Consider the following 106,555-nt stretch of genomic DNA (forward strand, 5'->3'; position numbering starts at 1 on the left):
TGTTTAAGGGGATGTTTTCGTATATGGTTATAACAATTAGTCAGATGAGGCAGAAGTTGGGGTAAAAATTTCTTATAGTATAAGGAGCTCAGACCATCTAGTCCTGGTGCCTTATGTAGTTTCAGTTTTTTAATCGTTTGGACTATTTCCTCAGAGGTGAATTCCTCGTTCAGCTTTTTAATTATAGATGGTGTAAACCTTGGGAGGGGGCTGGAGTTAAGATATTCTTCTAGTGAAATTTGTGGGGATTGGGCTGGTTTAGAGTATAGTTCAGAATAGTATTTATGAAAGATGTTGTATATTTTTTCTGGATTACTCGTTATATGACCTGAGGGGTCCCTGATTTTAGGTATTACATTCATTTTCCGTTGGTTCCTTAGCTTGGCTGCCAGCCAAGCATCAGGTTTATTCATGTATCTATAATACCGGGCTTTGGTCATTCTTAGGGCCTTCTCTGTAGTACGTGCTAATAAGATATCTAGTTGTTGTTTGGCTTCTTGTATTTGCTTTAAGAGATATATGGATGGGTCATCTGCATGAAGGTTTTGTAGTCGGCAGAGCCGGTATTGCACGTTTATTAGGTCCAATTTAAATTTTTTGTTCTTTTGGGCGGCCAATTTGATCAGATGGCCTCTTATAACGGCCTTATGGGCCAGCCATAAAGTAGTTGGGGAGATCTCCTCCGACCTGTTTTCTTGGAAGTAGGTATCTAAGATCTTGGCTATATGGTTACGTGAGTCCTTATTGAGTATTAGAGATTCATTAATCCTCCACCATGGGCGAGTCATTACTTTCATCTTCATGTCAATGCAAAGCAGAAGGGTGTCATGATCCGAAATCGAATTTGGGATGTGGCGTAAATAATGCAGTTGGGGTACAACTGAAGTTGTAACTAGAAAATGATCAATTTTGGCGTAAGTGCCATGAGAGCTGGAGTAGTGAGTATAGCTTTTTTTACTACCATAAAGCTCTCTCCATACATCAATTAGAAACTTTTCTTCAAGTGAAGACATAAGTTGGTTACGTTGGTTTTTAGATAGCTTATCTCCTGATGGGTGGGACTTATCTAAGGTGTCGTTGAGTGTTAAATTAAAGTCACCGCACCAAATAAACATTGTTTCGGGTGGAACTTCCACCTTCCTCTGCATCGACATAAAGTGTTTGTACGCATGTTTCGGTGGGGCATAAGAGTTCATGATATGAACCTTCTGGTTAAATAGTGAGCCTTTTAAAATTATATAGCATCCTTCTGGATCTGAAGACACTGATTCTGTTACCCAAGGAAGGGAGTTTTTAATTAGTATAGCTACTCCTCTATGTTTTTTGATAGCATTTGCTGTAAAAATTGTTTTATAGTTTTTATGGAAGTAGTTTGGTTGGGATGTAGAGGAGAAATGTGTCTCCTGGAGACATATGACATCTGCTGAGTTTTGAGCAAGATTTAGAAACATTTCCCTTCTCTTTGAAGGGGAGTTTAGGCCCCTAGCGTTTAGAGAGATTATTTTCAGGGTGGCCATTGTAGGGTATTAGGGTATTTTCTCAGTTTTAGTGGTGCACAATTAACTTTTAGGTACCTGTTGGGGTGAAAGAGGTTAGGAAACCAAACGATAACACAAAACGCTTCATATAACAGGGTAATAGACCCTGGATAGGTCAGGAGTAGGAGGTAGAAATATAAAAATAGAGTAACACCTCCTATCATTATGCCTGACATTAAAGTGGAGCAACAATAGAGACTCAAGTGGAGCTGGGTGGGTATTATCTTAATGAGGAGAGAGATTATCTTACATAGCATTATTTTTAGCTAATTGTGTGATACCATGAATTATCCTCAGTATTTGTTTGTTGGGCAGAGAAGTCACAGAGGCTAGGTCCAGCACCCCTCTCCTCCCTCCGCCCCCCCCCCGATATCCCCCCCTCCCCGCCCTAACAGCAAGGAAGGAACATCAGGGCCGCCTCATCGTACAGGGGAGGGAAAGGGCGCAGAGGAGTCCAGCTCCCCCGTACCCCCCCCCCGCGCTTAAGTGGTACAAAGCCATATCCCCATATCTTATGTTTGCTTGTGACCCATAGCTGTTTCGGGGGTTTAGCCCAGATGCATACATTATATTACTAATAGACATTTAGAGTTTTAAACTTTCAAGCAGACATTTTTAGAGGCATATCTTTGCGTGTTAGCGAGGGGGTGTGTCCTCGCTTAAGCTTTGGCGAGAGCAACTAAATCGGGCCGACTTTGCGAGCAGATAGCATATTTATATTGGCTACTAAGTCTCATGTAGTCCTTAAGAGCAATTGTGGCTTGTAGCGAGAAATCCATGCGAGTAGCGTCATTAGCAATATCACAGGACATAAGGTGTCCATGGTTTACATCTGAGTGGATATATTGCTGATATGGCATCTGAGTCAACTTTCAGGATAAAGTTAGCAGTACTGAACCATGTTGAAATGTTAGGGTTCCGCACGATCATATACCGTTAATTAAACGTTCCATGCGGGGAAAGTTGCAGTACCAACATCAGTGCTTTGAAGCAGCTAGCAACATACGGGGCTATAGGTATCACATCTTAGGTGTTGGGTTATGAGTATTAAACATTAAGGATAGTTTAGTGGCCACAGTACTTACAGAACTTAGATGATTAGAACGATCATCTAGTGGGGGTGGACGGGCCAGATTGCGGGGTCGCCGTCCGTCTTGATACCGTACTCCACTCACGCTCTGGGCGTTGAGGCCTGGGAGATAACATCGGGACCTCTACTCTCATTCCCGCCGCTTCCAGGATTCTGCGGCCCTCTGCAAGCGTAGTGACCAGATGATCAGTACCCCGCAATGTAAAAATCAAGGAGCACGGAAAGCCCCATCTGTACCTTACTGAGGCTTGTTGCAGGCTTAGCGATATAGGCCTCAGGATTCTTCTTTTTTGGAGGGTTATTGGAGAGAGGTCCGAGTATATTTGCACGGTGGATGGGAAACCCGGGAGCGGATTCAGGTTTCTGGCCGCATTCATGATCTGTTCTTTGGTTTCGTAGTAGTGGCATTTGAGGATAACATCACGTGGTAGATTTGTATTACGAGGCTTTCCCAGGGCTCGGTGGATGCGGTCGAGCCTGAAGAGGGACTGGTCCAGCTGGGGAAGTAGTGCAGAGAAGAGGTTGAGGGCGGTGGCTCGCAGGTCAGTGATGGATTCTGGTAGGCCACGAATGCGTAGATTCGACCTGCGCGCCTCCAGTCTGGATTCCATTTGTAGGAATTTCTTATCGTGATCGTCCAGTCTCCGTTTGTCGTCCGTGAGGGCATCAGAGAAGCCATCCAATCTTACCTCGATGGCATGGGTTCTCTCACCAATATCTTGGATCTGGGCTGTGATGCTCGCCACTGCCACTCCCAGCTCTTTTACCAGGATCTTGTGTATGGTGGTCACTATGTCTGGATGTGGAGAGGCTGGCGGGCTTGGAGAGGTCTGCTGACTGGAGCGTTCTGATTGTGGGGAAAGTGAGGCACTTGGAGAGCCTTGTTGGCTATGCTGTTCCAGCGTGGCCTGAGACGTGGAGGCTCGGTCTGGCGTTGCAGCGGCCATCTTGGTTGCCTGTTCTTTCCTCTGCTGCCGCGAAAAGGCTGCTTCGATCGGCTTTTGCACTTTGTTTCTTGCTCCTCTTGTGGCTCGACTTGTCGTCCCCCATCCCTGGAGGGAGGTAATAGTGCGGGTTAGTCCGTGGATAAGTTGCTATTCCATCCGTTAGCTCCACTTAGACACGGAGCTCAGACGTGCTGCATCTGCTCACGTCGGCGCCGCGAATGCGCTCCCCAAAGGTTTTTATTGACAAACTCCAAGAGAAGTGTGACACGTTTCACGGGTAAAAATCTTTGGACTTGATTCACTAAACTGTGATAACTCAAATATCACACCTTATCAAAGATATCACACCTCATTAAAAATATCCCAACTTATCAAAGATATCACACCTTATCAAAGTTAACACGCCTTTTCAGAGTAGCATAGCGAGCGCTACGAATCCGCAGGGGCTCCAGGCAGGATGAGTGCCATTGCCAATTAACAGGCATAAGTTCGTAGCGCTCGCTATGCTACTCTGATAAGGCGTGTTAACTTTGATAAGGTGTGATATCTTTGATAAAGTGTGATATTTTTGATAAGGTGTGATATATTTTCATAAGGTGTGATATCTTTGATAAGGTGTAATATTTGAGTTATCACAGTTTAGTGAATCAAGCACTTTAATTTGACAGTATTTGTATCTGCTTCAAGGAGGTAAGTCCACCACTGCCTCCTCAGCATTTTTAGCCATTTTAGCTATTACTCTTTTGGTGCCTCTGTTTGCTTTATACAGTCCTCGAGTCCACCCTTGGTGGAGGGGTGTTACCCCCTTTTTCCTGATCTACAGAGAGCGACTTCTTAATCCTGAGTGGGGACAGGTCTAAACTCCCCACCAGCGTGTACAGTGATTGCCTATGAGGTAACCCTGGTTTGTGAGTTTTACTTTGCTTACTCTTCATTATCCACTTAAATACCAGCATCTACTACACTAAATTTGCCTCTCGGTGTCCTCTTCTTTGTATCTGCATAGTGATGGAAAAAGAGTGCAGAGAGTGCATTTACAACTTTAGAAATGTTGGGAACAGATCTATCAAAAGAGACTGACTAATTTATAGGTTTAATAAGTACACTTTACTACCCTGACCAGACGCTTTACCCAGGACAAATCTCTGATTCAGGGTCTCCTGTCCCAGGTCACATTTTGTTCCGGGTTACATCCCACTTTCTCCACCTGACGGCCTGCCTGCGGGACCCTAAGTGGCAGTGTGACCGCCTGCTGTCCACCCTCCAATCAACCTCCCAGTTGCAGTAGGAACGACCACATAAATTAGCCCTGCCCCCCCAGCGTGCTGCTAATCCATGCGCGTGACATTGCACAGCAGCAACCAGGGAGCCAACCAGACAAGATAGGAGGAGAAACCTCCGTCTGCACGCGGACAAGCTCACATCGAGGCTCAGCCCAGGCAGCAGCACACATTGAGGTATGTTTTTTGGGTTTTTTTTTTTTAGCTGAGCCTGAGGCTAGCCTCCAACCCAAATCCTCCCCCCCCCCCCCCCCCCCCCGTCATCCTGCCTCTGCTCAGCTTCCTCTCAACCCAGTGTCATCCCTGCTCCCCACCCTGTGCCCAGTATCACCCCCTTCTTCCCATACAGTGCCCAGTGTCACCCCGTGCTCCCCACCCAGTACCCAGAGTCACCCTTCTCCCCAGTCCCGACCCAGTACCCAGTGTCACCCCCTTCTTCCCACCCAGTGCCCAGTGTCATGCCCTGCTCCCCACCCAGTGCCCAGTGTCACCCCGTTCTTCCCATACAGTGCCCAGTGTTACCCCGTGCTCCCCACCCAGTCCCCAGAGTCACCCTGCTCCCCACCCAGTACCCAGTGTCACCCCTTTCTTCCCACCCAGTGCCCAGTGTCACCCCCTTCTTCCCATCCAGTGCCCAGTGTCACCCCGTGCTCCCCACCCAGAACCCAGAGTCACCCTGCTCCCCACCCAGTACCCAGGGTCACCCCCATCTTCCCATGCAGTGCCCAGTGTCACCCCCTGCTTTCCACCCAGTGCCCAGTGTCACCCCCTTTTTCCCATCCAGTGCCCAGTGTCACCCCTTGCTCCTCACACAATACCCAGAGACACCCTGCTCCCCACTCCGTACCCAGTGTCACCCCCTTATTCCCACTCAGTACCCAGTGTCAACCCCTACCGAGAGTCACCCTGCTCCCCACCCAGTGTGACCTCCTTCTTCCCACCCAGTACCCAGTGTCATCCTGCTCCCTACCCAGAAACACTGCTTTCTTAGGTGTTTGGGGAACTCTGTCTAATCACTTTTAGGTTCACTTTACATTACAGTTAGCTTCACCTACGTGATGTCAAAACCATACCCATTTTTTGCTGTGGTGCGCTATTCCCTGGCCTAATACCTCCACTCCATGTCTCCCCCCCCCCCCCCCCTTCATTCAATCTGGTCACTTCATCCATTCTGGTCAAAATCTTGTCAAATCGCAAAGCCTTCATGAAAAGCCTTCAAATCGCAAAGCCTTCAAGAAAAATCGCATCACACCAGTGTGTACAGGTCTTCATGATTTTTCAAAAGACCTTGCGATTAAAAAACGCATTCAATTTTAAAAGCGCAGCAGTGTGTCCAGACCCTTACTGTACACATTCACAGCGATTCATTAAGTTGGCAGAGAACCAGGCTCTCTTCTAATAAAACCTGGAGATATGCAAGCAAAACAGTATGCAATTGTCTTTGTGAGGGAAACCCACCCCTAGTATAAGGTTGGCAACCCTCACATTTAGCCACAAACAGAAAAAAAAATCATTATGTATGAAAAAGATGTTGTTTTATAATTCAAACCACACTGGTCCTTTCTATCCTGGTTCATTAACATTTCAAAATTAGTAATATATCAATTTAAAGAATGGGAATAAAGTTTAGAGTCAATCAAACATATTTTTTGTAGAGACATATATATATTTACATGGAAAGGGACAGATGAGGAAAAAAGAGGGACAGGGCTCCCAAAGAGCGACAGTCCCTCCAAAAGAGGGACAGTTGGGACTGGGAGCTATGGATCAATACGTGACAATATTGTATTTTTCTTATGAAATCTTTATGGTATGCGACTAGGGGTGTGGCAGGGGTGAGATCAGGGTCTGGCAGTCCCTCTTTCTCATCTCAAAAAGTTGGGAGGTATGTTGATCACATTTCATCATCAGTTATTGCAGGCCAGCTAATTGAACTTGCCTAGTCTCATTTTGTGGTACCCCGAGGCGCTGAGTCTGATCGTGCTGCTCTAGTGTTCACCCTATCGCGCATGCGCATGGGGCAGCACGATCAGACACAGCAACCACCCAGCACAGACTCAGCCTGCTAATGCAGTTCCGCCTCCCTCTGCTGATTCCTGGCAAAATCAGTTCCTAGAATTCCCTTTTATAAACGCTGATGACGTCATGACCCTGACAATAATGGCACGCCCAGCGTGACGTCACTTCCGCAGTGACCGAAGAGCCTGACCAAAACACCGGGATGGTGAATAACCGGCTGATCGAATGCGAGGGGCTGGTGGTGGAAGCGGAGATCGGGCGTCCTCGGTGAGCGGGTGTGGGTTGGGGGAGAAGCGGCAGTAGAAGGGGTGGGGTGGATCTTCACAGCTGTCATCCTGGGCGATGATGTGTCAGTGACACTCCTGCATTGTGACATATTGGCACGGCTGAAGGACAGCGAACAGCTGACAGTATATGCAAGTTGTGTTCCTCCAGAATGTCAGCAGGAGATCGTGTAGCAGTGACAGCACAGATAAGGAGGCATAGAGAGCTGCTAAGCTGGATAAGGAGGTCCCAGCAAGGGACGTGTTGGTATAAGGTCCTGAGACTTACTGTCTCTTACAAGGCCTGTATCTGAATGTATTTTGGTATATACGGATTTTTTTCTGCTTCAATAAACCTTTTTCTGTGGTATAATTATTTTGTAAGTTAAGTACTGTATATGAACAATTTCCCAAAGTTTTGACACCTCTTCTTCTTCCTTGTCTTAGAATGTTAAAAATATATAAAATATTATTCCATGTACCTTTCGTTGTGCCCTAGATCTGTTATGCTACCTCATAAGGCCCCTCTCTGAAAGGGGCCTGTCCTCTAATGTTTGAGATGACCCTGTTCATTCTTGATTGATCATTTATGCCTTTTTAATCAGGCCCTATGGCAAAATAGCCAGGCAGCTTCAAACCCATTAGTACCTGACATTTACACCAAACTCCTGTTACTTCTATGTTTTAAAACCCAACATAACTACCAAAGCAAAACCCTCCTGAGAAATACCGTACTTGAAAAATACTGAACTTAGTAAAACTGACAGTGAGCACTGCTAGTCGGAGCAGTGCTTTTCAGCGCTGCTAGATTTGGGCGCAGCCGGCGCTTCCATAGACTTCAATAGGAATCATTCCTATTGAAGCGCTCAGTGAGTAACATCGGCTCCGTCAGAAGACGGACCCGAAGTTGCTTAAAAACATAATAATTCGGCCTCCAGCAATCGCTGGAAGCCGAATTATTTCATTCCCCCACTATCCATGTCGGCCTGGAGGGGGAATAGTAATTAAATCGGCCCGGACTTGTGCAGAAGCAGGATCAGCTATATACCGCTGTATCCTGCGCCCAAGTCTACCGGCGCCGATTTCAAATGTACTCCTGCTAGTGACCAGCTGTGTATCATTCCTGAGGATTCCATAGATCACTATGGTCACGTGTTTCCACATGAGCAAGTGGCAATCTCTGCAATAAAACATACGCAAAATTAAGCAGCCAACTGTTTATGCAAAATAAGCCTTAGGGATCAGGTCTGTTTAGAAATTAAATGTGTAGCAGTACAGCTTGGCAGAGGTTTTAACTCTTCTATGCTCATATAAAACAAGTAAACTAAATGGCTAGAATTGATCTTTGTGATCCATTAAGCCCAATCTACACGATGCGATTCTTTGTACGATTTGTTTACGATTCGATTAAATCCAACATGTCCGATCGGGTTTCGATTTGCTATTGCTAAACAATGGCAAATCGAATTGAATCGAATCCCGATCGGACATGTCAGATTTAATGGAATCGTAAGTAGAATCGTAATCGAATCGTACAAAGAATCGCATTGTGTCGATTGGGCTTTAGTCTTGAAAATATGAGAATTGAAAGATAACTGATATATAAATCTTAGAAGTTTTTTTTTCCTATTGCCTACTAACTCTAAAGCAATGGTCCTCAAACTAAGGCCCATGGGCTGAATGTGGCCCCCTGAGGCTTTTTTTACTGGCCCTTTACACACACAAAATGCATTACTTATAGATGTGGCTGCAGTGCTGGCACCATGTTTCCGCATGGAAGCCAGCAAGAAGTCATTCGCTAGCCTCCAATCCAATTCCGCAATAGGTGACACTGCTGTCCAATTGTATGGCAGGTTGTCACCTGGGTATGCTTCATTGTCTGGTGCACAAAAACATTGTAGTGGGGGGGTTGGTTGGTTAGACGTAATATAAAAGCAGTGTGTGCGCGTGCGCATGTAGGGGTGGATAATTTGCAATCCTTGCAATTACTGAGGAAAGGGGGTTGTTTTGGGGGGACTTTTGAAAATATGTACTGGTATTTTGAACACTGATTTCTTTGCGTGTGGGGAATTGTTTCAGGTGCTGTTTACACTACCTAGGTTCAATGTAATGTTTTTCTACGTCATTTTATGTACACTCCATCCCCCCAGCAGTCTAAAGTATGTTGGCAAGCCATTGACTAAAAAGTTTGGGGACCCCTGCTCTGAGGAGTAAATGTAAATTGATTGTTTTAAAATGCAAATGTATTATTTGCTCACTGCCGAACATAAGCCCTAGCTGCTGACCTCAGGCATTGTTTCAGTGCTATGCTGAGTCTTAAAAATCTGTTCAAAAATGTTTTTTTCTATTTTGGAACTAACACTGAGACTGATATAAGCAAGATAGCCACTCAGGCGTTCTGGCTATTATCACTTCTATGTAGATTCTGCACTACATTATATGTTTTCATCAACCACAAATTGGAAAAGATAGCAAAATAAACTGACAGAACATTGTAAAGTTAAAGGACTACTGTAGGGGAAAAAAAGAGTTGAACTTACCCAGGGCTTCTATGGTCCCGCGCAGACATCCTGTGTCCGCGCAGCCACTCGACGATGCTCCAGTCCCTGCCTCCGGTTCACTTCCAGAATTTGCGACTTTGAAGTCAGAAAACCACTGCGCGGCCGCGTCCTTGCTCCCGCTGACGTCACCGGGAGTGTACTGCACAGGCACAGACAGTACTGGGCCTGCGCAGTACATTCCCGGTAATGTCAGCAAGAGCGAGGATGCGGCCACGCAGGTGCAGCCGTTTTCTGACTTTAAAGTCGCAAATTCCGGAAGTGAACCGAAGGCGGGGTCCGGAGCATCAGTGAATGGCTGCACGGGCACAGGACGTCTGCGGGGGACTATTGGAAGCCCCAGGCAAGTTCACAGTGTTACGCATTAACAGTTACAGTGAAGAATACTTTACATTGTCTGTATGAGACACAAATTGCGGATAACATGCATTGCAATTTTCCTGATCCATTGCGTTCCTGCTGTCATGGGGAATGCAACTCAATGCTCATTGTGAATGTAGCCAAATGCATTAAAGGGAACCTGAAGTGAGAGGTATTTGGATGCTGCCATATTTTCATTTAAACAATACCAGTTGCCTGGCAGTCCTGCTGATCTCTTTGGCTGTTGTAGTGTCTGGCTCACTCACCTGAAACAAGCATGCAGCTAATCATCAGATTTTTGTCAAACATCTGAACTGCATGCTTTTTCAGGGTCTTGGGCTAAAACTATTAGAGGCAGAGGATCAGCAAGACTACCAGGCAACTGGTATTGTTTAAAATGAAATAAATATGGAAGCTTCCATAAACCTCTCAGTTAAGGTTGAATTTACCACCGTAAAGCTTGAGATTACAGTATTGTACTGCCTCTGTGTCTGCAGATCACGTGCAACTTTGTAGATTAGCTGTTCATACAGAGGTCAATAATGAGATTGATCTGTAAAACAATAATTACTCATTGATTTATTTTAATTTGTAAAGTAGCAAAAGACTTAAAGTGATCCTTAAGTCAACTGTACAAAATGAGATTTACTCAACTGTGGCTTCCCTCAGCCCCCAGCAGCCGATCGGTGCCCTCGCAGCCCCGCTCTGACGCTCCAGGACCCGCCGGCGAACACTTCGGTTTGGCCGTCACCGGCCGACAGGCATGGGAACGCGAGTGATTCTTCGCGTTCCCAGCCTGTATATCGCCCCCTATGCTGCTATTGCGGCCTCCTGCAATAGCAGCATAGGGGGCGATATACAGGCTGGGAACGCGAAGAATCACTCGCGTTCCCATGCCTACGGCCAAACCGGAAGTGTTCACCGGCGGGTGCAGGAGCATCTGAGCGGGGCTGCGAGGGCACCGATCGGCTGCTGGGGGCTGAGGGGAGCCCCAGGTGAGTAAATCTCATTTTTTACAGTTGACTTAAGGATCACTTTAAGGTACCCATACATCTAGCGGCCAATCAACCATCCGATTCGATAATTATTATTGAATCAAATGAAAATCTGTGCAGCCAAATGCATGCCTGATCGACGATCTGACCCATTTCGGGCCGAGTATGTCGATCGGACATGTTGATAGATGACGGTCGCGTGCGTGGCAGTAATGGCGAGTGATATTGGGAGGAGCGACTAAACCTCTGAAGCTGTCCCCCCTAATTTTCAGTGTGCCCCCCCCCCCCCCGGTGTCCAGTGCCCTATACATTACCTGTCCATGTCTGCCTCTGGCTCCGCCCTCTGTCTATACACATGGTTGCTGGCGCACAAGTGGGCGCGTGTGTGACGTCACATACGCCCGCATTACTCTGGCAACCATGTGGGGCACGTGTATGGACAAAGCCCAGATGCAGCAGCGGACAGGTAATGTATAGTGCATTGGGCACTGGGAGGCACATTTAACATTGGAGGGGACAGCGTCGGCCCGGTGAGGCAGCAGATGCGGCGTCACAAGGCCGATTTTGGGAACGTTTTTCAGCATGAAATCGGCCTGAGGTGTATGGGCAGGCGACAGATCTATCTCCGATCAGATTCGAACAGAGAGATAAGTCTATTGGTCGATCTGCCCATACATCGTCTGATGCGAGGAAAGCCTCTGACACTGATGGCATGTCACCAGCATGACTGAAGTCCTGCTCACGTCAGCTGGCCCCCATCCTCACCTCCATCTTTGCTAGGTCCCTTAGTGAAGGGAAGGTCCCTACTTGCTTCAAGAAATCCACCATCATCCCTGTACCGAAAAAGCAAGGAGATTCTGACCTAAACAATATCAGGCCTGTGCAGTGTTCTCCCCAAGCCCATTTAAGTGGGCGCTCTGCCCGGCTCCGCCCTGCCTCCCGCCCGGCTGCTGCTCGCTGTCACATTCTCTTAGCCAGCATGTGCAGAGGGGGCGAGCAGAGCAGTGAATAATAATGAACAGGGGCGGGACACTCGCAGCTCTCGGTCCTGAGCCCTGTGTGCAGAGGAGGCGGGCAGAGCAGTGAATATTAATGAACAGGGGCAGGACACTCGCAGCTCTTGGTCCTGAGCCCTGTGTGCAGAGGAGGCGGGCAGAGCAGTGAATAATAATGAACAGGGGCGGGACACTCGCAGCTCTCCTCATTCAGCGAGTCAACAGCAGAGAGTGTGAGGAGAACTGAATTGAAACGTGCAGACTGCTGGGGGAGATGACCATTAGTTGCAGCCCGGCAGTACATGGTAATATACAGTATATACTTATAGTCTGTATAGTGTGCTCCCTCCTTTGCATTCCTGGGATTCTTTTATGTTTACTTTTTGTCAGTCAGGAACAACAAATTGCAGGAATGGAGTGGAAAGGGCACACTATGCTACTGCAGAGTATATATCACTGTGTGACAGCATGGCTGATTCCTTATCATCTTATGTCAGTCCTGCTGGAGAGACAGAAGGCTCTGCACATTTGTTTTAGGTGCCCATTAACAGTACAATTTTTCTTTCAGATTTGATCTTTCTACGCCATTTGAATGATCAAAACTAATCTGATGGCAGTTATCGATAGTTCCCATTAACAGATCAATTTAAGAAGGTTTTACATTACAATTCAATCATAAAATCAAACTTTTGAATCAATATTCCCCCCCCCCCCCCCCCCCCCCCTTTGCAAAATGACCAAAGAATTGTTTCACATCGATTTACGCCACATAAGGCACATTTTTCTATGGGTCTGAACATAAAAATTGTGTTGAAAGATCGAATCTGAGGGAAAAATTTTACTGTTAACCTCCCTGGCGGTTCATTTCTGTCTGGAATTAGGAGTCAAAAGCGGTACATTTTTTTTTCAAGAATTTTAGACCTCCAATTCTTAAGTCTTAACTCACCAAAATATATCAGAATAGAGGCCTGGTAGACATTCTGCATATAAATAAAAGACTGGAACACAAATTTGCTGAAATAATAAAATTTATCAATAAACTGAAAAAATAGGAAAACTGTACAAATAAGGCAGCAAGAAGATAATTATACACATTATGTACATGTATACTTAGTACACCTCCCGTGTATGATAAGTTTTAAAGCAGGGAGCAGCACAGAGTCCAACATTGCAGTCAGGGCAGTAGATGCGCGACTCCTTCCTGACTTTTTTGCCCCTCTCATCGGTCTTCAAGCAGCACACCACACATGTCCTGGTTGGTGTGTTTTTTTTGGCGGTGGGAGGTATGTGCTCCGGGAAGTGCCGGCCAGTGAGTCGCTCCGGGTTAACGACATAGGAGGCACGTCGCCCAGTTCTGGCATCTGTGGCAGTCTGGTACCGCAAACAGATACACTCGCACATCCTCCATATGTAGTCCGCGTGAGTAATTGGCCTTTCACTGCGCTGCTTGTAGAGTATATAAGAATTCCACAGAGACTGCTCCAGAAGATGTCGGAATATCTTTTTATAGTATTTCTTCTGCTGCTTGCGGACTGCGGGATAAAATGTCACTGCTTGGTCCGCTCTGTCCACTCCACCCATTGTTAGGTTGTAGTCCACCACAACCTGCGGCTTCTGTATTTCCTTTCCTGCTCTCGTTTTGGTGGGAACAGTGGAGGTGTCGTGGACTGTGGAAAGGAGACAAACGTCTTTTTTATCCCGCCAGCGGAGAGCCAGCATCTTTCCTTTCTGCCAAGCAGCTATGTCCCCTGGTTTCAATTTCTGCTTCCCAAAAGATGTAGGCATCTCCCGCCTGTTCGGCCTAACTGTGCCGTAGGCATCAGTGCGACGCTTTATGAGGATCTCAAAGAGTTCCGGGGAAGAATAAAAATTGTCCGTGGTGACACAATATCCCTTGTCCAGTAACGGCTCAGCAAGTGATAAAACGGAACTTGTCGCCACTCCGTAGTCGCTGAACCGGGGATTGAACTTTGTTCCCTTTCCGGTGTACAAAACTGTATTCCAGATGTACCCGGTTGAAGACTCACACAACATATAAGATTTGATTCCAAAGCGGGCCCGCTTAGAAGCTATAAATTGCAGCCAGCTCAGCCTCCCCTTGTAAGCCATCAGGCTCTCATCCACGGATATATCCCGCTCTGGAACATACGTGGTCCTGAAGTTCTCCACCACCATCTCGTACACTTCCCAGATTTTTTTCAGTTTGGGAGCAGGGTGAGTGGACTCCTCAAAGGTGTCGTTATTGGCGAAATGGAGAAATTTCATGATGAGCGAAAACCGGTACTCGCTCATCACCGTACCAAAGAACGGGGTCGCTATCATTTTGTTGGTGGTCCAATACCACTTCTGCAGGGGCTTCCCCACCACCCCCTGCAGAATGATAAGTCCCAAAAATAGCCAAATATCTTCTTTGGTGACCGGCTCCCAGGTCCTGCTTCTTGAGAAGGGGCGTCGTGGAGCAGCCAGTTGTTGGGTGGCATAACGATTAGTCTCCTCCACAATCTTCTCAATAACGGCCTCATCAAAGAAGAGCTGCAGGTAGGCCAGGGGGTTGTGCTCACACACTTTCTTCAGGCCAGGCTCCCCAGTAAAAGGAAAACGGGGGGGCGGTGGCGGTGCCTGAGAAAGGTCAACGGGGCACCAGACCCGGACATCGCTAACATCCGTGGTGATGGAATCACTCTCGCTGTCGCTACCTGGGTCGGATGAGAGGTCCCCAGGTGCGTCACTGTCGCTTGAGTCCGCCAGTGACTGCAAATCGCTGTCCTCCAACTCCACCAGCGATTCCGCAGCGAGCTGCCTTCTTGAAGCGGACGCCATAGCAAACTACAGGCAGAAAACGGCAGGCAGAGAGTTGTCAAAATCCAGGCAAAAATCGGTACACAGTAAATCAATCAAAGTCCAGGCAAAATAAGTGCAGGGAGAAGGCAAAGAGAATAGTCAAAAATCCAGGCAAAAATCAGTAACGGGTATCCAATAATCAGTAATCAATCAATCGGCAACTCACAGATCAAACAGCCAGCAGCCACGGTCTCCAGAGAGCAAATGGCAACATTGAATTGAATACAATCTAACTTGTATTCAATTCAATGCTACTTGTGGCCAATCAGATCACTTGTAATTTTTTTTTGTTTTCATTTCTGCCTCCCTACCCATGTGGCCAATCAGATCATTTGTGTCATTTTTATTTTTTTTCCTCTCCCTCCCCCTGTGGCCAATCACATTGTTTATTATATTTGACTGTGTTTCTTCTCCCTCCCTACCCCCTGTGTCCAATCACAGTCATTTATTGTTTTTTTTTTTTTCCCTGACTCCCTCCCTCCTTCCCCCATGATCCCACGCTGCCGCACAACGTCACGCATGTACGCAGCTCCATGCCACTGATAGGCCGCCGGGTCCCCGGAAGATCAGCCAGGTAATGGGGACTCCGGCGGCCGGGAGGGAGAAGCCTGGGTCCCGCTGTGCAGCGCGATCAGCGCGCGGGACCCAGAGAGACACTGCGCAGCATGTATTTAGCCAGCCCGACCTGTGTTCGGGCTCACCGCTTTCAGCACACAAAGCGGAGCCCGAACACAGGTCGGGCTTACCGCCAGGGGGGTTAATGAGCACCTTTAGTTACGGTGATCACAGCTGCCAGATGCTGCTGATCCCCATAAAGCTAAACTGCAACGGCTTTTGCAGGGAACAGTACAACCTAAGAGGCTATGATTTCATATGCCTCTCCATCACCATTTGGTACACCCTACAGATTAATATTATTATTATTATTATTATTATTTAGTATTTATATAGCGCCGACATGTTACGCAGCGCTGTACAGTGTATATCTATCTATCTCTCTCTTGTCACTAACTGTCCCTCAAAGGAGCTCACAATCTAATCCCTACCATTGCCATATGTCTATATTATGCAGTGTAAGTACTGTAGTCTAGGGCCAATTTTAGGGGGAGCCAATTAACTTATCCGTATGTTTTTGGAATGTGGGAGGAAACCGGAGTGCCCGGAGGAAACCCACGCAGACACGGAGAGAACATACAAACTCTGTTGCAGATAGTGCCCTGGCTGGGATTCGAACCAGGGACCCAGAGCTTACATTCCCATCTGCTTCCTGCAACGATGTCCAGGAACCACCTGAGGGGAGAGCTGCACTGCAATTGGGGGCAATGGTGCAATTTGCCCTTATGGAAGCGCTAGTCCTGAATTCCCCCTCGCACCCCACCCGGCTAATTTTTTATGCCACCGGCTGGGAAAAAATTCTGGGGAGAACACTGCTGTGGCCCTAACATCTGTGGTCATGAAGAATTTTGAAAGAGTAGTCATGTCACTCCTCAAACACACCTCACTGCAGGGGCGTTTCTAGGTTCCTGGGAGATCCGGGGCACCCCTGGGCACCAAGAGGGAATGTGTGTGTGTGTGTGTGTGCGTGCGTGCGTGCGCCGTGGCGAAAAATGGGCGTGGCCATGCTGTGTGAAGTGGGCGTGGTCATAGATGGGGCCAAATGTACTTTAACATAGCAGTGGCGTAACGTAAATATATTCAATAGGCAGTATTTCACATATATAAGCCCCTCACCTGGCTTCTGTCTTGCCTTCGGCTGGCTGGCCTGTGCGCTGTACTCAGCTGGTGGTGATGCTGTGCCGGCCTGGCTGACGGTGATGCTCTGCCGGCCTGGCTTTGCTAGGTGATGCCGTGCCGGCCTGGCTGACGGAGATGCTCTGCCGGCCTGGCTTTGCTAGGTGATTTGCTGGGGGCATTTTGGGGGGCTTTGCTGGGCTGGGGGCTTTACTAGGCTTTGCTTGGCTGTATGCTTTGCTGGGCTGTGACCAGGAGGCTTTGCTGGGCTGGGACCTGGAGGCTTTGCTAGGCTGAGGGCTCTGCTTTGCTGTGCTGGGGCTTTGCTAAGCTTTAGATAGGTAGCTTCACCCAGCATAGGTTAGATAGGTAGCTTCCCCCAGCATAGGTTAGATAGGTAGCTTCCCCCAGCATAGGTTAGATAGGTAGCTTCCCCCAGCATAGGTTAGATAGGTAGCTTCCCCCAGCATAGGTTAGATAGGTAGCTTCCCCCAGCGTAGGTTAGATAGGTAGCTTCCCCCAGCGTAGGTTAGATAGGCAGCTTCCCCCAGCGTAGGTTAGATAGGCGGCTTCCCCCAGCGTAGATTAGATGGGCGGCTTCCCCCCCAGCGTAGATTAGATGGGCGGCTTCCCCCCCAGCGTAGATTAGATGGGCGTCTTCCCCCCCAGCGTAGGTTAGATGGGCGGCTTCCCCCCTCCAGCGTAGGTTAGATGGGCGGCTTTCCCCCCCCCCAGCGTAGGTTAGATGGGCGGCTTCCCCCCCCCCCAGCGTAGGTTAGATGGGCGGCTCCCCCCCCCCCCCCCCAGCGTAGGTTAGATGGGCGGCTCCCCCCCCCCCCCCCTCCCGCGTAGGTTAGATGGGCGGCTCCCCCCCCCCCCCCCCCCGCGTAGGTTAGATGGGCGGCTTCCCCCCCCTGCGTAGATTAGATGGGCGGCTTCCCCCCCCCCCCTGCGTAGGTTAGATGGGCGGCTTCCCCCCCCCCCCCGCGTAGGTTAGATGGGCGGCTTCCCCCCCCCCCCCCCCCGCGTAGGTTAGATGGGCGGCTTCCCCCCCCCAGCGTAGGTTAGATGGGCGGCTCCCCCCCCCCCCCCCCCAGCGTAGGTTAGATGGGCGGCTTCCCCCCCAGCGTAGGTTAGATGAGCGGCTCCCCCCCCCTCCCCAGCGTAGGTTAGATGGGCGGCTCCCCCCCCCTCCCCCGCGTAGGTTAGATGGGCGGCTTCCCCCCCCCCCCGCGTAGGTTAGATGGGCGGCTTCCCCCCCCCCCCCCCCCCCGCGTAGGTTAGATGGGCGTTTCCCCCCCCCAGCGTAGGTTAGATGGGCGGCTCCCCCCCCAGCGTAGGTTAGATGGGCCGCCCCCCCCAGCGTAGGTTAGATGGGCGGCTTCCCCCCCCCCCCTCCCCAGCGTAGGTGAGATGGGCGGCTTCCCCCCCAGCGTAGGTGAGATGGGCGGCTTCCCCCCCAGCGTAGGTGAGATGGGCGGCTTCCCCCTCAGCGTAGGTGAGATGGGCGGCTTCCCCCAGCGTAGGTGAGATGGGCGGCTTCCCCCTGCGTAGGAGGGGGCACTGGGCGGGGGGGGGGGGGGGGGGCGGGCAGTTAAAAACTCACCTGTCTTCAGATCGCCACAGGTACAGCTTCCATGTGCTTCCGACTTCCTCCTTTGGCGTCCCTTGCATTGGTAACAGCGCTGTAACCAAGACGCCGGACGCCGTGGGGAAGAAGTCGGAAGCACATGGAAGCTGTGCCTGCAGCGATCTGAAGACAGGTGAGTTTTTAACTGCCCGCTCCCCCATACCCCCCCCCCCTGCCCGCTCCGCCCAGTGCCCCCTCCTGCCAGTCATTAGATCCGGGGCACCATGGCCCGGGTCAAAGGCCCTAGCGACGCCCCTGCCTCACTGGACCAACTGGATCCACTCCAGTCCGTGTACAGAGCAAATGGGTCTACCGACGACGCCATTAATGTGTCTGGAGGTTATCCCTGATCATCTGGACAGGCCGGACTTGCATGCCAGAATCCTTCTCTGGGTCTTTAGTTCGACCTTTAATACTATCTGCCCCGCATTCTGCATGACAATCTCACAGCGTTTAATATCCATACAACTCTCCGTCTTTGGATGATTGACTTTCTCTCGAACAGGTCCCAGGTTGGTAAGCTGGGTGACATCTCCTCCAGACTTAGAGTGAAAAACATTTAAGCCCCTCCGGGCTTCGTCTTGTTCCTGTTCTCTCTATACATCAATAACTGCACATCTGCAGCAAACTCTATCACAATTATCAATTTTGCAGTGGATACCACAATTGTTGGTCTTGTCAGTAAGGGCGACGAGCAGACCTACCGCCAGGAGGTGGACAGAGTCTGCAATTGGTAGAGAGATAAAAGCTTTTCTTAAACACACACCGCCAAAACCGTTGAGATGGTCATTTAATTTCAGAAAGTATGCCACTAACCCACCCCTAATCTATGTCAATGGAACTGAAGTAGTAAGGGTCTGCCTCCTAGGTACAACCATCTCAGATGACCTGACCTGGAGGACAAACACCATCTCAACTCAGAAGAACAAAGACTCTTCTTCCTTCGCCAACTAAAAGAGTTTGGTATGACCCAGGAACTTCTGAGGTACTTCTACTCCGCCACCACCAAGTCGATCCTTTGCTCATCTATTCTGGCCTGGTACGCTAACTCCTCAGCTAGCGTCAGATACAAAATTCAGAAGGTCATCAACTCAGTGGAGAGAGTTATTGGGTAACCTCTCCCCCCTTTGGACCTCATCTAAAACATTAGACTGCGCACTAGAGTAGTGGAAATTGCTAGGCTCCCACCCAGGCCACAGCATCGGGCTGGAGGTTTCGGTCCATCCCTGCCAGAACCAAAAGGTGTAGGAACACTTTTTTTTTTTTCCCCCCCCAAGGCAGTTACTTTTGAACTCTGCTCTTTTCCCAAATGCCCCCCCCCCCATCTGCTGATTTCCATATGACGATGGCTGTTGTTGCTGCTCTGTTCTTTGATAAGACAAGACAAATGACATTTATATCGCGCTTTTCTCCTGGCGGACTCAAAGCGCCAGAGCTGCAGCCACTAGGACGTGCTCTATAGGCAGTAGCAGTGTTAGGGAGACTTGCCTAAGGTCTCCTACTGAACAGGTGCTGGCTTATTGAACAGGCAGAGCCGAGATTCGAACCCTGGTCTCCTGTGTCAGAGGCAGAGCCCTTAACTTTGTGTACTGTCTTGCTATAGGTTGTACTAGTATTACTCTCTTCACTTCTGGGTACGGCCAAGTCGTGCTTGGCGAAATAAACCGATTCTAATTCTTTATCACCTTGCATAATTGGATTTTAACCAAACTGTTGTCCCAGCTCCCATTTTAACAAGTGCAGTGCAAAGCAATATGACCACTGATTTCCTTCATCTTCCCACTTGGTTTAAATTTGCAGCTGCACCTACTGTAATCACTCTTGTGAACAATTAACTGTCCTAAATCAGTATAAAAAAGTATTAATTGGTTACATTTCAATAAGAGTGACTGAATTTGCATATGGCTACCTTAATATGATACTCTGAAAATGTCTTCATGTTATACATATTCAAACTACTACATGACTGATCTTGCAGGTAATTCATAAGGAATTTAAAAATGTACATCTGCACAGGATGGAGCAAGAGGAACATGTTGAGAGCTGTTTTCATGGACAACAATGAACAAGCATATGCAGATCAGGCGTTTCTGACAATTTTCAGAACTGACAAGATGAGCTGCATGCTTGTTTCTGGTGTACTTCAGACACTACTGCAGCCAAATAGTTTAGGTACAGGCCGTGTGGAGTCCACAATTGCTACCCAGGCAGTTGGGGCTCCTCCGAGGTCAGAAGACACCGCACCGATCTGGACACCTTTGGCCTCACTGGATGCATCCATCCAGCTACTATTGCTCCACCGGTGCAGGGACACCTTTGGTTCAGACTCTCCATGATGCCAGCCGCTAATCCGGAAGAGAGGGGAGCAGCGGCTGGAAGCTTCTGTGACAGCCAGATTTTCTTGACCAGCCTGCTGAATGCAGCCCAGGAGTCGGTACCCACCGCAGAAATGAACACTACTGAAAATGAACACTACTGAAATACCCTGGCCAGCACTGGCAGATGTCAGCAATCGGGATCCTCAGCAGCATCAGCCATCATTGCCGGTTTCTTTCATGAAGTACTGGGCCATGATCGCTGAACCCTCGCCTCCCCGTCTAGCCCCCCCGTCCCCCCTCCGCCCCACCCTTTGATGTGTTATTAAGCATAATCTATGATTGCCAAGTGCAACTGGTGGCGCTGTAGTATGGGCAGCCTTGGCTTTTGGCTTTCAGACATTTTCCCCCCTTACATTCACCATCCCCACCCCTCCTTCCAGATCCTGTATGAGCCAAAACCAATTCCGGGTACAACCCTGCCCCCCGCCTTTGTACTTGGCAAAATTAATCTGATTCTGACATAGATCAGCTGGGCTGCAAGGCAACTATTGTTTTTTTTTTAAATACAACACATAAAGTGAGCATGATATGGAGGCTGCCATACTTATTTCCTTTTAAACAATTCAATTTACCTCGCTATACTGCTATCTACACCTAGCACTTTTAGCCATAAGGTGGCCACACACCATACAATTTTTTTTTTTAAATATCTGTTGAATTTAAGAATAACAATTTTTTTTCTCCCAAGCTCAGAAAACACTGATTGGAACTGTACATCAAGTAATTGGCAATCCATTACACACCGTACAATTCTTGGTAAAGTTTGTCTGAAATTTACATGTCCAATCTCCAAATATCGAAAAAAAATATGGGTAATTCGATCGGATTTATCGATCAAAACCAAAAGCTCTCGGTTTTTTTTTTTGTTTTTTTGGTACAACCTATTGAAATTATTGAATTGGTGAAACATTGGATCTTATAATTGTATGGTGTGTGTGTGGCCATCTTTAAGGTGCGTACACACATGCGACTATAGTCGTTTGTAACGATCGTTCCCCGATCTTTACCAACGACGATCGTTACAAAAAACGAACCACCGACTATTAAGGCAAACGACGAACGAGCCAAATCGCTACAAAAGAAAGTTCTGTCTCGGCGGATTTTAACCAACGACGATCGTTTGCAAAAGTAGTACATCGTTGGAAACGATCGTTCGTACTAGGCTTGACATGTGCATTTCACTATTTCTCCATGGAACTTCTCATTTTTATGCGTAGGCGCAATAGTTGCTTTCTGTGATGTAACGTTCGTTCTAACGATCAGATCGTTACACACATTTTAAAACTACCTTTACTTAGGTCGTTCTTTCATCAATTAAAAGTTCGTTCGTCGTTCTTAACGAACGATCGTTGTCGCATGTGTGTACGTAGCATAAGTCTCTGAACAAACATGCAGATCAGGTGCTCTGGTTCTAGTCTGACTAGATTTGCTACATGCTTGTTTTAAGCGTGTTATTCAGACACTACTGATGTATGAAAGATCAGCAGGTTGCCTGGCAACTGGGATTGTTTAAAAGTAAATATAGCAGCCTCCATAACACTCTTAGTAAGCTTTAGGTGTCCTTTTACAATTTATGATATTGAGTTTAAAATGAGGCTCTAATCAATAATGCATTCTAGCTTCAGCTTACTGCCCAGGAATGCCCGTACTCGAGCAGGTGTAGTACAGCTGCACGCGTACACTGCAGGTGGTGCGGTCATGAGAACATATCCCACTAGCTCTTGTCGTATATATTCAGAGGGGCCGTGATTGGCAAGGAGGAGATGGAAAGCCTCTGGACTATCCAAAGGCTTCCCCCTCTACCTAGGTAACTAACTTTAAATACATGCATAGATATGAGAAATAATTAGTAGCTTTTCTCTGTGGCTTGCATGTTTCAGGAAATTAATCTTGTGGAGTGTAAGCTGATTTGCAAATATAAATGGGACAAGAATGGCTGTTAAAGGTGCGTACACACTCACTACTATAAGGAACGACGGGTCAGTCAGACCCTCCGTTCCGCCAACAGTACTAGTATCGGCGGAACGCCCGCCCAGCGGGAGGGTCTGACTGACCCGTCTTTCCTTATAGTAGTGCGTGTGTACGCACCTTTACATGCTAGAGAGGTGAAAGGAACTGATTCTGCAACTGATGGCCTAATAGAAATCCTGGAACTACTGTAACTTCACAGCATCCACAGTTTATTTGTGATTAGTTATGGACAGCCAGATAAAGATCAGTGTTGAAGTTCACAGCATGGTATTTCATATGCAGGGAAAAAAGTGGAAGAGTTTTACAGCTGACATTTCACTTGAAAGGTGTTATCTTTGAACTTTGTATTACAGTTATGTAATGCAGCATGTTATAGAAGCATTAAAGTCCTTTAGCATACATGACAGATAAAAATGGTATGTGCGTTCAAAAGAGGTCCTGTAGTAAAAATAGCAATTTAAATTATATATATATATTTCATTTTTCTGGGATGAGCTTAAGGCCGGTATCGAAGCATCCTGGGCCTCCATAACACCTGAGCAGTGCCACAGGCTGATTGCCTCCATGCCACGCCGCATTGAAGCAGTCATTTCTGCAAAAGGATTCCCGACCAAGTATTGAGTGCATAACTGAACATAATTATTTGAAGGTTGACTTTTTTGTTTTGTTTTAACCACTTTGTCCTCCTTGACGTATAAAAACGTCAAGGAGGACAGGCGCGCTCCCGCGGCCGATCGCATGCGTGCACGCGCACTCCCGGCCGCGGAGTCGGTAGCCACGGAATCAATTTATCGGGCTATGGAGCCCGATCATTGATTCCTCTCCCCCGCTGAAAAAGCGACAGCTTCTCTCGGAAGCTTCGCTCTTTCTGAAGCTGTGTCCCTCTAAGCGTACATTGTACGCTTAGAGTGACGTCATGTAAAATAAAATCGAGATTGCCATCTTGTGGCCAAAAAGTAAAACTACAAGTAAATTCCCAAAAACATTACAATACACCAATATTTCCCCAAATAAAACACTTTTATATCCCACCCTCCCAAAAATGCCCACATAAAATGTTTAATAAAAAAAAACCAAAAAAAGCATTACTATAAAAAAAAAAAAACAAAAAAAAAAAAAACATAAATATTTATCTAAGGGTCTAAACTTTTTAAATATCTATGTAAAGATGAAATATTTCTCTCTATTTTTTTTTTTTTTATAAGCTTGTAAATAGTGATGTATGCAAAACGGAAAAAATGCTCTTTTATTTCCAAATAAAATATTGTCGCGATACATTGTGATAGGGACATAATTTAAATGGTGAAATAACCGTGACAAATGGGCAATAACAATACGTGGGTTTTAATTATGGAGGCATGTATTATTTTAAAACTATAATGGCCGAAAACTGACAAATAATGAATTTTTTCATTTTTTTTCTTATTCTTCCTGTTAAAATGCATTTACAGTAAAGTGGCTCTTGGCAAAATGTACCCCCCAAAGAAAGCCTAATTGGTGGCGGAAAAAACAAGATATAGATCAGTTCATTGTGATAAGTAGTGATAAAGTTATAGGCTAATGAATGGGAGGTGAACATTGCTCGGATGCATAAGCTGAAAACGACTGAGATGTTAAGTGGTTAAAAACACTTTTCTTTTATTGGTCGGATGAAATATGCTAATTTTTTGAGATAGGAAATCTGGGTTTTTATGAGCTGTATGCCAAAATCATCAATATTAAAACAATAAAAGGCTTGAACTACTTCAGTTGTGTGTATTTGAATCTAAAATATATGAAAGTCTAATGTTTATCAGTACATTACAGAAAATAATGAACTTTATCACAATATGCTAATTTTTTGAGAAGATCCTGTATAAGGGGAGTCTTACCCGCAAAGCTTAGTGGGTTGTGTAGAGGACTGTAGCAATGGAGGATCAGTTGCTTGTTCTTTTGTGTGTTGATGTCTTCATGAGTCGAAAGGGCCAGGCCTCGTCAGTACTGGGTGCATTCCATGAATGTCAGCAGAGATGTCATGTCTCAATGTCACTCAATTTATCTTGTTTTGTGTGTTTTTTTTTTTTTCTTTAAATTTCACTATTTTTTTTGCCCACGGATCCAGATGGCAGCCTGATGCATGCCTGATACAAACGGACCGGATCCGGATCGGAACCGTACGGTTCTGATCAGGATCAGGTCCTGATCCGATCAGGATCGGGTCCGTTTACTTGCCAAAACGCAAGTGTGAACGGGGCCTTACAAATTATGTATATTCATCTGGTTGATTATATAGTCAGCTGGTTTTTCTTTTTCTTTTTTTTTTTTTTTTTCTTTTCTTTGCATGTGTTTCTGTAGTAACGTGTAAGGTATTTAATGTCCCCTTATAGCCAATTGAAACTCATATTTTTGTTGTTTTAGTCAAATCTCACCATATTTAATACCTACTTCCTTACCAACAGCTATAGGCTAACACTTTGCGCCCACTATACCCACACTTCTAAAAATGTCAAAGGCACATTGGTCAACCTGCAATACTTTCTTATCTAAAAAATAAAGAGAGGACAAATGGTTTTGTTTTCTGTTTTTTGTTTTTTTAAGGTTGCCTTTAAAAAAAAAAAAAAAAAAAAAAAAAAACGTTAACAGCAGGAACTGTTATATTTGCAACCAACAAATGACAACACTCAGAAATCCTGACAAGTGGAAACGGGCCCATCCACTTGTATTGTCTATGCGAATCTGCATGCAGATTCGCTCTAGTGGAAACGGCCCTTACACTGACATGGTAAAAAATAAGAAATAACCATAAAATCTTCTCAACATAATGTCTACAATAACATAAAATCCAAAATACAACCTAAATGGAAGGAGGCCACATTATTTCCTAGGAGAAAACTCAGGTGAAAAAGTGAATTGCATATGGCGCCGTGTGGCTCACTGGCTGTGAACTCTTGGTGTGGCCTGTTGTAACCACTACCTTGACCACTTAGATCTGTATACACTGGTGTGTCAAGAGAGGGCTCTTGTGAGCTGGGTGTTCTTGGAGGCATAGGTGGTTGGATGGGTGGATAGTACTGCTGTGCAGACATATGAGGATAAGGTGGCATACTTGACATTGAGCAATGAGTTATAGACATGTTGACCATAGTAGGGTTACTGGACTGGGTGCCTGTATGGCTCATGATGTTGACCCACATGACTATGGCCCTAATATGCATTGTTTTGGTTTTACAAAGGTGGGTCTGGTGTCATATATTTATTCAAAACCTCAATCCTATCACGTTTAGCTAGCAACAATTTCTCCTCAGGAAGTTTTTGCAAACATGGCACTAGACTCGAGAGGAATTTAGTACAGGGCTCATTCAGTGCATCAAAATTTGTATTTATTTTTTCCATATTTATGACAGCTTTTATCTATGGAATTGATAATTTTTATTTCACATTCTGCTCTACTCATGGCTCTTCCTGATTTTCTGTACTGAAAGCAGGGTCTACTTCTGTATGACACATTACGTGGACCTGGTGGTGACATATGTGGGCATAGCCGGCCTTTGACCTGAGCGACTGGAGCGTTCGCTCAGGGCGCCAGCTTCCTAGGGGGCGCCTATAGCTGGTTGCCTATACTGAGGGCACCTACACCTGGCTACCTATACTGGAGGCACCTACGCCTGGCTACCTATGAGGGGGATGGAGACCTTCAACTGACTTCCTACACTGGGGGCACCTATGCTTGGCAACCTATTTTGAGGGCACCTACACATGAGATCCTCTACTGGGGGCAGCTATACCTGGCTACCTACCTATACTGAGTCAGAGGACGTTTTTTTTTTCCTTGGGGGGGGGCACACTGCGGCTATAATGTGTGGTGCAAATTGTCGGTGCTGTGCTATCATTCTAAATGGGGGGAGGGGGGCAGCTAACTGTCCCACTGATTGTTTTTATTAATATTCCTGAAAGGTTCTAGCCTTCATTTTTAAGTATATTCAGGATAATATTCAGGATAATTCTCTCTTTCCATTCGTGGTTATTAATAGTATTTTTTCTATTATACATATGTGACGTGTCACGGAGATCTGAGCATTTGTATCACAACGTCAAAAAGGTTGGGAACCACTTTCCTAGGAGATATCTCAGGAGAAAAGGTGAATTGCATATGGGCCTGTGTGTGTGCGTGCTTATGTGTGCACGCACGCGGGAGGAGGATGAAGGGGGGGGGGGTCACAAAAATCAGGTTTCGCTCAGGGCGCTGTGAAACCTAAGGCCGGCCCTGTATGTGGGGATGGGCTGTCTGGGGAGTGCATGGGCATGTTTGGGCTCTTCTTCCTGCATAGATGTTGTGCTAGTACTCTGTGATGAAGGGTCACTGATATTTAAATTTTCAGTTGAAGGTCCTGGGGTCTCTTCATGAGGAAAACTGTCTTCAGTACGGTTACGAAAAGAGAATAGTAATAAACCTCACCTTTATTCATTGTAAGCATCATGACTTACCAGTGCATCAGTGCCCATACTTACACTCCAGTAGTCATATGTGGCTTGAGGAACTCCACGAACGTGGCATATTTGTATGGTTTGCGTTTGCTAGTGCCAGCACCACTTCTTTCTTCCCTCTTTTGTCTCTCCACATCTTTCTTATAAATATCACGAACAGACTTCCATCGGGTCCTCAATTGTTGAACTGAAAAAACCAATACATTAATGTGAAGATTACTAGCAACAGGACATACATATGCAGCACTACATTGCACATACAGGTAGTTGAAGGGCAATATCCAAAACATTGTGTTGTATACCTGTACACGTGTGGATGGAACTACTAGAGAGACACCTTTGCCATTGTTGCTAACAAGTGACGGGTATGTGAGTTACAAATGGGACATTGCTTACCATGTTTAGGTTAAAGAGGCCCATTTCAGCATATTGCATTATAGCATTTTATTCCACATTGCAGTAAATAAATAGATATTATATAATACTCTATCTTACAACACACATTGCATCTTTCTGTCTATAGAAAGCTGTGCATACATTTGCTGTAAGTGGTTACTAATTGCCACATTGTACATGCCACACGTGTATCTGATTCAGAGGCCTATTGCAGTAGTTATGCATTTAATAACGTCACGAGTATTACCTTCTTCAATTAAACATAACAAGCATTACATATGTTAAGGGGAAAAAAATGAACATCATCAGAGATAACTTACTTTTCTCTCTCTTGCTATTTTCCGATAATTGGTCCCATTCATCTTCCATAAAAAAAGCAGCGATCTCAGCCCAGGCCTCATTGGTCTTGCAGTTATCTTTATAATCAGGATGCCTTTTGTCATAAGTAAATGGATAATTTTCAACCTGCGTAATCAGTTCTTCCGTGTTGAACCAGCCCCTGCGACTCATCTTTGGTTTTTCTCATGCGGCAGCTCTGCCAACAAACAGGAAGTGCAAGCTGACCCGGAAACACTTTTCGTTTAAATATCCGTGGAAGCAAAGCCGCGAGCGCGATAGCCTTATTGCGCATTTTTGTTAACGTTTTCCGATTTTCCTATACCTTCCATTGAGGCGGAATCGCCCCGAAAATGGTACACGCACCGCTTTGCTAGCCGCGCAGAGCACGACCCGCGCTCATATGAACCTTCTCATAGACATTCATTGTCCTCGCAATCGGGGGCATTTTTAAAACGCATGCAGGTGAAAAAAAAGCCGAAAACACCTGCAGTGTGAACAAGCCCTCAGTCCATAGATCCGCCAAGCGGATCAGTCAAAACTGCTGCTATAAGTCTAACGATCGTTCGTACACATGCCAGACTGTCGTCCAAACGACCGGTTTGAACGACAAGTCATTCAGAAACATCAGACATGTGTACATACCTTTAGGTTGGTCTAATGGCTGCATGAAGAAAGATTACCTGTGTTGTTCTGTATAGGATGTTGACTGATACCTAGGAAACATAACGCCCAACTAAATACTTGGCTGTACAGGAACACAGAGAGACTACAGACAGGATTCATGCAAAAATATTCCTGGCAGCGTTAATTACTATTGCCAACCCCCCCCCCCCCCCCCCCCAGGCCGCCATGGGCTGATTTTAAAGTAATTTGGGCTGTGTCTTTTGACGGCGCCCAAATTGCTGAGTACCACTATAGCGCTAATTCACATTACAGCCTATGTTGCGCCCAAATTTCCCTGCGCAGTTTCGCTACACACAATTTTAGTACCACTAGTACTATATGTGCGGATGTGTTGCCAACTCATGGCACTTCATGTACCCTTTAAGCTAGCTGTATGTATCTATTTTTCCAACCAGTTTAGTTTAGTTTACTTTGATCAAATTGGCCAGTAATGTATTGCCTCCAACATGCTTGATTGATTATACTTCAGTTGATTTCGAGCAGTTTATAACTGGAAAGGTGATTGGATATGTTGGAAAATCTTTGTCGAATGAGTGGAGGGTAAACGGCTGCATTTCATTGTACTGCATTGAGTGGTACAGTGCTAGCAGTTTCAATTCATTATAGGTTATTGTTTCCATTTTACCCTATTGAATTTTTTTCTTATAATCTAACTTCTGCTACCATTACTGTGGGGATTTGGCATTATAGATTCAAGAGGGTTTTTTTTTTTTTTTTTCTTCAGTCATTATAGTTCCTGGCCACTTGCCTCCGTTTCCATAGTGATGTATTCAGATACGGTTTAAGAGTAGTCACAGAGCAATCACTAACAGGAGCACTTTGTATTTCTGTCTGTTACGGTAACCACAACATCAAATTTCAGATTTTCTGTAGTGCCTGCCAATAATAAATCTGCATGTAATCATGAGGGTTTTTTTTATGGTGCTTCATGCATAGGGTGACAGGTGTCTGTTTTATATGTAAATGATGTACAAAATATAAACAGCCATACCAATTATAACTCTGGGTGATTGCAATCCCGATTTGAAACGGACTTCCGAATTAGACTCGGATTTTCGCTGTGATTGCCTGTAAAATCTGTGATCACGGATTAGACTTTAATGTAAATAGCAAAGCCCCCATAAATGCTACAATCCCCAAAATTGCATGGGTTATAAGAGTGAGAAGGGGCTAAAAAAAAATTCAAAAAGAACTTTTAGTTTTAGAAAGCATCGTTGTTAAAGAAATTATCACTTTAAATGTGGCTATTAATAATAGTAATACGTCTTTTTAAACATGGAAATACACTTTAAGCAATCACAGAGTCCCTAGCAAACTACATCCATGCAGGCACGTGATGAGTCCCAATGGCACCTGGCGGTGGTAGTACCACTGCAGGAGGATGAGTGGGTTTTTGTACATTATTTTTTTTTCTTTTCTTGCAGCGACAGCAATGACATGGCGGCAGAGTTGTCCGTGGACCCTGGCGGTGGGAACACAAACTTTAGTAGTGAAATTCAGTGGAAGCAGGCGGAGGACTAAGCAGTCATTGCGGCAGCACAGAACAACCATGGCACCTCACTGGTGGTACCACAGCATGATAATACTGCCCAAAAAATGATATGCATCCGTGGACCCTGGTGGTGGGGACACAGACTGCAGTAGGGAAATGCCACAGCAGGAGGAGCAGCGTGTGGCAGCAGCATATGAGACCATGAGACATGACTCGTGGCACCACAGCAAAAGATTAAATGAACCAGGCCAATTGGGTTGTAATTGCGTTGGAAAGATCGGCATAATTAAAATTCCCAGGCAGCCACTTCATGTCCCACTGTCGCCAACAACAGGGGCTGTCTGTGTCAAGAACGCTGAATGTTCCCATGTAGTCAGACACCATGCTGGTCAGTTGCTGCTGGTGCTGGTTGGAGGAGGATGCTGTGGCTGGCACCTTTGCTCTGGGCAGCTGCACTGCATACAGGCTTTTCTATAATGCACTTGAAACAAAAAGAAAAAGAAAAACCGAGAGCCCAATATAGTGCAGTAAGTCTAACAATTGTTGGCGAAATAATTAACAGATGTGGATATACTCATAAACACGGGTTACCACATAGGCAACCACTTGAAATGCAGGTGGGGAGCATTAGAACCTGACCCCACTCAGGTTTAAGAAGTCGCTCTCTGTAGATAGAAAGAAGGGGACAGTCCCCTCCACCTAAGGTGGACTATATACTGTGCAAATTTAGACAGAGGCGCCAGGCAGGTTAAAATGATCTAAAAACAACTAAAAAGGAGGAGTACAGGTGGACTTACCTCCTGAAATGATGGACAATCGAGATTGTTCAAATCGCAAATAACAATTTATTTTGGCACTCCAACGCGTTCCGCAGGTATAACCCGCTTCATCAGGCAAGGAGTGCAAGCTCAAAAAGGTCCAATAGTGGCAATGCGCCACTATTGGCAGACTGTGACACACCTTCTTCATCCCCCGAGAGGACATGCCTGTCCTTGTTCTTCTGAAACCTCCACCCCCGCACAATGGCAGCGGCGCTCTGCTGCTCACCCTCAGCATCAAGGTTAGGGACCTCCAACTCCTCCTCCACTGCTTGACAGTCGTTGTCCGCCTCCTCCTGTGAGGTGGACTGTGCTGTTTGATCCTGATCCAGCTGGCTCAGGGCTGCCTCACCTTCTTCAATCAGATCACACATCGCCCTGTCCAGCAGGCAAACCAGTGGCACCCACTCAGAGACGGATGCCCGCTCCCGGCTCACTATCTTGATTCCCTGCAGGAAAGGAGTCAAGACCAGGCACACTTACTGCATGTCTGACCACTAAGCTGCGGTGATCATCACTTGCAGGTTGGTGGAGTTGTTACCGTAGACGTTTTCTTCACAGATGTACCTGCGAAGAGCAGTCCTGTGCTGCCACAGTCGCTCCAACATCGCCAGAGTCGAGTTCCAGCGAGTTGGGACATCTATGATTAGGCGGTTTGATGACAGGCCCTCGAGCTGCTGCAGGTGGGCCAGGGTTGCAAAGGCAGTGGTGGAGCGGCGGAAATGGCGCACCAGCTTCTGCGCATCTTCCAGCAGCTGGTCCATCCCCGTGTAGGTGTGCAGGAAGCGCTGCTCCACCAAATTGAGAACGTGGGCCAAGCAGGGGATGTGTTTGAACTTTCCCCTGTGAAGTGCGTCCACCACGTTGGCCCCATTAACGGATGTCACGTAACCGACTTTGAGGCCCCTGGGGGTCAGCCACCTCTGCTCCAGCTCCCTGAAGGCGTTCAGGATGTGGGTGGCCGTTAGCTTCCCCTCCTATGATTGATTACTCGTGGCCTATGCTAGGGGCCTCTGATTGCCCCAGGGATGTCATCTCCGCCAATCACGGATTGCTATACGATCACAGATTTGCATCACGATGTCGGATAGTGATAAAATGCTTGTGAATCACGAGCTCGTGATGAGCACCATTAGCTGTGGGTCTTTTTATTCGTTTTTTTTTTTTTTACCATCTCTATTCTTGTTTCCTGGCTCTTGAAGATCTAACTGCTTTTACAGAGAGATAGTCCTGCATCTTCTGCTTTCAAAAACAGAAGTTTGCCTTCTTAACTACTTTCATACTGGCAGCCCCTTAAGGACCAGAGACTGCTGGTAGTCAAAAACTCCACCTCCTGGCGAATCACTGCACATACTCGCAGGTCACGCCGCTCTCCCATCGCCGTAGGTCCCTCTCTCTGCCGTCTCTATGACGGCAGAGGTCTGTGCACCGGTGAGGAGCCACTTTCATTGGCTCCTGACCCTGTCCATCAATGTAAGCCAATGGGATTAGTGGCCACGTTCCAGTCCGTGTACAAGTGCATCCATGCTGGGCATATGTGAGTGCGGTTCAAGAATGCCCAGTAGAATGAAGCCACTCGTGCTTGGCCTTCTTTTCCTCCGTGGACAAGCCGCTCTATTCTACTAGGCATGTGTGGACTGTACTCAAGTGTACCCAATATGGAAAAGCTAAGAACTTGATATTTTTCTGCTTAAGTATACTTTGGAGAACATGTAACATAATGCAGTGTTCTCCCCAGGGCCATTTACCAGGGCGCGCCGCCCGGCTGATCTCCTCCGAGCGCCCGGATGATCTCCTCTGAGCGCCGGGGTGAAATTGTCCCGTTCTGTGTCGCTCATTAGTGAGCAGCGGCGGCTGTATCATTGCAGCCAGCCGCTGTCACTCAGGGACGCTGCCTCCGCCCTCCTCCTCAGCTCCCGGCAGTTGTATGGAGGGGCGAGGAATGCAGGTGACGTCACACGCAGCTTAGCTGAGCAGGAGATCGGAGAGGAAGCGCGGCTCAGTACTCTGTGGAATGTTTAGCCAGATGCTCTCAGCTCTCCTCCTCCTCTCGCTGTATTCATCCTCCTGCCAGCCGCTGTGTGTTGTGTTAGTGAGTTTCACTATCTAACGCAGACCCTCCCGCCAGCTAGAACTTCAAGATGCTTAACCCTTTCACCCCCTGATTATCCTGTCCTGTGACTGTGTCCCCTGGTCTCTGATTCTTGCCAGACTAGACTGGTCTGAGGGGGGAAAGTGAGACGCTGTACTGACAGCCATGGACAAAGGCAGGCAGACACAAAGTGATTAGTGAGGCACCCTGGCCCCTTGACAGACACATAGCCAGCAATATCCCTTGTAACTGAGTGTTACAACCAGCAGCCAGGTTTAAAAATGAAACTACTAAGTTTTTTTTCCCATGTTTCCTATATACATGGGTGGTGTAAGAGGGGATATCTGGTGCCATAGCATGATATGGATAAGCTGCCTGCTTATCAATATCATGCTATGGCCCAGAAATCCTCTTTTCCACACTGGGACCACCCATGTATATAGGAAAAGCTGCTAGTTTCATTGTCAAATCAGCAGAAGGGTAGTTAGAACTTTAAAGAGGAACTGTAACGACAAAACGGCCCCTGGGGGGTACTCACCTCGGGTGGGGGAAGCCTCAGGATCCTAATGAGGCTTCCCACGCCGTCCTGCGTCCCTCGGGGGTCTCGCTGTAGCCCTCCGTACAGCGATGACGCAATATTTACCTTCCTGGCTCCTGCGCAGGCGCTCTGATGGCTGTCGGCGCTGAAGTAGGCGGAAATACCCGATCGCCGTCGGGTCTGCTCTACTGCGCAGGCGCAATTTTCCGGCGCCTGCGCAGTAGAGCGGACCCGACGGAGATCGGGTATTTCCGTCTATTTCCGTGCCGAAAGTCGCCACAGCGCCCCCGCTGGAGCCAGCAAAGGTAAATATTGAAGTGACAGTCGGCACAGTCGCCGGCTGTTCGGAGGGCTGCGGCGAGACCCCCGTGGGACAGAGGACGGCGTGGGAAGCCTCATTAGGATCCCGAGGCTTCCCCCACCCGAGGTGAGTACCCCCCAGGGGATGTTTTTCATGTTACAGAGTCTCTTTAAAGACACTTTACCTGTTAAAAGAAAATGGCCAGCTACTTACCTGGGGCTTCTTCCAGCCTCTTAAATTGTTCTAATGCCTTGCAGTCATTCGCGCTGCTGCTTTGTACCTCTGTGATTCCCCTTTGAATGCTGCATGCATGGCCACCACGTGTCATTCGCCTCCTCCATCATCACATTCCCGTGACCGGCAGCGTTCTGCACTTCGGGGTAACGAAAAATTGCTACTGTGCATAGGCAAAGTGCTCCTGGCCACGGCAGCATGATCGCGTTGGTGCGAGGCTAAGGAAGAGAGCAGCGTGGAATGGCGATGAGGGCAGCAGGAGGACTTTAAGGGGCTAGAAGAAGCCCCAGGTAAACAACTAGCCTAATTTTTCTTCAATTAAGTATCCCTTTAAGAGATTCCAGTACGGAACCTAGCCTGTCAATTTTATGGGGGGGGGGGCGCGTTGGCGATAACCCACCTAGTGGCAATCAGCATGACCATCCCCACCCGGCTGATTTTTCATGCCACCCGGCTGGAAAAAAATTCTGGGCAGAACACTGTAATGTGATCATCTTAACTTTTGATGTTGTTAATCCAGTTGCTTATTGGTATGTAATCATCTTCAAACCTTCACCTCTGTACACTCCGTGGTACTGGGACACAGTCTGAGGCATGATGTTGTAATAGTTAAATTAAGACTGACTTTAAAGGACAACTGAAATGAGAAGTGTATGGAGGCTGACATATTTTATTTATTTTTCCGTATTGCTTGAAAGGAAACAAATATGGCAGCCTCCATATGCCTCATAATTCAGTTGCCCTATTAAGGAAAGGGCTAGTTCTTGTGGTCTTATTAGAGAGACACAATTATTAAAGGGTAAGTGTCTTTATGAAACATTTGATTTCCCCCCCCCCCCCCAACAGTTCCCTGCCCCGCTATTACCACCCTCATAGATAATGACCTGGTCTCACCTATCTGGACCTACAGTTTCCGTGGCCTAAGTCGCTTTCAGTAGCCAGAGCACTTTATTTTATTTACTATAATGCTACTCCTGGCCACTAGATTGTGCTATGATGTATTTGATAATCTTTACATTTATTTCAGTAGACAAGACAAGTAACATTTATTTTGTGCTTTTCTCCTGGCAGACTCAAAGCACTTTGAGCTGCAGCCACTAGGGCATGCTCAGTAGGCAGTGTTAGGGAGTCTAGCCCAACAACTCCTTACTGAATAGGTGCTGGCTTACTGAGCAGGAAGAGCTGAGATTCAAACACTGTCTCCTGTGTCAGAGGCAGAGCCTATCCAGCAACTAGATATCTTATCTTATTGCCTACATTGCAGAGCCGTAGAAAGGCTGGAAGGTGCAGTGCAATGTTTTAATAAATTTTTGTGTATTTGTGTTTTTGTTTTATTTTTTAGCACATTTTTGAATCAATGACAGCAGTTTGTGGGAATAGTCTTGTTAGGCTTTGCTACAGTTGTTGTGTTCAAAATTATTCAACCCCCACTGAAATTAAGTGTTTTGGCCAGTTTGACATTGATTTTCATCATTTCAGTCATCTTGTTTACATTTAAATCAAAGAGGCACTTGTAAGTCAGACAAATATAACATAACATTTATAATGAGATAACAACCACAAATGTCTTTTCTGTGCTCACATCATTTGCAGTTTTATTCAACTTTTGTACTCCAACTTTTGTACTGAGCAGTGACTTCAAGTGGAGACTTTGGGTCCACTTCAGTCTGCTGGCAGATTTTGGGCGCAACTAGATAGAGATTTGGGGGCCAGTGGTAGCTGTTTAGCCAAGAAATGCATTTTGAGGTTTATTCTACGGGCTTTGGGGGCTGCTAAGAATGTGTGTGGATGTGAACACATGTTGTGCTAAAGGCCCATACACACGCCTGACTTAAGTCGGCTGAGGCAGCCAATAACGACAGCCTCAGGTGATAATCAGGCATGTGTGTGGCAGCCCCCAACCCGGTGGATCTACTTGCCCCCAGAAAAGCTGATAACCTTGTTTGCGCCGCTTCCCAGCCTGCCACGTTACGTCACACACGTGCCGCTCGCTGTGTTCAGCCTGGCCCAGAAATGTTGCCCAAGGGGATCAGGTCTTAAAACAGGAGGATTAGCCATACTATGCCAAGAAAAAAAAACCCACATATATAAGTAGATAAATACTTGTTGTACTTACATAACAAATGTATTGTACTGTCCACGTTTTGATTTCAGTGAATTTTCTATAGTAAATTAAGAGAATTCTGTTCCTGGCAGGAGCCATGCCTTTTTGCCTAAGACTGAAGCACGTTTTGATGTCATTTCCTTCCTTACTTTTCTCCTCCAATCTGTTGCTGAGTCATTCTGGCTTGCTTGTAAACAGGAGAGAGCACAGCATCATGTTGTCAGAATGAAATGTGCTCAGCCCAATCAGAGAGAAGGAGGAATGTGGGAGGGGAGATGAGTAATCAAGGACAAGCTTCCCTTCGGCAATGGCGAGAGAAAGAGTCTGGGGGACTCAGATAATTACAGCAGAGACATTGCAGAATAGATTGGAGAGCTTGTACTGCAGGGTGAGATTACTGGCAGCATTATTAACACACTGCAGTGTTTAAAGGAAACCTAAACTGAAAAAAAAAAAAGTTTCACTTACCCGGGACTTCTACCAGTCACTCATGGCTCTTCCGGTCCCCCGCTGCCAGCTAGTTTCGGTTTTGCCGACTGGGAGTCGGCCGGCCGCCATGCGTACCTTTTTACGCATTCCGTTAAAATATACTTGTTAATGTCCCCTATAGCTTCCTGCACCAACGGGAATGCGTAAAAAGGTATGCATGGCGGCCGGCCGACTCCCAGTCGGCAAAAACGAAACTAGCTGGCAGCGGGGGACCGGAAAAGCCATGAGTGACTGCGAGGGCACAGGATGGCTGCATGGAGCTGGTATAAGCCCCAGGTATGTGAAACTTTTTTTTTTTTTTTCAGTTTAGGTTTCCTTTAAATGGAATTTGATTTTGTGGCTGACAATCCCTCTTTAATCAGGTGTGTACGCACATTAACAGAGATGGGTTCCAAGATGACTTGTGGTACAAGGAGAGGACATGGAGTTGTAGCGCCACATTCCTGCCTGCTGTTAGTGTGGGACAGCAGTCCCAGTCCTCCAGTTTGTTGTTTACAGATCAAGCATCTCCTCTTCTTTGAATCCCTCTTCCATAGTGACTGGTCAGCTGCTTTGTCTGCTTTGAGTCCGCCCGGAGAAAAGTGCGATATAAATGTTATTTGTCTTGTATTTGTCTTTGTCAAGGTGGAACCATAGTACAGGTGGATGGAGTTTGGGGGCAGGGCCTAGAGTAAGATGGTGAAGGACGCTGAAGTAGCACCGTGGAGATGCGAGGGAGTGCAGTGTCTGGACACCTGGGTGGTGATATCTGCCATTTGTCAGTGAGGCCCCTTTTACGCTTGCAAGTGAAATCTGCATTGCATCACCCTATTTTACCACAAGGGGCCGCAAAAGCAATGGAAGTCTATGCAGACTTTCACACTTATTGTGGTAGGTTGCAGTACACTGGAAGTATCTGATCCATCCCAAGGGCTGCAGCGCATTACCGCAAGCACTGCACTTGAGGCACAAAGTTTGGGGTAATGCAAGTCTATGGGTGACGCACGTAGTGTAAATGATGGAGCCCTGTGCGGCGCTCATGTGCAAACTGACGGGAATCCCAGTGATGTGCTTCTTGCTCAGCAGCGGGGAGAGAAAGGGGCGTTCCTTGGGATGTACTAGGGGAGAGGAACTGCCACTTCCTCCCCGCTCATAATCGACGCTTCATTCAGTCAGAGATTACGACTGAGCTGTGCGGATGATGCTGTGAGATCTGTCACAGCACCGCACGCAAGTTGGCATTAAAAGTATGTTACATTTTCAGTTTAGGGGTACTTTAAAAGGCCACTATTGCGAAAAAAGTAGACAGTTAAAATCTCACAGAACCAACAGGTTTTGGGCCAGTCCATCTCCTCATGGGGGATTCTCAGGGTTTTGTTTTCAACAGCATTTCCTGAACAGCAGTTGCAAAGTCAAAATGGTGTGAAAGTGAGTAGAGAAGCTGGCTGGTATCTTACTATTTTGGCAGGTAAACTTGTTCAGGAAATGCTGTTGAAAACAAAACCCTGAGAATCCCCCATGAGGAGACGGGACTGGCCCAGAACCTGTCGTTCTGTCAGATTTTTAACTGCCTACTTTTATTTATTTATTTATTTTTATTTTTTTGCAATAGTGGGCCTTTAATATACAAGTATGTGCACAGAGGGAGATGGTGGTTTCTTGGCAGTTGGAAAAATGCAGTTAATTCCCACAATGCAACGAGGTTCACAGACAAACTGTTAGGATTACGGTCCTGACATCACACTGTGGGAGGGGTTTCACCACAATATCAGCCACACAGACACCCTGATGATCTGTTAGAGTACAGGAAAAAGACATTCTCTTGGGAAAGGGGGTATGGGCTACTGATTGGGATGAAGTCCAATCTAAGGTTAAAGCTTCTCTAAATGGGCTTTATTCTTTTGTTGCCTTTTTTCCATATAAATGGAAGCCTTTGGGGCCAATTATCTTGGATTTGCAGCATGATTGTACTATGATGCAACACCATTTCAAGTATTGTCTTCATTTTGTATTGTATATGTTTGTAACTCTTCAAAAAGTTAATTTTATAGTTGACTATAGTATAGCATTAAAACACAAAATTATTGTGCAGCATTGATGTGTTTATAGCATATTCGTAGTAAAAGTAGAAATTCACTTAAAGGGGCCACCCTCCCCTTAAAGGAAGTTTGTAAATGGAGTGAGCCGTGGGGGTTGGCACTTATTACTTGACTCCAGGGGGGCTGCTCCCTTTCCCCTTTTTTATGCTGGGCTCCCATTTTCTCCAGGGAGACCTGCAGTTTCAACAGTTTGAAGTGCTCCCAGCTGCCGTAATGCATGCTGGGAGATGTAGACCATCAATGTGAGTACATCTACTGTCTGGGAGATGGACTCACAACAAAGGTCAACATCTCCTGTATTCACCTGCAGGTCTCCCTACGGAAGATGACGGAGTACATAAAGACAGTTGCTGGGGAGCAGCACACCAAAGGTAAGTAATGCTCTCCACCTCCACCCCCGGCTCACTCTATTTATGAACCTTTCTTAGGGGGAGATTTGTTTTATATATTTTGTTGCTAAGGTCTTCAAAGGACACCTCAACTAAGAGGTATATGGAAGCTGCAATATTGATAGCAGTTGTCTGGCAGCCTGCTGGTCTCTTTTACTGCAGTCGTGTCTGAATTACTCACCGGAAACAAGCATGCAGCTAATCCAGTCAGACTTCAGTCAGAAACCTCTGATGTGCATGCTTTTTCAGGGGGGCTAAAAGTATTAGAGGGAGAAGATCAGAATGAGAGCCAGGCAACTGGTATTGTCTTAAAGGAAATAAATGTCAGCCTCCATATACCTCTCAGTTCAGGTGTCTTTTTTTTTAAAGAGGCACAATAGTGGCATGTAATAGAATGCAGTGAATTATTCAGGATACCCACTTTTATGTTAATTATTCTGGTTTCAGCATCAGTCACATTTCTATATCTATATAGTTGTATATTGGTATGTAACCCCTCCCTCCAAATGGTGCTTAGCCTAGGGTGTTTAGCTATGTGGAATTCTCCTCCCAGAACACTCAGGGAGACCAGGTGTTTTCTACTGACTTAAGAACACATGGTAAGCAAACATTCCACATTGACACACCTACCACCTGTGATATATTTAGGAATATAAATCAGGGAGAGAAAAGGTTTTACCACGGGCAAACGGTGACTAATTTATGAAGTATGGTAATGTTATCAAAAATAAGCAATTTTATTCATTAGGCTGTATCCAGTAAAGTTTATATTTAAGGCTGAACTATCATGTTTTATACCATATTATATTCGTCTAATAACGTGCATTGTGTGTTTGCAAACCTTTTATCTGTATGTATTTATTTTCATAGGCACATATTTGCATTTTTTGCCTTCCCTGCAGTGCTGAAATTATTTGGATGTGGTTTTCATAAATGTGCTGCTAACATTTTGCAAGAATGTTGTGATTTCACTTGTAATATTTTATAATATGCAAATAAGTTCTTCAAAACCATTACCGCATTTTTCGCCATATAAGACGCACTTTTTCTCCCCCAAAAAATGGGGAGAAAAAGTACCTGCTTCTTATATGGCAAAGGCAGGGAATCCCCGACTTCCCGAACGCCCGCTGATGCGAACCGCCGCCACGTCGTGGATTCCCTGCCAGTGTGCCATCCTCCTGTCTGCCCCACCATGTCCTGAATGTCTGCGGTTTGTGCCAGGCTCCCCGCGTGCTGTCTGGCCCCCGAGTGTTTAGCGGCAGCTGCTTACTTCCTCCATCATGCCTGCGAGGACTGCAAACCTCTGTCTTCTGTGTGGGGCTTACTCTAGTGGCGGGCTTCTAATGATGCGTCATTGATGACGCTTCATTAGAAGCCCGGCACTAGAGGAAGCCGCACACAGAAGAGAGGTTTGCAGTCCTCGCAGGCATGATGGAGGAAGTAAGCAGCTGCCGCTAAACACTCGGGGGCCAGACAGCACGCGGGGAGCCTGGCACAAACCGCAGACATGTGGGGGACATGGTGGGGCAGACACCATGAGGGGGAGGGGGGTTAGACAGTATGCTGGGGGAGCCGGGCACACAGCGCAGACATGCGGGGGACATGGTGGAGGAGACATCGGGAGACAGGAGGACCCGCAAAGGATTGGGGGTGGAGACATGAGTGGGGACTGGTAGACGAATTGGGGAGATAAGAGGAGACATGGGGCACACTGGAGGACACGTGGGGGACGCAGGAGGCTACCATTTGAAGGATAACAAGTACAAGATGCTCCTGGAAAATGGACGCACCAGGTTTAGTATGTTTTTTTTTTTTCTTTTTTTTTTTTTTTCTCTGGTTTTTGCCCTCTAAACCTAGGTGCGTCTTACATTCCGAAGCATCTTATACGGCGGAAAAATACGGTAATTTTGACACTTGTCGTAGGTGTATATTCAAGTCTTTTCAGCTTTTACTTTCAGGCCTAATATCAGAGATTATAGTTTTGTTTTTTTTTTTTGTTTTTTGTTCAGTAGTACATGTAGTATTTGATTCAAGCATTCAGAATTCACAATTACTTTGCTTTTTCTTTGGCATTTTTTTTCCTTCAATTTTTCATCTGCTCTAATAAATGTAACTTTCTTTTTCATAGGTTAATAGAGGATTGCATTTCTCCACTTCCAAGCTCTCCATCCAAAAAGGCCTGTACTGCAAAACGGAAGCAGTACTATATAAATCGTGCCATCCGCAACTCTGACCTGACTCCAAAGGCCAAAGGGCGCAAGAGCCTACGTCGCCTGGAAAACAGTAAGACAAGCAAAGGGAAGAGGGCGTTTCCACTTATACATTGTGTGGAGCTCTTCCCTTCATTAACTGGTTGTATATTCCAATTATCTTGAAAATCAATTGCCTAATCCAAGTGCAGTACGTCAAACATCCTCGTATGGGAATAAAGAGGATGAAATACAGTAGTGTTACATGCCACAAGTGCAGAAACAGAGCAGCAGGCTTGGTTCAGTATTTTTTTTTTTTTTAATATCCCCTAGCTTTTCTGGTCTAGCTCTGCAACCTGAAATGTGAATGATAATCAAATGGGTAGTTTCTCACTAGAAGAAATTATTTGCCCTTATTGAAACAGTAGAGCAAGCTCAGGACCCACATCTATTACAGGAGCCGGAAAGGTAGAATTCATAATTCGTGTTGAGCAGACAATTCTACCTGACTTTTCTAGAATAGGAAGGAAATCAAAGCTATTCACTGACCATTAATTAGCCAGTTTCCAGCCAATTTATTGGCTTCTAGTTTCTATGCCAAATTTATTTCCTTTTCTGGGTCAGTGAAGTTCTGCACGTTTATGGAAATTAAGTTCTGTACAGGAATTAATAATCTAGGAACTGTTTTAAACAGTTAATTGCAGTTACTTATATGACTTTAAAGTGAAACCATCAGGGCCCTGTTAATACTGGAACACGTGGATAACCTGGGCTTTCCCATGATAAAAAGTCTAAAGGTGCGTACACACGTCAGATAAAAATGAAAGATCACAGACCAATTTTACCCCCTTTCATGTAGTATGAGAGCCATACTCTACACAGTCTCTTCTATGGAGCTGAACTCCCCATCAGATAGAAATCTTTGCAAGATGCTGCACACACAGATGCTGTACAGACACAAAAGATCAGTGTCTGCAAAAGATCTGTTCCTGCAAAAGATCCGTTCCTGCAAAATGCATTCATAGTCTATGATATCTGCAGATCTCGTACACACCTTGTTTAACAGACAATTATCTGTAGCTCAGATCCACCAGGTTGGATCTTCAGATCGGCAGATAATTGTCTGATCTGCAGATGAATGTCCATTAAACAAGGTGTGTATGAGATCTGCAGATGTCATAGACTATGAATGCATTTTGCAGGAACGGATCTTTTGCAGGAACAGATCTTTTGCAGATACTGATCTGTTGCATGTGTACAGCATCTGTGTGTGCAGCATCTTGCAAAGATTTCTATCTGATGGGGAGTTCAGCTCCATAGAATAGACTGTGTAGAGTATGGCTCTCATACTACATGAAAGGGGGTAAAATTGGTCTGTGATCTTTCATTTTTATCTGACGTGTGTACGCACCTTAAGTAGTCACTGGTCTTTACTAGGGATGGTGAATGGGATGGAAATAATGCAGGATTGATGCAGGATTATGTAAATGTATGCAGCTTGAATACAAACCATTAAAATCAAGCCAAGTTGGAATTTGATTGGTCCACTTCAAGCTGCACAAATTTGCATACAGAATTTTCAAAAACCTGCATCAACTCAAACTTATTTGCATTTTGTTGACCATCCATAGTTTACAAAAAGCACAATTAAGTCAGCACAAACTACATAGAATCCAAGGTTCAACTGTTCTGACAATGGTACATGAAACACAAATCAAACAGTAAAACCAGCACTCTTAGGCCTTGTTCACATTACGTTCCGTTCGCGTGTCTGTCTGCGTTGGGTGGTTTTTGAGCTGATTTCTCCCCCCCCCCCCCCCCTTGTGCTTAGCGGTTTTCTAAGCGTTTTTTCAGAGCGCTTTTGTAACTCGCTCCCTGGCGCAAGTCAGGAAGTGAACTCTTTGACCCGGAAAAGAATAAATACAGTGTATTCTTAAAAACACGAATGCAGTCGCTACACAATGGCGATTTTGTGAGCGTCTTGTGTTTCTCCTATACTTTCCACTGAGACGGAATCGCCTCAAAAATGGTCTATGTACTGATTTACCGAATGGACATCGCACGACCCGCGCTGATATGAACCTTCTCATAGACATTCATTGTCCATGTGGTCGGCGGGCGATTTTAAAAATCGCCCGCGTGTTAAAAAAAAAAAAAACACGCCTGCAGTGTGAACAAGCCCTAAGGAACCCATCAGCATAACAGTACTATGAAATTCCAACAAGGCGTAGAGCAAAATCAATCGGGTGGAGAGGAGGTAGCGATCTCTTTGTTGGATTTTGAAAATGCTGTTAGGTTAATGGGTCTCTAGGCTCCAGTGTTGAACAGGGTGACCCTCTTAGAAGAGGACATTACTGGCTATCTCTAGTCTTCATGAGTGTGTCTTCCTAGGGTCGATGGGCCACTACCCGGGATGAGCAGTGCTCTGCTTTTGTTGCTAGTAACTACCAGGTCACTACCCCCAAGGTTAAACCACCGGACACGAGAGAAAGGGTGAATGCTGCAATGTGGAAAGAGCAGGGTCGGATTGCAGGTTGAGGTCAAGACTGAGTCCTGACAGAACAGGGCCAGATGAGTACTGGGATCAGGACTGGTGGCCAGCACAGCAGAGGTAGATGGCAGGCAGATATCAGCTGCTGGAGAAGATTCATATTGAAATCTGAGATTGAGGTGATGGGGATAAATAGTAAGGCAGAATTGGATTTACTGATGGAGTCAGGGTAACTGGCAGGATCTGGTAACTGACGGGCAGCTCCAGCAGAGACAGGAATGTACATGGGATCTGAAGAGCAAACGCCACATGCAGTCTGAGCAGGGTTTAAATAAGCCTAACTTCTTTCCAGTCCTGAGGCCACACACCCTGCTTGGGTCTGAGGTCTGGGAGGCTAAAGGGAGGGGCTGGAGCCTAACAGACATGTTGTCCTGGAAGACAGAGTACGCACAAGATGGGAACCAGGCAGGGTTGCTGAGGACGTAATGCAGGTCCTGGAGTGGAATGGGGAGTGTGACAGAAACTCTACTATTACCAGGGGCGCCTCTAGCCCTTTTGTCACTCCAGGCAAGAAAACACGTGCCGCCCCCCCCCCCCCCCCCCCCCCAAAAAAAAATGTTAAAAATCAATATGGGCCTGAGTTTCCTCCTGTAACACAGTTAGTTACACAGTGTCTTTTAAAAGTAATTAGACAACATTCTCCCATCCCCTAGAAAGGTACGCACACGTTTCTTTTGGTTCCCAAAATGCCAAGTGCTGCAACTATAACTCCAAAATATCAAATGCACTCACACTGTACACAAACATCACAATCACTGCTGGAACCATGGAAAGGGATGCCAGCAGCAGAGACGACACTGGCATTGGTGTCACCCAGTGCGGTAACAGCTGATACTGTACAAATTGGAGGTAACAGGGATCAGCACACAATGCAGCTAGTTTACTATCAGTACAGGCACAGAGTAATCGTTTATACTGTACATACTGGAGGCAGCAGAGATCAGCACACACTGCAGCTAGTTTACTATCAGTAAAGGGACAGAGTAACAGCTTAACCTCCTGAGGACTGCAGTGCTAAACCCGCCTAGTGACCAGGCCATTTTTAGTAAAATAGGCCACTGCAGCTTTAAGGCCAAGCTGCAGGGCCGCACAACACAGCACACAAGTGATTCCCCCTCCCCTTTTTCTCCCCACCAACAGAGCTCTCTGTTGGTGGGGTCTGATCGCTCCCCCCATGTTTATTTATTTTTTTATAAATATTGTTGTTGTTTTTTTAATAAAAAACCCTGTTTCTTTAATTTTCTTCCTTCCCTCCCTCCCTCCCCATAGCCAGCCAATTACGGCGATCGGCTGTCATAGGCTTCTGCCCATGAGAGCCGATCGCTCTTTTGTCCCCCAGAGGGACAGCCGTGTGACACGGCTGTACCCAGTACAGCACTGCTGCCGATCGCAGCGCTGTACATGCAAATAGACGGTGATCACGCCGTCTAACAGTCTCCCGAGCGGCAATAGCCGCTCGGAGACTAAAGGCGGGGCGGAACTCCGCCCCCAAGCAGGAGATGCGCGCGCAGCTTGCGCGCGATCTCCTGCATAAGCTGGCCCCAGGACTTTACGCCAATCTGCGTTAGGCGGTCCTGGGGCAGCCACGCCCATCGGCGTGATGCGGTCGGCAAGAGGTTATACTGTACATACTGGAGGCAGCAGAGATCAGCACACACTGCAGCTAGTTTACTATCAGTACAGGCACAGAGTAACCCTTATACAGTACAGTGTGAGAAAGCAGAAATCCGCACACGCTACAGCTAGTTTAATATCAGTACAGGCACAAAGTAATAGCTAATACTGTACACAGAAATCAGCACACACTTCAGCTAGTTTACTATCAGTAAAGGGACAGAGTAACAGCATATACTGTACAAACTGGAGGTAACAGGGATCAACACACACTGCAGCTAGTTTACTATCAGCACATGTACACAGTAACAGCTTGTACTGTACATATTGGAGGTAGCAGAGATCAGCACAAGCTGCAGCTAGTTTACTATCAGTACAGGCACAGAGTAACAGCTTAAACTGTACATACTGGGGGCAGCAGAGATCAGAAGACACTGCAGCTACTATACTATCAGTACAGGTTCAGAGTAATAGCTTATACTGTACAAACTGGAGGTAACAGATATCAGCACACACTGCAGCTAGTTTACTATCAGTACAGGCACAGAGTAACAGCTTATACTGTACATACTGGAGGTAGTAGAGATCAGCACACGCTGCAGCTAGTTTACTATCAGTACATTCACATACTGTACATACTGGAGGCAGCAGAGATCCGCACACGCTGCAGCTAGTTTACTATCAGTGCAGGCACAGAGTAACAGCTTATACTGTACATACTGGAGGCAGCAGAGATCAGCACACGCTGCAGCTAGTTTACGATCAGTACAGGCACAGAGTAACAGCTTATACTGTACATACTGGAGGCAGCAGAGATCAGCACACGCTGCAGCTAGTTTACTATCAGTACAGGCACAGAGTAACAGCTTATACTGTACATACTGGAGGTAGCAGAGATCAGCACACACTGCAGCTAGTTTACTATCAGTACAGGCACAGAGTAACAGCTTATACTGTACATACTGGAGGTAGCAGAGATCAGCACACACTGCAGCTAGTTTACTATCAGTACAGGCATAGAGTAACAGTTTATACATCAAATTCTGTTGTTCTTTAAAGTTTACCTGAGGGTAAAAAGTATAAAAGACAATATTCTTATCTAGATGATGTTTAAGCTCTCCTGACACCTCCAAGGTCTTTACTGTTCTCCCCCCACCCCACGTAGCATTTGTAGCTCTGGCTGGTCCAGTCGGAGCCTGGAACATGCACAGTCCACTCCATTTGCACTCTCTGTACGCACTCCCGAATGGCTGTGCACAACAGCTGTGGTCAAGAGTATCCTAAACAAACCAAACGATCGGAACTGTGTTTGCACAGGAAGATCCTGGTGATGGCTGCTACATGCTTCCGTGTGGGAGTGCGCACAGAGAGGCTGCGCTGCTGCATGGATGGACTGTGGCCTGGACATCCAGAGTGGAAATTGCATCAGCAAGATGGAGGGAAACCCGGACACAGTAAAGAGCCTGTAAGTGTAAGGATAGCCTATACATCCTCCAATCCAGGTACAGAATATCTTTTAACTCCCCTTTTCCCTCAGGTCTTTTTTTTTTCTTAATTTAAAAAGGGTGTTGGTGAGAGAATGAGGGGTAAGCGTGCTGGGGGAGGGGGATTATTTAAAATCAGATTTGATTCAGGGTGCAGGTGGAGTAGTTTATTCAGGGTTGGCAAAAAGTGTGAGAATAGGCTGACACTTATTTTGGTGCATAGAGAAAAGGGACTGCTGGAATCCTGCAGATTGGGCAGGGTGGAAAGATGTTGAGACATAGGGGTGATGCAGAGGGGATGGAGAGGTAGTGACTGAGTGTTACTCACTTCTGGATTGTCCTGCTCTGCTCTCTTCTATGACATGTGGGAGGGTGGAGCTGAGCTCGATGTAGCTGGCAGCATAGATCCTCTCCCCCAGCTGCCCAATGTGCACCATTATAATGAAGGCAGAGGGGCGGAGCTAAAGACATCTGTGGGCGGGGCTTATGATGCGGCCAGCCATACAAGAATCCTCTTGGCTTTCCCCCAGCTGCCTGCTGTACAGTGAATTGTGGGGATAGCAGAGGGAAGAAGAGAACTCACACAAATGTCTGGAGGCGAGGCAGGCTGACCAGTGATTACACAGACTACATAGTGTAGCTCTCTGTGTCCCATGCTGATGCGATGACCCAAACGTCCGGCGGGGGGGGCGGAGTTACAGAGCCAGGAGCAGTACATTGTATGTACTGTGTCTGTGGCTGCTTGGGAAGAGCTAGGGGCGGGACAGAGCATGCTGGCTGCTTTTCTATTAGCCGGGGGCGGAGCCGGCCTGCAGCAAGGAAACAGGAGCCTTCAAGCGCAGCTCTCTGCTCCGTGCTGGGCAATTAAAGGGCAATTAAAAATGTGTTATTGTAGCAGCAGGTGGCGCCTTACTACAGACATGCCGCCTAAGGCAGCTGCTTGTAGTGCCTGTGCCTCCAGGCGCCCCTGACTATTACCAAGAAACAGGCAATCCCTTCAAATCACGGTTATACAAATCATGGCAAACCACCTACTGATCTATTAAATTCCTAATCATTTCAGCATCCATGTAGAGCAGACACCATAATTGCAAAACTGTATACAGTAGAATCTTGTTATAGTAATCTCCAAGGGACAAGAAAAATGGTTTACTATAGCAGAAATTATTTTCATGCACCTTTTAGTTCATTGAATAATTGTGAGTATTTTTCCTTTTTTAATTGCATTTTTTTTTTTTTGTTCAATGGCAAAAATGCACCACCAGTGATCGGCACCACAGTCAGTCAGATCACACACAGAGACGCAGGCGGCATCTGGCCTATGCCGCGGTTCACTCGGACATTTTGGGCTGGCAAAGGGGGCCCCCTTTGCTTTACTTGTAGCATACAATACTTCATAAACGGCAGTAATAGTTCAGCACATGCATTATGTTGGTGTGCAAGCTCAGGGAATAGAATAAGAAGCCCAGAAAACCGCTGCACTGCTTATGTTATTAAAATTCAACAGTTTTATTAATTTATAATTGGTAGAAAATGTAAAACCATATAAAAACAATGTTTGCTAAACATACCTTCTGCACAAAAAAAGTGGAGGTAGCCAAACATGATCTCCGTGTTGTTAACCAATGAATCCCTCTGAAAAGCCACATGCAATCTCTGTTGCAAAGGACCCAAGTCCACCGCTGGTATTGGGCTAGACCTATGTAACTATGTGTTTGTAACCTATTGGGTGCTTGAATGTTCTGTGAAAAAAAAAAATATAGGTAACTACCACCTAACTTAATTAAACCCCGTGATGCAGGGTTGCTATTGAACATGTATTAGAATGATATGAACTATAGTGGCAAAGTGTGCACGGCGGCACAATGGAGGTACTGAATATAACTCTGCATAGTTACCAAACCAGGTTTCTAGGTGGATGGCAGCAATCAGATGTAGGGACAGGAGAAGAAAGGCCCCACATGTGGCGTGGTTAGAATAACCACTTCTTCAGAGGCAGTTGGCTATCATGGCTGGTGCCCGTATACTGTATATACACTGGCTAAATGGCTGAATAAGCATGGGTGGGTCGGTGCGGCTGAAGAGCCCGGGAATTAGTCACCATATGTGTCTAAATTGGAGTGCAAGGAAATAGTCCCCATAAGGCGGAAGTTACGTGTGTGGAGGTAGAGACATGAGCGTCTAATCCCTGACGCATACAGTACTTGTGGCATACAATAGCGGATAACGCTGCTGTTACTCGTTAGCAATTTAGACTACCTTAGGGCTGCATAGCCAAGCAACACGAATCCCAGGCTGGACAAATGGCAGCATGCGTCCTGTAACTGGGTAAGACAAAACTTCCTGTTCACACTTGGACCAATCATGCATCCTCTCTCCAAAATGCAGCCAATTATCATGCAGTCCAACCCAAGTTCTGCCTGCAGAGATATCGGAGCTCCCATACCTAAGGTATTCTAGACCTTGTAGTCTGTCCACCAAATGTCCTTGCTAAAGAGTAAAAGTAGCGCTATTCATTGCACCCCTTTCAGGCATCAGCTCACTTGCCAGTGTGAAGAGAGCAGCTGAGTTTACTGGTTTTACACTGTATCTAGAGTCGGAGTCGCATAAGAGCCAAAAAACTAGTTTACTATACCCAAATTTTTATTAAATCAGAGTTTACTATACTAGGCGTTGCTCTCATAGACTTATATTAGAGATTGACTAGGGCCTGAAGAGGTAGTTTACTATGCCCAAATGTTTATTATAACATGATTCTACTGTATTGCAACCAGGTGCATTGCTAAGGTCCTGGGAAATCCTGAGCACCAGGTAAGAGTGATAGCTTATGTAATCAATAGATTTTTTTCTATTATGTGCTCCAGTTGAATTGCTAGGTTTCTCTAGCTGTTCCCTTTTGCTTTAGTGGAAAATGGGAGGGGACTGCACATGAAGGCTTTAGCAACGTGTGAACCTAAGTTGAGATTCTACCAACGCTTTGTTTTTGTACTTTTTACCAGTGAAATTGGCTGTGTCACTTACCACCTTAAAGACCTCCGTTTTTGTTTCAGTAAATTTGTCATGTATCTTGATATTAATTCTCTTGCCATGTAGTAATGACCATAAAACATTTACTGTGAGAATACTCAGGAGAAAAGTATATTGAATGAGGGCTAACAGATAATGCATAAGTATTGTGTTTTTTACAGATCGCTACTTGATGAACTTGCTGGAGGAGGAGTGTGTTACAGAAGAAAGTGAAAACTGTCCCCATTCTCCCAGCATATTTACAGAGGCCTGTAATAATGAGACCTACATTGAGGTAGCTATTATGGAACTAAAGATTAGCTTTTATTGCAGTGTAAAAATATGAAGGACAATATGAGTGCTCATCACTGGGCCTCCATTGTGCCCTAGGCAGCACAGAAGGAAATCGCTGGAACAGTGGGAAAGTGGCCACTTGGATGTGGTTTGAAATTTCTCTGTATGTGTACTTGCAAGCGAGCTGGGGTAGTCTATATAAAAATGACCTGGCTGAAACACAGCGATGACAGCGGTTGAGGATCAGTCTGCCTCTAATTCCTTTCCAATTCAGCAGCTTTCTGCATGCAGCTGACAATTGTGCTTTCCCTGAAGTTGTTTTATCAGCGAGTATTGCAGAGCTTATATCACATGACTTAATAGAAATTTATATTGGCTGATCTTTCCTTTATAAAAGGGTCACTGAGGGTGTAGAGGGAGAGAGTGGGAGATAGCCTCTGAGATTTCCCAGCACACTGGACATCATTTGGAGCACAAGCAGATACAGAATGGAGCTACCACAAAAAGCCAAGTTAGCAGTTAACCCCTTGAGCATTTATGCACAGTGGGCTGTGATCACATAGGTTTATGGAAATTTGCATTTTTGCTGATGCAAGTTCACTTGTATCATCTACTGCCATGTTGGGAGGCGAATATACCAGGTTTACATGCCTTCAAGTGACTGTTTTCTGTCAGCAATCCCTCACAACTTTCCCCAAAACTGACATGGGTAATATTCTGTTACAGAGGAAATTTTGTTTAGGCAGACTTAGTAATAAGGTTTTATCTTTTAATAAAGAAGTTGGAGAGCTAAGCTACACAATCTGTTCTGAGCTGGCCTTCATAGTACATGAAAGTGGTAAACTAGGCCAAGCATCATGCCATTTTACTCCACCTGTCTTCTGTCACCCCGGTTCCACTGCCGCTGCTGTAGGGGTCCACTCCTGGGGAAAAGTGCTGGTATACAGAACGAAGCTGTGGCAGAAGCATGGTGCTCCCCATTGGATTGGGAAATTATCTCACCAGGGAGGGTTCTCATTGGTCCACTGAGTGTTGGACCAATGAGAATCCTCCCTGGTGGTAGGGGGATTGCCATTGTCCTGTTGCAATCCAATGGGGAGCCCCATGTGCTTGCATCGGGGCTCCCATCTGTACACCGGCTCTTCTTCCCTGCAGTGTGGACCCAAGCGCCTGTGCCAGCAGCGGAGGTGGAACCCAATGTGATGGCAGCAGGTGAAGCGAATGAGTGGCGATGGAAGCAGACCAGATGCACAATGTTGCGTATGTGACTGAGGCAATGGATCGCAAGATATCTTGAACCCAGCCTGTCTGTATCCAGTGACAAAACTACTAGTTGTCAGTGAGCCTTTTTGCAGTGTTGCTCAGTGTAGGAGGTGTTGCATGGGGACAGCAGAGCTCATGTGGAAGGAGCCTGATAAGCCATGCAGGTAGCGGTGGGACACATGTCTGCTAGAGCTGATAACCCACTTTTAGGACGCAGCACTGCGTCCACGCCATATTACAACTGCCTATTAATATATTACATTCTGAGTTTTTGGGGAGGCAATGTAGAGTCATCTAGTTCAGAATGTAAAATTATTTTTGGCTTTAGGCTGTAAGCTTCTGATGCAGGCTCAGACTTGTTTGATAAATGTGTCAATATGTTTAGGTTCTTATTTTAAGAATATATTTACTCTTGGGTATTGTGTTATTCACCATCACGTATACTGTACCTGTAATCCATTAAGCAGTAGTTGAGCTTACTCATGTGTGGTTTAATGGCTTACAAATGGTCCTTGAATTATAGGATGTTATTTCCTAAGGTCCACAATAGGCATGCTGTTTCATCTCGATGTAGCTATGTCCTTGGCTATTCAGAGGCAATTTTAGATGCACTCAAAGTGATAAATCTCTGAACCTTTTCTTGCTGTATTGTGGAGTGAGCACTTTTCTCCCCGATGGTATTTGTAACCATTGTGTGGAAAGTTGTTTTGAACATATTTTTAGGGGTTGAACCTTCCAGTTGCAGTTCCTTTGATCTGATCTTTTGTTTGTTTTCAGATATGGAATGATTTCATGAACCGTTCTGGTGAAGAACAAGAGAAAGTGCTTATGTACCTGGAACATGAAGTGAGGAGACCCAGGGAAAGGATTCATAAAGAAAAAGATAACCGGATGGGTACGTGTGTGTGAACTGCTATAGAGTGTTAAATCCTGGTGATCATCATAAATGGTGTACAATAATGTATGTTTACAGATACAGTAATGTTGGGTGCTAAGTCTGCTATACATAAACCTGGGATTTGGCCTAAATTAAATAGGAAGTCACCATCGTTCATTATTCCAGAAGTGCCATTGAAGGGTTCTTTTGTTTGACACTTCAGAAGTAAAGAGTATGACTCCCCATTCAATTCAGACTGAGTCCCAGGTTTACACATATTGCTGTTTTATCAGCCCGTAGTGGATCTGGGTTATCTTGACTTTGAATCTCTGTGTGCTGCTCTTACAAGCCATTTTTTGTTGTGGGTTTCTATGGTAGTTTATTGCTACTTATTATTTTCCACACTCTGCGAACCAAAATGTGGCTCATCGTATGAAACATGACCTGTCATGATATTCCATGGTCATAATTGTACTAATTTTAAAATGAAAACCTTCTTTGGCTGTTCCCATGAAACTGTTAGAGTAAACAAGGACAGTTCAATTACCTGGTTGTCCTCTTGTTACAGCAAAGCCTCCATTATCTGGAATGCAACTAACCAGAAGTCCCAAGCAACCGGCATCTGAAGTTGCTTGTGACATACAAAAGTGTGCAGCCAGCTTTTAGCTGTAATTGCAGGGAAAACGGCCCAAATACCTGGACTCCAGGGCTCCCCCGATGCTTCCTCACCTCTCAGAAGACTTGGGGAATTTTTTTTTTTTTGCAAAAATCTGCCTGCCATTAGACTACTACACCATACTAGCCCTCCCCCCCCCCCCCCCCCCCCCCCATTCGTGGGTACACCATTAAATTGAGGCCCAAGCTTCAGTCTGGTGGCTAGGCCCCTTTTTTTTTTTTTTTTTTTTTTTTTGCTGGCATCTTCCTGTTACTATACAGACTCCTCCCAAGCACCAGGATTGTGTGCAAAGGTCACCAGAAGGACAGGAGAAGGGTCGACACAGTTCACTTGCAAATAGAGGACAGCGGCCACCATCAGGACACGGGCACCAGCAGACACAGACCGCCCAGCAGGAGAAAATGGTGAGGCCACCTGCTACACAGCCATATGCCACCAGAAGACACAGGCCATCAGCAGGACAGAGGCCACCAGCAGACACAGGCCACCAGCCACGGTATTTTAACATTAATACAAAGTTTATGGTATGTATATAGAGTGGGGTATAGTACAATATCAGCTAGGCCTATTTTTAACATTGAGTCTCAACCAACCAGAAAGCACACTTATCCCCGTGGGTGTCGGATAACAGGGACTTTGCTGTACATAGGAAAATGCGAGGCACCACAATTCTCAAACCACTTTTTAAAGAAAGTTTGTAAGAACCCTACCTCCCCAGAAGTCTATCTGGTCTGTTGCTGCAGTTGCGTTGTCCTCGTGGGTACCGCTGTCACCTACGTAATGTCCCAGACTCAGGATGAGTCGCAAGCTTCTCACAATCGCGCTCCCTTGGCTGGGAGCATTCTGTACTTGCGCAGTTCATAAATACTTGAATTGTGCAAGCGCAGAGCACTCCTGGCCACAGGATTGCGAGAGACAGGCATACAGAGAAGCCCATGCCCAGATAAGGTCAGTGACATTGTGGAGGTGACTTCAGAACCCTGCATGACAATGTAACCACAGCACTCGACTAGATAGCCTTCTAGGAGCTGGAAGAAGCCCCAGGTAAGTAAAGATTTCTTTGTTTTTCACCTTGTCTATCCTTTAAATACAATATATGGTGATCCGTGAATAGCAACTCCTGTAAAGTGTCAGCACTAACCTTTATTATTTTAGTATTGTTCAGTGTGACTGTGCCCTGTATGTCACTGCTGACCTTTTCATAATGCAGGGAGAAGAAAAAGATGCTCTTCAGACCTTTGCGGGAAGCTAACTAGTAAATTATGAAAGCCAGTGCGTTCACTTTACTGAATGCTTTCACTCCTAACTCTGTGAATGTCTGTAGAGCTGTGCACTGTACCCTTATGCTGTGAATCTTTTGCACATAGCCCGTATGATCAGTGGAGCTAGCAGCATATTCCTCCAGAATCACTCTAGCAGTGTGGGGTGCAGAAGGCCTCTCCCCACTAATGTCTCTGCCACCTTGAACCTTTGCTGCAAATGATGTAGTCCCCATTACATTTCTAAGCTACCAGCTTCAGAGACGTGACATGGTAGGTTTGGGACACTAAACTATATTACAACTAAAGTGTTATCTACAATTGTGATGTTTGCAATAGTGGTATTAAACCAATTAGTGATGGTACACTGTGATATTTTTTTTTGCAACTGAATTTTACTGTATATGTTTTACATTAGAATATCCTGCTTACACGCCTGAAGAATGTTACCAGCGGATTAATCGCAGCCTGCGTTGTACCCTTAAAAGACGCCAGATTCCAATGGTTAAGTACTGTTTTATTTCCAGACCTTAATAGTTCATTTGAATCTAAAGTCTTAGACACCTGAAGTGAGAGGGGTATTTTCAACAATACAAATAGTAGGGCTATCCTGATGATTTTTCTGGCATCAGTAGGTCTGAATCACTCACCTGAGCATGAAGCTACCCCAGTTAGACATCTCATCTGTATGCTTGTTCAGGGTCTATGGCTAAAAGTATTAGATGCAGAGGATCAACAGGATAGCCAGGCAATTTGCATTGTTAAAAAGGAAATAAATATGTTAGCCCCCATATACCTCTCACTTCAGGTGTCAATTAAGTTCAGGTCCAAGTTTCAATAATGAAGGTTGTGCAGTGGATGAGGAGTGTGCAAAGAGCCAATACATTTTAATTGCGCCCAAAGATGCTTAGTTTTTTTTATTGTACACTGCTTATAACTGACTTCATTTGAGCCTTCATTTGTATTCATGCAAGGGTCTACTGATGTCAGCCTGTCAGTGCTATGGGTGGTGCAGTTAACAGAATATTGGTGATATAACGCAAACAACTTTTTAGATCAGTTTTCTCTAATAGATTTCTAAGCGAGCCCTAAAGGTAAATAAGTTCCTTCTACAAAAGACTCACTTGATAAGGTTTTAAAATGTTTACACCAAAACACCGGACCAATCTGTAGAGGAGATTGAGGTCCGACTTGTATGCAAATTGCATGATGCTTGGATCTGGTCCAGTCAAATGCACTACCTTATGATTTTGATCCAGTTTTAAATGCAGTAAATTTGCATGCAAGTCAGAATCCTTTATATCTGATTGACCATCCCTACCAACCAGGGGATGAGAATAAGCAGTACTACATCAGTGTGAGGACAAGGCGTTGGATCCAAGAGAAAAGATGGTTTGTAGCGGTTACAGATGATAAAAGCGGACAATAGTGACTGTACCTGCAGCTCCACACTGGACTCAGACAGGCATTTAAGAAGAAGACAGCTGCATAACTTATTTTTATCAAAATATCAGTTTGAGAAAAACAGAAAAAATAATTACAGAACATACAAAACTGTCATTACTGTATTTTAATTCTGTAGGCTCTTTACTTTCAAAAGGTTTATGATTAAGGAAGTCTGCAGTAAATTTAAAGTGTCATTTGTGTTTTTTCTAGTGGCAAATTAAAAAAAATTAAACCTGTTTTGCCCACCTGGTTAGAATCACATCCTAAAGCTTATCATGGCCTTATAAAGTGTATTTATTTAAAATATTTATATAGCACTGACATATTATGCAGCGCTGTACAGAGTATATTGTCTTGTCATTAACTGTCCTTCAGAGGGGCTCACAATCTAATCCCTACCATAGTCATATATCTATGTACCGTGTAATGCATGTATCATAGTCTAGGGCTAATTTGAGGGGAAGTCAATTAACTTATCTGTATATTTTTGGGATTGGGAGGAAACCGAAGTGACCAGAGGAAACCCACGCAGATACGGGGAAAACATACAAACTCCTTGCAGATGTTGACCTGGCTGGGTTTCGAACTGGGGACCCAGCGCTGCAAGGCGAGAGCGCCAACCACTATGCCATCGTGCTGCCTTTTGATTGGCCTCTACTTACTATTGTCTTTAGCCTCCACCTGTGCAGAGTCAAATCCCTTTGAATCTTGCCTACATAGCACTGAAATAGGCTGAATTATTAATTTGGTTGAGAGGTTACACATTAAACATTTTTTAACCACCATAAATTATATACTTGGGTTTTTGTTTTTGTATTGACCATCTGTGACCTAGATGACTTTATATTTCAACTACTACCCATCTTTTTGTCTTACTGTGTACAGTATTGCTATGTACAGTAAATAACATTGTCACAAATGTCTCTTTTTTTTTGTTAGGCGATTCTCTTTTCTTTGTGTTTTTTTCTTGTTGAATGAGCTGCATTCCTTTGTGAAGGATTTCTTCAGTCAGTGTCACAATCCAACCTGTTTAACTAATAGCTGCTCCCTTGTGAGTCAGCATTTAGCTCTGTCACCTTGGGAAGGCATGTATCTTCTCTCAATAAAAATAAATCGACCTTTCAACTTAGTGTTCTAAGAGTAAATCATAGGTTTGGCTCAAGATATGAAGCTTATGTAGTGCAGTGTCTCTCACTCAGCAGTACTACAGGACCCCTTCATGAAAGGTTTTTGCTTTGTACCGCCTATTCTGGATAACATCTCAAATACCCATTAGCACATACACATTTGTTAGAAGAACTCAATATTATTGTAAAAATGCTGTTCAACCATTTGTTTTTTAATCAAAGTATTTATTCAGTCCTATGTATGATTTATCATTTTTGAAATCCCCAAATTCAGTGTAGTAGATTGACACTGATATGACAAGTTCAAGTATCCCCTAAACTCAATCAAAGTACTTTAAAGGTTACATGTACCACATGTTGAGTACCTAAGTTATATAGAACACGCTTGCAGTATATTGCATCAAACAGGTTGATTGCAGCGCTGGAGATTTGGCCGCAGCCGGCGGCACCATAGACCATAATGGGAATTGCGCCTATAGCAGTGCACAGGGAGTAACTTCGGCGCCGTCAGAAGACGTAGCTGAAGTTACTTTTAAAACACTGCAATTCGCTGCCAGCGATTGCATCATTCCCCACCATCCACATCGATCTGGAGGGGGAATATTAATTAATGCCGCCAGGAGCAGGGTAAGCCGTATATCGGCTGTATCTTGAGCCCAAGTCTTCCGGCGGCGATTTCATTTGTATGATATTGTTTCTTAGCTTTTTTTTTTTTTATATATATATACTGAAACCTGATATGCTTCCTCTGATTAATGCAAACCCAAAGCAGAAAAAAAATGATACAATGAATTATGCATAGTACAGATAAGGAATAGAACATGAGTAGTAAAAGAGTCTCCTTTTTTATGTTTGTTTGTTTTTTTTATGACATTGCATCAGACTGTCAGTTGTAGTATTAAAACCACACTCTAGCCCATATGCAATTATTTTTTTCTCCCAAGCGATCTCCTACAAGATAATTTTCATATTCTCTTTGAAATAACTTTCAAGTATTTTACAATTGAAAAAGTTGTACTATCAAAATAATTTTGAGCATTTTCTTGCTTACTGGTGTTTTTAAAGGCATTTTATTGACAAGTTTGAAAATATCACCTAGGAGAACACTGAGGAGAAAAAGTCAATTGCATATGGGCCACTGTCTTTTAAGCTCTAAAACAAAGCAGAAATAATGACTCTTTGAACATTCCTGTAGTAAAACCTTATCTCAAGCGGTCTCTCACTGTTTCTTGGCTATTTTAAGTCCTTCAGAAAACAGGACTGTATGCGATCCAGTGAGTCGCATAGCTCGGAGAAGCACTTTGGCATAGATAACTGTTTTGGTTTTTTTAACGAAGTACTGTGATCAGTGTGATTGGCTCACAGTGATCGATACATGGAGCACAGCTGTCATTAGTGAGTAAGCAGAGTGCAGTGGCGATCATGGCTGGAGCATGCCAAGGGAACAGATGCAATCTATCTCCTGTTAGAGATTGACTGGCACAAACTGGGTGTAGATTTCTCCTTCAGAAGAATTGTAAGGGTTAAAGGCCTGTGTACAAGAAGCACCACAAACACAATATGCAGACGCTCTGCAAATGTACCTTTTGCAGTGTTCCAAAGACAGCAAAATAGAACATAATGCTTTCAGAAAACCTCAACACAGTATACTGCTGCACAACTGAGGATAAGCCACTGCTGAATGCAACTGGCTCTTACGCATAAACCAGCTCTTAGGCCTTCTTCACAGTGCGACGGTAAAGTCGCCCGTTAGAAAATGCCACAACGCAGACTAAAGCACAGCAATACTAAAGCTGTGCGACATTCACAGTGCACACGTTGCGTTTGTGTGTAACGTGTAGCATTATTAGATAGTGCTGCATGCTGTGCGTTATACACATTAACTGCGTTGGACTGTTTGCACATGCTCAGTAATGATGTGGAAGCATACTTTTCATTGCCTGTATGCTCTACTGTATGCGACGATAACGGGGCATTAAGTTGCGTTGTGAATTTTTGGGACGTTGCTTTGTTAGTTTGCGTTGCGACTTTAACGTCGCATCAAACCGCAATATCCCACTGGGAAAGTAGCCTTAGAGTAACTAAAGTCCACACATAAATATGAATCGAACAGATTTTAGGTTCAAGTTGCAACATTAGCAAGACTTGCCTGAGCATTTTCAAAGTTACAAAGAGGCTTTGCACACACTCAGACAGGCCCTCACAGCAGCCAAACATACTTCTCCTCACTAATCTCCTTATGCTCCCACAACCCTAAACTACTCTTTGCTACATTCAACTCTCTCCTCCGGCTCCCACTCCCTGCATCTCAGCCGAGGACTTTGTCTCTTTCTTTAGTGATAAAATCACCAACATCCGAAAAAACTTTAACCAGCAGCCTCCTCTTCCCCTACATACACCACATCTTACATCCTCCCTGACAACCTTCTCACCACTAACTGAACTTACTGTCTCCTCTCTCATCTCTAAATCACGTCCCACTACATGCCCCCTTGACCCCATGCCCTCTCACCTCATTACTCACGTATCCTCTACCATCTCACCTGCCTTAACCTCCCTCTTCACTCTTTCTTTCACCAGAGGCATAGTTCCATCCTCCTTCAAACAATCCCTTATAACGCCCATACTGAAAAAAACCTTCTCTTGACCCCTCTTCCCTGCCCAACTACAGACCCATTTCTCTCCTCACCTTCTCTTCTAAACTACTCACTGCCAATTCTCTGTTTGACAATCTCCAATCTGGATTCCGCCCCAGCCACTTAACCGACACTGCCCTACTTAAAGTAACCGCTTTTTACACTGTGGACCACCCCCTACTTCTCCAAATCCTCTCATCCATGGGCATTCAGGGTCCTGCTCTCTCCTGGCTTTCATCCTACCTCTCAGATAGGACCTTCAGAGTTGCCTACTCCGGCACTACCTCCTCTCCACGTCCCCTCACTGTTGGAGTTCCCCAAGGCTCAGTCCTCGGACCTCTCCTTTTCTCCATCTACACATATGGTCTCGGTCAGCTCATCAGCTCCTATGGTTTCCAATATCACCTATACGCTGACGATACCCAGATCTACATTTCAGCACCTGACTTGGACACCCTAACAGCTCGTGTCCCAGTCTGTCTCCATGCCATAGCCTCCTTCATGTCCTCCCGTTTTCTAAAACTGAATATGGACAAGACTGAAATAGTAGTCTTCCCACCTCACAAATCCATACCCCTGCCAGACATATCTATTTCTGTTGATGGCACTTCCATATCGCCTGTCCCCCAGGCTCGCTGTCTAGGTGTAATTTTGGACTCAAGTCTCTCATTCAAACCACACATTGACAAACTCTCCTCCTCTTGTCGCCTCCACCTGAAAAACATCTCCCACATCCGCCCTTTTCTAACACAGGACACTACCAAACTTCTGGTGCATGCCCTGATCATTTCCCGACTAGACTATTGCAACTCTCTACTCTGTGGTCTCCCTGACAACCATTTAGCTCCGCTACAGTCTTTCATGAACTCTGCTGCACGACTCATCCACCTCTCCTCACGCATTTCCAGCCCCCTCTGTTAGTCCCTTCACTGGCTGCCAGTTACACAAAGGATACAATTTAAAATCTTTACTCTTGCCTACAAAGCTCTCCACAACATAGCTCCTTCCTAACTTAATAAACTTATTTACAGATACCATCCTACACGCAATCTCCGCTCTGCTAACGAGATCCTTCTGTCTTCTTCCCTGATCACGTCTTCCCACTCCAGCTTACAAGACTTCTCTCAATCCTCTTCCCTCCTCTGGAACACTCTCCCTCAACACATCCGCCACTCACCCTCACTATTTTTAGGCGTAATCTGAAAACTCACCTCTTCAGGCAAGTATACTGTCCTACCAAGGACACCGCCCACTAACCACCACTTATACCACCCCATACACAGCTTTCCTTTACATACTGTCCTATACCTTAAACGTTTAGACTATAAGACCTTTTGGCTAGGGCTCTCTTCCCTTTCGTCTCACAATGCTGTGTAATGGGTGTACATACCCCTCACCTCTGTGTAAAATGTTATCAATTTGTTCACTGTTTTAGCTGTTATACCCTCTTGTCTTGTATCAACTGTTTGTATGCTTTGTATGGTTATACCCTGTATTCTATTGTACAGTGCTGCGGAAGATGCTGGCGCTATATAAATCAATAATAATAAATAATAAAGTGAACTTATCAACTCTATAAAACTGAGGCTGGAGAGCTGTGTGCGTTTACAGAAATTTTTGAACTAAATGGGAAATTTCAGTGTTTCTTTTTTGGTCTATGGCCATTCAGTCTTTGTTTAGATTACCTCTGCGTCCAAAAGATTTTCAGCAGATGTATAAGGGGACCTCGCAGGATTACAAAAATACAGGAAATGGGTGCTAGAATGGTAGCTCCAGTCATAAGGGTATTAAAACAGAACCCTTCACCTGTTAGATACTATTAAGGCATAATAGACATTGTTATACAAAGATTGTTTACTTACCTGGGGCTTCCTCCATCCCCATAAGCACGTCTGAGTCACTCGCCGTCTTTCTTTTAAGCACAAATTTGCATATCTGTGACTAATCTGTTTATTCAAAATAAATGGTAATGTTAAAGGAAACACGAGGTGAAAATAAGATGAGATAAACAATTGTATCTATCCTCCTTCTCCTAAAAATGGCTTTTTGGGATATCCCCCAGTTTTATTTTTTTTAAATCTACTTTTTCCACTTTTACTGTTTAATTGTCTCTGCTCAATGACACATGCATTAAAGTATGTCAGAAATAAAATCTATGAATTGTTGACCCTTTTTATGTCTTTCCTGCTATCAAAAGCCATTTTCTGCCAAGAAAGTATTTTATGGCTGTAATTCCTTATCCGTGGGAATTGTGCAATATTCCGTCCTGGATGGAAACTGTCACTTGCATGCCTGATGTTTAACTGTTTCAGGCAGAGAAAGAAAAAAAGGAACACAGCATAGTTATTTATGTGCTTGGCACTGTACATACACGTCTATCTCATCATATCACATGCCACCTTGTGTATCTTTTAAAGTGTATCAGAGACGTTGTTATACAAAGATTTTTTACACACCTGGGGCTTCCTCCAGCCCCATAAGCATGTCTGAGTCCATTGCCATCTTTCGTTCAGCCGCAATCAGCCCCGGTAACTGTCACAGCCACGTCAGTCGGAGTCTTCTGCACATGCGTGGGTCCGTGCATGCGCAGAAGACCCCGACTGAAGTGACTGAGCCAGTTACTGGGGCTGATTGCAGCGGAACAGAGGAAGGCGAGGGACTCAGACGTGCTTATGTGGGCGGATGAAGCTCCAGGTAAGTAGAAAACCTTTGTATAGCATCTGTGGTTTACTTTAAAGCATGTAATTATTGGCTTGTAAATGTGCCTATACCTTCTGCAACTCAGTCAACTTCCTGTGCCATATCGGAGATTATGAATAATTTATGACTTGCATCTGTTACTTACCTCTCTATTCCCTCTGACAAGGCTGAGGAATTAATGAGAGCCAAAGCCGTGGGCTGTGGTTAGATGACAGTTTGACCATCTCCTTGTTAACACATAACCCCATCCTCATTTGTATGGCCACTGCCTGCCTACACTTTGCATCAGAAACATGTCTGGCAGAGTCCTCTAGGGACAAGTGAACAGAGCTAATTATAAAAGTCAGTGGAAAAGCAGGCTGGCAGCTTGGTATATTGGACAGGCTGCAAGACAACCTTACACTTGCTTACTTTTTAACCATGTGTTCAGGTCCACTTAAGATCTCATAAGAATGACATTCAGGAAGTAACATTTGTTGGCTCATCTGAATCTACTAGCATGAGAACTTAATTAGCAAAGATGTTGCAAGTGTTATATAACCGCTTTCCCTTTCTGTGTGTTCCTCACAGGGTACTCTGGAATGCTTGGAGGAAGAGATGCTTTCATTTTTCACAGTCAGTCCTGAGTCTGTGTATATCTCCATGATGGATAACAGGTACTGCACCTTCATGTTTTCCTAGTGGCACTTAATAACCTTTCACAAAGCCCTGGGAAATGAAAAACTGTTGCATTTTAGATTCCTGACATGGATTTACATTTGCTGTATACTTTCATTTTTAGGAGAACTCCATCCAGTCTGCTTGAATAGGGACTGAAAGGGACCCTGAGCAGGACCCAAAATTGCCAATGCGAACTGAGCTGGTGCTTCCTCTCGACCCTCGTAGTCCGTGAGGTCCCTTGGATTCGCAGCCCCTCTGCACGTCCTTTGCCGTGAGCGTTCTGTGCATGCATGGTTCATTCTTTCAAGAATTAGACCTGCACAGAACACTCACGGCAATTGGCGTGGGGCGGTCCCACGCATGCGCAGTGGCGCTGACTTTTTGCAAAGTCACCAGGCTAACAAAGCGACAGCGGAAGAACGGAGGGAGTCAAGAGGATGCCAAGGGACCTCACTGACTACAAGGGGCTGGAGGAAGCCCCAGGTAAGTTCATATTGGCAATTTTGGGTCTTGCCTAGGGTCCTTTTTAAAATGCTTATCGCCATGAGGCTTAGGGCCCGTTTCCACTATCGTGAATTTGCATGCGTTTGCCGCATGCAAATTTGCATAGCCAATACAAGTGGATGGGACTGTTTCCACTTGTCAGGATTCCTTTGCAGTTTTCTGTGCAGAAAAAATCTGCACGGCAGAGCAATCAGAATTTGCATACCGCTATGCGAATCGCATACAATGTATTTAATAGGGAATTTCGCATGCAGCATTGGTATGCGAATTTGCATGCAAACTCGCATGTAATCAATGGAAAAGAACACAGGCACTGCCATGGTTAAATTGACATACATCGCCATCCATGCTAAATCGTATGCGAATTCGCATGAAAATTTGCATACAACCGCATGCAAAATTCGCATCCGCATGCAATTTTTTACCGCGGCCATTCCCACCGCACAAGTGGAAACAGTGCAGTGTTAAAAAAAAATTGTCTGTGGGAGAGAACTTATTCTCTTCCTGATACTCAGTCCTCACGGGGCTCATGGGAATGACTTAAAAGTATAAGATCCTTTCCTCCCAACATTTTGCTGGAGTTCTACTTCAAAATGTTTTTGGATAAAATTTTCTATAGTTCTCCTTCCAAGCCCTTGTCTTTCGAGAGGGGGGGGGGGGGGGGGGGCAGTACCAGAGTATGGCATGGGAAGCCTCTATAGGATCCAGAGGTATATATGAGTTTTTGTACCTGAGATGCGCTTCGGGTACACTTAAAGAGAACCCGAGGTGTGTTTAAAGAATGTTATCTGCATACAGAGGCTGGATCTGCCTATACAGCCCAGCCTCTGTTGCTATCCCAAACCCCACTAAGGTCCCCCTGCACTCTGCAATCCCTCATAAATCACAGCCATGCTGTGAGGCTGTGTTTACATCTGTAGTGTCAGTCTCAGCTGCTCCCCCGCCTCCTGCATAGCTCCGGTCCCTGCCCCCATCCCTTCCCTCCAATCAGCAGGGAGGGAAGGGATGCAGGCGGGGACTGGAGTTCTGCAGGAGGTGGGGAGAGCAGCACACTGACACTATAGAGATAAACACAGCCAGCTCTGACAAGCTGTTTGTCAGCAGCGTGGCTGTGATTTATGAGGGATTGCACAGTGCAGGGGGACCTTAGGGGGGTTTGGGATAGCAACAGAGGCTGGGCTGTATAGGCAGATCCAGCCTCTGTATGAAGATAATATTCTTCAAACCCACCTCGGGTTCTCTTTAAAGGATACCACAACTGAAAAAATGATTGCTACAGTGTGTGGGGGGTTAAAAGTACATACCATCCGCTCCTCTTGCCCCCCTCCGTCTGCCGCCGTTAGTGAAATATACATGCCGGGACCGGCGACTTGCTTGACCCCTCACCCGGACATACTGCGCCCTGTGTGCGCAGTATGTCCTCCCCTCTTCACTTCTGGACGGCGCATAACGAGCGGCTCAGACGCACGCTGATCCCTCTGTCTCCTCAGGGCTGCATGTGCGCTCCACTACACCAAGCGTCACTTGGTGTAGTGGAGCGCACACGCAGCACTAGAGATGCGGCGAACTGTTCGCCTGGCGAACCTCTCTGGGGCTTTTACTATTTCCGGGTCGCACTGACCCGGAGTAGTACGCCTGCACTGCCCTGCGGAGCGCGTCCTCTATCGCGCTCCTGTTGCCGGGCATCCTCTGCGCATGAGCATGACGTCACGCACAAAAAGTGCCGGCAACAGGAGCGCGATCTAGGACGCGCTCCGCCGGGCAGCGCAGGCGTACTACTCCGAGTCAATGTGACCCGGAAGTAGTAAAAGCCCCAGGGATTTGGAGATGTTCGCCGGCAAACGGTTCGTGAACCGTTCGACACATCTCTACGCAGCACCAGAGGAGACAGGGATCAGTGTGCTTCTGAGCCGCTCGCTATGCGCCGGCCAGAAGTGAAGAGGGGAGGACATACTGCGCACACAGGGCGCAGTATGTCCGGGTGAGGGGTCAAGCAAGTCGCCAGTCCCGGCATGTATATTTCACGAACGGTGGCAGATGGAGGGGGGCAGGAGGAGCGGATGGTATGTACTTTTAACCCCACACACACTGCAGCAATCATTTTTTTCAGTTGTGGTAACCTTTAAAGTGAGAGGTTTTATAGAATTTATGCTATATTTATTTTCTTTTAAACCATGCCAATTACTGCGGATCAGGTGCTTTGACTTATGCTTCATACACACTTGAGATAAAAGTCTTTGGAAAAGGCAAGATCACAGACCAATTTTACCCCCTTCCATGTAGTATGAGAGCCATACTCTACACAGTCTATTCTATGGAGCTGCACTCCCCATCAAATAAAATCTTTGCAGGATGCTGCACACACAGATGCCCGTACACACTCAAAAGATCATTATCTGCAAAAGATCTGTTCCTGCAAAAGATCCATTCCTGCAAAATGCATTCATAGTCTATATCATCTGCAGATCCTCATACACACCTTGTAGACAATCATCTGCAGATCAGATCCACCAGGATGGATTTTCAGATCTGCAGATGATTGCCAGATATGCAGATGAAGTCTGTTAAACAAGGTGTGTATGATGATCTGCAGATCTCATAGACTATGAATGCATTTTGCAGGAATGGATCTTTTGCAGGAACAGATCTTTTGCAGATAATGATCTTTTGAGTGTGTACGGGCATCTGTGTGTGCAGCATCCTGCAAAGATTTTATTTGATGGGGAGTGCAGCTCCATAGAATAGACTGTGTAGAGTATGGCTCTCATACTACATGGAAGGGGGTAAAATTGGTCTGTGATCTTGCCTTTTCCAAAGACTTTTATCTCAAGTGTGTATGAAGCATAAGTCAAAGCACCTGATCCGCAGTAATTGGCATGGTTTAAAAGAAAATAAATATAGCATAAATTCTATAAAACCTCTCACTTTAAAGGTTACCACAACTGAAAAAAATGATTGCTGCAGTGTGTGGGGGGTTAAAAGTACATACCATCCGCTCCTCCTGCCCCCCTCCATCTGCCACCTACAATGTATGACTAATTCTGATATAGTAAACTACTTTTCCTGGTCCCCTGGAGTTTACTATAAAGGGATTCTACTGTATAACAAGCAACAGAAAATGCATTCTTCCACTATTAAAGTGTTTAACCACTTGCCGACAGCACACTCATACCGTGCGGCGGCAAAGTGGTAGCTGGAGGACCAGCGACGCAGTTCTGCGTCGCCAGGTGCCTCCCTAATTAATCAGGAAAGGCCGCTCGCGCGAGCGGCTGTTTCCTGTCAGATCACGGAGCGGGTCTCCGTGAATAGCCTGCGAGCCGCTGATTGCGGCTCGCAGACAGTAAACGTAGAAGACGTATGTCTCCTTTGTTTACATTGTACGGCGCTGCTGCGCAGCAGCGCCGTAAGGCAGATCAGCGATCCCCGGCCAATCAGCGGCCGGGGATCGCCGCCATGTGACAGGGGACGTCCTGTCACAGGCTGCACAGGACGGATAGCGTCCTGTGCAGCCCCGATCACCAGGGGGCAAGGTAGGAGAGAGAGAAGCGGAATTTCGCCGCGGAGGGGGGCTTTGAGGTGCCCCCCCCCCCCCCGCAACAATACAGCCAGCAGGAGCGATCAGACCCCCCCCCCCTGCACATCATCCCCATAGGGGGGAGAAAAGGGGGGCGATCTGATCGCTCAGCATACACCCTGATCTGTGCTGGGGGCTGCAGAGCCCACCCAGCACAGATCACAAAAAACAGCGCTGGTCCTTAAGGGGGGGTAAAGGGTGGGTCCTCAAGTGGTTAAAAAAATAACGGCCAATGAGCCTTGAGTAGCACCAGAGTTCCAATTTCCTACTTAGTCCAGTGGCTTCCGGGATTTACCTACAGCCCACCATTCCAGCGTAGGGTCCCTCTAAATCTTTTCAACAGAAGCTTATTGAGTAGGTTCTTGTGGCTGCACTCTTGATCATGGAGAGTACATCTGGACTGGGCATGTGTGAGGGTGGACCACGCATGCACAATAGAAGAAAGGACTCGTGCATGGAGCGCAAAAGCCATGTACGAGAGCGGCTTCCTTCTTTTGGGCATGTGTGGACTTTTCTAACACGTTCCCAGTCTGGATGCACTTGTCCACAGCCAAGAGCACAGCCACAAGATGGAGACTCCTGTGGTGGAATGGTGGGCTTAAAGGACACATCCAAGGTTGTTTAAAAAAAAAAAAAAATCCACTTACCTGAAATATGCATTTAACGTGTGCAGCATCCAGTCCGCTGACTGTTGGCTGAGAATCGCACATGGTGTGCGATATTATTCTGCAGGCATCAAGTGTTGTGTTTTGTGTTTTTTTTTTTTTTTTTTTGTTTTTTTTTTTTTTCCCCTGTGTTTTAAGGACAACTGTATTGAGAGGGATATGGAGGCTGCCATATTTATTTCTTTATAAACAATACTAGTTATCTGGCAGCCCTGCTGATCCTCTGTCATTAATGCTTTTAGCCATAGACCCCGAACAAGCATGCAGCAGATCAGGTGTCTCTGACATTTTTGTCAGATATGACAAAGTTAGCTGCATGCTTCTTTCTGGTGTTACACACTACTGCAGCCAAATGGCTCAGCAGGGCTGCCAGGCGACTGGTATTGTTTTAATCAACAATCAAAAGAGGGATCCAACGTGGAACAACGTGCTTGTATTGTTCCAATGCACACATATAATACACCCCAAAACATCTCAGCTGAGACGATTTGATGTGTATTATATGTGTGCATTGGAACAATAAAAGCACGTTGTTCCTCCAAGACTGTGTGCAGATCCCTCTTTTGACTGTTGGATTATCGCTGCTACGGGTTCCAGCACTGCTCTACTATAGGTGTGCGATTCTTTCGATTGAATGGTATTGTTTAACCACTTGATGACCCACCCTTTACCCCCCCTTAAGGACCAGCGTGGTTATTAGTGATCTGTGCTGGGTGGGCTCTACAGCCCCCAGCACAGATCGGGGTGCAGGCAGAGAGATCAGATTGCCCCCCTTTTTTCCCCCCTATGGGGATGATGTGCAGGGGGGGGTCTGATCTCTTCTGCCTGCGTGTGGCTGGCGGGGGGGGGGGGCACCTCAAAGCCCCCCTCCGCGGCGAAATTCCCCCCTCCCTCTCCTACCTGTCCCCTCCCCGGTGATCCGGGCTGCACAGGACGCTATCCGTCCTGTGCAGCCAGTGACAGGACGTCCCCTGTCACATGGCGGCGATCCCCGGCCGCTGATTGGCCGGGGATCGACGATCTGCCTTACGGCGCTGCTGCGCAGCAGCGCCGTACAAATGTAAACAAAGCGGATTATTTCCGCTTGTGTTTACATTTAGCCTGCGAGCCGCCATCGGCGGCCCGCAGGCTATTCACGGAGCCCCTCGCCGTGATTTGACAGGAAGCAGCCGCTCGCGCGAGCGGCTGCTTCCTGATTAATCAGCCTGCAGCTGCCTGCCTAATCAGCTGGTCCTGCAGCTGCCACTTTGCCGACGCACGGTATAAGCGTGCGGTCGGCAAGTGGTTAAAAGAAAATAAACAAACATGGCAGCCTGCATATTCTTCTCACTTCAGTTGTCCTTTAAATGTAAACAAGCTGATTGATTAACATGGGCTGTCACTTCTAATGTGATTCTGCCTGCAGGGAAACTGTATAATCTTCCTCAAGTGTGACCCCCTGCCTAAAGAAATCTATTCTATCTCACATTCTCTAGCCCAGATATGCCATGGTAAAGGCGTACGTTAAAAAGGGGCGATGGGAAAAAAGGGCGCCGGGTTTTTAACGATAAACATGGATTACGTTTAAAAATGTATTTCGTTTAAAAGTAATGTTTTGAAACGTTATAAATCATTAAATAATGTGTATTAAATCGGCAATTGTAAAAACGTTAATCTTTCGTTTAAATAATGAAACGCATAATAACGTTTAAAAATTTTTTTACTAAGTAACCCTCCCTGTACCTACCCCTAACCCCTAGACCCCCCTGTTGATGCCTAAACCTAAGACCCCCCCCTGTTGGTGCCTAAGTAACCCTCCCTGTACCTACCCCTAACCCCTAGACCCCCCTGTTAGTGCCTAAACCTAAGACCCCCCTGTTGGTGCCTAAACCTAAGACCCCCCTGTTAGTGCCTAAACCTAAGACCCCCCTGTTGGTGCCTAAACCTAAGACCCCCTGTTGGTGCCTAAACCTAAGACCCCCCTGTTAGTGCCTAAACCTAAGACCCCCCTGTTGGTGCCTAAACCTAAGACCCCCTGTTGGTGCCTAAACCTAAGACCCCCTGTTGGTGCCTAAACCTAAGACCCCCCTGTTGGTGCCTAAACCTAAGACCCCCCTGTTGGTGCCTAAGCCTAAGACCCCCCTGTAATTGTTTTCGTTTAAAAATAATGTTAAAAAAAAAAAGTAATGTTTTTCGTTTAAAAATAATGTTTGGGAAAAATATTGTACTGGTTTTCGTTTAAAAATAATATTTAAACATGTATAAATCATTAAATAATGTGTAATCATGAGAAACAGTAATAAAACATTAAGTCTCCGGGCGCCGCTTTTAAAACGTTAGTTTTCTCCGGCGCCCTTTTTTCCTACCGGGCGCCCATTAAACGATATTTATTATAGAAGTGAATGGCGGCGCCCGATTTGTCCACTAGCCTCAGGCGCCAGAATTTACTGTTTCCATGGTAAAGATCACTTTTTTTTTTTTTTTTTTCTGAAGGAATCCTTAGTTTGGAACATATCATTTTATGCTGTAATTTTGCACAACTGCAACTTATAAATGTAGAAACACTTCAAGTTTTTCTTTCTAAATGGATTAGAAAACTGGAATTATAATATACCACACAAAATCTAACAATGCATAGCAAGTAAACAAATCATACAGTGTAGCAGATACTATACAGTTCTGATTTGCATTTCATCTGATTCTCTGACAGTTACCAGCGCCTCCTGCTGCACGCTGTGTGTCAGTACATGGACCTCGCCTCTGCTAGTAAGCATTCTGGGGTTTTTTTTGGGCTGGGGAAATGTAAGAAAGTCTGAAATTCTTCCTAGCAAATGATCTTTGTGGTTTACCTGTTGAGATCCATGCAAAGCTCTACGTGTTTCTGTGACTTTTTACTGCTGCAGAGCTTTTTCTTATAAGGCTCTATGCACACTGTCTTTCTTATTTCAGATTTCAGCAACGCATATCACTGTGGTATGCACAGGGACAGACCGCACTGTTGGATGGGTACATTTATGCGTTGCTAACACACTGCTGCATCCATTTTATGCTCAATGCAGAGATGCCCTATACAGTGTATTTGAATGGGGTCAGCTCTGCAACAGAGCAATGCAGCTGCTGTGTGTTTCTGTAACCCATATAGCCACCTGCAGTGTATTACAACCCAATGGTGTGCCCATGACCTTAGTGTACATTCAAGGTAAAAAAAAAAAACAGATACTTAAGGAGAGGGAAGGCTCTGGGTCCTATAGAGCCTTCCTGCTCCTCTCTCGCCCCCTGTTCCGGCGCTGGCTCCCCAGTAGCAGTATTCAACCAATTTGGTCAAATACTGCTCTGATTCCCCACCACGGGGAACTTCAGAAGTCTTCGGGAACCCGAGTCCTCCCGAAGATGGGCCACTCGATACTGTGTGAGCGCCTTCTCTTACGTGTGCGCAGTATGGACCCACCTGTCTTCGGGAGGACTCTGCTTCCGAAGACTTCAGAAGTCCCCCGCGGCGGTGGGATTCAAACAGGGGAGCTGGCGCTTAAAGTGTAACTGTCAGGCATAAAATCAAAAATCAATTCTTTATTTTTATCTGGTAAACAAGTTATAAGGATGCTAACCAGGCAATCCAAAAGTTAAAATCTCTATTACTTTTCTTGTTTATAAATGATCATTCCCCAGTTTACCTGGCTCATATTTGGTACGTTGCTGCAAAAAGGAAGTTGCACGGCATGCTGGGTTGTCTTTTTTTTTTTTTTTTTTGCTTCTTTATTTCCCCTCAGACTAAACTAATGCACAGAAGCAAAAAATGACAACCCAGCATGCACTGCAACTTCCTTTGTGCGGCAACGTACCAAATAAGAGTCAGGTAAACTGGGGAATGATCATTTATCAGCAAGAAAAGTAATTGCCTGATTAGCATCCTTATTTGTTTACCAGATAAAAATAAAGAATTGATTTTTTTATTTTATGCCCGACAGTTGTACTTTAATGGAGGGGACCGGGAAGGCTCTATACTAGGACCCAGAGTCTTGCCTCTCCTTAGGTAAGTATCTGGCTCTGGCACTTTTTTTTTTTTTTTCTTTTTTTATTCCTGATTACTTTAAAGGTATCCAAAAATAGTTGTTACAATTAATCAGAAGAATCAAAATGTTGAATTGAAACTTTTGAAAAACCTGACCGATGCATCACACACTGTTCAATTTCACACACAGTGGTCAATGTGCACTATTCAATTTTATGAAAAATGGATCCGAATTTTTTTACCTCGTCCGATCAAAAAAGCTTTAAATTCAATCACGTTTCTGGATCAAAGAAAAAGTCAATATTTCTACACAGCGATTGCTTTTATTGAAAAAGGAACCTCAAATGTTTTTTCCATATTCCTCCGTGGCAGCATACATATGGGTTAAGCTCCACCCCTACCAATTAACAGGACCTTAGCTATAAAAGAAAGTGACCCCTAGCGAGCAGCATTCTCATTTTTGTCCTCACCTCCGAATAGGTTCCTTAGTGTTTCATCGCTATTTATTTTTATTTTACTCTTACCTCGCCGACATTCCTGCGGCGTGCCGGCCAGGTTCAGCCTCTCCTGGTCGCAGCCCTGTTGTCATGACTAAATGTCAAATTATTCAGGGACCTTATATCTGGGGTGATGGTGGTAGCTTGACCTAAATGATCTTTTCCACCCTTTATGGCTGTTCTGCATGACTTAAATACGAGCAGAGCACAGTGTGATCCTTCTCACCTTTTTTTTCTTCCTGTCTGCTGTCTACAGTTGCACATGTTAGTGGTGCATAGTTCAGCCTCTCCTCCTGGGTGTTCAGTGCTGCTGAGTGTTCAGTGTGATCCCTCTCACCTGTATCTCTTGCTCTGTCTGCTGACTGCTCAGGCTCCATTATGTGAGGCATACTTCAGCCTCTCCAGGTCCTGCAGCGTCTCCCTGCTTCCCGTCTCACAGTGAAAGGCTCTGAAGCACATGGCTTAGAGTGCATTCCAGCTTGGAACGCACAGCCATCAGACCAGGAAGTGTTTGCAGTGACTGCTCTCCAATCCCTGCTCTGGACACAGCAGAGATCTCCTCACACCTGAGCTCTCCTCCCCTCCTCTCACAAGGCTGGATACACACAGGACTGTGCTGGCTGCAACACTACCTCCCTTTATGTCTGGCTTAAAGGTAAAGGCACTATTATTTGCTGTCCCTCTGATGTAATGCTTCTCAAGGTGCAGGAGGAGGTAAGTTATTCCAAGTATCTTGGTAGCACTATGTACTATATTTTATCATCTGCCATTCTCATTATAACAGTTATATGAACAGTATTGTGTACTATGTGCAATATAAATGACATAGCATTCCTTGCATGAAAGTATTATCTGATTTATTTTTCTGCTACGTTTCATGTACCTCTTATCTTACTTATTTCATCTCTTGCGGTCCGTTGGACTGCATTCTGGATCACACTGTGCCAGAAACAGATAATTCTAAGGTCAATAGGTAAGAGTCATACAGGTAAGTGACCCTGCTTTTCTACAAAAAAGAGAGCACTAGAGTTGGGCCGAACCTCCGATTTTAGGTTCGCGAACCTGGTTCGCGAACTTCCGCGGAAGGTTCGGTTCGCGTTAAAGTTCGCGAACCGCAATAGACTTCAATGGGGATGCGAACTTTGAAAAAAAAAATAATTATGCTGGCCACAAAAGTGATGGAAAAGATGTTTCAAGGGGTCTAACACCTGGAGGGGGGCATGGCGGAGTGGGATACATGCCAAAAGTCCCCGGGAAAAATCTGGATTTGACGCAAAGCAGCGTTTTAAGGGCAGAAATCACATTGAATGCTAAATGACAGGCCTAAAGTGCTTTCAAACATCTTGCATGTGTATACATCAATCAGGTAGTGTAATTAAGGTACTGCTTCACACTGACACACCAAACTCACCGTGTAACGCAGCGCAAACAGCTGTTTGTGTAGTGACGGCCGTGCTGGACTGGTGCGCACCATGGCGAGAGTGCAGGTTTTGGTGGCTTTACAGCCCATATGGTCGCCTGGCTGATGTAGCTGAATGACAGAACAGTGACTGTCCAGCTGATCAAATTTGGTCTGACCACAATGAGGCAACGACCTTATTATCGTGGGTGTGCCCCCGAGACACTCATCTAGGCGCCGGTCATTGCTTCATTGTGATACGCAAGCCCCTTCACCACGGCAAGGTAATGATCACGAAGGGGAATGGGCGCATGTACATGCCTTTTCTTTTGTTGTTGCAGCTGCCCGCAGTGCAGCCAGAAAAATTAGGCAGTCATGTACACGCACCAGAAAAATTATTACAGCGGCCGCTGCTAGCAGCGGCCTAAAAAATTCAGCAATCCGCCTGGAGTCCCGGACCCTGTTGGTGGTGGCGGAGAAGGTAGTCAAGCTGCCTGCAGGCAGACATGCTGTGTGGAGGGACTGGGAGCGACTTAGTCTTCTTGGGGCAGGCCAGGCAGCCAGTCACACGGCGTGCAGGCAGAGATGCTGTGTGTGCGGGGACTGACTTAGTCTTGGGGCGGGCAGCAGCCCTCCGGGATCCATGCCTCATTCATTTTGATAAAGGTGAGGTACTTAACACTTTTGTGACTTAGGCGACTTCTCTTCTCTGTGACAATGCCTCCAGCTGCGCTGAAGGTCCTTTCTGACAGGACGCTTGCGGCAGGGCAGGAGAGAAGTTGGATGGCAAATTGGGACAGCTCTGGCCACAGGTCAAGCCTGCGCACCCAGTAGTTCAAGGGTTCCTCATCGCTGTTCACAGCAGTGTCTACATCCACACTTAAGGCCAGGTAGTCGGCTACCTGCCGTTCCAGGCGTTGGTGGAGGGTGGATCCGGAAGGGCTACGGCGAGGCGTTGGACTAAAGAACGTCCGCATGTCCGACATCACCATGAGATCGCTGGAGCGTCCTGTCTTTGACTGCGTGGACACGGGAGGAGGATTAGTGGCAGTGGTACCTTGCTGGCGTTGTGCCGCCACATCACCCTTAAAGGCATTGTAAAGCATAGTTAACAGCTGGTTCTGCATGTGCTGCATCCTTTCCACCTTCCGGTGAGTTGGTAACAGGTCCGCCACTTTGTGCCTGTACCGAGGGTCTAGTAGTGTGGCCACCCAGTACAGCTCATTCCCCTTGAGGTTTTTTATACGGGGGTCCCTCAACAGGCAGGACAGCATAAAAGACGACATCTGCACAAAGTCGGATCCAGTACCCTCCATCTCCTCTTGCTCTTCCTCAGTGACGTCAGGTAAGTCAACCTCCTCCCCCCCAGCCGCGAACAATACCACGGGAAGGTTGAGCAGCACAAGCCCCTTGCGATGCCTGCTGAGGTTGTTCTCCTGCCGCTGTCCCCTCCTCCTCCTCCTTCTCCCCCAAAGAAACACCTTGCTCATCATCCTCTGAGTCTGACTCGTCTTCTGCACACGACTTCTCTTCTTCCTCCTCCTCCCCCCTCTGTGCTGCCGCAGGTGTTGAGGAAACAGCTGGGTCTGATGAAAATTGGTCCCATGCCTGTTCCTGCCGTAACGGTTCCTGGTCACGCTCATTCACAGCTTCATCCGCCACTCTACGCACAGCACGCTCCAAGAAGTAAGCGTAGGGAATTAAGTCGTTGATGGTGCCCTCACTGCGGCTCACCAGGTTGGTCACCTCCTCAAACGGCCGCATGAGCCTGCATGCATTTTCCATCAGTGTCCAATTGTCGGGCCAGAACATCCCCATCTTCCCAGACTGTTTCATTCTACTGTAGTTGTAGAGGTAGTGGGTCACGACTTTCTTCTGTTCTAGCAGGCGGGAGAACATGAGCAGGGTCGAGTTCCAGCGAGTCGGGCTATCGCAAATGAGGCGTCTCACCGGCATGTTGTTTTTGCGCTGAATTTCCGCAAAGCGTGCCATGGCTGTGTAAGACCGCCTCAAATGCCCACAGAACTTCCTGGCCTGCTTCAGGACATTCGCTAAGCCAGGGTACTTTGCCACAAATCTTTGAACCACTAGATTCATGACATGTGCCATGCAGGGTATGTGTGTCAGCTTCCCCATATGCAAAGCGGCAAGCAGATTGCTGCCGTTGTCGCACACCACGTTGCCTATCTCCAGGTGGTGCGGGGTCAGCCACTCATCCACCTGTTTCTTAAGAGCAGCCAGGAGAGCTGCTCCAGTGTGACTCTCCGCTTTGAGACAAGACATGTCTAAGATGGCGTGACCGCGTCGTACCTGGCATGCAGCATAGGCCCTGCGGAGCTGGGGCTGTGTAGCTGGAGAGGAGAACTGCCACTCAGCCAAGGAGGAGGAGGACAGCGAAGAGCATGTAGCAGGAGGAGAGGAGGTGGCAGGAGGCCTGCCTGCAAGCCGTGGAGGTGTCACAATTTGGTCCGCTGCGCCCTGCTTGCCATCGTTCACCACCAGGTTCACCCAATGGGCTGTGTAGGTAATGTAGCGGCCCTGCCCGTGCTTGGCAGACCAGGCATCCGTGGTCAGGTGTACCCTTGACCCAACGCTCTTCGCAAGAGATGACACCACTTGCCTCTCAACTTCACGGTGCAGTTGGGGTATGGCCTTTCTCGAAAAATAAGTGCGGCCTGGCATCTTCCACTGCGGTGTTCCGATGGCCACAAATTTACGGAAGGCCTCAGAGTCCACCAGCCGGTATGGTAACAGCTGCCGAGCTAACAGTTCCGCCACGCCAGCTGTCAGACGCCGGGCAAGGGGGTGACTGGCCGAAATTGGCTTCTTCCGCTCAAACATTTCCTTCACGGACACCTGACTGCTGCTGTGGGCAGAGGAGCAGGAACCGCTCAAGGGCAGAGGCGGAGTGGAGGAGGGTGCCTGTGAAGGTGGAAGGGAGAAAGCGGCAGAAGCAGATAATGCACCTGATGGAGGAGGAAGAGGAGAAGGAGGGTGGCTTTGCTTTTGTGTACTGCTGCTGCTTTTGCTCAGGTGGCCATCCCATTGCTGTTTGTGCCTTTTCTCCAGGTGCCTTCGTAAGGCACTTGTCCCTACGTGAGTGTTGGCCTTTCCACGGCTCAATTTTTGTTGGCAGAGCGAACAGATGGCTTTGGTCCGATCTGAGGCACACACATTAAAAAATTTCCACACCGCTGAGCCACCCTGGGATGTGGGCACTATGGGGACCTCAGCAGCTGATGCTGAAGGGCAAGTTGGCTGGCTGTACATAGGTGGCGATACATGGTGCCGGACTCTGCCACCAGCTGTTTCTGACGAAGAGCTGCCCCAGCTTCTTTCAGCAACTTCTCTCCTCCTACTACTCTCTGACTCCCCCTCTGAACTGTCCCCCTCTTCATCTCCTCTATTGGGAACATACAGAGGATCCCTATTACCGTCATCATCGTAGTCATCCTGCCCAGCTTCGCTTGCCTCAGACAAATCCAAACTTGCACCATCAGTAGGTCCTTCATCCTCCTGACACGTTACATCCATAGTGTTGCCGCGTAACTCAGACATATTAGCTGGTGAAAATTCATCTGGCTGTAACAACAATGGCTGTGCATCAGTGATTTCAACACTAAATAATTCTTGCGAAGTGTCAAATGCAGCGGAAGTGGTGCTAGTAGTAGCGCTGGTGGCTGAGCAAGATGAGGTGTTCTGTGTCGCTAAATACTCAACCACGTCCTGACAATCTTGGGAGGTGATGGGACGTGCCTTCTTCCGAGCACTGTACTGTGGGCCAGGTCCACACGAAATTACATTTACACGACCTCGCGCAGACCTGCCAGGTGGCCTTCCTCTGGCTCTGGCACTACCTCTTCCTCTACCTGTTTTGTCCATATCGGGTATGCACGGAGTGGTATATCACACTGCGTGCACTCACGTAGGTAGGTGGGTTCACTTAACTGCACAGGTATGCGCACTGATGCGGTGGGTTCACTAAACAGAACAAGTATACAGTGGCGGGTTCACAGAACAGGTATGCAGTGGCAGGTTCACTGAACACAACAGGTATGCAGTGGCGGGTTCACTGAACAGGTATACAGTGGCGGGTCCACTGAACAGAACAGGTATGCAGTGGCGGGTTCACTAAACAGAACAGGTATACAGTGGCGGGTTCACTAAACAGAACAGGTATACAGTGGCGGGTTCACAGAACAGGTATGCAGTGGCAGGTTCACTGAACACAACAGGTATGCAGTGGCGGGTTCACTGAACAGGTATACAGTGGCGGGTCCACTGAACAGAACAGGTATGCAGTGGCGGGTTCACTAAACAGAACAGGTATACAGTGGCGGGTTCACTAAACAGAACAGGTATACAGTGGCGGGTTCACTAAACAGAACAGGTATACAGTGGCGGGTTCACAGAACAGGTATGCAGTGGCAGGTTCACTGAACACAACAGGTATGCAGTGGCGGGTTCACTGAACAGGTATACAGTGGCGGGTCCACTGAACAGAACAGGTATGCAGTGGCGGGTTCACTAAACAGAACAGGTATACAGTGGCGGGTTCACTGAACAGGTATACAGTGGCAGGTCCACTGAACAGAACAGGTATGCAGTGGCGGGTTCACTAAACAGAACAGGTATACAGTGGCGGGTTCACTGAACAGGTATACAGTGGCGGGTCCACTGAACAGAACAGGTATGCAGTGGCGGGTTCACTAAACAGAACAGGTATACAGTGGCGGGTTCACTAAACAGAACAGGTATGCAGTGGCGGGTTCACTGAACAGGTATACAGTGGCGGGTCCACTGAACAGAACAGGTATGCAGTGGCGGGTTCACTAAACAGAACAGGTATACAGTGGCGGGTTCACTAAACAGAACAGGTATACAGTGGCGGGTTCACAGAACAGGTATGCAGTGGCAGGTTCACTGAACACAACAGGTATGCAGTGGCGGGTTCACTGAACAGGTATACAGTGGCGGGTCCACTGAACAGAACAGGTATGCAGTGGCGGGTTCACTAAACAGAACAGGTATACAGTGGCGGGTTCACTAAACAGAACAGGTATACAGTGTCTGGTTCACTGAACAGGTATACAGTGGCGGGTCCACTGAACAGAACAGGTATGCAGTGGCGGGTTCACTAAACAGAACAGGTATACAGTGGCGGGTTCACTGAACAGGTATACAGTGGCGGGTCCACTGAACAGAACAGGTATGCAGTGGCGGGTTCACTAAACAGAACAGGTATACAGTGGCAGGTTCACTAAACAGAACAGGTATACAGTGGCGGGTTCACAGAACAGGTATGCAGTGGCAGGTTCACTGAACACAACAGGTATGCAGTGGCGGGTTCACTGAACAGGTATACAGTGGCGGGTCCACTGAACAGAACAGGTATGCAGTGGCGGGTTCACTGAACAGGTATGCAGTGGCGGGTCCACTGAACAGAACAGGTATGCAGTGGCGGGTTCACTGAACAGGTATGCAGTGGTGGGTTCACAGAACAGGTATGCAGTGGTGGGTTCACAGCACAGGTATGCAGTGGTGGGTTCAATGAACAGGTATACAGTGGCGGGTCCACTGAACAGAACAGGTATGCAGTGGCAGGTTCACTGAACAGGTATGCAGTGGTGGGTTCACAGCACAGGTATGCAGTGGTGGGTTCACAGCACAGGTATGCAGTGGTGGGTTCACAGCACAGGTATGCAGTGGTGGGTTCACAGAACAGGTATGCAGCCAGACAGGAACAAGTTAAGCCTAACTAATCTTTCCCTGAGAGACAGTCTGCAGCAGCTCGCCCTACTCTCACTAACGCAGGCAGCACACGAGTGACCGTAATGGCCGCCGCTGCCTGCCTTATATAAGGGGGGGTGGGGCTCCAGGGGCTAGTGTAGCCTAATTGGCTACACTGGGCCTGCTGACTGTGATGTAGAGGGTCAAAGTTGACCCTCCATGTGCATTATGGGGCGAACCGAACTTCCGCAAAGGTTCGCCTGCGGGACACGAACGCGAACCACTGAAGTTCGCATGGAACCGTTCGCAGGCGAACCGTTCGGCCCAACTCTAGAGAGCACACCTTCCATAAATGGGCTGTACTTTTTTATATACAAGCCCAGGAAGAAGAGAACAAAGGAGGGCAAGTTCCCACCACAGTTCTAGGACATTAGTTCTTTGTCATCATTTGAGATCCTGCTTTAGATCTTTATATCATCACTCAGGATCCTGCTCAAGGAGCAGGTAAATAATCTGCCTGGGAACTGGAGGATCAGGTCCCAGTTAAAGGCACCATAGCCCCCCAGATTGCTGGGCTTGTGGCGACAGAACCATGCCAGGGAAATCAGTAAAGTAGATCTGTTTCCACCAGATGGGAAAAGAGCCAGAGTTCCACCAGATGCACACATCCAAGATGATAAAACAGGCTGTCCAGGAATCAATGGACTCCTATGTAGGCTCTTTGGTCCCCTAGCATCCTCCCAGCAAATCAATGAAGATACTGAATATCCTCAATCATCTATGGTTTAGCATGAATCCAATGAGAGTGAGCATACGATATCTGGTTTCTATTTTTCCTTTATCCAAACCATCTGTGAAGCCATTCACTGGGAAGAGGAAACCCTTCTCCAGGCTAAGAAACGTCTGAAATAATTATCATTCTCCTTTCCTGTCTTGAAAGAGATCAAATAAAGATGAATGGGAAAAGGTAAGGAGAAAGTCCTTCCTGAAAAAGCAGACTTTCCAAACATCATCCTTTCTTCAAGAAAATTCTCCAGTCCTAGTGTTCACTTCCATGGTGGACATGTCAGTCATGTGTCTTGCATGCCATGTAAGGTTAAAAGTAGTTGATTACTTTTTAAGATGTCCTAGACCATAAACTTGATATAGATTTAACGATGGTGTATACCACTACTGTAGGGGCATGTAAACCAGCCCTGGCTCTATCTTCAGTTGCCACGGAAGTGGATTCTGATTCTGATTCTATCCTGGCAGCTTAGAGAACTTTCATATTGTCTAAGTTTATTAGGGAAGCGGCTATAGATTTTGTCCAGTTCACTTAATATGCCAGGCTTTTTGCCATGACAGTGAATTGGCCTGTTAAAAAAAAATAATAAAAAAAAAAAAAATCTAGTCTGTTGATCTCAGCTTCCAACAAAATGTGTTTAAAATTCTGTTTGATGGAAGAAATCTTTTTAGTAACAAGTTGGATCTGGCAGCCAACAGTCACCAGGGCAAGGCTGGTATTATACCAAAGGAGAGAAGACATTGCGGAAGGAAAGACCAGACCATAGGAATTGGCAAACTTCACATGCTAATCTCCATAAGCTCACAAAGCAGTCAGCGCAGAGTCCTATTGACAATTCTTAAGTCCAGATAGTAGCTGCAAGACTTCAGCAGTTCCATATTATCTGGACAAAAACAATAAAGGACGAGTGGGCCACAGATACAGAGTGGTTCGGTTTTTCTTGGATGTGCAAGTTCACACCACCACTCAGTCACTTTGCCTTTACAGAGACCTGCTCTTTTACATTCATGACCCATTGCAGAAAGCGGCTGTTATGTTGGTTCCAGAAGAGGAGCACTTTCAGGAAGTCTACTCTCCTCTCTTCATTGTAAAGAAGTCAGGTGATCTGCGTTTAGTACTGGATCTGAAATTCCTAACTCTTCATCTTTCTGAAAACATTCAAGATGGAGTTACAGCAAATGAATGGACCAGCCATTCCCTTACAGAACTGAATCTATTCAATAGACTTGGCAGATGCATTCATTATTTCAAACTTCTTTCCACCATGCAGTTGGTAACCTTCTTCTCCAGTAACCATCCTCCTTCTCGACATTATCACAGCCATGATGACATTTGTTGGTACTAGTGTGTCTGGTGGCTCAGTTGAGAAAGCAAAGTTAAGACTTTATCACTATTTAGACAATCTTTTGTTGCTAGCCTCAGATCCCAAGGCTCTACTGTGTTAGCAACAGATTCTTCTTCAAACACTGTCTGTCTTTGGCTGGTTAACAAACAAGGAGGAAAGCCACCTCACTCCTTCTGAGGACCTAATCTTTCCGGGAGAAAGATTCCAATCTATATCCAATGCAGTAACCAGATGAGAAAATTGCTGCCAAAAGTTTGCGAGTGCTGATTATCATACTATATTCATTAATCAAGGTGGTGTATACACCTCCTGGGCACTTCGTCATCTACAATCCAGATGGTCAAATGGGTTCACTGGCACATCTGCCCATTCCAACTAGGGTTTCGCCATCAATCAACCATCTCCATCAGACCATCCTTCTCACTCCCACGATGAGACTGTCTGCGGCGGTGGCTAAACACCAGCTCAACAACTATTAACCAAGCGTTCACCCATATCTCGTAAAGATGCAAGCATGGTTTGACATGGCTACAGGTCGTATTAGCCTAGGTAAAATAGTCAAAACAAAGCTGATCGATCGCTGCGAATATACTCAAACACAGGGTGGCTTATATGGTGCTTCAGACCTTCAGCCATCACTGGGATGAGACATCAGTCTTTGATATCAGGTAGCAGAGGGACACGAGGAGTCTGTTCCTCATGTTAGATGTCAGCAATATTATCTCCAGTGCAGAGAGCAATCTCTGCAGCATCATGGCAGTTTATCTCATAGGGCCTCAGAACTCTGAGGCAGATTTTCTCAATCAAGGGGACTGAGGCAATGGCTTGTGGCCACTCAATAAAATATATCCAGAATGATCTGTGACCATTGGGTAGGTGGACCTGATGGCAACCTACATCAACTAAATGCCAGCTCAAGGAGATTCACACCCACATTCAAGAGCTCAGGGTGCTCTGGCAACACCTAAAATTTCTGAATGGTCTCTGTTTTTTTTCATCCAACTCCACTTATCTTCAAAATTCTGAGGAGACTCTTCCTAGAACAAGTGGTACTCCTGGAAGTGGGTCCATTTTGGCCATGCCAGCCATGAGTCCCTCTAATTTGGAGCCTGAAGTTGGAACCTCCTATTCCTCTTCCAGTCAGACCAAACCCCCTGTCCCAGGACTCCATTTATCATGTGTCTCCTCAATCCCTTAATTTAATGGCTTAAGGATTGTGGGAGGAAGCTTAGAGACCTGGCACACTCAGAATCATTGATAAACACACTGCTAAAAGCAGGGAAAACTACCACAAACTGGAAAATATTTTTTCTCAATTGCTCTGGTAAATAATTTTGATCCAATGGCTCCACCAGCACAACATATTCTTAGCTTCCTCCAGATTGGCCTATAAAAACAATTGGCTCGCACTCTCAAAGTGCAGGTTTCTGCTATCTCTGCTTTGACGGATCACTGCTGGGTCTCTCACCCTCTAATAGTGCAATTTATAAAGGCTGGCACCAAAAACAAGCATCCTAATTGCAACCTTTTTCCAAAGTGGGAACTGCGCAGGTTCTCAGTTACCTAGCAAAACCTCTTTTTGACCTAGTGGAAGACTGCAGGAGATGAGACTTAACCTTAAGAACTATGCCTCTAGTCGCTATCTCTTCGGACAGAAGAGTTTCCGAGCTCCAGGATCTAGGGGCTCATTCTTGACATTCTACTCAACTCATTTTTCCCCAATTCCCCCCCCCCCCCCCCCACACTATTCCTTTAAACTGGCAGTTAAAAGCTTAAACGGCAGGTAGATCTTTACTGTGTCCGGCAATATAAAATCAGCCAGGTTTCTGTTAATTAGGAACTAAATCCAACAGCTAATATAACCTTTCTTTTCTCCTTAGGGAAATGAGAACATGTAAGCAAAAGGGTATCTCCTGACACCCCTCCCATGCTGTGATCCCAATAAATGATTGAGAACACTGTGTGGGAGGGGCGCTGGGTTTTTTTTTTGTGTGTGTGCTAATATTTTATAGGTGCTGAAGCTGCGTGTGGCACATCAATTGTTACTGCTTCATCAGTACATGCTGTCATGTAAACCTCCAATGTTATTCTCAGCAATTGATTGGGTGTTACAAATTGACTGTGAAACTTCATGATCAAATAGAAATCTGTCAGGTTAATCTGTCAGTGTGTGGCTAACACTTAAAGTGACACTGAAGAAAAAAAAAGATATAATGAATTGGTCGTGTAGTATGGATAATTACTAGAACGTTAGTAGCAAAAAAATATTCTCATATTTTTATTTTCAGTTAAATAGTTTTTTTTCGTTTAGAACATTGCATTATTCTCTAATATTTGCAGTTTACACATTACACACAACATTCTAAATGATTTCACAGAGCAATCTAGGGAACTTTTGAACTTTCCTCTGCAGAATAAAAACAAAATACAGCGACCGACAGGGATGATTCAAATGAGCCTTAATTGCCACAGCTGAGCGGCTGGATTAAAGGGGTTATTTACACATAATTCCGCCTGCATTACAAACAGCTTGCACGCGTCCTATTGGTCGCGTTGCAGGCCTCACACTAGCACACTGCCTCCTTCAAGCTAGAAGGAGGAAGTGCGCCGTGGCGAGGCTTGCAACATGATCAATAGGACACGTGCAAGCTGTTTGGAACGCAGGGCGGAAGGCGGAAATATGGGTAAATACCCCCTTGTAATCCAGGAGCTCAGCTGTGGCAATTAAGGCTCATTACAATCACGAGTAAGCACTCTAGATTATTTGTGAGCACATACCTGGTGACAGACACTTGAGATAATAAGCTTCAGAAGACAGAGCTCACTGCGACTTTGAAAGTCGCTGAGAAATCAGTGGCTCTTTTGCATGGATAGCAACTGGAATTTCTTAACTCTTCCCATACTGGAAACCATATTAGACTCGTATCTCTGCTGCTAATGTTTTATTTCTTAGATGTACTACGCATACACATCAGACATCATTATATCATACATTTATTTTCACTTCAGATTTTACTTCTCTTTAAATCTGCAAAGAAAGGTGTTTTTTTTTTTTTTTTTTTTTTTAATATGCAGATTGTCTGGTGGTCATGTGGATCTTTTTGGTTTTATTAGGTTGAGTTACTCGTTTGTAGGTAGTAAACTTTCTCAGCATTAACCATGTCATTGCTCTTCTTTCTCTTTTTCTTATATTTAGGTTCAGACTGCCAAGGCAAACGTCAGATGCGGGTGGTGAACAGAAACCGAGAGTTTTGCCCCCCAGAATTGCTCCTCTCTGCCTACCTCCAGATGAAATTCTGACCCAGCCAAAATTAATTGCAGGATTAAAGCTGAACTCACGGCACTAAGCTAAATGCACAGCTGATATACAATTTATGTGGGCTGTTTCATTTGCCAAAATACTTTGTAATTCTGTCCAGCCACACAGCACAGCCAACTCTTTGACCTCACCATTGCGCCAGTGTATTTGAAGCAAAACTCTCTCTTTAGATGAAAGCTAGCATGATAGCTACACAAACCATAAGAAAAATACATTGACACTCTGTGTTGATGTACACACAAGACAAGTAATTTTCTACACTACATGCAGTGTATATATATATATATATATATATGTGTGTGTGGGGGGGGGGGGGGGGATTGAAGGCAGGAAATTAGTATTTTGGAAGGTGGTAAGCAAAGGCTTAGTAATTTATGTTAGTACATGTGTATGAAAAAATACACAAAGATGGGATGAGCTTGTGCTGCTTACAAATCAGATTTGGTTCCACAGTTGGGCACCAATGCTGGAGGAGGGCAGTGTTTACAGTAGAGCACATACTTACCTCAAATTAAAATCTTTGTTATTCCTTTCCTGTGCCACCCATCTGACTCCACCCGTTACTCTGAAGTGCTCTAGCCACTCCCCCTGGGTGTGAGATCAACACAGGTGGACACGGGAAGCACGCTAGGTGTGAAGAGGGGGCTTTTTGAGGAGGTAAGTGGTAGGCAGCAGGAGGTAATATGGGGTGCTGTAACACAGCTTTACAATTTAAGAAAAATACATTACGGTAATTTTGTTAGCTGGGTTCAAAATCACTTTAAAGCGAACCTGAACTCAGACTCTCTCTTCTCTAAAAGATACACAACAGCTTAATAACCTTTAACCTCCCTGGCGGTCTATTAAAACTGCCAGGATGGCGGTGCAGCACTTTTTTTATTTATTTATTTTTAAAATCATGTAGCTAGCCTAGTGCTAGCTACATGATAGCCACCGTGCAGCGGCATCCCCCCCCCCCCCCCCCACCTCTTCCGATCGCCTCCGTCGATCAGAGCAAACAGGAAATCTTGTTCAAAACGGGATTTCCTGTTTGGCTTCCCCCGTCGCCATGGCGACGATCGGGATGGCATCTGGGGGAATCCCGATCCACCCCTTAGCGCAGCCAGGCTGCGCATGGGGTCTTGGGGGGGGGCCTCTAACGCGGCGGCAAATCGGGGGGGGGGGGGGCCTCTAACGCGGCGTCTAGCAAAGTGCCAGCTGTGTGTAACAAAGCAAAAAGTGTGCAAATCGGCCCACCAGGGGCTGAAAAATCCTCCGCGCCGGCTTAGTCCGAGCTCAGCTCGGGCTTACTGCTGAGGAGGTTAAACAAAAATAATTTGTGACAGCTGATACAAATCCTAAAATAAATCTGTGCTGTTTCTACTTCCCGATTCATGGAAGCAGACATATTGTTAACAGCCTATGCTTTCAAATGAGCTTATCTGCCATCTTTGCCGTGGCAATTGTGACACAGGGGAGAGATCAAATTACAACTTGTGATTAGACACAAATGAGGGGGAATTACACAGACTAAACTCTAAATACATGCATGGTGCATTTCTCTGTTATCCTTCAGTCGGGTGCAATAGTTCAGGTCCACTTTAAAGCAAATACAGCTTGTCTAGGTACACACCCTCAGCTTGCTATTTGGCTAGTGAGGAGCCAACAGCACACTAATGAATTTATCAAAGTAATATTTGAAGTTCCAGGTTATGCTGGCCACACACAGATAAACTTTTATGTGACCATTTTATGTGGTTGATTTAAAAATAATTGCAGATAAATTTAAAGCAATCTTTAGATTGCAATAAATTCCTGTGGATTTCATTTGGTTCCATACAATTTTTAGATAGTTGGGTTGTAAAAAGACGTGTTTCATGAGAAAATAAGGTGCAACACAAGCCTGCAGCCGCTAGAACGCGCTCTATAGGCAGTAGCAGTGTTAGGGAGACTTGCCTAAGGTCTCGAACCCTGCTCTCCTGTGTCAGAGGCAGAGCCCTTAACCATTGTACTATCCAGACACATTAGTGGCCACCCTTATGCCAGTTACACACTATAACATTTTCTGGCAGATATACTGTCAGATCGATTATTACCAACATGTCCGATCTGATTTCCAATCATTTTCCGACAGATTTCTGACTGTTTTCCACTTCTATCAAAAATGTATCAGAAAACGATCGGAAATCAGATTGGACATGTTGAAAATAATCGATCTGACAGTAAATCTGCCAGAAAATATCTGTGTGTACCTAGCATTAAGGTGGCCACACACGATAAAATGATCTGATTTTATGGCAATTCGATAAATATGATCAAATATCCCGAAAAAATTGAAAGCTTTTTTTTTTTTTTCATTAGACTGAAAAATCCGATCGGATTTCCTGTTTTTTCAATTTTTATCGATCCAGAATGCTGAAAATTCTTCTTCAATTTTTCTAAAGATTGTATGGTGTGTGTTTGTCAATTTATGAGTATACACATCCTAGCAATTTTATCAGTTTCCAATAATTTTTATCATAATTGGGGAAAAATTGAACATGTGTGTGTGGTACATTGGTCATATTTTTGAAATGTTGCAATCAGAAAAATGTATTGCAATTCTTGAATTGAACAGATATTTAAAAAATGGTATGGTGTGTGGCCAGTGGCCACCTTTACTCTAAAGAACTAAATGGGAGCTCTTCAGTTTAGGGATCACGGCAATTTGAAAAACTAAAGCCATTAGTTGAAACTGTACTTGAACTCTGGATGTCTTTTTCTAAATAAAAAGTAATTAAATGTTCTCTTTTAAACCATTATTGGCTACATAGCTTTACTTGGTCTCTGTAAAGTCTCATTCCTCAGATACCCCACTGCCTGCTTGGAAACGTGCCTTGGTGTACAATCCTTCCTGCCTATAAGCAGGCATCAAGTCTACAGGCAGTAAGTGAGGATTTCTTAGCAATGGGACTTTACAGAAACAAAGTAAAGGTATGTAGCTAATCATGCTTCGGAGAAAATCATATTCTTTAAAAAGATAAGAGTTAAAGTACACTTTATATTATGATTATAGGTCAGTTTGGATGCAATTAATTTATCAAGTCAATTTATAATAGGATCACAATTTATTATGTCTGGCCAATGTTAGATGGAAAATAATACTATACAGCCAGGAAGGGTCTGATATGCCGGCTTTCTCAGCCTGCAGTCAAATTCGGGAATTGTAATAGTCTTATTTAAAATATCTGAACTTAATAAAGAGCAGGATAAAACATTGTTATATACATTTTTGTAGTTCTCCAGATTTCAGCATTTAAAGGGATACTGTAGGGGGGTCAGGGGAAAATGAGTTGAACTTACCCGGGGCTTCTAACGGTCCCCCGCAGACATCCTGTGTTGGCGCAGCCACTCACTGATGCTCCGGCCCGCCTCCGATTCACTTCTGGAATTTCAGACTTTAAAGTCTGAAAACCACTGCGCCTGCGTTGCCGTGTCCTCGATCCCGCTGATGTCATCAAGAGCACACAGCGCTGGCCCAGTATGGTCTGTGTCAGCACAGTAAACTCCTGGTGACATCAGCGGGAGCGAGGACACGGGCATGCAGGCGCAGTGGTTTTCTGACTTTAAAGTCAGAAATTCCAGAAGTGAACTGGAGGCGGGGCCGGAGCATCGGTGAGTGGCTGCGCCAACACAGGATGTCTGCGGGGGACCATTAGAAGCCCCGGGTAAGTTCAGCTCATTTTCCCCCGACCCCCCCTACAGTATCCCTTTAACAGCCTACTGAGCTGAAAAGACTTCTCTTAGTGGGCTCTTTCACACTACAGGCAGCGGCAAAAGGCTAAAACGCTGCGTTTTGGCTGCAGGCGTTTTGAAGGTGTTTTCAAGGCGTTTTAACGCCAATACATCACTATCAATTGTAATAAGAAAAGCCGCGGTAGGCCCAGAAAAAGCGCCTGGGAGCGTTGAAACGCAACGCTCCAAAACGCGGCGTTAGATGTGAAAGGTAAAATGAAAGTCTATGGACTTTCATTTTACCTTGGAAAACGCCCACTTTGGCCGTGGCGTTAAAACGCCGAAAAAGCCCTCTAGTGTGAAAGGGCCCAATGGAAAAAAAAAAGTACAAGAAGCAGCATTTAACAGCATCTCATTGTAAATCTTGGCTTAGGAGCAGCATCACTAGTTCACATATGTATGGCACCACAAAGTTAAAGACTGCCAGCATTTACCTTATGAAAAATAAGATAAAAAACATTTCTGTAAATGGATTTCCTCTATGGGAGATCCTCATTTCCAGATGTACAGATTTAACATACTGAGGTGATAGAAAGGCAGCTCACTTTGATAAATGAGTTATGCTCCTGGAGGATGCCTACCCCTGAAGCTGAATTTCCGAGTCTCTGTTTTCAAGAAGCAACAACCATGATCATGTGACCTGAATTCAAATGTATTTTTAAGGTACCTGCTAAGATAATGCATACATTGTATTGCTTAGTACACTTAGTGGCATATGAATGGAAGCTGCCATTGCTGTGTATTTTCAGAATGAAAGCTATAAAGCAGATTATAGCCAGAATATTGTCATTACTGCTGGGGAATTAGAATTTTTAGATCTCTGTAATGACAGCCTCCATAGTTCTCATTACACATTAAACTATTGATGTACAAGTGTTTATGCGTGAGGGATTGCTGCCGTGAGTTCAGCTTTAAGCCTTTTATAATGTTTATTTACAAATATTGCATTTTACTTACAAGTTGCATAAGGTCCAAAGTAACCAATAGGCTACTTAGAATTATCCATCATTCACCAATCACAAAGCAGCTTCTCTTTGGTTGCAGTGATTTGGTCAAACTTGGTAATATATGCAGTATTTGTAAATGCAGTTTACCAGCAGCCCTTGTCATGTGCTGTTTCTGCAGATAGTATTCTTACTCTGCTTTGTACTGCTTTTGTATTCTTGTGATAGTCTTCAGATTTATCGTATTTATTCATAAAGGTTGCTCAGAGCTAACTATAGTAGATCCACAGATGTACCGATATTATGTGCCGAACTGTACCTAACAAGCGGATCGAATAAGGAATGTGTTCTGTAAAAATGTACATATGTAACTATATGGTCGGCTGCACAAACAGACCACAAATCAATGAGACCGTACAGTGGCATGCAGGATAAGGAACTGTGACTCTACATACACTTGAGGGTTGCCCAGCCTGACCAAAAAAAGCTGATTGTCTGAGTTAGGGATAGTTCACACTTGTTTTAAAAACGTATCCATGGCATACATTTTTAAAGCTCTGCAGAAATGCTGGAAGTGGATCCTATGTTAAAAATAGGACCTGCCCCCGCTCGTGCAGAAACACTGATCGCACGAGGATCCGTGTTGCACGGAAAGAAAACATTGCGAAGAGTCCGGATTTGACACTTTTTTTTTTTTTCCTGGAGTGGACAGGAAAACATGTCCAATGCAAACCTATGAGAACTGACACTGTCGGCTTTACTAGGCTAGTCACCGCATCTGCGTCGCCCGTTTCGGCTGCATCCCGTTGCCGTCGTGAAGTCATACTCATGCGTCCCACGATCCATCACCGCCATTCAGTCCATTATGAAGAGCCCAGAGGCTGACGGAAGCATGGGGATTTTCCATTGGGCTACAATAGACCAATGGGTATCCTCAGCAACAGAGAGAATTCTCATTGTTTTATGTTGAACCAATGGAAATTCTTCCTGTTGCTAGGCAGAATTGGCCTGTTGCAGCCTATGGAGAGCCACGCTTCTGCTGGCCTCCAGGCTGTGGAAGGGACGTAGTGGTGGTGACGAGAGGTGAGCAGTGTCGCGTAATATATCAATGCGTCGTGAACCGGAACGTGCCCTACCATCCAGATCAGATCCATGTGTATCGGATCCGGTTTTCAGAAAAACTGATCAGTTTGACACGGATCCGATCTGGAATGGGAGAAGTGTGGACTGACCCTTACACTTCACTTATGCAGACACCTCTAGGCCAGCTAATCATGATGAATTGATTGTGTGGGATTGGTTTTGACACCCGATCCATATAAGAGTTGCCATAACTTTAATAAGTTTACAACTTTTTTCATTGTGAACAATTTTATAGTTCAGTTGAGAAAAAAAAAATAACCTTCTGCCGCGCCTTATGTGTCCACCTTTAGAGCTCGTTCACACTATGAGTGTTTGCTGATTTTTTTTTTTTTTAAATTTTTTTTAAGCACTGCGATTTTGCAAAAAAAAACAACCCGCTTTTGTAATGATTTGCTATGACAGTGTTCACATGTAAGCGTTTCAAATTTCTTGAAATCGCAAACGCGCTACATGTACCATTTTCTGAGCGCTTAGGCTCAATGGAAGGTATAGGGAAACCGCAAATCGCTTGAAAAAGCGATTTGTATAGTGACTTCCCAAGCGCTTTTATGAATAAAATACATGGTATTCATTTCTGGGTTAGAGTTCACTTCCTGACTGATGTCAGGAAGTGAAAAAAATCATCACTGAGCAAAAGCGCTTAGAAAAGCGTTTTTTTTTTAAAAAAAAGCTCAATAAATCGCTCCGCGCTTGCGACAGCGCTGGATATTTATAATGTTAACAAAGCTTTATTCCCTGAGTTTAATTGCTGCTTCTGGGGGTGTTTGCATAGTGAATAAACTTGCTTGGTGTGAGTTAGCATTTATACATCATGATCATGTGTGTAGTAAAGTCTTATATTTGGAGGACAATGTATGGTTTATTGAATTCTTACAACCTATGCCCATTTTTTTAATCAGCGTTCTCAGCCTTCACTCTTGACTTATACGGTGGTGCTATTATTGTTACTATCATTATTAAATTTGGGAACAATGTAACGTATGCCCTGCTATCCTCAGCACTTGGCAGCATCTTTTGGTTTGTCTATTCAGGTAATAAAGAGAGAAATCTAAGCTTATATTTTTACGATGCAAGAATTAAATTCTGCTTTGCAGTACTATAACAAATTTTAAATGCATAAACAAAATTGATCTGTTCTTAAGGTGGGATTGTAATTGACCTGTCTGACTATAAAAGAAAAACTTGAATGTAGCCAGTGAGATCTAAAGGGCTTTTGTGAGAGTACTTTATGTGGAATCAGATCTTTGTATATCATGACCTCAGTCAATGTAATAAATTGGTACCATGCAGTCTTAATTTTGTTTCTTATTCCTCGTTCAAGTACATTCTCTTCATGGCCTTACATTAATTTGAGCTTGGATGCCAAATAAGGATTAAAATATGAGTACAGACATGGAATGGTTGAGTAAGGCTGCTTTCACAGTAAAGACGTTACAGGCGCACGTTAGTGCAGCCTGTAACGCAGCCACGTTGCGCTGGACGTCAACAAAGTGCTGCATGCTGTGCGTTATATGCGGCTCAGTAATGTTGGAGGAGGAGGTCTCCCCTCCTCCTCCGTGGCCAGCCACATGGCTAATTAATATTCATTGCACTGTGACGTGCAGTGTTTACTTTCCAGGAGCGGCCACTCTGTGCGGCGATTGGCTGGCGGGACCACGTGATGCAGATCACGTGGTCTCCGCATCCCAGAGCACAAAAAGGCGCAACAAGAGCTGCATAACGCAGCTCTAGGTAGCGTCCTGCTCCAGCACCACCAGGTGTTGCGTTAGGGGCATGGTATGCGACCTATAACGTCCCCTAAAACGCAACGTCCTGGTGGGAAAGCAGCCTCAATGTGTAGCAGTGGTCCACTCATGTCATTAGAGGTGGTAGATTGCAGGGATATAGGTTCTCTGCAGAACTGCAGTATTGAAGAATGGTCTCTCTCACGGGTCATCAATGGTGTCAAATGAAAGGAAACATTATGAAAACGTTTCTATGGACCAGTCAGATTCCAGTGAACATTATGAAGAAGACCATGACTTGAATTTGGCAGTGTACCTTAGCAGCACATGTACTCCTTTCTAATAGGTCAGATGGATATATACTGTAGACACAGCTCAGCAGTGCACCTCCATGAATTGTGCGAAAGCTAAGAAGCATTGATCTAGTGCAACTTTAGCCAAAACTTTTAAAGGATACCCGAGGTGACGTAATATGATAGACGTGTATGAACAGTGTTAAAGTGGATCCGAGATAAACTTTTACTCATTGCATAGTTGTATTCCTTTCATATAGTTTATAGGGCATTACTCAAGCCAAATACTTTTTTTTTGTAGTTTTAACACTCAAATTCCATATAAACTAAACAAGCCTCGCACACAGCTCCTTTTGTGCCTTGGCACTCTTAGAGCAATGTAGCAAGGGCTTATGGGAGCTCAGTCTGGGCAGGAGGAGGAGGCAGAGGAGAGGGGATTGAGCTGAGGGCTGCAGATGCTATCAGCTTGCCTGTGTAATGTGACAAGCAGAACATGGCTGCTGTCATTGTATCACAGGAAGAAATAATCATATACAGTTGAAGCTGTTTGCAGCTAGATTTGCTGTGCAAACTATCTAAATTTTAGATAAGATATATAGACAAGTTAATTGTTATAGTTTTTCACCTCGGCTCCACTTTAAGCATACAAATAACTAGGCTATGTGGTGCTAGTCTACTTTAGGGGACCAAGCAGGAATCCTTATATGGAACAGTTCTCCAGTCACAGTACGAAGCATTGTGATTGGCCAAATAGTGTAGGTGTAGTTTACTACAACCTTTTGTAAACCTAGCAGTTCGAGAGGCTACTGTCCACCTTATAACGTTAGCTAAATTTCCCTATGAGGTTTCCTGCTGCGTCCCCTGAAAGTAGACTAGTTAATAGTGATGTCACGAATTGTTCACTGGCAAAAATCATTCCCCATGTAACTAAATCCAGGTCAGTGATATCCGTCAGAATTGCACTGGCCCGGCGGGACGCGCACCGCTGGTCCAGCGCCTGCGCACCACTGACAGACCTTGCCAACCTGGAAGTTGCTACATGGGGAACTGTTCACAATCTAACAGTTCGTAACATCATTATAGACTAGCTCTGTCTGAAAGAGTTAACATTTAGGTATACAAGTAACAGTTCCTCTCTAGTCACAACCTAGTCAGACTATAGCATAACCCTCACTGATAAGGAATTGCAGCTTAAAACATTGCTGGCAGAGAATGGCTTCTTAGAGCATATGTTTGCTTCTGGAACACTTAAAGCGCACCCAAACCAAACATTTTTTTAATTCAAAATATTTAGTTGCACCACTCTGACACATACAAAGATAAATAAACACTCCTTCCAGCCTATGAGCATTTCAGTGCATGCTTTTCACCCTTCTCTTTTATAACTAGGATTATACAGGTGGCAGCCATTAGCAATTCCTCCTTTGCCAGACACCTGCTACTCACCAGTTTGCCGGTTTCTGTCCCGGCAAAATGAAAGGAAGGGAGGGTTCCTCCATTAAATGTAAAATATTTTATATTTGTCATCATGCAGCTGAAAAAAGGCTGCTATTTATTATTATAATTTAGAAAATAGATTTTATTTCTGAAATCTTGTATTTTTAGTTTGGGTCCACTTTAAAGCGGAACTGAAGATTTAACAAAAACAGAATTTCACTTCCCTGGGGCTTCTGCTAACCCTCTGCAGCCGACCTGTGCCCGTGAAGTTAAACGATCCTCCGGTCCCCTGCCATCACTCACTTCCTGTGCACTGTGCTGCGTCCTTGTTCACGCCTCCGTTGCCGGGAGCATACTGCGCAGTAGAGATTTTCTTGTACTGCGCCTGCGCAGGACACTCCTGGCCACATAGCACGTTTGATGATGCACGCAGAATGGACGTCGACATAAAAATTGGCATGAAAAAAAGGGAGCCGCCGCGGCAGAACAGAGGATTGTTTGGAAATGGCGTGGGCACAGGGTGGCTGCAGGGAGGAAGGCAGAAGCCCCAGGTAAGTGAAACTTTTTTTTTTTAAATCTTCAGTCCTGCTTTAAAGAAAATCTGTAAGACCCCCTCACCCACCCCCCAGGAGATACTTGCCTTGGGAGAGGGAAGTGTCTAGATCCTAATGAGACTTCCCCGTCTTCCTAAGCCTCCGTGATCCCGAACACAGGAGAGGCGCTGGATCCTAATGAGGCTTTCCCCTCCTGACGTTATCCCCTAGGGGGCGTTATTTTTCTTACAGATTCTTTTTTGTTTTTTAAAGACTGTCAGCCTATGAGACAATACAACATTAAGGCCTTGTTCACATTATAAATCGCCAGCACTATCACAAATGCTGTACGATCTATTGAGTGATTTTGAAAGCGCTTTTCTAAGTGCTTTCAGAGCAATATGCGCTTGGACAATTGCTTTCTAAGCGTTTTTGTCTAATGTCAGGAAGTGAACACTTTGCCCCGGAAATCAATAAATACGATGTATTTATTCCTTAAAAGCTCTGGCTAAATCACTTTTTCAAGCGCTTAGCGATTTTCCTATACTTTCTATTGAATCGCAAACGCTCAGAAAATTGTGCAGGCCACTTGTTTGCGATTGGATAAAAAGCTCATCACTCATGTGAGAACACTCACATAGAGCAACATTGCAGATGCACTTTTAGGGCCCTTTTCCACTAGCAATCGCTAGCGTTCACGCTGAACGCTAGCGATTGCTGAATCGCAATTACTGCCGATTCCCCGACGTTCGCGGCCGCGATTTTGCTATGCTATGCACTGCATAGCAAAATCGCGGCAAAAGTCGCTCCGCGGCGCGATCGCGATCAAGTAAAAAACGAATCGCAGTAGTGGAAATTACCTACCGCGATTCCTATGTTAAAAAGCAAACCGTAGCGATTGTAAAATCGCTAGCGGTTTGCGGTTTTGCGATTCAGCTAGCGCAAACGCGCTAGTGGAAAAGGGCCCTTAAGGTGATTTCTAAAATCGCCAGTGCTTTTAAAAAAAAAGCGAAAACGTTCTTAGCGTGATCAAGCCCTAAATGTTCTTTTCTTAGCTGATCCACAGAAAATAAAACTGCTGGTGACGGAGGATAGATACAATTGTTATCTCATCAGTTTATTTTTACCTCTGGTTTCCTTTTAAGTTGAGAATAAAGTGTGGAAGAGTTAGAACTTTGTCAGATTTTTATTAGTGTGTCCTCTATTAGGTAGAATCCCTAATTGAAAGATCCAATAAGAGAAACTAAGAAAATATTTCTACAAAGATGTGTGGAATACTGTAACAAGAAAATGCAGTCAGGTCCATAAATATTAGGACATCGCCACATTTCTAATATTTTTGACTCCAGTGCCAAGTGATGCTTTTGCGTCAGGCAGCATGGGTCCATCCACCTCCCTCCCTGCGGCCGCCGATCATATTATCTTCTGATCGATAGCTGCTTCCTATAGAACTGTCCCAGCCCCTTACATGCTGCTATACAGACCTCAGATCAGAGTGTCCCACTGAGCCGCTGTGACAGAACAGCGGCCCACCTCCTATTGCCGCTGCCCTGTCACAGCGGCTCAGTGGAACCCTCTGATCTGAAGTCTGCGTGTAGGCTGCCTGTCAAGTGACAGGCAGCCAAAAGGGCCAAAAAAAATGCAGGAATCTTGTACTTTGAAGCTACTGGGCTCTGGGTGGGTTCAGTAGAGCGCTTGTTAAGAGTAACGAAGCGCACTTTACAGTATCTAAGCACAGCGTAATTTCACTGTGCACGCTATAGCTGCTCTCTCTGCTCTCATTAAGCTGCGCTGCTGTAGTCCTATGTGCTTTAACTGCAGACTGTGTGCTTTAATTTGAGGGTACTTAAATCCAAATCAGGTGAATGGTGTACAAAATAAAACAGTTTGCATATGTGCCTCCCACTTGTTAAGGGAGCAAAAGTAATGGGAAAATTGGCTTCTCAGCTGTTCCATGGCCAAGTGTGTGTTATTCCCTCATTATCACAATTCCAATGAGCAAATACAGTATAAGTGTTCATTTCAAGTGTGCTATTTGGAATCTGCTGTCCACTCAAGATGAGATCCAAAGGGCTGTCACTATCAGTGAAGCAAACCATCATTGGGCTAAAAAAAAAAAAAAAACAAACCCATCATAAAGGTGGCAAAAACCCTAGGCGTGGCCATAACAACTGTTTGGAACATTCTTAAAAAGAAGAAATGCACTGGTGAGCTCACCAAAAGACCCGGAAGATCATGGAAAAATACTGTGGTGGAGGACCAAAGAATTCTTTCCCTGATGAAAAAAAAACCACCCCTCACAACAGTTGGCCAGATCAAGAACACTCAGAGCCGGCCTTAGGTTTCACAGCGCCCTGAGCGAAAACTGATTTTTGTGCCCCCCCCCCTTTCATCCTCTTCCCACGTGCATATACACACACAGGCCCATATGCAATTCCCCTTTTCTCCTGAGATATCCCGTAGGACAGTGGTTCCCAACCTTTTTGACGTTGTGACACATCATGCCAAATGCTCAGATCTCTGTGACACGTCACGTATGTATAATAGAAAAAATACTATTAACCGCTTGCCGCCCGCGTCACGCCAGTAGGCGTGGCCGCGGCGGCAGCCCCAGGACCAGCTAACGCCAATTGGCGGACTTTCTCCCGCTTGGTGGGCGGAGTCGAGCTCCGCCTTCAGTCTCCGAGCGGCGATCGCCGCTCGGGAGACTGTTACACGGTGAAACCGCCGTGTATTTACATGTGCAGCGCTGCACTGGGGACAGCCGTGTCACACGGCTGTCCCCCTGGGGGACAAGAGAGCGATCGGCTCTCATAGGCAGAAGCCTATGACAGCTGATCGCCGTGATTGGCCGGCTGGGGGGAGGGAGGGGATTTAGAAAAAAAAAAAAAAAAATGGCAAAAAATATTAAAAAAACAGACAAACATTTATAAAAAAAAAAAAATAAACACGGGGGGCGATCAGACCTCACCAACAGAGAGCTCTGTTGGTGGGGAGAAAAGGGGGGGGGGGATCACTTGTGTGCAGAGGTATACGACCCTGCAGCTTGGCCTTAAAGCTGCAGTGGCCAATTAAGGTAAAATTAGGCTGGTCACTAGGGGGGTTTACCACCATGGTCCTCAAGAGGTTAAAGAGTAACTGTTAGCCCAAAAAATCAAATTTAAATCTCTATTGCAATGTGTTAAATAGTTTGTAAGGGAGCCAAAAAGGCAATGCTGAAGTTAAAAAGCAATCTAATTTTTTTACTGTGTGGCTATCATTCAGCCTTTTCTTCAAGCTCCTAAGGAGGACGCAAAGCCGCATAACAGATACTGCAGAGCATGCCCATGTCTGCCCGAACCCCCTCCCCCCCCCCAGGACCAGGTGCCGATGTCTGTCTGCTCCCCCCCAAACACCCCCCCCCCCCCCCCCGAAAGAGCCGATGTCTGTCCGACCCCCCAGGACCAGGTGCCGATATCTTCTCACCCCAAACAGCTGACACGGAGAGAGAGCGGGAGCGGAGTACATCTACACACTTCCAGCGGCGGCGGCTGCTCTGCGGTGGCGGCGCTGGAAGTGTGTAGATGTACTCCGCTCCCGCTCTCTCTCCGTGTCAGCTGTTTGGGGTGAGAAGATATCGGCACCTGGTCCTGGGGGGTCGGACAGACATCGGCTCTTGCGGGGGGGGGGGGGGAGCGGACAGACATCGGCACCTGGTCCTGGGGGGGGGGGGGGGGGGGAGAGAGGGTTGGGCAGACATTGGCACCTGGTCCTGGGGGGGAGAGGGGGTTCGGGCAGACATGGGCAGGCTCTGCAGTATCTGTTATGCGGCTTTGCGTCCTCCTTAGGAGCTTGGAGAAAAGGCTGAATGTTAGCCTCACAGTAAAAAAATTAGATTGCTTTTTAACTTCAGCATTGCCTTTTTGGCTTCCTTACAAACTATTTAACACATTGCAATAGAGATTTAAATTTGATTTTTTGGGCTAACAGTTACTCTTTAATTATCACGAATGGATGGAAGGAATGCATTATCCTGAATACACTTAAAAATGAAGGCTAGAACCTTTCAGGAATATTAATAAAAACAATTAGTGGGACAGTTATCCGCCTCCCCCCCCCCCCCCCCCCATTTAGAATGATAGCACAGCACTGACAATTTGCACCACGCGTTATAGCTGCTGTGCGGCTATCCCCCCCCCCCCCCCAGCGCCCTCGGACTCAGTATAGGTAGGTAGCCATGTATAGGTGCCCACAGTATAGGATCACATGTGTAGGTGCCCTCAATATAGGTTGCCAAGCATAGGTGCCCCCAGTATAGTAAGTCAGTTGAAGGTCTCCATCCCCCCATAGGTAGCCAGGCGTAGGTGCCTCCAGTATAGGTAGCCAGGTGTTGGAGCCCTCAGTAAAGGTAGCCAGCTATAGGTGCCCCCAGTATAGGAAATCAGGTGTAGGTGCCCTCAGTATAGGCAACCAGCTATAGACACCCCCTTGGAAGCCGGCGCCCTGAGCGACAGCTCAGGTCGCTCATATCAAAGGCCGGCTATGAGAACACTCTTCAGAAGGTAGGTGTATGTGTGTTAAAGCAGGGATCCCCAACCTTTTTTGGCCCGTGGACCGGTAACCGTCCAAAATTTTCTCTGGGGCCCGGGGGCGGGGTGGGATCTTCGCGGCGGCACAGCAAGCACAGTTGCCCCAGTATAGGGAGTCTAGGTACCCCGGTGCGGCCAGTATAGTGCCCCAGTATAGCTAGTATAGTGCCCAGTGTGCCCCAGTATAGCTAGTATAGTGCCCCATGTGCCCCAAGATAGCTAATATAGTGCCCCAGGATAGCTAGTATAGTGCCCAGAGTGCCCCAGTATATCTAGTTTAGTGCCCCATGTGCAGTGGCGTAGCTAAGGAGCGGTGGGCCCCGATGCAAGTTTTACAATGGGGCCCCCCCAAGCACTCTATACGTAACAATCGATATGGCACACCAAAACCTGCCAAGGGCAACTACAGTGTCAGAGGTGCAAGAAAAGGATGGGAAACAGTTTGTTAAGGATTACCACTATTAAAAGTATCGAAGTTATTATTATGAGCACAGGACCAATAGAGAGCTAATACTGTAGTTGAGGGAGGGCCCTTCGGGGCCCCTCTGGCCCAAGGGCCCGATGCGGTCGCTACCTCTGCAACCCCTATTGCTACGCCCCTGCCCATGTGCCCCAGGATAGCTTGTATAGTGCCCCAGTATAGCTAGTATAGTGCCCCAGGATAGCTAGTATAGTGCCCAGTGTGCCCCAGTATAGCTAGTACAGTGCCCAGTGTGCCCCAGTATAGCTAGTACAGTGCCCAGCGTGCCCCAGTATAGCTAGTATAGTGCCCAGTATAGCTAGTACAGTGCCCAGTGTCCCCCAGCATAGCTAGTATAGTGCTCCATGCGCCCCAGGATAGCTAGTATAGTGCCCCATGTGCCCCAGGATAGCTAGTATAGTGCACAGTGTGCCCCAGGATAGCTAGTATAGTGCACAGTGTGCACCAGTATAGTGTCCAGTGTGCCCCAGTATAGCTAGTATAGTGCCCAGTGTGCCCCAGTATAGCTAGTACAGTGCCCAGTGTGCCCCAGTATAGTGCCCCATTTGCCCCAGGATAGCTAGTATAGTGCTCAGTGTGCCCCAGTATAGCTAGTATAGTGCCCCAGGATAGCTAGTATAGTGCCCAGTGTGCCCCAGGATAGCTAGTACAGTGCCCAGTGTGCCCCAGGATAGCTAGTATAGTGCCCCAGGATAGCTAGTAAAGTGCCCCAGGATAGCTAGTATAGTGCCCAGTGTGCCCCAGGATAGCTAGTATAGTGCCTAGTGTGCACCAGTATAGTGTCCAGTGTGCCCCAGTATAGCTAGTACAGTGCCCAGTGTGCCCCAGTATAGCTAGTACAGTGCCCAGTGTGCCCCAGGATAGCTAATATAGTGCCCCAGTATAGCTAGTACAGTGCCCAGTGTGCCCCAGGATAGCTAGTATAGTGCCCCATGTGCCCCAGGATAGCTAGTATAGTGCCCAGTGTGCCCCAGGATAGCTAGTATAGTGCCTAGTGTGCACCAGTATAGCTAGTATAGTGCCCAGTGTACCCCAGTATAGCTAGTATAGTGCCCAGTGTGCCCCAGTATAGCTAGTATAGTGCCCAGTGTACCCCAGTATAGCTAGTATAGTGCCCAGTGTGCCCCAGTATAGCTAGTATAGTGCCCTATGTGCAGCTAGTATAGTGCCCAGTATAGCTAGCATAGTGCCCAGTGTGCCCCAGTATAGCTAGCATAGTGCCCCATGTGCAGCTAGTATAGTGCCCCAGTGTAGCCCCCCTCCCCCCGCGGCCGCCGTTTCTGTTACCTGTTATGAGCTGAGCTGGCAGGCGCTTCCTGTCACAGATTCCCCGTAGCCGCTCTGAGGAATGCAGCATCTCCTATTACAGCAGCGCTTCCGGCGCAGCTGCTGTAAGGAGGGAAGGAAGCGAGACAGCGCCGGTTTCCATGGTAACGGCGATCGCCGCTACAGGAAGCCGCTGCCCCGCTTTCTTCCCTCCTTACAGCAGCTGCGCAGGAAGCGCTGCTGCAATAGGAGAAGCTGCATTCCTCAGAGCGGCTACAGGGAATCTGTGACAGGAAGCGGCCGCCAGCTCATAAGGTGACAGGAGCGGCGGCCGCAAGGGGAGGGGGGCGAGAGGCCAGACCCGCCGCGGCCCAGCTGATGTAATATCGAAATGAAGTTAATGAGGAACAATTTACTTTGAGTGATTATTTTGCTTGCAAATGTGTTGGAAAGGTTATTTTTTATCAATTAGGTGATAAAGTAATTTGAGAAGTTTTTGAATACAGCCCACCTCATGCGGTATTTTACACTTTTTCGCAAATTCACAAAACTTTTCTCCTATGAGGCGGAAGGTCAGTAATTTACCAAGCAAATTGCCTCAATTCACTAAGCCCTTCTAAGTGTCATTTACTAGCAGGTCAGCGGGCAGGCAGGGAGGCTTACAGAGGCTTCCATCTTCCATATTCTCTTGCAAAAAATGCAGTTGTTTGGCTGTCATACTGAATTTCAGCCTCAATAGTCTGAGAAACACATCTGGACCAAGCATGCAACCACAGGACTAGACAGCAGTCAGTCAAGTAGCGTTATTTATAGAGGAGGTTCACCCATCACCATTAGACCGTGTACATGATGGTGAGTACCGTAACATACATGCCTGTCAAATGGCTGTTTTTAAATTCACATGCCTGGAGACACTAGGCCAGATGTCACAAGCCTGAATGGGAAACAGGGTTTGACCACAGTTTGCAGTATGCAGACACTGGAACCAGGGAATAAGGTGCAAAAATTATTTATTGAGAATGCATATATAAACTCATGGTGACCCAGAACTCATTGGAGTGTGAAAGGGACTACAATGGTCCTAAAAGCCCCCTTACTAAGATGTTAAGAAAAACAAAAATTTGCTTTCCTAAAACAGAAAGAATTTGCGATAATTCAGGTTGGAGTGAGCTCGAGATGTCTCCCAGAGCACCACTGCTGAATATATGCAAATTAACCATTGTACCCTTAGAAGCTAAACACACCTCCAGAACCGCTGGAATGCATTGATGTGTCAGCTTGTTAAATTGTACAGAGCCATAATAATCCAACATGCATACAGACTGTTTCGGATTGTTTGATCCTCATCAGTGCATGGCATGGATTAATTTGGCTCTATGGAGTAGGGCTTGTAAACCGAGAGGTACAGACTAACCAGCAAGCTCATAGTCTAGGGCTCGCTACATGATTTAAAAAAACAAAAAAACTGCTGCCCTGCCCCCTGGCGGTTTTTAATAGACCGCCCGGAGGGTTAATAACAGCTCTATACATAGTGCAGGCTAGGCATGATTTGTGAAGTGCTCCTACCCCCTGCTGCCAGATGTCCTGCAAATCTGTTCTATGCTTAACCCTTCCAGTGCTGGTGTATTGGTTACCTCAGCAACAGCAATTTCCCTCACACACTGCACTCTCTGAGAAACCTTCCTAACGCCTCCTTTTCCTAACAGTTTAAGAAGAAAACTGCACTATTTAGTGATAGTCTGAGTCTGAGACAGTTCTGCATGGATTTCTAAAATCCTACCAATATTTTTCTCAGACACTCTTGATAAATGTCCCCCACTGTCTCTTAGTAGTTGTATACGAACGTCCACCATTTGCATCGTACCAACTAGACATCCATATTAGTCCAGTCAACTATTCAAATAGACCACATGGAAGCCACAAACTAAAGTGAACCACACGACAGTCACTTGAGTGATGTGTTTATTACACATACTTATATTTGCCTGCTCGTATGGTGGCAAGTGGCAGTGGGTGGAGATCTCCTGGGCATATATGTTGTAATTTCTTCTTGAACACAGCAGCCATATTCATAAGGAGCTACATGAACAAAGAGTACTTTGTTATTATGTCATCCAGGCAGTTACACACTCAGGAAAAGTGTATAAAATGTTTCAATTCCTTCAGCATCAGCAAGTGTATACAATGTTTTTATCCCTTCAGCGCCAGTGTCTCAGATTACGGTCTGGAATCTCTTTCAGGGCCCATTCACACTAGAAGCGCTTTTGGGCGTTTTGCGCAAGATTAGTGTTTTTAAAATCGCTCCCATTCTTTGTAATAAAACTCATGGAAAAATCGCAACGATTTTTGCATACGCTTTCGCAAAATTGTGGTGATTTTTGCCGTAATTTTAATGAAAGTGAATGGAAGCTATTTTAAAAAACGCTAATCAATCGCAAAACGCTCAGAAAAGCGCTTCTAGTGTGAATGGGCCCTGACTTAATAAATTACAGTACATACAGTGGGTTGCAAAAGTAGTCGGCCCCCTTGAAGTTTTCCACATTTTGTCATATTACAGCCACAAACATGAATCAATTTTATTGGAATTCCACATGCAAGACCAATACAAAGTGGTGTACATGTGAGAAGTGGAATGAAAATCATACATGATTCCAAACATTTTTTACAAATAAATAACTGCAAAGTGGTGTGTGCATAATTATTCGGCCCCCTTTGATCTGAGTGCAGTCAGTTGCCTATAGACATTGCCTGATGAGTGCTAATGAGTAAATAGAGTGCACCTGTGTGTAATCTAATGTCAGTACAAATACAGCTGCTCTGTGAGGGTCTCAGAGGTTGTCTAAGAGAATATTGGGAGCAACAACAACGTGAAGTCCAAAGAACACACAAGACAGGTCCAAGACAGGCCAGGGATCAAGTTATTGAGAAATTTAAAGCAGGCTTAGGCTACAAAAAGATTTCCAAAGCCTTGAACATCCCAAGGAGCACTGTTCAAGCGATCATTCAGAAATGGAAGGAGTATGGCACAACTGTAAACCTACCAAGACAAGGCCATCCACCTAAACTCACAGGTCAAACAAGGAGAGCGCTGATCAGAAATGCAGTCAAGAGGCCCATGGTGACTCTGGACAAGCTGCAGAGATATACAGCTCAGATGGGAGACTCTTTCCATAGAACAACTATTAGTCATGCACTGTACAAAGTTGGCCTTTATGGAAGAGTGGCAAGAAGAAAGGCATTGTTAACAGAAAGCATAAGAAGTCCCGTTTGCAGTTTGTCACAAGCCATGTGGGGGACACAGCAACCATGTGGAAGAAGGTGCTCTGGTCAGATGAGACCAAAATGGAACTTTTTGGCCAAAATGCAAAACGCTGTGTGGCAGAAAATTAACACTGCACATCACTCTGAACACACCATCCCCACTGTCAAATATGGTGGTGGCAGCATCTTGCTCGGGGGGTGCATCTCTTCAGCAGGGACAGGGAAGCTGGTCAGAGTTGATGGGAATATGGATGGAGCCAAATACAGGGCACACTTGGAAGAAAACCTCTTGGAGACTGCAAAAGACTTGAGACTGGGGCGGAGGGTCACCTTCCAGCAGGACAACGACCCTAAACATAAAGCCAGGGCAACAATGGAATGGTTTAAAACAAAACATATCTATGTGTTAGAATGGCCCAGTCAAAGTCCAGATCTAAATCCAATCGAGAATCTGTGGCAAGATCTGAAAACTCCTGTTCACAAACGCTGTCCATCTAATCTGACTGAGCTGGAGCTGTTTTGCAAAGAAGAAAGGGCAAGGATTTCAGTCTCTAGATGTGCAAAGCTGGTAGAGACATACCCTAAAAGACTGGCAGCTGTAATTGCAGCAAAAGGTGGTTCTACAAAGTATTGACTCAGGGGGCCGAATAATTACGCACACCCCACTTTGCAGTTATTTATTTGTAAAAAATGTTTGGAATGATGTATGATTTTCGATCCATTTCTCACATGTACACCACTTTGTATTGGTCTTTCATGTGGAATTCCAATAAAATTGATGCATGTTTGTGGCAGTAATGTGACAAAATGTGGAAAACTTCAAGGGGGCCGAATACTTTTGCAACCCACTGTAACTAAAGTAACAGGACAAAAATAGTTTAGTAAAATTTCTAACCCTTAACCTTCCCCCCCCCTTAACCCTAACCCTTAACTTCCCCAAACCTCCCCTCTTCCCCTCCTTAACTCCTAACCTTAACCTCCCTCCGCCTTAACCCCTAACCTTAACTCCTAACCCTTAACACCTAACCTCCCCCTCCTTAACCCCTAAACCTTCACCCCACCCCCTCCTTAACCACTAACCTTAACCCTTCACCTTCCCCCTCTTTAACTCCTAACCTTAACCCTAACCCTTAACCTCTAACCTTAACCTCCTTATAATAATCCGAACATTTGTATAGCGCTTTTCTCCTGTTGGACTCAAAGCGCTCAAGAGCTGCAGCCACTGGGACGCGCTCAGGAGGCCAGCCTGCAGTGTTAGGGAGTCTTGCCTTGAACTCCTTACTGAATAAGTACTGACCCTAGCCAGGATCGAACCCTGGTCTCCCATGTCAAAGGCGGTGCCCTTAACCAGTACTCTATTCAGCCACTCCTTGCCCCCTCTTTAATGCCTAGCCTTAACCCTTAAGCCCTTCTACTCAACTCCTAACCCTTACCCCCTTAACTACTAACCTCTTTGCCCCTCTCAACTTAATGCCTAACCTTAAAGGGGCACTATGGTGAAAAATTGTAAAATTTAAAATATGTGCAAACACATACAAATAAGAAATACATCTCTTCCAGAGTAAAATGAGCCATAAATTACTTTTCACCTATGCTGCTGTCACTTACAGTAGGTAGTAGAAATCTGACAGAAGTGACAGGTTTTGTACTAGTCCATCTCCTCATGGGGGATTCTCAGGGATTTATTTATTTTCAAAAGCACTTAGTGAATGGCAGTTGCTCTGTCCAACTGCCAAAAAACTGTGTAGCGAGCAGGGAAGCTGGCCAGCATCATTGTTTAATTCCTTTTTAGGGAATATCTTTATAAAGAATAAAGGCCTTGCTGAGAATCCCCCAAAACCTGTCGCTTCTGCCAGATTTCTACTACCTACTGTAAGCGACAGCGACATAGGAGAAAAGTAATTTATGGTTCATTTTACTCTGGAAAAAACGTACTTCTTATTTGTATATGTTTGCACATATTTTAAATTTTACAATTTTTCTGCCATAGTGCCCCTTTAATCCTAACCCTTAACCAGTAAATGTGTGCATTTTACACCTAATAGCCACAGCACCTCTATTGAAATGGATTCCAGGCTGTAATCTGAGACTGAGGGGGACATTTATCAAGAGTGTCTGAGACAAAATATTAGTAGGTTTTTAGAAATCCCTGCAGAATTGTCTCAGACATCCTAGGAAATCACTAAATAGTGCAGATTCCTTCTTAAACTGTTAGGAATAGGAGGAATAAGGGCTCGTTTACACCTAAGTCGTTTTTGCCCTTTTTCAAGCACGTGCGATTTTGAAAATTGCCCTAAAAAAGCTTGTGCAATGATTCCCTATGAGAGTGTTCACATCTGAAGGGTTTGTTTCTGATCCGCTAAGCAAAGCGCTGCCTGTACAATTTTCTGAGCGTTTTTGCTCAATGGAAGGTATAGGAAAAACGCAAAGCTCTTGAAAAAGTGCTTTGTATAGCGATTTCCCAAGCGCTTTTAAGAATAAATACATTGTATTTATTTTTTTTCCAGGTTAAAGAGTTCACTTCCTGACTTGTGTCAAGAAGTGAAAA

At 45.7% G+C, this 106,555-nt stretch overlaps 1 protein-coding gene across 1 annotated transcript; it reads left to right on the forward strand.

The window, feature by feature from the left end:
• The first annotated feature begins 6,897 nt into the window (after positions 1-6,897).
• R3HDM4 (R3H domain containing 4) lies at positions 6,898-84,656 on the forward strand. The gene is made up of 8 exons (XM_068271233.1): positions 6,898-7,141; positions 41,143-41,297; positions 50,041-50,153; positions 52,193-52,310; positions 54,646-54,731; positions 62,707-62,792; positions 70,229-70,284; positions 84,482-84,656. Exons 1-8 carry the CDS (start codon positions 7,077-7,079, stop codon positions 84,583-84,585), a joined length of 783 nt encoding a protein of 260 aa, XP_068127334.1. The 5' UTR covers positions 6,898-7,076; the 3' UTR covers positions 84,586-84,656.
• The last annotated feature ends 21,899 nt before the right edge of the window (positions 84,657-106,555 follow it).

Source organism: Hyperolius riggenbachi, chromosome 1, assembly GCF_040937935.1.
Source record: "Hyperolius riggenbachi isolate aHypRig1 chromosome 1, aHypRig1.pri, whole genome shotgun sequence".
Classification (NCBI taxonomy): domain Eukaryota; kingdom Metazoa; phylum Chordata; class Amphibia; order Anura; family Hyperoliidae; genus Hyperolius; species Hyperolius riggenbachi.

What these genes read in the sequence shown, in the direction of transcription:
- R3HDM4 (XM_068271233.1), top strand. Translation starts at nt 7,077, where the DNA reads ATGGTGAATAACCGGCTGATCGAATGCGAGGGGCTGGTGGTGGAAGCG. An exon ending in AGAAAAAGATAACCGGATGG is followed by an intron (nt 52,311 to 54,645) that starts GTACGTGTGTGT and finishes GTTTTACATTAG; the next exon opens with AATATCCTGCTTACACGCCT. An exon ending in ATCTCCATGATGGATAACAG is followed by an intron (nt 62,793 to 70,228) that starts GTACTGCACCTT and finishes ATTCTCTGACAG; the next exon opens with TTACCAGCGCCTCCTGCTGC.